This window comes from Rattus norvegicus, chromosome 1 (genome assembly GCF_021556685.1).
Source record: "Rattus norvegicus strain SHRSP/BbbUtx chromosome 1, alternate assembly SHRSP_T2T, whole genome shotgun sequence".
NCBI classification, from domain to species: domain Eukaryota; kingdom Metazoa; phylum Chordata; class Mammalia; order Rodentia; family Muridae; genus Rattus; species Rattus norvegicus.
In genome coordinates, this window is record NC_141534.1 from 217,763,253 (window position 1) to 217,907,431 (window position 144,179).

Below are 144,179 nucleotides of genomic sequence, written 5' to 3' on the forward strand. Positions count from 1 at the left end.
TGTGTGTGTGTGTGTGTGTGTGTGTGTGTGTGCATACACACTTTGTTTTCAAATTCACTGTATAAACGCACATCTTCATGTCCTTAGGGCATGAGTGGGTGGGTCTGTTCTGAATGTCCAGGTACTTTCATGACCAAAGTTCTTGAGACATGTTAGTAAATTTTTGTAATACCTGAACATTTTTTAATTTGAGTCCGGAGTCAAACATTGTCCTGTTTCACTTGGATAGTTTCCTTCTCATGGCCCGTTGACTCCTGGTGAGGAGGTGTAACCATTCACTTCTAAATGTGTTGTCTGGAAAGAAAAGCTTTGTCAGGATAATTCTTACAATCTGGAGGAAATTGATATAATTAAGCCTAGGTCACAGGTACAAATCAGGTGAGATGAAAATGGCATATTATTAAAATATTATCTTATTCTATGTAAAAATTAACAACACTGCTTAATGCTCCAGATTTTTTACTTGTTAATGGCATGATGTTTTTGTTTAATGTAGTTTCAAAAACATTGCTTTAACACTCTGGATATCATTTAAAATTAAGCTCTTTATTTAAAAAGCCCTCCTCTTTTTTGAGTATATTAGCTTTATTTTTTTATATTGTGTGGCAGAGCACCAGATAAGAACACACCAGAAGGATTTATTCCGGCTCATGGTTAAACATGGCAGGAAGTCTGTGCTAGCAATAAGAGAATGAAGCCATCACAAGGCAGAGTCAGGTAGGGCCGGACCCATAACCCCTGGCCAGTGACCTGCTTCCTCTCACTAGGTCCCACCCCTTATAGGCTCTGCGGTCCTCCAAGACAGTGCTAAAGCTGGCACACCAAAGGCATGAATCTATAGGGGATTCACTGTGCATTGTTGACTAAGTTACTAGACTGATTTTTTTTGTAACTTTTACCTTAAAACCCACTGGTGAATTTAAAAAGTCTCTAGACTTTAAAAAATGAAATGAAGAGAAAAGTAAGATTTGAAAGGAATGGAAAAAAGAGGAATAGAGAAGAAAGAATAGTATTAGGCCTAGTGTTACCCAACCGAAATCCCAGCACTTGGTAGGCTGAGGCAGGAAAATTCTGGTCCTTCCTGGGATATATACCTAGACAGACTGATTTAACCCCCACTGAGGGGAAAGGGAACTAAGAAAGGTTTGAACTAGGAAGGGAGCAAACAAAGGGAATCGGGAGACCTGCAGGTTTGGGGCTAACAAGATGTGACGTATGAAAGGATGGGAGAGAAGTAAGGCCAACCAATGTGAAGTAACCAAACAAGCACTATTCTGAAGACTGAGCATATGGCCAGACAGAACCCAGAACTTTATTTCCAGCAACATCGTAGAGTGATCCCTCTGGACATTGATAGACTATTAAATAATTTAAAAAAACCTTTATGTTAGTTCTCTGTGAGTTTCACATCATGCACTCCAGTCCCACTCCTCTCCCTGTCCTCTCCTATCTGCCTTCTGCCCTTACAACCTCACCCAGCCCCAAATAAACACAGAAACAAAATAACACATAGAAAACGTCGTCGTGGAAACTGAAGTGAGTCACAGTGTGTCCCACAGTGTGCCCCTCTGTCTACACATCTTCACTTGCAAAGGTTCATTGCAAAAGTCACTGGTCTGGTTTGAGGTCTCTCGGCTTCTGTGGATGCTCACTGGGACTCCTCTGGGTAATCCTGCAGCTTTGCATCTATAGGACCCGCTCTTTCATGCACCCCAGAAAGTTCACAGATGGTGTAGATTTTGGGGTGGGCCAACTCAAAACCGTGGATCTGTGCCTGGGTGGTCATCCTGCTGGCTGTCCCCTTACCGGAACCACCAGGACAAGCTCCCCAGTGCTGCTCCAGCTGGCCTACCCAGTGCCACCATCAGCAGGTGACAGGGTCAGCCCTCCTGCTCTTGTGCCCCAGTGCTGGCTCACCTGTACCCATACCTCCAGAGCCAGCTCCACTGTGTTGCTCAAGTGAGGCATGGAGTTCAAGTGCTGCAGCTGGCAGGGGCTGGGCCAGCTCTCATGCTCTCACACCCTTGGGACTGGCTCACCATCAGGGCTAGCTCCCACTGTGTTGCCCAGGAGAGGTTCAGGGCCTGCTCTCTCAAGGACTACAGCCAGTGAGTAGTAGGAGTAACTCTTTTGACCCCCAAGGTCTGCTCCCTAGACTGCCCCAGGGGATAAGGGGTGAGGGAGTGGAGGCCATCACTCCTGTGCCCAAGCCAGATTCGTGGCAGACGAGTGGTGGAGTCAAGTTCTCCAATGCTCATGCCCTCAGGGCTGACCCATCTGAGTCTCTACCATCAAGATCAGCTCCACAATGCTGCCTGGTGGATGAGCAGGGTCTGCTCTCCTGAATGCTGCCACAGGTAAGGGGTGGGGCTACCTCCAGAGCACCAGAGACCATTCTGCACATCCCTGCACATCCATGTGGTCCCTGGCTGCTGCCCAGACCAGAGATGGCCTCATGGCCTCTAGTAGTAATATAAGCCACAGACAGCAACACTGACCCCTGCTACTGCATGCCATGAACATGGCCTTCAATGACAGCACAGGCTGGGACTTCGCCATGGCCTCAGGTGACTGGACTGGTTACTCACAGCAGGTGGTTCTTTTCCACCTTTGAGTCTCCAGTTCCATCTCTCTTCTTAATGGCCAAATGGGTCTGCCGCTTTTCTCTTCCATCAGTCCACCACATAACTTGTACATTGTAGTGGCCTCTGCTGCAAGAGGGTCACATGGCTGGTGGGCCTCTGGGCAACCTCTCAGTGCTGCATCGCATGGAGTGTCAGCAAGCAGCAAGCAGCAGGCCTCTAGGTGTTCTATAGCCCAGTTGTGTGTGTTATGGAGGAGGGAGGGTCTCTGGATGTCTTGTTCCTCCTGTGCTATGCTGGGTGGCATCTGGAGGGGCTCTGTACGTTGACGGCCTACCCTGGCCATGTAGTAGAGGGCAGGTCTGTGGGTGTGTCTCCCCACCGGAGCTGCATCTTTTCTCTTAAAAATTTTTTAAGCATCGGGACAGCAGTTTTTCTTTCCAGCTCTTCACCAAGCCCCCCTCCCCTACCCTGCAACTCCCCTCTGCCCCATGCCACTCCCTACTCTCCCACTGTTTCTCTTTAGAAATGGGTAGGCCTTCCATGGTTATCAATGAAATATGGCATATCAAGTTATGGTAAGACTAGGCACCACCTCTAGTATTAGGGCTAGATGAAGCAACCCAGTAGGAGGACAAAGGTTCCCAAACCAGGCAAAAGTATCAGAAAAAACTCCTGCTTCCTCTGTAAGGAGTCCCAGAAAACCACCAAGCTACACAATTGTAACATATACAGAGGACCTACGTTAGACTCAGGAAGGATCACTGATTGACAGTCCAGTCTCAGTGAGCCTGTATGTGTGTCCTTGACCCCCTTGGCTTCTATAATTCTTTCTCCCTGTCTACAGCAGGATTCCCCAAGTTCTACCTAATATTAGCTGTGGGTCTCTGCATCTGTTTCCATCAGTTGCTGGGTGAAGCCTCTCTGATGACAATTGGACTAGGCACCAATTTTTGAGTATAGCAGAATATCATTAGGCATAATTTTATTGATATTTTTGCCAGTCATGCTTGGTTCTATCCTAGGTCTCTGGGCCATCCCACCTCTGGTTTCTGGTCCTGCAGGCAGTGTCAGGGGTGGACTCTCATGGCATGGTTCTCAAGCTGGACCAGTCAGTCATTGGTTGGCCACTCCCACAATTCCTTTGCCACCTTTACCTCAGCACATCTTGGAGGCAAGGCAGACTGTAGGTTGAAGGTTTTGTGCCTGGATAGGTGTCCCAAACTCCACTGGAAAATTGTCTGATTATAGGAGATGGCCAGTTCAGGCTCGGTATCTCCCATTACTAGGAGTAATTAGTAGCTAGGGACATCTTAATAGATTTCTGGGAGCTTTCCATTTGTACCAGGTTTCTATCTTACCCCTGAAATGTCCCCCTAAGCCCCAGTCTGTCCCAGTGCTCAGCACCACTCTCCCCTCTCCCCACCTAATCACATCTGTTCCTGTACTCATCCACACCCAGTCTACCTGTAATATCTGTTCTATTTCCTCTTCTCAGGGAGATTCATGTGACCCCCAACCCCTCCCCCGCCTACCAAGCCTTACTTATGACTTAGCCTCTCTGGGTCTGTGAATTAGAGTATGATTATTCTTTACTTTACGTACTGTGTCTTTCTGGGTTTGGGTTAACTCACTCAGGATGTGTTTTTTTTCTAGTTCCATCCGTCTGCTTACAAATTTCATAATATAATTGCTTTTAAAGCTGAGTAATACTCCATTGTGTAAATGTATCAGATTTCCTTTATCTGTTCTTTAGTTGAGGGACATTTGATTGTTCCTAGTTCCTGGCTATTAGGAATAAAGCTGCTGCGATCACAGTTGAGCAAGTGTCCTTGTGGTGGGTTGGAACTTCCTTTGGGTATGTGCCCAGGAGTGGCATAGCTGGGTCTCAAGGTAGATCAGAATCCAATTTTCTGAGAGACTGCCATATTGATCTTTACAGTAGTGAGCAAGTTTGCAACCTCACTAACAATGAAGAAGTGTTCCCTGTGCTCCACATCCTTACCAGCATGAGGGGTCACTAGTGGTTTTGATCTTAGATATTATGACAGGTGTTAGGATGGAATCTCAGAGTCATTTTGATTTGCATTTCCCTGATGTCTAGAGATGTTGCACATTTCTCCAAGTCCCTCTTGGCCATTCGAGATCCCTCTGTTGAGAATTCTGTTTAGATATGTACCACATTTTTTAATCGGATTATTTGGTTAATGTCTAGTTTCTTGAGCACTTTATATATTTTGGAAATTAGCCCTCTGCCAGAGTTGGTGAAAATCTTTTTCCATTCTGTAGGCTGCTATTTTGTCAAATTGATGTAGGTTTTCAGTTTGATGAGATCCCATTTATTAGCTGTTGATCTTAGTACCTGTGCTATCAGTGTTCTGTTCAGGGAGTTGTCTCCTGGGCCGATGCATTCAAGTCTATCTCTCATCTTCTCTTCTTTCAGGTCCAGTGTACCTAGTTTTATGTTGAAATCCTTGATTCACTTGGACTTGAGTTTTGTGCAGGGTGATAGATACGGATCTGCTTGCATTCTTTTACATGCAAACATTCAGCTAGTTCAGCACCATTGGTTGAAGATGTTTTCTATTTCCCGTCATATATTTCTGACTTCTTTATAAAAAGAACAGGTGTCCATATGTGTGTGGACTTATGTCTAGATATTTCATTCAATTCCATTAATCAACTTGTCTGTTTTTATGACAATACCATGCAGTTTTTATTACTATATAGCTCTGTAGTAGGACTTGAAATCAGGAAGTTCTTTTACTGGACAATTGTTTGAGCTATTTTTGGCTTCTTGTTTTTCTATGTGAAATTGAGTATTGGTCTTTTAAGGTCTATAAAGTTTGTATTAGAATTCTGGTGGGGATCAGGTTCAATCTGTAGATTTCTCTTGGTTAAGATGGCCATTTTTATTTACTATGTTAATCCTACCAATTTATGAGCATGGGAGATCTTTATATTTTCTGATCTTTTCCTCAATTTTTTTATTCAAACACTTGAAGTTCTTGTCACACAAGTCTTTCGTTTGCTTGGTTAGAGTTACATGAAGATATTTTATATTATTTGTGGTTACTGGGAAGACTGTTATTTTCCTGGTTTCTTTTTCAGCCTGTTTATCCTTTGTATAAAGGATGGACACTGATTTTTTTAGTTAATCTTATATCTATCCACTTTGCTGAAGATGCTTATCAGCTGTAGGAATTCCTTGGTATAATTTTTGGGGTTGCTTATGTATACTATCATACTATCTGCAAATAATTATACTTTGCCTTCTTCCTTTTCAATTTGTATCCCCTTGATCATCTTTAGCTGTCTTTTGCTCTAGCTTGAACTTCAAGCAGTATATTGAATAGATATTTTTGTTTTGGATTTTAGTGGAATTGCTTTATATTTCTCTCCATTTAATTTGATATTGGCTATTGGCTTGCTGTAAATTACCTTGTTATGTTTAGGTATGCCCCTTGTCTCTTGTATTCTTGATCTCTTCAAGACTTTATCGTGAAGGAGTATTGGATTTTGTCAAAGACTTTTTCAGCATATAATGAGATGATCATGTAGTTTTCTTTCTTCCAGTTTGTTTGTATAATGGATTCCTGCATTATAAAGCCTACTTGATCATGGTAGATGATATTTATGGTCTGTACTTGAATTCAGTTTGTGAGTATTTTATTAATTTTTTCTGCATAAAGCTTCATGAGGGAAATTGGTCTGTAATTCTCTTTGTTGAATCTTTATGCAGTTTGGGTATCAGAGCTAATAAAATAAATTTGGTAATGTTCTTTCTGTTTTTATTTTTGTGGAATAATTTGAGGAGTATTGGCATTAGAAAGTCTGGTAGAATTCTGTGGTAAAACAGTCTTGACTTGGGATTTTTGGTTGGGAAAGTTTTAGTAACTGCTATATTTCCTTAGCTGTTATAGGTCTATTTAAATGGTTTATTTGACCTTGATTTAACTTTGGTAAGGGGTATCTATCTAGAATATTTTCCATTTCTTAGGTTTTCCAATTTTATACAGTATATATTTTTGGAGTATGATCTAATGATTCTTTGGATTTTCTCAGTATCTGTTGTTATGTCCCATTTTTCTTTTCTGATCTTGTTAATTTTGATATTTTATCTCTGCCTTTTAGTTAGTTTTGATAAGTGTTTGTCTATCTCGTTGATTTTATTAAAGAACCAATTCTTTGTTTCATTGATTCTTTGTATCGTTCTCTTTGTTTCTATTTTATTGGTTTCAGCCCTGATTTTGATTATTTTCTGCTATAAGATCTCTCTTATTTTCTTATTTTCTGTATGAGATCTCTCTAGGTACCAAGAGGTGCTGAGAAGAATATATATATTCTTTTATGAATATATATTCTTTTATGAATATATATTCTTTTATGAATATATATATTCTTTTATGAATATATATATTCTTTTTTATGAATGTGGGTGCCCTTGCATTTGGAGCATAAATGTTGAGAATTGAGAGTTCATCTTGGTAGATTTTTACTTTGATGAGTACAAAGTGTCCTTCCTTGTCTTTTTGATAACTTTTGGTTGAAAGCCAATATTATTTGATATTAGAATGGCTACTCCAGCTTGTTTCTTGGGACCATTTACTTGGAAAATTGTTTTCCAGCCTTTTACTCCAAGGTAGTGTCTGTCTTTGTCACTGAGGTGCATTTCTTGTATGCAGCAAACTGCTGAGTTCTGTTTACATATTCAATCAGTTAGTCTATGTATTTTTATTGCGGGAATTGAGTCCATTGATATTAAGAGATACTAAGGAAAAGTGATTATTGCTTCCTGTTATTTTTGTTGTTAGAGGTGGAATTATGTGTGTGTGGCTATCTTCTTTTTGGTTTGTTGTAAGGAGATTACTTTTTTGCTTTTTCTAAGGTGTAGTTTCTCTCCTTGTGTTGGAGTTTTCCATCTATTATCCTTTTTAGGGCTGGATTTGTGGAAAGATATTGTGTAAATTTGGTTTTGTCGTGGAATATCTTGGTTTCCCCATCTATGTTAATTGAGTGTTTTACTGGATATTGTACATTGATGTCATTAGGCAGGTAAAGGCAGGTACAGGATAGAACAATGCCTGTCATTGGATGAGAAGGAAGGATGGGCAGGAGAAATGTTTTAGAGAGGTGGAGGAGGCCAGAGTGAGGAAAAGGCAGCTAAGAGAACATGGTGGCCAACATTATGATTCTCCTCTGTGCATAGTTACAGTTGTTATGACTATTCTTTTTTTTTTAAAAAGATTTATTCATTTATTATATATAAGTACACTGTAGCTGTCTTCAGATACACCAGAAGAGGGCATCGGATTTCTTTACAGATGGTTGTGAGTCACCATGTGGTTGCTGGGAATTGAACTCAGGACCTCTGGAAGAGCAGTCGGGGCTCTTAACCACTGAGTCATCTCTCCAACCCCCGACTATTCTTTTGCTTTTCAGAGCTGAGGACCGAACCCAGGGACTTGCGCTTGCTAGGCAAGCACTCTACCACTGAGTTAAATCCCCAACCCCTGTTATGACTATTCTTAAGGCATGGGTGTGTACAGGACTTTGCGTTATCTAGATGGGTAAATTATATTTTATCAATTGGATCAGAGGATATTGTGTGATGTGTTCTTTCATGTGTTGACTTAATTGAGTTCAAGAGAGTATATGGTGGTAGGATGCACCAGGCCTGTCGTGGAATTGGGATGTGTAAACCTGGCATGGTGGGAGAACTGGGTTCTGATGATGCTAAGTTGTCTTCATTTCTGTTGCTTAGGTTCTTGTGCTTGCCTCTTGCCATCTGCTTATCTCTGATATTGGTTGGTCTTGCTGTGTCTGACTGGAGCTTGTCCCTCTTGTAGGCCTACAAGCCTGTGAGCCTGTGATCTTAGGAGTGAGAGTGTTCCCGGGAGACCATCTCTTTCTGGGCAGGTTTTGGGTCTGAGGGGCGAGGGACAGCCACAGCTCTGGGCACAGATGGAGACCAGAAGTGTCCTTTCCTAGTCCACCTTGAGGCTTCTGCACCTGTGTACTCTTGGTAGGTCTCTCCTTGGGGAAGACATTTTTCTTGCTCTCAGCATTTCTTAGTCACCTGTAGTTCTCTGTTTAGGGTTGAGGCCCCATGAGATATCCCTTTTTCATGTGTAGAAGGATTGTAAAGTCAAACTAAGTTAAAAACTTCCTTAGATTGTAAAGTCAGACTAAGTTAAAAACTTTCTTATTCCATGAGGGAATAAATAACCAGGGGCACAGTTAGTCACAAATCTGAACAAAGCAAAACCAAACTTCAACAGTGTAAAAAGTTCAGTTACTATCTCATGATCCTCTGGGCTACAAAGGGCTCCATTTCTCTAGTCCTGCTGTTCATAGCACACGAGGAAGCCCAAGCCTGCTTCACTGTATAGCTGCTGTTGCTCTTGGCAGTCTTTTGATGGTCCTGACATCTTCAAAATGCTGTGGTCTCCACTGCAGCTGGACCGCACCTTTACCTGTTGCCTCTACTAGGTTTTCTTTAGGGTCTTAGTCCCTGTCATGTGGTGCCATGCCTCAAGTTCTCTCCATGATCCCTTTATTCCTAGGACTTCTGCTTCAACTGTAAGTACACACTAATATCCTCTCCTAACTCTCATGGTACCAAGCCTCAGCTGCTGAACATGACCCCTCTATACCTTCAAAGCCAGTAACCCTCAGGAAATGCTTATATATTACCAAGTTCAGGTGGCAGCACAAAGTAGATCCTTGGTCCCTTCTGACTACAGGTTTTGTGTGCTGACTCTGAGAAAACATTTCCTAGGATTTCCTTTCAGTGGTCCTGGTACCTTTTCCATTACAACTGACTCTTTAGCTTCATTGACCAGCATTGATTGCCCCAGAAAAGCAGAGGTTGCATTTTAGTGGTTCTTAACCCAAAGTATCAGTGGCCCGGTTAGAGTCTTTAAGACATTTTCAAAACTTTCCTCTCAAATTTCACAAGCAAGGCCTCCATTAATCTGTACAGATCTCAGCATTATTATCTAAGTTCTCACAATTGTTCACTAAACTCTCAGTGGCTTTTCCAGCCAGAGATTCAAATATCAGCATAACTTTCTTCAAAACATATGGTCAGATCTGTCACAGTGATGCCCCACAACTTGGTACCAATTTCCATTTTAGTTAGCTTTCTATTGCTTTCACAAAATGTTATGACCAAAAGCATGTTGGGGAGTGTCTTAGTTAGGGTTTCCATTGCTATGAACAGACACCACAATGAAGGCAACTCTCAATTTAATTGGGGCTAGGTTATAATTTCAGAGGTTGCCAGGAGCCATCCCCGGCGGGGGTCTTCTTTCTTGTCAGTTCTTCTTGAGGCAGCAGAGAGCATCGACAGAGGGTAAGACTTTGTTTTATGAGATATTTAGGGTTGCTGTATAATAAAAAATGTTTACCTTTTACTGTATAATAAAAAGTCTAGAGCTTCCTCTCCTTTCCTGGCTGGAACCATGGAGACTGTACCAGAAAAGAAAAAGAGGGCTGCTGCTGTGCCAGGAACCCTTAAGCAAAAGGTTCCCGCTGAGCTAGAAACCCTTAAGAAAAAGTCAAGGAATTTCGAAGTGTTGAAGGTGAAGCACCTGAGGAAGAAGTTTGCCCTGAAGACATTGCAAAAGGCAAGGAGGAAGCTCATCTATGAGAAGGCAAAGCACTATCACAAGGAGTACAGACAGATGTACTGGACTGAGATTCACATGGCGAGGATGGCAAGGAAAGCTGAGAACTTCTATGTGCCAGCAGAACCAAAATTGGCCTTTGTCATCAGAATCTGAGGTATATCAGTGGAGTTAGCCCAAAAGGTGCACAAGGTATTGCAGCTGCTTCGTCTTCGGCAGATCCTCAATAGCACCTTTGTTAAGCTCAACAAGGCTTCAATTAACATGCTGAGGACTGTGGAACCATACATTGCATGGGGGTACCCCAACCTGAAGTCAGTAAATGAGCTCATCTACAAGTGAGGCTCTGGCAAAATCAATAAAAAGCAGATTGCCTTGACAGATAATTCCTTGATTGCTTGATCTCTTGGTAAATTTGGCATCATCTGCATGGAGGATCTAATTATATACACTTGGGACAAGCTTCAAAGAAGCAAATAACTTCCTATGGCCCTTCAAACTATCTTCCCCATGAGGTGGAATGAAGAAAAAGACAACTCACTTTGTAGAAGGTGGAAATGTTGGTAACAGGGAAGACCAGATAAACAGGCTTATTAGACAGATGAACTAAGGTATTGTTTGTGGTATTTTTACAGTCTGGTCAGTTAATAAACAGTCACAGCTTGGCAAATTGAAAAAAAAGTCTTAAGTTACTATGCTACTGTAGCTGACGTACTTATCTAAGTTACTATGCTACCATAGCTGACCTGCCTTTTGTGTTCCTCTGAGGCCAGGAACTGCAGTCTCTGGCACTTAGCACCTCATTCTTGAACAGCTGGAGATAAAGTAAAGGGTTAATTGCTAGAGCCTTTTCCCTTTTGCCCAGATGTCTCTTGTTTGTGGGGCTAGGGGGAAGTTTGGAACAATAAACTTCTATTGAATCAAGAGAAGTGAATAGCACTTGCAGAAGGAAAAAAATTTACATAGGCAAGTATGCATAAACGCATGTAAGTTCCTATACAGATTCATGAATGTGCATTTATGCATTTCCACTCACAGCAGTTGGGTCCAGCTTGCATGCATTCTCACAATTACATTTGTATACACACACACACACACACACACACACACACACGCGCGCGCGCGCGCGCACACACATTCTCACAATTACATACTTATACACACACACATCCATACTTACATATGCATATGGAGCAAAAGACCAAGCACCAGTGCAGAAAGAACTCACTCATTCTGGATGAAAAATGAGCTCCAATCTTTGTTGCATAGAGAAAGAAAAAGCTTCTACCCTTTTAATGCTAAATGAATTAAACTCAAGTTTGTAAGAAAAAAGCTTGTTCCTTTTAATAAAATTAAGCCTGCCTTGTTATTAAGAGGGGACCTGTTCTGTTCCATGGTAAGGAGAAGCCTGCCTGCTCCTTCTGCTCTCTGCAGCTGCTTCTTTCCTCTCCCTCTGCATTCTGCACATTGCTCTCTTTGTACTTTCCACTCTGTATTCTCTTCCTAACCTTGCTCTCTCCTCCTGCTCTGAGGCCACAGTAATGCTTTCACTCTCAATGCCTTTTCTCCCAACACCGTGCTTATACTTCTAAGTTCTTCTTGAGTTCAGTTCTGTCTAAAAGGTGTTCCATCTAAAAACTCAGCTCAGTTCCTCTCTCAGCTTGGCTCTTCTCAGCTCAGTTCTGACTCTTCTCTTTGTCCTTAGCATTTAAACATCTTTCAGAATACATGATCACATGTTAAAAAGTTTATCACAAGTTTACACGAAGAATCAAATCACAAATTGAAATAGAAGTTTACAACAGAGAATGTTTACATGCATATCCATCAGGAGTAATTATCTGGCAAAACATCTATCACCTGTCACAGCTCCACAGGTTCACTGAAGGTTTAAAACCATAACTAAGTTATTAGTGAAATTTTGTATAGATAAACCCAATCAATATTTTATCCTCTGTCTTAGCACCTATAACAAATCATTAGTTCTCTTCTTATGCCCTATGGTTAATTGTTTTACAGCCTCTTGGGATGTGCTCTGAGTAGGAGAAAGTAGGATACTATCTAAGAGCAGTTAACTGGTGACACTTGGGAGACTGGCAGAGTTCTCATTGCAGTTTTGACTGTCAGAAAAGGACCTAATAGCAGTCCCACTATAAAAGAGCTTAATAATCACTGTTATAATTTTAGGAATTCTTATAGGATCATCTTAAAGACTTAAGAAGTCATCTGTGTAGCATCACTACAAGACAGTACATCTTGTAGATCTGCAGAGATCTTCTCCAAAGGGTTGGGCTATTTATGATCGTTACATATGTTTAATAATAACAGGAAAAGCATATTAATAGCAGAAATCGTTCCTAAAATGAATTCCCTTACAGCCATGCTGAATAAGGGTGAACCTGTCGCAGATTATATAATAATCTGAAGCAGGCCATCTCAGTGAGATCACCTGCTAGTTTTTATCTTGTCCCATTATGGCTCCTGACAAGAGGTTTAGTCCATTATTGTCATGGGGGATGGTGATGGTGGCAACATGGCAGCATCTAGGCGGACATGGCACTGGAGCAGGACCTGAGAGTTCTACATCTTAATCAGAAGGCAGCCAGGAGAAGATTCAGACAACAAAAGGAGGTAAAAATGTTACAAATTGGAAAGAAGTCAAAATATCACTATTTGCAGATGATATGATAGTATACTTAAGTGACCTCAAAAGTTCCACCAGAGAGCTACCAAGCCTGGTAAACAACTTCAGCAAAGTGGCTGGGTATAAAATTAACTCAAAGAAATCAGTAGCTTTCCTCTACACAAAAGATAAACAAGCTGAGAAAGAAATTAGGATAACAACACCCTTTATAATAGCCCCAAATAATATAAAATACCTCGCTGTGACTTTAACCAAGCAAGTGAAAGGTCTGTATCATAAGAACTTCAAGTCTCTGAAGAAAGAAATTGAAGAAGATCTCAGAAGATGGAAAGATCTCCCATGCTCATGGATTGGCAGGATTAATATAGTGAAAATGGCCATTTTACCAAAAGTGGTCTACAGATTCAATGCAATCCCCATCAAAATTCCAATCCAATTCTTCATAGAGTTATTCAGAACAACTTGCAAATTCATCTGGAATAACAAAAAACCCAGGATACCTAAAACTATCCCCAACAATAAAAAAACTTCTGGGGGAATTACCATCCCTGAACTCAAGCAGTATTACAGAGTAACAGTGTTAAAAACTGTATGGTATTGGTTCAGAGACAGGCAGATAGACCAGTGGAATAGAATTGAAGAACCAGAAATGAACCCACACACATATGGTCACTTGATTTTTGACAAAGGAGCCAAAACTATCTAATGGAAAAAAAATAGCATTTTCAGCAAATGGTGCTGGTTCAACTGGAAGGGCAGCATGTAGAAGAATGCAAATCAATACATTCTTATTGCCCTGTACAAAGTCCAAGGGGATCAAGAACATTCACATCAAACCAGATATACTCAAACTAATAGAAGAAAAAGTGTGGAAGAATCTCAAACACATGGGCACTGGAGAAAATTTCCTGAACAAAACACCAATGGCTTATGCTCTAAGATCAAGAATCGACAAATGGGATTTCATAAACCTGCAAAGCTTCTGTAAGGCAAAGGACACTGTTGTAAGGACAAAACAACAACCAACAGATTGGGAAAAGATCTTTACCAATCCTACAACAGATAGAGGGTTTATATCTAAAATATACAAAGAACTCATGAATTAGACCGCAGGGAGACAAATAACCCTATTAAAAATGGGATTCAGATCTAAACATAGAATTCACAGCTGAAGAATATCGAATGCCTGAGAAGCACCTAAAGAAATGTTCAATATCTTTAGTTATAAGGGAAATGCAAATCAAAACCCTGAGATTCCACCTCACACCAGTGAGAATGGCTAAGATCAAAAACTCAGGTGACAGCTGGCGAGGATGTGGAGAAAGAGGAACACTCCTCCATTTTCTGTGGGATTGCAGGCTGGTATAACCATTCTGGAAATTAGTCTGGAGGTTCCTCAGAAAATTGGACATTGAACTACCTGAGGACCTAGCTTTACCTCTCTTGGGCATATACCTAAAAGATGCTCCAACATATAACAAAGACACATGCTCCACTATGTTCATAGCAGCCTTATTTATAATAGCCAGAAGCTGGAAAGAACCCAGAAGCCCTTCAACAGAGGAATGTATACAGAAAATGTGGTACATCTACACAATGGAGTAGTACTACTCTGCTATCAAAAATAATGGCTTTATGAAATTCATAGGCAAATGGATGGAACTGGAAAATATCATCCTGAGTGAGGTAACCCAATCACAGAAAAACACACATGGTTTGCACTCATCGATAAGTGGCTATTAGCCCAAATGCTTGAATTACCCTAGATGCACAGAACACATGAAATTCAAGAAGGATGACCAAAATGCGGATGCTTCATTCCTTCTTTAAAAGGAGGAGATAGGGAAGCAAAGTTTAGAATAAAGACTGATGGAACACCCATTCAGAGCCTGCCCCACATGTGGCTCATACATATACAGCCATCAAACTAGATAAGATGGATGAAGCTAAGAAGTTCAGGCTGACAGAAATCAGATGTACATCTCTCCTGAGAGACACAGCCAGAATATGTCAAATAGAGAAGTGAATGCCAGCAGCAAACCCCTGAACTGAGAACAGGACTCTCGTTGAAGGAATCAGAGAAAGGACTGAAAGAGCTGAAGAAGCTTGAGACCCCATATGAACAACAATGCCAACCAACCAGAACTTCCAGGGACTAAGCCACTACCCAAAGACTATACATGGACTGACCCTGGGCTCCACATTCATAGGTAGGAATGAATAGCCTAGTAGGGGCGCCAGTGGAAGGGGAAGCCCTGGGTCCTGCCAAGGCTGGACCCCCAGTGTACGGGGTTGTTGGGAGTGGTAATGGGGGGTGGATGGGGAGGGAAACACCCATATAGAAGGGTAGGGGGAGGGGTTGGGGGATATTGACCTAGAAACTAGGAAAGAGAATAACATTTGAAATATAAACAAGAAATACCCATTTAATAAAGATGGAAGAAAAAAAGAGATGGATGTGTATAGGGCTTTGTGTGTCTAGGTAGGCAATTATATATTATCAATTGGCTGTAAGTTAATTGTGTGGATGTATTGTACATTGAGCATTTAACAAATAAATCTGGTTGTTCGGTTCCAAAAAAAAAAAAATGACCCAGAACGTTGCCTCTCCAGTGGTGGTGGATCTTGTCATATTTGTTATAATTGATCCTAATAGTTTATACCAGCTTAACCAGAGCACCCTTGTCTTCTGAGTTAACCTGTGTGAAGGCAACAGTGGTGCATGTCTTCTTGTGGACCAGGTGCTCCAGCCTGGCCTTTCCCTTGATGATGCAATAGGGCACCCCCATCTTTCGACACAGAGCAGGCAGGAAAACCCCAACTCAATGGGGTCCACATCATGGGCAATCACCAACAGCTGAGCCTTCTTGTTCTCCACCAAGGTGGTGACTGTATTGACCCCTGCTCAGAGGACAGGTGGTCTCTTAGTTGGGACGTCCCCTTTGCCTGTAGCTTTCTTCTCAGCATGGGCCAGCAGCCTTTGCTTCTTCTCTTGCTTTGTCTCTGGCCTGTACTTGTGGGCAAGCTTAAGCAGCTCAGTCGCTGTTTGCCTGTCCAGGGCCTGGGCAAACTGGTTAATGACAAGAGATATTTTGAGCGGCTTATAGAGGATGGGATGGCTGTGGCCTGATGTAGCGGGGTCATTTGACGAAGTGCATTAGATCTCTTTGGGGCTGGATGTCCTGCCAAGTGCTGAAGTTCTTGGGCCTTTTCTCAAAACAGAGGATAGACCACCTTTTTGGCCTCCTGTTTCTTGATGGCAGTGGGGGCTGGAGCCACCTTCTTCCCCTTGGCCTTCTTTCCTTTTGCATCTTGCTCGTCTGGAGGAGCCTGAAACTTCTTCAGATAATTTCTTTGGTCATCTTTGAGAGGTTTCACTGTGTAGCTCTGTTCGGGAACCATGTAGGCTAGGCTGACCTGGAACTCCCAGAGATCCACTTCCCTTTCAAGTGCTGTATTAAAGGTGTGTGCTACATCTGATCCAAAAATTTTTTTGACAAATTTTTTAAGAGTTTGTTAAAGAGCTTACTCTCTTGTTAATCCAAACAAATTATTTAGACTCTCCTTGCTCTCTTATAGTTCCCCCATCTATCATTAAGAAAACAAATGATATTAAAACAGAGACTGAAGGAACACCCATTCAGAGCCTGCCCCACATGTGGCCCATACATATACAGCCACCCAATTAGACAAGATGGATGAAGCAAAGAAGTGCAGACCGACAGGAGCCGGATGTAGATCGCTCCTGAGAGGCATAGCCAGAATACAGCAAATACAGAGGCGAATGCCAGCAGTAAACCACTGAACTGAGAATAGGACCCCCGTTGAAGGAATCAGAGAAAGAACTGGAAGAGCTTGAAGGGGCTCGAGACCCCATATGTACAACAATGCCAAGCAACCAGAGCTTCCAGGGACTAAGCCACTACCTAAAGACTATACATGGACTGACCCTGGACTCTGACCTCATAGGTAGCAATGAATATCCTAGTAAGAGCACCAGTGGAAGGGGAAGCCCTGGGTCCTGCTAAGACTGAACCCCCAGTGAACTAGACTGTTGGGGGGAGGGCGGCAATGGGGGGAGGGTTGGGAGGGCAACACCCATAAGGAAGGGGAGGGGGGAGGGGGATGTTTGCCCGGATACCGGGAAAGGGAATAACACTCGAAATGTATATAAGAAATACTCAAGTTAATAAAAAAAAAACAAAAAAAACCTCTAAAAATTCTCTATAGAATAAAACCCATTTCTTATCTAAAAAAAAAAGAAAAGAAAACAAATGATAACACTGGCAGTGATGTAGAGCCCTTATAATCTGGTGGTTTGATTATAAGATGGTGCAGCCAGTATGGTGAGATTCTTCAAAAATAAACCAAAAGAAAGAACCTTTAGCTATTTATTCTCCGACCTAACTATACTACTTTTGGGTATACACCCGAATGAATCTATATCAGCATGCCAGAGAAAAACTTATATATCCCTATCAATGGAGACCATATGCACAATCCCCCAATATAACCAACCCATGTACTAGTTCACAGCTCAATATATAAAGAACACATGGGGCCGAAGAGGTGGCTCAGTGGTTGGTCACTTGCTGATTTTCCAGGGGTCCAGACTTGGTTCCCAGCACCTACATGGTGGTTTACAATCAACTATAACTCCAGTTACAGGGGATCTGATGCCCTCTTCTGACCTCCAAAGACATCAGGCACACTTGAAGTACACACACATACATTCAGGAAAAATACTCACACATAAAACAAATAAACCTAGAAAAAAGAAAATGTGGCAGCTAAATACACAATGAATATTTATTCAGCTGTGAAAAAATGAAATTATGTCACCTGCAGGAGAACAATCACATTTATTTTATTAGTTGCACAGAGGAATGTATCTAGAGTTTACACTGTATTTCAGAGAGGTCTTTAGAATTGAGCCTTAGAGAAATGGGGGAAAACTTAGGGGCTGTGGTGATCCTGTATTAGAACAAGGACATTTAGTTCCTGTGAGATTGGCTAAAGGGACAGACTGTTATACTTTGATGTCCTAAGCGGACGGCACTCTTTGGAGGTGTTGGAAACTGGACAGCTGTGAAATCGATGTTGAGAGGTTCCTGGTAACCTGTCTTCTTCCTCTTTTTTGTTTTCCCATCATGACACCAGCAACTTATCCACAGCATGGGTGGTTGCCCATTGTGGTGCTCTGCTCCACCACAGGACAAGGCAAGAGACAACACAGCCTGTGGTGGTTTGTATATGCTCACCCAGGGAACCACACTATTAGGAGGTGTGGCCTTATTGGAGTAGATGTGTACTGTGGGAGTGGACTTTGAGACCCTCCTCCTAGCCATGTGGAAGCCACTCTTCTCCTGTCTGCTTTTGGATCAAGATGTGGAACTTCTCTGGCTCCTCCAGCCCCACATCTGCCTGGATAGTGCCATGTTCCAGCCTTGCCAATAATGGAATAAACCTCTGAACCTGTAAGCCAGTCCCAATTAAATGTCCTTATAAGAATTACCTAGATAATGATGTCTCTCCATAGAAATGGAATCCCTAAGACTCAGCCATACCTGGAATCCTCTGAAACCATCAGTAAAATCCACAGTTCTCACTTTTAGCTTTTAAACTATACATTTTTTTCAGTACAGCACTTAGCAGGTGTCTACACTATTATTTTTAATCTTCATATAATGTTAAACTAGTTTTTAAGGCATTTCACAAATCTGGTGTCATCTGTTACACTATTCCACCAATTATTTTCTCCATGAAGTCTGAGAGAAGCCGTGTTGTAATCTAGTCTATCCTCCTGTTGTAACTTAGCTCTAGAATGTCTCCCACAGTCTCATCAGTTGAAAAAGTTAATACTATTTCAAAAGAACTGGTAATTTTCAGGGGCTCGTCACAGAGGTAGTAGACTCACAGGCGTGATTTGCAGGGTATTTTATTTTTGGATCTATCTCTCTTCTCTTCTCTTCCTCTTTTCTTTCTCTTCCTCATCCTGTACCCTCTTCCCCCCGATGTGTTTCTCTCTGCTTCTGTCACTCTCTGTATTTCTTTATTTCTCTGTGTCTCTGTCTCTTTGTCTGTTTGCCCACTCCTGTCTTTTTAGCTGCTATGAAATGAGTAGCTCCCCTTCAGCACGATCTTCTCTTTCACATCATGTGCTACCTCACACAGTCACTGAAACAGAGGACTAAAGTAGCCATGGAATTGAAGTCAAAGGAACAGGAACCTGTCAGGAACCATCTGGGAAAGAATAAAGGCTAACAGATTTCACCATGGACTATAGACGGCGGTACCTTGCAGGCAAGTTGAAAGGACAACATTTTTAGGATTTGATTCCTGCTATTGACATGCCTTTCTTGTCATTATTAGATTAAATTAATATATAATCTCCAGACAGTAACCCACCCTATTGGGCAGATTTTCTACAGATCAATAAAGATGTACTGTCTTGTAGTGGTTCTACACAGATAAACAGATGATTTTTAAATTCCTTACGATGATTCTATAAGAATTCCTGCAATTATACTAGTAATTTTTAAGCCCTTTATAATAGAACTGCCATTGAAGCCTTCTCTGATATGAAATCTGAAAATGGAACTCTGCCAGTCTTCCCATGTCAGGAGTTAATTACTTCTGAGATAGAAAGAAGGCATTTATAACAGAATACATTCCTTAGAGCTGTAAAATGGTTAACCAAAGGTCATAAAAGGGAATGAACAATATGTTGTAGGTACAAGAACAGAAGATAAATTATCGACTAGGTTTATTTATACAAAACTTCAATGCTAACTTAGACACAAAACTTATAGTTTTAGACTTCTCAAGAAGCTGTGGAGCAACTGATCGATAATGTCTAGCTAAATAACTAGTCTTAATGGAAACACATGTAAACATCTCTACTGTAAACTTCAATGTATGACTTGAATTTATGTTTGAACTTTAGTGAATTTTTGTTAAAAAAAAGGATGTTTATTTTCCTAAAAATGTACAAAAACTATAAACATTAAGTAGCAGAAGGAGAGAGCAAACTTAGAGGAAGAAGGAGATGACAGTAGAGTAACTTAGAAATTAAGAGAACACATAGTCTGACAGGTTCACCCCTTTTACTTTCACTTAGAAATAAAGAATAGAATCCCTTTTATTTATTTTTTAGTGGTTATTTTTTATTTACATTTCAAATATTATTCCCTTTCCCAGTTTCCTGTCCATAAGCCCCCTATCTTATCCCCCTCCCCCTTCTTCTATGAGGGTGTTCCCCCACCCAACCCCCGACTCCTTCTTGCCTCCCTGCCCTAACATTCCTCTACACTGGGTGATCCAGCCTTGGCAGGACCAAGGGCTTCTCCTTCCATTGGTGCCCAACAAAGTCATCCTCTGCTACATATGCAGCTGGAGCTATGGGTCTGTCCATGTGTACTCTTTGGATGGTGGTTTAGTCCCTGGAAACTCTAGTTGGTTTGTATTGTTCTTATGGGGTTGCAAACCCCTTCAGCTCCTTCAATCCTTTTGCTAGCTCCTCCAATGGGGACCCCATTCTCAGTTCAATGGTTGGCTGCGAGCATTCGCCTCTGTATTTGTCATGCTCTGGCACAGCCTCTCAGAAGACACCTATATCAGGCTCCTGTCAGCATGCACTTCTTGGCATCAGCAATATTGTCTGGGTTTGGTGGCTGTATGTATATGGCCTGTATCCTTAGGTAGGGCATGCTTTTAATGGCCATTCTTTCTGTCTCTGCTCCAAACTCTGTCTCCATATCTCCTCTTATGAATATTTTTGTTCCCCCTTTTAAGAAGGACTGAAGCATGCACACTTTGGTCGTCCTTCTTGAACTTCATGTGGTCTGTGGATTATATCTTGGGTAATCTGAGATTTTGGGCTAATATCCACTTATCAGTTAGTGCATACCATGTGTGTTTTTTTGTGATTGGGTTACCTCACAAGTGTCTCCTTTTTGTCTCTCCTCCTGAGACCAACTTTCCCTAGCTGACAAGGAGTTAAATGAACTCTCAGCCTTAGGATCTGTCATGCAGAGGTGCCATAGAGAAAAGAACAAAGGATCTCTTAATCTCCCATCCCCACCATTAAGCCACTGGCATCAATTTGCCAGGAGGCCTGAAGCTTGATCTCCTGTACTCATTCAAAATGCCAAGCACAGTGGTGAACACCTCTATTCTCTAGAGCTGGGGAGACAGGAAGGAGGGTGGTTGCAGCAAATTCACCAGCCAGCATAGCCTAATCAGCAATTTCCAAATCCCAGTGAGACTCCATCTCATAAACCAAGGCGTATAGGAACTGAGAATGAGACTTGTGATCTAACCCCCAAACATGCACACATACTCCACTCAGCTGCCCACACCAACACATAGGTATACAAACAAATAAGAAAAGTTTTTTAAGTTAGGAAGCTAGAAAAAATGTTCAAACATTAAGCAGGGTATTAATTTTATAAAATAAATTAAAGATATTTCATGTGTCAACATGATTAGGCCCTAGGGTACCCAGATATCTTAGCATTCTGGCAGCATTTATGAGGAATTTTTTGTGTATATTAATATACACAAATTTTAAGTAGATTTTCTTCTGTAAAGTAAATAGCCTAAAATAAAAAAGAAGGCACTATACTACTGGATATGCTATACCCATCTGTAGAATGTCAACTTACCATGCAGAAAGAGGCAAGTCTCAGCCTCCATAATTTCAAGAAACAAATTAAATTCTCTCTTTCCATCTCCCTCTCCCTCTTCCCCTCCCTCTCTTCCCCCTCCCCCTCCCTTCTTCTGTCCCTCCTTCTGTCCTTCCATCTGTCCCTTCATCTGTGTTTCTCTCTCTCTCTCTCTCTCTCTCTCTCTCTCTCTCTCTCTCTCTCTCTCTCTCTCTCTCCCCCTGTGTGTATGTTGTATGTTTCTGAGACTCCAAACAGCTTTTACGCCTCAATACAGACTTAAAGATATGGTTCTAAAGAATTTTTAGCCAGGTAGTGTTGGCACATGCCCTTAATTTAGGAAGCAGAGGCAGGCAGATCTAAAAAAAACAAAAGAGTAACTTAAAGTGAAGATAGGTAAATGTTACTGTAGAAAGTAACCCTAATTTCTAGCAAGACCAAGTCTTGCCCCACCAATGTTCTTTCCCATAGACTGCCCTCAAGAGAGGATCAGAGCTCCAGAGTTAGTTTCTGTCAGGAGCCACCACAAATCTTTTTTCCTTTAAGTTAATCTTCTTAGATATCACAGTATAACAATGGGGAGATGACTGACTGTTGTAGGACAGACTTTTCTGGGGAGACATACCACACAGTGTACTCACCCCAGAAGGATAACCCATGAAGAACACAGTAGTTGCAAAGATTGTCTTGGTGATTTATTGGGGCTACTAATGGGAATTTGGGTGAAAGGTTACTTATGGGGACAGGGATGACTCAAAAGAGCAGCTACATCACTGAAAAGGCCCTCAACACCTTATGAAAGTTGCCACCATGGGGCTTTCTGAACAGTTCCCGGGCAGTTCAGTAGTCAAATATCTGCTCTGAAGCTTGGCTGCTCAGTCTCCTTCCACAATACTATTTACTTCTTTACAAAAGCTAAATAAGGACCTTCCAGAACCTTCCAAGTTTTGATCTTAACTAGACATGCGACCTTTTCTTTACCTTCTGAATCTCATGAAACATCCCCCCCCCCTCTCTAAGACTTAGAAGGGACGGTTTCAGTTCCATTGAACTGCCATACATCACAAACATGCATTCTATACTGAAACTTGACCAGTATCACTGACTATAGACATTTGGGTTAGTGTTTCTTCAATATTTGTGATTTTCTTCAAATTTCTTTATTATAGTTATTTTATACATGGCAAACTGGTATAATTTTAATTTAACTTTATTTACACATATCACTTATATGGAAAAATTCTGCTAACATGTAGGTATGATTCTGGACCACCATATTCTGAACAATATGTACTTTTTATCTTTCTCCTTGATCAGAGCTCAGTTGGAATTCTTTAAAATGGTGTCACTTTGGCAACCGCATCTTTCTTTACCTCTCTTGAGCTTTTCCTCCTGGAACAAATACAGCAAACATGATAAACAAAAACAAAATGGGAAAGGACACAGGGAAGAGGGATATTCCTGTATTCTTTAGAGCGAGCTTATTCTTTACCCATCAGCTTTGGGAAATTCATGGTTCTTCATAAAAGGTTGAAATAAATCTTGTGAATAAAAGACTGAAGTCCCTGGAAACCTCTGTGAGGCAGCTCTGATTCTTTCTACTTTGGTTGTGATGGAATTCTCAAATGGGTTTTGGGAGAAAGCATGGGAAAGACATCAAAATTTTAAAATTTTCTCATTTCCCTTTTATGGTCATTTTATAGACTATCCAATTCTTCACTAACATGAACGCTTCATTCCTAGTGGAGCCAATATTGTCTGAATCACATGGCCAACACAAGAGTCCTTCCCTGAGATACATTCTTATGAGTGGCAGGCTCTTCAGTCTTGTATATAATCTGTAAGTTAGGTACTGACTGTCACATCCTATGCGTATAGAGACTGTTTCTGAAAGCTTACCAGCATTCATCTGGCTGAGGGGGCCTTGGTCTAAGGGATGAAATGGTATTTATATTTATGTGCGATTGTGAAGTATTGTCAAGGAGGTGTGTTCAATAATGGGCCAAAATAGAGAGAAGGCACACAACCTTGTCAGGATATGTGTTTCATAATGGGTCAGAGTAAATCAGAGGACATAAAACTTGTATTTATCATTGAATCTTCTATCACCACATGTTCAGAGCTGGCCCTTGTGATGTAGAGTTTCCAGACACCCAAGAAACCCATACAGAAAGGGATGTACAAAAGATCCCTATGCCAGCACCAAGGACTATATGTTAAAAAGCCTAATTGTCAACCTGCCATTGAGAATATGACCCTGAATTCTCATTCACCTTCCTTATCACAGACCACTGGCATAAAGTCCTCTAAGTGGAAGATAGAGGTTTTACTCACTTATTTTCTACATCTTGGATGGAGTCAGGCAGAGGCTGATTCCTCGTCTCAGGAAGAAGAAGGACAACAAGGCTACTAAGGATGGGAAGAACCCCATAGATGATCCAGGGCAAGGAAGCAGAATATGTCATGAGAATCATCAACAGAGGAGACAGGGCTGCTCCAGCACTACCAAAAATTCCAATGACTCCTAAAGCAGTTGCCCTTAGAACATAAAATATTAATCAGAAGTAATCTAGCAAGTTCACACACATAGTATTTGTGACTTTATATCTCACATTAATTGCAAGTCAATGAACTGTGCAATTGAATTTAAGGATCCTGGTGACTTATTTTTACCAAATATAACAAGTTCCTGTTATATTTGTTGTTACCTTTTTGTCAAGGACAGAGCATTAAGACACTTGTTTATTACTTACAATAAAATATGGTATGGAGGATAAGTTCTACATGTTTTCGGTCATATTCATATGCTACATTTTAGCCTTCATGTATGCATACATGTGTAGAGGGCCATGGGTATAGATTATGAAACTAGAAAAAGTAATGAGAGGGGAAGATAAGGTCTTAAGTAGTAGGAGGAATTTGATATATATATATATGCATAAAGTTAGATGGATAAAAAGATAGTTAAATGGATAAAAAGACAGTATCTGAAAATGTTACATTGAAGCCCAAATTTTCTATGGTAGTTTAAAGGCTTGCAGCAGCAGCAGCAGCAGCAGCAGCAGCAGCAGCAGCAGCAGCAGCAGCAGCAGTACCCAACAAAAGACCAAAACAAAACAAAACATTAAAAAGCTATACTTTAGACACCTACCTTCTTATAGATTGTATAGGAGAGCTGACTAGTGGCACATTGGTCTTAAACCTATCTGGCAAAAGGTAACCTTACAGAATATTGAAACCATTCCCATTAGCACCACATTTAATTGATTAACTAACTCAGCATTTTTGCTCTTGTCCTTCCAGTAAAAGGGAATGAACTGAGAAAAGTCTGCTCTGACCTTGAGTCATACCTGATTACAGTGGGGACTAGCTCATTTGAAAGCACAGCAGTACTTGTCAAAGAGGCAGAAGAAATTGCTCCTCCTAATGATGCCAAAACTAAACGCGGGATCTGCATTTCTGGAGAGAGGAAGAACAGTGAGAGGCAAGTGAGACAGACAGATAAATCTGAGTATAGAAATGTGCACTTCTCCAACCCCAAATGGAATAGAATTTTGTTGGGAGTCTGTATAGATCAAACAAATAGTGAAGGGAGACTTCAGAAAGGTAGAAATTACCCAGGAATTACAAGATGAGAAAGGGAGCTATCTATACTGATTGATTTATGATGAAGAAAAACTTATGAAAAAAAAAACTTGGACATTGCATCTCTGATATTTGCTCATGCTATGGAGATCATGGTGAATGCGGAAAATCATATCCACCTTTTTCTCTCTAGGGTCTCAGAAATCCTTCATGTAGAATGTAGGACTGTCATGGGGAAGATTACAGAGGACCATCACCTCATTCAGATGCATGCAGCATTTAAATCTATGTGCAGTATTACAGAATGGAAGGACAGAAGGTCTACAGTGGTGAAAACTGTGAACTGACTTGATTTGGAATATGTCTGAAGATTCAAGGACAAGGACTGCTGCTTATAAAGCTGTCAGTTGGAAAAGCACTCATCGGGTCAATTTCTACTTAATTAAGAAAGCCTCTTAAGTCCCAGCACCCACATGCTATGTCACAACCACTTGTATTCCACTTTCCAATGGACCTGATGCCTTCTTCTGGCCTCTGTGTATATTGGTACACATGTAGTACATGCCCATAGATGTAGGCAAAGCACTCACATGCATAAAAGAATCCATTTTTTAGTATATATGCTGCTGAAGCTGGCACAAGAATCCAATTTTTAAAAAGGCTCATGAAAGCTTTACACATTGGAGTGTTTCTTGACTTCAAAAAGTCACCACTGCTATTTTGGAATTTTATGAGAATGCACAAAGCTTGGTGGCCACTTCCTCCTGACACACATCCGTTTGACTCAGTGAAGTCAATTTTAACACTCCTGTGGCTTACTCCATTCTTACTTCTTTGCCGCCCTTTTTGAGCTTCAGCACAAGTGACGTTTCTTTTCTTGAGACAACTCTCCAATCTAGGGTTGGACTCATGGTATACAATGTGAGAACCATGAGTAGATACACACAGTTCAGAAAATAAACTGTCATCGAAGCTAACGTAATGGGACCCTATGGGACAGAGGAAGTAACAGTGTGTTTTGGTCAGAATTATAAGGCCTTAACCTATATAATTGCTATGAACATTTATAATTAATCAATAACTGATCCACTGTTAATCTAAAACTATTTGAGAATAACTGCAGCTAATTCCCAGGTACTTTTTTGCAAGCAATAAAGACAAATGTCTGAACAAAAATTTACTGAAAATTTGACGGTTATCTCAATATTCTCATGGAATAATGTGCTCTAAATGCCTAGACTGCTTACAGAAATCCATAGGATATCTTTCCCATGATTTCTTACAGATAGGATCTGAAAAATTCTGAGAAAAAGGATGAATGCATTTTCTTTGCTCATCCTGTGTTCTTTTCTCACCTTGAGTCAAAAATGTGATAGACAGAATGGAGATTCCCATCACAGACATGAAAATGATTTGGGTTGTTCTGCGGCCCATGTAATTCATTGAAAAATTTCCAAGAAGATTGGCTGGAGTGCACACCACACCATAGAGACACTGCAGCAGGAACACTTTATTGCTCAGATATTGGAGGTTGATAAGCAGGCCTACAGTTGATATCAATGACACACATCTGTAGGGAACAAAGAAGAGAGTCCTATCATAAGGCTTGGAATGTTTGCCCCACACATGCAGTTAGCTTAGGCAGCTCATTTTAGTTAAAATATTGAGGCATGTTTTCTGGAAAACATGTGGGAGAAAATTTTGTAATCACAAAGATATTCTATGATAATGAATGTATCATCACTGCTATTTTTTCAAAGTTTAAAAATTGCTTTATAGGTCTGATTCTGTAAAAATAATGAAAACTACATGAGATGATAACTAACATTATATGATACTTATGGGAAAATCAGTTCTATTTCTCTATCCCAGCCACAGACAATTAAAATTTAAATAAAAACTAATATCATTTACTATAAGCACAAAAGCCATGTGATGTGACCTGATGCCTAATTTAGCTTAACAAAGTATATATAAGACTCATATTTAAAGTTCTGCAAACCTTAGGTAAAGGAATATGAAGCAAAAAAAATTGCTTTATTTATTTGAAGCACCAAATTTATAAAGATTAACATGTTGACCTATTCAAAATTAATAATTTACATTAACATGATAGACGAGTGTATTCAGTTCATATACTACCCTCATACTGTGTTCTAAAAGCGTGGGATTCTCTAAGAGTCAAGATTAAACAGTGCTTAACATAGCATGATTACAAATAGGTACTATCTAAAAACTGCAAATGTGTACATTTAAAAAAAAAAACCCTTTCTCGTTGTCTATTCCAAAATTTCATTAACAACTGTTTAGAGTTTTATATGGGGTTAGAGAATTCCTGGGATACAAGCTGGGTATATATAATATATATTTTATTTATATATATATTATTGCTTATTTTTTTATTTCAAATGTCCCCTTCTCAGTTTCCCCTCCAAAAACCCCATCCCACCCCCTTACCCCTGCTTCTATGAGCACCCCATCCACCCTATATCTTGATCTTAATGAAAGTTATAACTTTATATTTGTATATATCTATTGATATGCATATACTTATGTAGTTGATGTTTGAAGTTTTATTGCCTTTGAAATGGAAACAGACAAATGAGGAAGCTTAGATTCCAAGTTTTCCTATGGCTGAAGTTCTAAGCAATAGTTTCTGGTAATGAACCTTCGGAGTGATTAGACAAACCCCATCATACTTTGCTTGCTATTATAGTTCAAAACCTTTGGATTCCTCGGGCTGTAGAAAGTCCTAATCACTTATCTCAAAATTTGTTAATGGAAAAAATAATGTCTATACTGTTTTTTGAGACAGGGACTCAATATATAGCTTTGACTGGTCTCAAACTCCATAGGTAGACCAGGCTAGCCTCAAATTCACAAAGATCTTCCTGCCTTTGTCTCCTGGGTGTTGGATTAAAAGAATGAGCCATTACTACACCATTTTAAGAGGCTCAGTGTGAAGCCTACCTCACAAAGGATAGAAGACAGATCCGCTTGCGAAGGTTGGGTGTACGGAACAGCACCAGTGGGGAGGGTTTTGTCTCTGCTGCCTCCAGTTCATCCTTCATGGTAGTTTTCACAACCTTCAACAGCATTGACAAACTGTTGTCACAAAATACTAAACATTGTGATGCATGCTGGTAACATAGAGGACTAGATCTCTCTCTCTCTCTCTCTCACACATACACACATACACACTCATGCACACATGTATGCACACACAGAGAGTCTCCTAAATATGTGAATTTAATCTGCTCATGGATAACCATGGAAATATGCAACTTTTGGGGGTGAGTGGTTGGAAGACTCTCTAGAAAGTACCAGAGATCTGAGAGATGAGAGACTCTCAGGACTCAAAGGGAGGAACTTTAGATGAAATGCCCAACAGTGGGGAGAGGGAACTTGTAGATTCTATTTCCAGTAGAAAGACAGGGCATCAAGTAGAGGGATGGGGTTTCCATCCCACAGCCAAAAACTCTGGTCCAGAATTGTTCCTGTCTGAAGTAATTGCAGGGATGAAAATGGAGAAGAGACTGAGTGAAAGGAGGTCCAGTGATCAGTTCAAATTGGCATCCATCTCAAGGGGAGGCTCCAAGGCCTGACACTACTACTAATGCTATGGGTTGCTTACAGACAGGAGGCTAGAATGGCTGTCCTCTGAAAGGCCATTCAAATAGCTGCAGATGCTTACACCCAACCAATAGACTGAAGTTGAGGACTCCTGTGGTTGAATTAGGGAAAGGCTAGAAGAAGTTAAGGAGGAGGGCGACTCCATAGGAAGACCAGCAGTCTCAACTAACCTGGACCCCTGACATCTCTCAGACACTGGGCCACCAACCAGGCAGCATATACTAGCTTGTATGAGACACCATACACATATACAGCAGAGGATTGACAGGTCTGGCTACAGTGAGAGAAGATGCACCTAACTCCTGAGAAACTTGAGGTCCCAGGGAGTGGGAAGGGCAGGTAGGGTAGGGAGTGGGAGCATCCTCTTGGAGACAGGGCGTAGGAATGATAGGATGAGGAACTGTTTGAGGGTAGACAGGGAGGAGGATAACAATTGGACTGCAAAAAAGATTAAAGATAATTAAAAAGTAGAGATAAAGGAGAGACCTCACCGCCTGGTCAGGTGGGCACTCCTGAGGCTGCAGAGTGGAGGAGACCACCAACACTGCCCACCCCTGCCCACATCCCTGGCCCAAGAGGAAACTGTATAAGGCCTCTGGGTTCCCGTAGGGGAGGGCCCAGGAGGGGCAGGACCCCTGCACCTGAGACACCGCCAGAACCTGAAGGAAACAGACCGGATAAACAGTTCTCTGCACCCAAATCCCATGGGAGGGAGAGCTAAGCCTACAGAGAGGCAGACACGCCTGGGAAACCAGAAGAGACTGCACTCTGCGCACATCCAGATGCCAGAGGAAAACACCAAATGCCATCTGGAACCCTGGTGCACGGAGGCTCCCGGAAAGAGTGGCGCAGATCTTCTCGGTTGCTGCCGCCGAGGAGAGGACTTAGGCAGTACCCCACGAGCACACTTGAGCCTCGCAACGTCAGGTAGGACCAACTTTTCTCCTGCAAGAGACCTGCCTGGTGAACTCAAGACACAGGCCCACAGGAACAGCTGAAGACCTGTAGAGAGGAAAAACTACACGCCCGAAAGCAGAACACTCTGACCCATAACTGGCTGAAAGAAAACAGGAAAACAGGTCTACAGCACTCCTGATGCACAGGCTTATAGGACAGTCTAGCCACTGTCAGAAATAGCAGAACAAAGCAACACTAGAGATAATCTGATGGCAAGAGGCAAGCGCAGGAACCCAAGCAACAGAAACCAAGACTACATGGCATCATCGGAGCCCAATTCTCCCACCAAAAAAAAAAAAAAAAAAAAAAAAAAAAGAAAAAAAATGGAATATCCAAACACACCAGAAAAGCAAGATCTAGTTTCAAAATCATATTTGATCATGATGCTGGAGGACTTCAAGAAAGACGTGAAGAACTCCCTTAGAGAACAAGTAGAAGCCTACAGAGAGGAATCGCAAAAATGCCTGAAAGAATTCCAGGAAAACATAAATAAACAAGTAGAAACCCATAGAGAGGAGACACAAAAATCCCTGAAAGAATTCCAGGAAAACACAATCAAACAGTTGAAGGAATTAAAAATGGAAATAGAAGCAATCAAGAAAGAACACATGGAAACAACCCTGGATATAGAAAATCAAAAGAAGAGACAAGGAGCTGTAGATAGAAGCTTCACCAACAGAATACAAGAGATGGAAGAGAGAATCTCGGGAGCAGAAGATTCCATAGAAATCATTGACTCAACTGTCAAAGATAATGTAAAGCAGAAAAAGCTACTGGTCCAAAACATACAGGAAATCCAGGACTCAATGAGAAGATCAAACCTAAGGATAATAGGTATAGAAGAGAGTGAAGACTCCCAGCTCAAAGGACCAGTAAATATCTTCAACAAAATCATAGAAGAAAACTTCCCTAACCTAAAAAAAGAGATACCCATAAGCATACAAGAAGCCTACAGAACTCCAAATAGATTGGACCAGAAAAGAAACACCTCCCGTCACATAATAGTCAAAACAACAAACACACAAAATAAAGAAAGAATATTAAAAGCAGTAAGGGAAAAAGGTCAAGTAACATATAAAGGCAGACCTATCAGAATCACACCAGACTTTTTGTCAGGAACTATGAAGGCCAGAAGATCCTGGACAGATGTCATACAGACCCTAAGAGAACACAAGTGCCAGCCCAGGTTACTGTATCCTGCAAAACTCTCAATTAACATAGATGGAGAAACCAAGATATTCCATGACAAAACCAAATTTACACAAGATCTTTCTACAAATCCAGCACTACAAAGGATAATAAAGGGTAAAGCCCAACATAAGGAGGCAAGCTATACCCTAGAAGAAGCAAGAAACTAATCGTCTTGGCAACAAAACAAAGAGAAGAAAAGCACACAAACATAACCTCACATCCAAATGTGAATATAACAGGAAGCAATAATCACTATTCCTTAATATCTCTCAATATCAATGGCCTCAACTCCCCAATAAAAAGACATAGATTAACAAACTGGATATGCAACGAGGACCCTGCATTCTGCTGGAAACACACCTCAGAGACAAAGACAGACACTACCTCAGAGTGAAAGGCTGGAAATCAACTTTCCAAGCAAATGGTCAGAAGAAGCAAGCTGGAGTAGCCATTCTAATATCAAATAAAATCAATTTTCAACTAAAAGTCATCAAAAAAGATAAGGAAGGACACTTCATATTCATCAAAGGAAAAATCCACCAAGATGAACTCTCAATCCTAAATATCTATGCCCCAAATACAAGGGCACCTACATACGTAAAAGAAACCTTACTAAAGCTCAAAACACACATTGCACCTCACACAATAATAGTGGGAGATTTCAACACCCCACTCTCATCAATGGACAGATCATGGAAACAGAAATTACACAGAGACGTAGACAGACTAAGAGAAGTCATGAGCCAAATGGACTTAACAGATATTTATAGAACATTCTATCCTAAAGCAAAAGGATATACCTTCTTCTCAGCTCCTCATAGTACTTTCTCCAAAATTGACCATATAGTTGGTCAAAAAACGGGCCTCAACAGGTACAGAAAGATAGAAATGATCCCATGCGTGCTATCAGACCACCACGGCCTAAAACTGGTCTTCAATAACAATAAGGGAAGAATGACCACATATACGTGGAAATTGAACAATGCTCTACTCAATGATAACCTAGTCAAGGAAGAAATAAAGAAAGAAATTAAAAACTTTTTAGAATTTAATGAAAATGAAGGTACAACATACCCAAACTTATGGGACACAATGAAAGCTGTGCTAAGAGGAAAACTCATAGCGCTGTGTGCCTGCAGAAAGAAACAGGAAAGAGCATATGTCAGCAGCTTGACAGCACACCTAAAAGCTCTAGAGCAAAAAGGAGCAAATACACCCAGGAGGAGTAGAAGGCAGGAAATAATCAAACTCAGAGCTGAAATCAACCAAGTAGAAACAAAAAGGACCATAGAAAGAATCAACAGAACCAAAAGTTGGTTCTTTGAGAAAATCAACAAGATAGATAAACCCTTAGCCAGACTAACGAGAGGACACAGAGAGTGTGTCCAAATTAACAAAATCAGAAATGAAAAGGGAGAAATAACTACAGATTCAGAGGAAATTCAAAAAATCATCAGATCTTACTATAAAAGCCTATATTCAACAAAACTTGAAAATCTACAAGAAATGGACAATTTCCTAGACAAATATCAGGTACCGAAGTTAAATCAGGAACAGATAAACCAGTTAAACAACCCCATAACTCCTAAGGAAATAGAAGCAGTCATTAAAGGTCTCCCAACAAAAAAGAGCCCAGGTCCAGATGGGTTTAGTGCAGAATTCTATCAAATCTTCATAGAAGACCTCATACCAATATTATCCAAACTATTCCACAAAATTGAAACAGATGGATCACTCCCGAATTCCTTCTATGAAGCCACAATTACTCTTATACCTAAAGCACACAAAGACACAACAAAGAAAGAGAACTTCAGACCAATTTCCCTTATGAATATCGATGCAAAAATACTCAATAAAATTCTGGCAAACCAAATCCAAGAGCACATCAAAACAATCATCCACTATGATCAAGTAGGCTTCATCCCAGGCATGCAGGGATGGTTTAATATACGGAAAACCATCAATGTAATCCATTACATAAACAAACTGAAAGAACAAAACCACATGATCATTTCATAAGATGCTGAGAAAGCATTTGACAAAATTCTACACCCCTTCATGATAAAAGTCCTGGAAAGAATAGGAATTCAAGGCCCAGACCTAAACATAGTAAAAGCCATATACAGCAAACCAGTTGCTAACATTAAACTAAATGGAGAGAAACTTGAAGCAATCCCACTAAAATCAGGGACTAGACAAGGCTGCCCACTCTCTGCCTACTTGTTCAATATAGTTCTTGAAGTCCTAGCCAGAGCAATCAGACAACAAAAGGAGGTCAAGGGGATACAGATCGGACAAGAATAAGTCAAAATATCACTATTTGCAGATGATATGATAGTTTATTTAAGTGATCCCAAAAGTTCCACCAGAGAACTACTAAAGCTGATAAACAACTTCAGCAAAGTGGCTGGGTATAAAATTAACTCAAATAAATCAGTAGCCTTCCTCTACACAAAAGAGAAACAAGCCGAGAAAGAAATTAGGGAAACAACACCCTTCATAATAGACCCAAATAATATAAAGTACCTCGGTGTGACTTTAACCAAGCAAGTAAAAGATCTGTACAATAAGAACTTCAAGACACTGAAGAAAGAAACTGAAGAAGACCTCAGAAGATGGAAAGATCTCCCATGCTCATGTATTGGCAGGATTAATATAGTAAAAATGGCCATTTTACCAAAAGCGATCTACAGATTCAATGCAATCCCCATCAAATACCAATCCAATTCTTCAAAGAGTTAGACAGAATAATTTGCAAATTCATCTGGAATAAAAAAAAACCCAAGATAGCTAAAACTATCCTCAACAATAAAAGGACTTCAGGGGGAATCACTATCCCTGAACTCAAGCAGTATTACAGAGCAATAGTGATAAAAACTGGATGGTATTGGTACAGAGACAGACAGATAGACCAATGGAACAGAATTGAAGACCCAGAAATGAACCCACACACCTATGGTCACTTGATTTTTGACAAAGGAGCCAAAACCATCCAATGGAAAACAGATAGCATTTTCAGCAAATGGTGCTGGTTCAACTGGAGGTCACCATGTAGAAGAATGCAGATTGATCCATGCTTATCATCCTGTACAAAGCTTAAGTCCAAGTGGATCAAGGACCTCCACATCAAACCTGATACACTCAAACTAATAGAAGAAAAACTAGGGAAGCATCTGGAACACATGGGCACTGGAAAAAATTTCCTGAACAAAACACCAATGGCTTATGCTCTAAGATCAAGAATAGACAAATGGGATCTCATAAAACTGCAAAGCTTCTGTAAGGCAAAGGACACTGTGGTTAGGACAAATCGGCAACCAACAGATTGGGAGAAGATCTTTACCAATCCTACAACAGATAGAGGCCTTATATCCAAAATATACAAAGAACACAAGAAGTAGGACCGCAGGGAGACAAATAACCCTAAAAAATGGGGTTCAGAGCTAAACAAAGAATTCACAGCTGAGGAATGCTGAATGGCTGAGAAACACCTAAAGAAATGTTCAAAATCTTTAGTCATAAGGGAAATGCAAATCAAAACAACCCTGAGATTTTACCTCACACAAGTGAGAATGGCTAAGATCAAAAATTCAGGGGACAACAATGCTGGCGAGGATGTGGAGGAAGAGGAACACTCCTCCATTGTTGGTGGGATTGCAAACTGGTACAACCATTCTGGAAATCAGTCTGGAGAATCCTCAGAAAATTGGACATTGAACTGCCTGAGGACCCAGCTATACCTGTCTTGGGCATATATCCAAAAGATTCCCCAACATATAAAAAAGACACGTGCTCCACTTTGTTCATCGCAGCCTTATTTATAATAGCCAGAAGCTGGAAAGAACCCAGATGCCCTTCAACAGAGGAATGGATACAGAAAATGTGGTACATCTACACAATGGAATATTACTCAGCTATCAAAAACAACGACTTTATGAAATTCGTAGGCAAATGGTTGGAACTGGAAAAAATCATCCTGAGTGAGGTAACCCAATCACAGAAAGACATACATGGTATGCACTCATTGATAAGTGGCTATTAGCCCAAATGCTTGAATTACCCTAGATGCCTAGAACACATGAAACTCAAGACGGATGATCAAAATGTGAATGCTTCACTCCTTCTCTAAAAGGGGAACAAGAATACCCTTGGCAGGGAAGAGAGAGGCAAAGATTAAAACAGAGACTGAAGGAACACCCATTCAGAGTCTGCCCCACATGTGGCCCATACATATACAGCCACCCAATTAGACAAGATGGATGAAGCAAAGAAGTGCAGACCGACAGGAGCCGGATGTAGATCGCTCCTGAGAGACACAGCCAGAATACAGCAAATACAGAGGCGAATGCCAGCAGCAAACCACTGAACTGAGAATAGGACCCCCGTTGAAGGAATCAGAGAAAGAAGTGGAAGAGCTTGAAGGGGCTCGAGACTCCATATGTACAACAAGGCCAAGCAACCAGAGCTTCCAGGGACTAAGCCCCTACCCAAAGACTATACATGGACTGACCCTGGACTCTGACCTCATAGGTAGCAATGCATATCCTAGTAAGAGCACCAGTGGAAGGGGAAGCCTTGGGTCCTGCTAAGACTGAACCCCCAGTGAACTAGACTGGTGGGGAAAGGGCGGCAATGGGGGGAGGGTTGGGAGGGGAACACCCATAAGGAAGGGGAGGGGGGAGGGGGATGTTTGCCCGGATACCGGGAAAGGGAATAACACTTGAAATGTATATAAGAAATACTCAAGTTAATAAAAAAAAAAAACAACCCTGAGATTTCACCTCACACCAGTGAGAATGGCTAAGATCAAAAACTCAGGTGACAGCAGATGCTGGCGAGGATGCGGAGAAAGAGGAATACTCCTCCATTGTTGGTGGGATTGCAGACTGGTACAACCATTCTGGAAATCAGTCTGGAGATTCCTCAGAAAATTGGACATTGAACTGCCTGAGGATCCAGCTATACCTCTCTTGGGCATATACCCAACAGATGTCCCAACATATAAAAAAGACACGTGCTCCACTATGTTCATCGCAGCCTTATTTATAATAGCCAGAAGCTGGAAAGAACCCAGATGCCCTTCAACAGAGGAATGGATACAGAAAATGTGGTACATCTACACAATGGAATATTACTCAGCTATCAAAAACAACGACTTTATGAAATTCGTAGGCAAATGGTTGGAACTGGAAAACATCATCCTGAGTGAGGTAACCCAGTCACAGAAAGACATACATGGTATGCACTCATTGATAAGTGGCTATTAGCCCAAATGCTTGAATCACCCTAGATGCCTAGAACACATGAAACTCAAGACGGATGATCAAAATTGAATGCTTCACTCCTTCTCTAAAAGGGGAACAAGAATACCCTTGGCAGGGAAGAGAGAGGCAAAGATTAAAACAGAGACTGAAGGAACACCCATTCAGACTCTGCCCCACATGTGGCCCATACATATACAGCCACCCAATTAGACAAGATGGATGAAGCAAAGAAGTGCAGACCGACAGGCGCCGGATGTAGATCGCTCCTGAGAGACACAGCCAGAATACAGCAAATACAGAGGCGAATGCCAGCAGCAAAGCACTGAACTGAGAATAGGACCCCCGTTGAAGAAATCAGAGAAAGAAGTGGAAGAGGTTGAAGGGGCTCGAGACTCCATATGTACAACAATGCCAAGCAACCAGAGCTTCCAGGGACTAAGCCCCTACCCAAAGACTATACATGGACTGACCCTGGACTCTGACCTCATAGGTAGCAATGCATATCCTAGTAAGAGCACCAGTGGAAGGGGAAGCCCTGGGTCCTGCTAAGACTGAACCCCCAGTGAACTAGACTGGTGGGGGGAGGGCGGCAATGGGGGGAGGGTTGGGAGGGGAACACCCATAAGGAAGGGGAGGGGGGAGGGGGATGTTTGCCCGGATACCGGGAAAGGGAATAACACTTGAAATGTATATAAGAAATACTCAAGTTAATAAAAAAAAAAAAAAAAACAAACCTGAGATTTTACCTCACACCAGTGAGAATGGCTAAGATCAAAAACTCAGGTGACAGCAGATGCTGGCGAGGATGCGGAGAAAGAGGAATACTCCTCCATTGTTGGTGGGATTGCAGACTGGTACAACCATTCTGGAAATCAGTCTGGAGATTCCTCAGAAAATTGGACATTGAACTGCCTGAGGATCCAGCTATACCTCTCTTGGGCATATACCCAACAGATGTCCCAACATATAAAAAAGACACGTGCTCCACTATGTTCATCGCAGCCTTATTTATAATAGCCAGAAGCTAGAAAGAACCCAGATGCCCTTCAAGAGAGGAATGGATACAGAAAATGTGGTACATCTACACAATGGAATATTACACAGCTATCAAAAACAACGACTTTATGAAATTCGTAGGCAAATGGTTGGAACTGGAAAACATCATCCTGAGTGAGGTAACCCAGTCACAGAAAGACATACATGGTATGCACTCATTGATAAGTGGCTATTAGCCCAAATGCTTGAATTACCAAGATGCCTAGAACACATGAAACTCAAGACGGATGATCAAAATGTGAATGCTTCACTCCTTCTCTAAAAGGGGAACAAGAATACCCTTGGCAGGGAAGAGAGAGGCAAAGATTAAAACAGAGACTTAAGGAACACCCATTCAGACTCTGCCCCACATGTGGCCCATACATATACAGCCACCCAATTAGACAAGATGGATGAAGCAAAGAAGTGCAGACCGACAGGAGCCGGATGTAGATCGCTCCTGAGAGACACAGCCAGAATACAGCAAATACAGAGGCGAATGCCAGCAGCAAAGCACTGAACTGAGAATAGGACCCCCGTTGAAGGAATCAGAGAAAGAAGTGGAAGAGCTTGAAGGGGCTCGAGACTCCATATGTACAACAATGCCAAGGAACCAGAGCTTCCAGGGACTAAGCCCCTACCCAAAGACTATACATGGACTGACCCTGGACTCTGACCTCATAGGTAGCAATGCATATCCTAGTAAGAGCACCAGTGGAAGGGGAAGCCTTGGGTCCTGCTAAGACTGAACCCCCAGTGAACTAGACTGGTGGGGGGAGGGTGGCAATGGGGGGAGGGTTGGGAGGGGAACACCCATAAGGAAGGGGAGGAGGGAGGGGGATGTTTGCCCGGATACCGGGAAAGGGAATAACACTTGAAATGTATATAAGAAATACTCAAGTTAATAAAAAAAAAAAAAACCAACCCTGAGATTTCACCTCACACCAGTGAGAATGGCTAAGATCAAAAATTCAGTTGACAGCAGATGCTGGCGAGGATGCGGAGAAAGAGGAATACTCCTCCATTGTTGGTGGGATTGCAGACTGGTACAACCATTCTGAAAATCAGTCTGGAGATTCCTCAGAAAATTGGACATTGAACTGCCTGAGGATCCAGCTATACCTCTCTTGGGCATATACCCAACAGATGTCCCAACATATAAAAAAGACACGTGCTCCACTATGTTCATCGCAGCCTTATTTATAATAGCCAGAAGCTGGAAAGAACCCAGATGCCCTTCAACAGAGGAATGGATACAGAAAATGTGGTACATCTACACAATGGAATATTACTCAGCTATCAAAAACAACGACTTTATGAAATTCGTAGGCAAATGGTTGGAACTGGAAAACATCATCCTGAGTGAGGTAACCCAGTCACAGAAAGACATACATGGTATGCACTCATTGATAAGTGGCTATTAGCCCAAATGCTTGAATTACCCTAGATGCCTAGAACACATGAAACTCAAGACGGATGATCAAAATGTGAATGCTTCACTCCTTCTCTAAAAGGGGAACAAGAATACCCTTGGCAGGGAAGAGAGAGGCAAAGATTAAAACAGAGACTGAAGGAACACCCATTCAGACTCTGCCCCACATGTGGCCCATACATATACAGCCACCCAATTAGACAAGATGGATGAAGCAAAGAAGTGCAGACCGACAGGAGCCGGATGTAGATCGCTCCTGAGAGACACAGCCAGAATACAGCAAATACAGAGGCGAATGCCAGCAGCAAACCACTGAACTGAGAATAGGACCCCCGTTGAAGGAATCAGAGAAAGAAGTGGAAGAGCTTGAAGGGGCTCGAGACTCCATATGTACAACAATGCCAAGCAACCAGAGCTTCCAGGGACTAAGCCCCTACCCAAAGACTATACATGGACTGACCCTGGACTCTGACCTCATAGGTAGCAATGCATATCCTAGTAAGAGCACCAGTGGAAGGGGAAGCCTTGGGTCCTGCTAAGACTGAACCCCCAGTGAAATAGACTGGTGGGGGGTGGGCGGCAATGGGGGGAGGGTTGGGAGGGGAACACCCATAAGGAAGGGGAGGGGGGAGGGGGATGTTTGCCCCGATACCGGGAAAGGGAATAACACTTGAAATGTATATAAGAAATACTCAAGTTAATAAAAAAAAAAAAAAACCCTGAGATTTTACCTCACACCAGTGAGAATGGCTAAGATCAAAAACTCAGGTGACAGCAGATGCTGGCGAGGATGCGGAGAAAGAGGAATACTCCTCCATTGTTGGTGGGATTGCAGACTGGTACAACCATTCTGGAAATCAGTCTGGAGATTCCTCAGAAAATTGGACATTGAACTGCCTGAGGATCCAGCTATACCTCTCTTGGGCATATACCCAACAGATGTCCCAACATATAAAAAAGACACGTGCTCCACTATGTTCATCGCAGCCTTATTTATAATAGCCAGAAGCTGGAAAGAACCCAGATGCCCTTCAACAGAGGAATGGATACAGAAAATGTGGTACATCTACACAATGGAATATTACTCAGCTATCAAAAACAACGACTTTATGAAATTCGTAGGCAAATGGTTGGAACTGGAAAACATCATCCTGAGTGAGGTAACCCAATCACAGACAGACATACATGGTATGCACTCATTGATAAGTGGCTATTAGCCCAAATGCTTGAATTACCCTAGATGCCTAGAACACATGAAACTCAAGACGGATGATCAAAATGTGAATGCTTCACTCCTTCTCTAAAAGGGGAACAAGAATACCCTTGGCAGGGAAGAGAGAGGCAAAGATTAAAACAGAGACTGAAGGAACACCCATTCGGAGTCTGCCCCACATGTGGCCCATACATATACAGCCACCCAATTAGACAAGATGGATGAAGCAAAGAAGTGCAGACCGACAGGAGCCGGATGTAGATCGGTCCTGAGAGACACAGCCAGAATACAGCAAATACAGAGGCGAATGCCAGCAGCAAACCACTGAACTGAGAATAGGACCCCCGTTGAAGGAATCAGAGAAAGAAGTGGAAGAGCTTGAAGGGGCTCGAGACTCCATATGTACAACAATGCCAAGCAACCAGAGCTTCCAGGGACTAAGCCCCTACCCAAAGACTATACATGGACTGACCCTGGACTCTGACCTCATAGGTAGCAATGCATATCCTAGTAAGAGCACCAGTGGAAGGGGAAGCCCTGGGTCCTGCTAAGACTGAACCCCCAGTGAACTAGACTGGTGGGGGGAGGGCGGCAATGGGGAGACGGTTGGGAGGGGAACACCCATAAGGAAGGGGAGGGGGGAGGGGGATGTTTGCCCGGATACCGGGAAAGGGAATAACACTTGAAATGTATATAAGAAATACTCAAGTTAATAAAAAAAAAAAAAAAACAACCCTGAGATTTCACCTCACACCAGTGAGAATGGCTAAGATCAAAAACTCAGGTGACAGCAGATGCTGGCGAGGATGCGGAGAAAGAGGAATACTCCTCCATTGTTGGTGGGATTGCAGACTGGTACAACCATTCTGGAAATCAGTCTGGAGATTCCTCAGAAAATTGGACATTGAACTGCCTGAGGATCCAGCTATACCTCTCTTGGGCATATACCCAACAGATGTCCCAACATATAAAAAAGACACGTGCTCCACTATGTTCATCGCAGCCTTATTTATAATAGCCAGAAGCTGGAAAGAACCCAGATGCCCTTCAACAGAGGAATGGATACAGAAAATGTGGAACATCTACACAATGGAATATTACTCAGCTATCAAAAACAACGACTTTATGAAATTCGTAGGCAAATGGTTGGAACTGGAAAACATCATCCTGAGTGAGGTAACGCAATCACAGAAAGACATACATGGTATGCACTCATTGATAAGTGGCTATTAGCCCAAATGCTTGAATTACCCTAGATGCCTAGAACACATGAAACTCAAGACGGATGATCAAAATGTGAATGCTTCACTCCTTCTCTAAAAGGGGAACAAGAATACCCTTGGCAGGGAAGAGAGAGGCAAAGATTAAAACAGAGACTGAAGGAACACCCATTCAGACTCTGCCCCACATGTGGCCCATACATATACAGCCACCCAATTAGACAAGATGGATGAAGCAAAGAAGTGCAGACCGACAGGAGCCGGATGTAGATCGCTCCTGAGAGACACAGCCAGAATACAGCAAATACAGAGGCGAATGCCAGCAGCAAACCACTGAACTGAGAATAGGACCCCCGTTGAAGGAATCAGAGAAAGAAGTGGAAGAGCTTGAAGGGGCTCGAGACTCCATATGTACAACAATGCCAAGCAACCAGAGCTTCCAGGGACTAAGCCCCTACCCAAAGACTATACATGGACTGACCCTGGACTCTGTCCTCATAGGTAGCAATGCATATCCTAGTAAGAGCACCAGTGGAAGGGGAAGCCCTGGGTCCTGCTAAGACTGAACCCCCAGTGAACTAGACTGGTGGGGGGAGGGCGGCAATGGGGGGAGGGTTGGGAGGGGAACACCCATAAGGAAGGGGAGGTGGGAGGTGGATGTTTGCCCGGATACCGGGAAAGGGAATAACACTTGAAATGTATATAAGAAATACTCAAGTTAATAAAAAAAAAAAAAAAACAACCCTGAGATTTTACCTCACACCAGTGAGAATGGCTAAGATCAAAAACTCAGGTGACAGCAGATGCTGGCGAGGATGCGGAGAAAGAGGAACACTCCTCCATTGTTGGTGGGATTGCAGACTGGTACAACCATTCTGGAAATCAGTCTGGAGATTCCTCAGAAAATTGGACATTGAACTCCCTGAGGATCCAGCTATACCTCTCTTGGGCGTATACCCAACAGATGTCCCAACATATAAAAAAGACACGTGCTCCACTATGTTCATCGCAGCTTTATTTATAATAGCCAGAAGCTGGAAAGAACCCAGATGCCCTTCAACAGAGGAATGGATACAGAAAATGTGGTACATCTACACAATGGAATGTTACTCAGCTATCAAAAACAACGGCTTCATGAAATTCGTAGGCAAATTGTTCGAACTGGAAAATATCATCCTGAGTGAGCTAACCCAATCACAGAAAGACATACATGGTATGCACTCACTGATAAGTGGCTATTAGCCCAAATGCTTGAATTACCCTAGATGCCTAGAACAAATGAAACTCAAGACGGATGATCAAAATGTGAATGCTTCACTCCTTCTCTAAAAGGGGAACAAGAATACCCTTGGCAGGGAAGAGAGAGGCAAAGATTAAAACAGAGACTGAAGGAACTCCCATTCAGAGCCTGCCCCACATGTGGCCCATACATATACAGCCACCCAATTAGACAAGATGGATGAAGCAAAGAAGTGCAGACCGACAGGAGCCGGATGTAGATCGCTCCTGAGAGACACAGCCAGAATACAGCAAATACAGAGGCGAATGCCAGCAGCAAAGCACTGAACTGAGAATAGGACCCCCGTTGAAGGAATCAGAGAAAGAACTGGAACGGCTTGACGGGGCTCTGACCCCATATGTACAACAATGCCAAGCAACCAGAGCTTCCAGGGACTAAGCCACTACCTAAAGACTATACATGGACTGACTCTGGACTCTGACCTCATAGGTAGCAATGCATATCCTAGTAAGAGCACCAGTGGAAGGGGAAGCCCTGGGTCCTGCTAAGACTGAACCCCCAGTGAACTAGACTGTTGGGGGGAGGGCGGCAATGGGGGGAGGGTTGGGAGGGGGACACCCATAAGGAAGGGGAGGGGGGAGAGGGATGTTTGCCCGGAAACCAAAGAATTATTTTTAAGTATTAAATAAATAAAAAAAACTAAAAAAAATAGAGATAAAGAGAAATAGAAACAAAAATATTTTAAAATGAAATACAATTAAATAATTTGTATCATTTCCTTTTCTCCCTTTATCCAAATTTTTTGCCCCGCACTTGCCCACTTATTCTTTCTCAAATACATGGCTTCTAACTCTTTTTTTTAATTTTTATTTACTTACATTTCAAATGTTATCCCCTTTCCTGGTTTCCCATCCTATCCCCTCCACCTCCTAGTGTGAGTGTGTCCCCTCACCCAACTACCTACCACTTCCTGCCTCCCCGCCCTAACATTCCCCTACACTGGGGCATCCAGCCTTGGCAGAACCAATGGCTTTTCATCCCACTGATGCCCAACAAGGCCATCCTCTGCTCCATATGCAGGTGTAGCCATGGTTCTGTCCATGTGTACCCTTTGAATGGTGGTTTAGTCCCTGGGAGCTCTGATTGGTTGATATTGTTGTTCTTATTGGGTTGAAGCCCCTTAAGCTCTTTCAATCCTTTCTCTAACTCCTCCAGTGAGAATCCCATTCTCAGTTCAATGGTTGGCTATGAACATTCAACATCTTTAGTCATAAGGGAAATGCAAATCAAAACAACCCTGAGATTTCACCTCACACCAGTGAGAATGGTTAATATCAAAAACTCAGGTGACAGCAAATGATGGTGAGGATGTGGAGAAAGAGGAACACTCCTCCATTTTCTGTGGGATTGTAGGCTGGTACAACTGTTCTGGAAATCAGTCTGGAGGTTCCTCAGAAAATTGGACATTGAACTACCTGAGGACCCAGCTATAACTCTCTTGGGCATATACCCAAAAGATGCCAAACATATAACAAAGACACATGATCCACTATGTTCATAGCAGCCTTATTTATAATAGCCAGAACGTGGAAAGAACCCAGATACCCTTCAACAAAGGAATGGATACAGAAAATATGGTACATCTACACAATGGAATACTACTCAGCTGTCAAAAACAATGACTTTATGAAATTCATAGGCAAATGGATGGAACTGGAAAATATCATCCTGAGTAAGGTAACCCAATCACAGAAAAACACACATGGTATGCACTCATTGGTAAGTGGCTACTATCAATAGTAGCCCAAATTCTTGAATTACCCTAGATGCACAGAACACATGGAACTCAAGAAGGATGACCAAAATGCGAATGCTTCTCTCCTTCTTCAAGAGGGGAACAAGAATACCCTTGGGAGGGGATAGAGAGGCAAAGATTAAAACAGAGACAGAAGGAACACCCATTCAGAGCCTGCCCCACATGTGGCCCATACATATACAGCCACCCAATTAGATAAGATGGATGAAGCAAAGAAGTGCAGGCTGACAGGAACCGGATGTAGATCTCTCCTGTGAGACACAACCAGAATAAGCAAATACATAGGCGAATGCCAGCAGCAAACCACTGAACTGAGAATGGGACCCTCGTTAAAGGAATCTTAGAAAGGACTGAAAGAGCTTGAAGGGGCTTGAGACCCCATATGAACAACAATGGTGGGATGTTGGCCCAGAAATCGGGAAAGGGAATAACAATTGAAGTGTAAATAAGAAATACCCAATTTAATAAAGATGGAAGGAAAAAAAAGAAATGCAGCAAAGAAATATATCTAATAAAAAATTAAAAAATTGGCCTCCAGCTCACTGCTCCCAAACCCCGTGGGAGAGAGAGCTCACTGACAGGACAAGTGGGCACTCCTGAGACTGCAGAGCAGAAGAGACCTCCAACACTGCCCACTCTTGCCCACATCCCTGGCCCAAGAGGGTTCACTTGGATAAGGGCACAGGAGCAGCAAGTCTGCTGTATCTGAGACACCGCCAGAACCTGAAGGGACCAACCAGATAAACAGGTCTCTGTACCCAAATCCCGTGGGAGGGAGAGCTAAACCTTCAGAGAGGCAGACACACCTGGGAAACCAGAAGAGACTACACTCTGCCCACAACTCTGACTCCAGAGGAAAACACCAAATGCCATCTAGAACCCTGGTGCCCGGAAAGGGTGGCGCAGATCTTGCTGGTTGCTGCCCCCGCGGAGAGCTCATAAGCAACACCCCACGAGCAAACTTGGGCCTCGGGACCACAGGTAAGACAAACCTTCCTGCTCCAAGCGATCTGCCTGGTGAACTCAAGACACAGGCCCACAGGAACAGCTGAAGACCTGTAGATAGGAAAAACTTCACGCCCGAAAGCAGAACACTCTGTTCCCATAACTGGCTGAAAGAAAACAGGAAAACAGGTCTACAGCACTCCTGACACACAGGCTTATAGGACAGTCTAGCCACTGTCAGAAATAGCAGAACAAAGTAACACTAGAGATAATCTGATGGCGAGAGGCAAGCGCAGGAACCCAAGCAACAGAAACCAAGACTACATGGCATCATCGGAGCCCAATTCTCCCACCAAACAAACACAGAATATTGACACACACCAGAAAAGCAAGATCTAGTTTCAAAATCATATTTGATCATGATGCTGGAGGACTTCAAGAAAGATGTGAAGAACTCCCTTAGAGAAACACAGGAAAACAAAAATAAACAAGTAGAAGCCTACAGAGAGGAATCACAAAAATCCCTGAAAGAATTCCAGGGAAACATGAATAAACAAGTAGAAGCCTGTAGAGAGGAATCACAAAAATCCCTGAAAGAATTCCAGGAAAACACAATCAAACAATTGAAGGAATTAAAAATGGAAATAAGAGCAATCAAGGAAGAACACATGGAAACAACCCTGGATATAGAAAACCAAAGGAAGAGACAAGGAGCCGTAGATACAAGCATCACCAACAGAATACAAGAGATGGAAGAGAGAATCTCAGGAGCAGATGATTCCATAGAAATCATCGACACAACTGTCAAAGATAATGTAAAGTGGAAAAAGCTACTGGTCCAAAACATAAAGGAAATCCAGGACTCAATGAGAAGATCAAAACTAAGGATAATAGGAATAGAAGAGAGTGAAGACTCCCAGATCAAAGGACCAGTAAATATCTTCAAAAAATCATAGAAGAAGACTTCCCTAACCTAAAGAAAGAGATACCCATAAGCATACAAGAAGCCTACAGAACTCCAAATAGATTGGACCAGAAAAGAAACACCTCCCGTCACATAATAGTCAAAACACCGAATGCAAAAAATAAAGAATACTAAAAGCAGTAAGGGAAAAAGGTCAAGTAACATATAAAGGCAGACCTATCAGAATCACACCAGACTTTTTGCCAGAGACTATGAAAGCCAGAAGATCCTGGACAGATGTCATACAGACCCTAAGAGAACACAAATGCCAGCCCAGGTTACTGTATCCTGCAAAACTCTCAATTAACATAGATGGAGAAATCAAGATATTCCATGACAAAACCAAATTTACACAATATCTTTCTACCAATCCAGTGCTATAAAGGATAATAAATGGTAAAGCCCAACATAATGAGGCAAGCTACACCCTAGAAGAAGCAAGAAACTAATCGTCTTGGCAACAAAACAAAGAGAAGAAAAGCACACAAACATAAATTCATATCCAAATATAAATATAACAGGAAGCAATAATCACTATTCCTTAATATCTCTCAACATGAATGGTCTCAACTCCCCAATAAAAAGACATAGATTAACAAACTGGATACACAATGAGGACCATGCATTCTGCTGCCTACAGGAAACACACCTCAGAGACAAAGACAGATACTACCTCAGAGTGAAAGGCTGGAAATCAACTTTCCAAGCAAATGATCGGAAGAAGCAAGCTGGAGTAGGATTCTAATATCAAATAAAATCAATTTTCAACTAAAAGTCACCAAAAAAGATAAGGAAGGACACTTCATATTCATCAAAGGAAAAATCCACCAAGATGAACTCGCAATCCTAAATATCTATGCCCCAAACACAAGGGCACCTACATACGTAAAAGAAACCTTACTAAAACTCAAAACACATATTGAACCTCACACAATAATAGTAGGAGATTTCAACACCCCACTCTCATCAATGGACAGATCATGGAAACAGAAATTAAACACAGATGTAGACAGTCTAAGAGAAGTCATGAACCAAATGGACTTAACAGATATTTATAGAACATTCTATCCTAAAACAAAAGGATATACATTCTTCTCAGCTCCTCATAGTACTTTCTCCAAAATTGACCATATAATTGGTCAAAAAGCGGGCCTCAACAGGTACAGAAAGATAGAAATAATCCCATGTGTGCTATCAGACGACCACGGCCTAAAGCTGGTCTACAATAACAATAAGGGAAGAACGCCCACATATACATGGAACATGAACAATGCCTTACTCAATGATAACCTGGTCAAGGAAGAAATAAAGAAAGAAATTAAAAACTTCTTAGAATTTAATGAAAATGAAGGTACAACATACCCAAACTTATGGGACACAATGAAAGCTGTGCTAAGAGGAAAACTCATGGCTCTGAGTGCCTGCAGAAAGAAACAGGAGAGAGCATATATTAGCTGCTTGACAGCACACTTAAAAGCTCTAGAACAAAAAGAAGCAAATACACCCAGGAGGAGTAGAAGGCAGGAAATAATCAAACTCAGAGCTGAAATCAACCAAGTAGAAACAAAAAGGACCATAGAAAGAATCAACAGAACCAAAAGTTGGTTCTTTGAGAAAATCAACAAGATAGATAAACCCTTAGCCAGACTAACGAGAGGACACAGAGAGTGTGTCCAAATTAACAAAATCAGAAATGATAAGGGAGACATAACTACGGAATCCGAGGAAATTAAAAAAATCATCAGATCCTACTACAAAAGCCTATATTCAACAAAACTTGAAAATCTGCAGGAAATGGACAATTTCCTAGACAGACACCAGGTACCAAAGTTAAATCAGGAACAGATAAACCATTTAAACAACCCCATAACTCCTAAACAAATAGAAGCAGTCATTAAAGGTCTCCCAACCAAAAAGGGACCAGGTCCAGATGGGTTCAGTGCAGAATTCTATCAGACCTTCATAGAAGACCTCATACCAATACTATCCAAACTATTCCACAAAATTGAAACAGATGGAGCACTACCGAATTCCTTCTATGAAGCCACAATTACTCTTATACCTAAACCACACAAAGACCCAACAAAGAAAGAGAACTTCAGACCAATTTCCCTTATGAATATCGATGCAAAAATACTCAATAAAATTCTGGCAAACCGAATCCAAGAGCACATCAAAACAATCATCCACCATGATCAAGTAGGTTTCATCCCAGGCATGCAGGGATGGTTTAATATACGGAAAACCATCAATGTAATCCATTATATAAAAAAATTGAAAGAATAAAACCACATGATCATTTCATTAGATGCTGAGAAAGCCTTTGACAAAATTCAACACCCGTTCATGATAAAGTTCTGGAAAGAATAGGAATTCAAGGCCCATACCTAAACATAGTAAAAGCCATATACAGCAAACCACTTGCTAACATTAAATTAAATGGAGAGAAACTTGAAGCAATCCCACTAAAATTAGGGACTAGAGAAAGCTGCCCACTCTCTCCCTACTTGTTCAATATAGTTCTTGAAGTTCTAGCCAGAGCAATCAGACAACAAAAGGAGAACAAGGGGATACAGATCGGAAAAGAAGAAGTCAAAATATCACTTTTTGCAGATGATATGATAGTATATTTAAGTGAGCCCAAAAGTTCCACCAGAGAACTTCTAAGCTGATAGACAACTTCAGCAAAGTGGCTGGGTATAAAATTAAATCAAATAAATCAGTAGCCTTCCTCTACACAAAAGAGAAACAAGCCAAGAAAGAAATTAGGGAAACAACACCCTTCATAATAGACCCAAATAATATAAAGTACCTCGGTGTGACTTTAACCAAGCAAGTAAAAGATCTGTACAATAAGAACGTCAAGACTCTGAAGAAAGAAATTGAAGAAGACCTCAGAAGATGGAAAGATCTCCCATGCTCATGGATTGACAGGATTAATATAGTGAAAAAGGCCATTTTACCAAAAGTGATCTACAGATTCAATGCAATCCCCATCAAAATACCAATCCATTTCTTCAAAGAGTTAGACAGAACAATTTGCAAATTCATCTGGAATAACAAAAAACCCAGGATAGCTAAAACTATCCTCAACAATAAAAGGACTTCAGGGGGAATCACTATCCCTGAACTCAAGCAGTATTACAGAGCAATAGTGATAAAAACTGCATGGTATTGGTACAGAGACAGACGGATAGACCAATGGAACAGAATTGAAGACCCAAAAATGAACCCACACACCTATGGGCACCTGATATTTGAAAAAGGAGCCAAAACCATTCAATGGAAAAAAGGTAGCATTTTCAGCAAATGGTGCTGGTTCAACTGGAGGTCAACATGTAGAAGAATGCAGATCGATCCATGCTTATCACCCTGTACAAAGCTTAAGTCCAAGTGGATCAAGGACCTCCACATCAAACCAGATACACTCAAACTAATAGAAGAAAAAGTGGGGAAGAGTCTTGAACACATGGGCACTGGAGAAAAGTTCTTGAACAAAACACCAGTGGCTTATGCTCTAAGATCAAGAATCGACAAATGGGATCTCATAAAACTGCAAAGCTTCTGTAAGGCAAAGGACACTGTGGTTAGGACAAAACGGCAACCAACAGATTGGGAAAAGATCTTTACCAATCCTACAACAGATAGAGGGTTTATATCCAAAATATACAAAGAACTCAAGAAGTTAGACCGCAGGGAGACAAATAACCCTATTAAAAATGGGGTTCAGAGCTAAACAAAGGATTCATAGCTGAGGAATGCCGAATGGCTGAGAAACACCTAAAGAAATGTTCAACATCTTTAGTCATAAGGGAAATGCAAATCAAAACAACCCTAAGATTTCACCTCACACCAGTGAGAATGGCTAAGATCAAAAACTCATGTGACAGCAGATGCTGGCGAGGATGTGGAGAAAGAGGAACACTCCTCCATTGTTGGTGGGATTGCAGACTAGTACAATCATCCTGGAAATCAGTCTGGAAGTTCCTCAGAAAATTGGACATTGATTTGCCTGAGGACCCAGCTATACCTCTCTTGGGCATATACCCAAAAGATTCCCCAACATATAACAAAGACACGTGCTCCACTATGTTCATAGTAGCCTTTTTTATAATAGCCAGAAGCTGGAAAGAACCCAGATGCCCTTCAACAGAGGAATGGATACAGAAAATGTGGTACATCTACACAACGGAATATTACTCAACTATCAAAAACAGTGCCTTTATGAAATTCATAGGCAAATGGATGGAACTGGAAAATATCATCCTGAGTGAGGTAACCCAATCACAGAAAAACACACATGGTATGCACTCATTGATAAGTGGATATTAGCCCAAATTCTTGAATTAACCTAGATGCCTAGAACACAGGAAACTCAAGACAGATGATCAAATGTGAATGCTTCACTCCTTCTCTAAAAGGGGAACAAGAATACCCTTGGCAGGGAATAGGAAGACAAAGATTAAAACAGACACAGAAGGAACACCCATTCAGAGCCTGCCCCACATGTGGCCCATACATATACAGCCATCCAATTAGACGAGATGGATGAAGCAAAGAAGTGCAGGCCGACAGGAGCCGGATGTAGATCACTCCTGAGAGACACAGCCAGAATACAGCAAATACAGAGGCAAATGCCAGCAGCAAAGCACTGAACTGAGAATAGGACCCCCGTTGAAGGAATCAGAGAAAGAAGTGGAAGAGCTTGAAGGGGCTCGAGACTCCATATGTACAACAATGCCAAGCAACCAGAGCTTCCAGGGACTAAGCCACTACCTAAAGACTATACATGGACTGACCCTGGACTCTGACCTCATAGGTAGCAATGAATATCCTAGTAAGAGGACCAGTGTAAGGGGAAACCCTGGGTCCTGCTAAGACTGAACCCCCAGTGAACGTGCTTGTTGCAGTAATGGGGGGAGGATGGGGAGGGGAACACCCATAAAGAAGGGGAAGGGTACGGGTTAGGGGCATGTTGGTCCAGAAACCGGGAAAGGGAATAACACTCGAAATGTAAATAAGAAATACTCAAGTTAATAATAATAAAAAAAACTCAAAATAATGTCAAAAAAATTAAAAAATTCAAATTAAGTTTATCAGCACATAAATAGGGTAGTATTGTTAATCAAATACCATTTATGACAGCAATGAAATATTGATCAGCACCAAGGTAAAAAATCTTTTATTTTTACTCACTAATTTATAATAGCTTCTTGCATATAATGTTGTTCATTAAATGGTAAATATACTAGATTCTTTACATTGTTTTGCTATATTAAAGGGAAACATCTACATTGTATCTAAGTAAAACAACTATTTGATCAATTCCATGCCCCGGTCTCCTTTTGTCCAGGTTCCGTGATTGGCTTTTTTTTTTAATGAGAATATATCATTAATTGATTAGTTAAAAAAAGAAAATAAGGATTTATCTTGGTTCATATTTTCAGAATAAAGTCTTTTATGATGGGGAAACTATGGCAGCAGGAGATTGATGAGGCATCTGATCACACTGTATTTGCATATGAGAAGCAGAGCGCAGTGAATGCTGGTCCTCATCTAGCTTTCTCCTTTTTATGTAATTGGGGACCCAAGCCCAAGAATGCTGTTGTAATTTTTTGGAGTTTTCTATTACTTCAGTTAACCTAATCAAGACAATCCCAAAATCAGTCCCAAGAGGCCAACCTAATCAAAATGTTCACACAAGTGTGCCTGGAACTTATCTCTTATGATACTCTAGATATTTTAAAGTTTACAATCCAAATCACTATCATCTAATCTCATTTAGATTTCCTAACAGAATTAATGCTAAAAACCCATCTAAACAAGCTATGTATTCTGGTTGCAGGACATAGAAAAATCCAGCTAGAATTCATTTGGAAACTTTGTCCCTGCTGGCTAGCTTTTGCAGTGCTGGAAGGTGCTATGTGGACTACTCTAGATGACAACAAATTCACCATTGTAATTTTAGTCAGCCGTGGATAGTTAGGCTATATGACTGATCATCTTTTTTGGCAAGATGTACTCGCTGGTATATCAATGATATTACCATCACAATGGTAATCAGATACTTTGTAATTGTATTTGAGGCCTTCTAATGGGAGTTTTTTTTTATTTACTTATTTTATTATTTACACCCCAAATGTTGCCTCCTCCTGGTCTCCCTTCACAGTTCTTCCTTCAATCGCGCCTCCCTTTCTCTTCTGAGAGGGTGAGTCCCCAGGTATCCTCCCTCCCTGCGGCATCAACTCTCTACAGGATTAGGGGCATCCTCTCCCTCTGCTGATATATGCTAGGGGTCTTGGACCAGCAGTGTATGTTTTGGTTGGTGGCTCAGTCTCGGGGGCTCCTAGGGGTCTGGTTAGTTGACCCCATTGGTCTCTCTATGGGGTTGCCATTGCCTTCGGTTTCTTAAATCCTTCCCCTAACTCTTCCATAGAGGTCCTAACAGGAGGGAATCTATATTGGTGCTTTAAACCCTGTCAAAAGCCCATAATTATCAATGTCACAGACCTTAGTGGGGGTCCTATTATAGGTATCGGGCTCATAGAAATGAAATGTCAGTTGAATTGCCTTCCAAATGTCTTTGTTCATTTCTATAGATTAATTATTTGGACAGAGAAGCTTCTTTTTCTATAGTTGGTGACAGTTACTGCAGGGTCATAACTGGTCAATGTGCTGAGAATAAGCTACTGTTCAATATTCAGTCATAAATGGGATGTCTCCATTACCCCTTCCAAGTTCAAGGGACACTCTGAGAGTGGGAGCAGAGAAAAGGTAAAAGGCAGCGGACGATGGAAGGTGATGGGTTGCGCTGTCTTCCTGACCTAGCATGGCTACTGCATTTTAAATTCTCAGCATCCATGGAGAAGACCTGCACGACAGTGGACTATTAACTTCTGTTATGAAGAGTGGAGAAGTTCATGAAGCCCTGCCTCTCCCTGAGGATTTACAGGTAGTTAGAGCTATTGCTAATGAGGAAGGGTTCCTACATTTCTCCTGAGTATGTATAGGGAGTTTATCAGTTAATGGTTGCTTGGAGACATGAGATAGCCATGTGTTAAGTTGCCTAAGCTACAGTAATTAAATCTTCACAATTGGTAATGATTCTGAGAGAAAGTTTAATTAAAGTTACTTGATAAAAGAGACAGATAATAGATATTAAAGTAGAATTAAAGTAGGAATGTGATACCACCCACAGAGGGTTAAGCCTTTTCACACCAATCCTGGATCAAGAAAAGACCCTTTATACTTGCCTACAGGTCAGTCTAAGAGAGGCATTTTCTGAGTCCCTCTTCCCAGATGACCTTAGCTTGTACCAATTTAACAATCTGAACATCAACAACAAAGTAATCAGCATAGAATTCAAGAAACAAAATGAAGAAAAACAGAAGTGATTTTAATCTTTCGAATGAAACATCCTTACACAGTATTTTCAGTCACTGTACCTTGCATCTTGGGCACTAACTTCTACATACTTATGGAATTTGTGTTTCCTTTGTATCATAACCAGTTCTCATAGCTCACCTCCAAGGTTAGGACATCTCTTGAATTCTTTATTCCATTTATGTGTGCAACTTTTATAAGTTCCTTTAAGCCCTCCTGGGGTTTGTTGGTTATAATCAGCCATCGAGCTGACTCTGACAACCACCTGCCCAAGACATTGAATGTAAGATAATTCTCAATTTCTTTATACTTTTAAAAAATATGTATATCATTTTAAAAGTGACATGTATCCTTGAACAATCATATTCTTTAATCTAATACCTCTTACTCATTCAATTATATTAATCCATATAATCTAATATTCTTAAACCCTCACTAGGAAAACAGGAAATAACTCATGCATGACTTACACTTGTGATCCCACAATGCATAGTTGAAGTCACGTTGGTCTGCCCACTCTTACTTGAATATATATTTACATAGGGTTCACAGAACAGCAACATGAGGAACACTTGAAAAGACATTTTCCAAATTCTTTGTTAAGGTAAACATTTATACCTAATTTGTTGTTATACTTCATTGCTACTCCTAGCAATCAATTCTTTCGTGCCACAGAAGCAAGCTAACACTATCTTCACTTCTACTCTATAAAATGGGGATGGCAGACTTCATAATTTTGATGGGTTGTGAAGATAAAGTAATATGAAAGAACCTGCCAGAGGGTTCTTCCTGTTTTGTGTATGACCTCATCTCAATATATTAAGCATATGTAAGCATTTTCTAGTCCTTCCCTCTAGTGATATAGGACATCTTAAGTCCTTTATTTTTCATCTTTATTAACTTGAGTATTTCTTATTTACATTTCAACTGTTATTCCCCTTACCGGTTTCCGGGCCAACATTCCCCTAACCCCTTCCCCTTCCCTCCACATCCGCACACCATTACCTCCCTCCCGCCAACAATCACATTCACTGGGGGTTCAGTCTTGGCAGGACCAATGGCTTCCCCTTCCACTGGTGATCTTACTAGGCTATTCATTGCTACTTCCGAGGTTGAAGCCAGGGTCCGTCCATGTATAGTCTTTGGGTAGTGGCTTAGTCACTGGAAGCTCTGGTTGCTTGGCATTGTTGTTCATATGGGGTCTCAAGCCCCTTCAAGCTCTTCCAGTCCTTTCTCTGATTCCTTCAACGGGGGTCCCATTCTCAGTTCAGTGGTTTGCTGCTGGCATTCGCCTATGTATTTGCTTATTCTGGCTTTGTCTCTCAGGAGATATCTACATCTGGTTCCTGTCGGCCTGCACTTCTTTGCTTCATCCATCTTATCTAGTTTGGTGGCTGTATATGTATGGGCCACATGTGGGGCAGGCTCTGAATGGGTGTTCCTTCTGTCTCTGTTTTAATCTTTGCCTCCTTATCCCCTCCCAAGGGTATTCTTGTTCCCCTCTTAAAGAAGGAGAGAAGCATTCGCATTTTGGTCATCCTTCTTGAGTTTCATGTGTTCTGTGCATCTAGATGAATTCAAGCATTTGGGCTAATATCCACTTATCAATGAGTGCAAACCATGTGTGTTTTTCTGTGATTGGGTTACCTCACTCAGGATGATATTTTCCAGTTCCATCCATTTGCCTATGAATTTCATAAAGTCATTGTTTTTTGATAGCTGAGTAATATTCCGTTGTGTAGATGTACCACATTTTCTGTATCCATTCCTCTGTTGAAGGGCATCTGGGTTCTTTCCAGCTTCTGGCTATTATAAAAAAGGCTGCTATGAACATAGTGGAGCACGTGTCTTTGTTATATGTTGGGGAATCTTTTGGGTATATGCCCAAGAGAGGTATAGCTGGGTCCTCAGGTAGCTCAATGTCCAATATTTTGAGGAACCTCCAGACTGATTTCCAGAATGGTTGTACCAGTCTGCAATCCCACCAACAATGGAGGAGTGTTCCTCTTTCTCCGCATCCTCGCCAGCATTTGCTGTCACCTGAGTTTTTGATCTTAGCCATTCTCACTGGTGTGAGGTGAAATCTCAGGGTTGTTTTGATTTGCATTTCCCTTATGACTAAAGATGTTGAACATTTCTTTAGGTGTTTCTCAGCCATTCGGCATTCCTCAGCTGTGAATTCTTTGTTTAGCTCTGAACCCTATGTTTTAAAAAATATTTATTTATTTAATGAATATGAGCAAACTGTAGCTGTCTTCAGACACACCAGACCCCATTTACAGATGGTTGTGAGCCACCATGTGGTTGCTGGGAATTGAACTCAGGATCTCTGGAAAAGCAGTCAATGCTCTTAACTGCTGAGCCATTTCTCCGGCCCCCTCTTATTTCCATTTTTTTTATTAACTTGAGTATTTCTTATTTACATTTCTAATGTTATTCCCTTTCCCAGTTTCCGGGCCAACATTCCTCTAACCCCTTCCCCTCCCCTTATTTATGGGTGTTGCCCTCCCCATCCTCCCCCCATTGCCGCCCTCCCCCAACAATCATTGAACCCCATTTTTAAATAGGGTTATTTGTCTCCCTAGGGTCTAACTTCTTGAGTTCTTTGTATATTTTGGATATAAGGCCTCTATTTGTTATAGGATTGGTAAAGATCTTTTCCCAATCTGTTGGTTGCCGTTTTGTCCTAACCAGAGTGTCCTTTGCCTTACAGAAGCTTTGCAGTTTTATGAGATCCCATTTGTTGATTCTTGATCTTAGAGCATAAGCCATTGGTGTTTTGTTCAGGAACTTTTCTCCAGTGCCCATGTGTTTGAGATGCTTCCCCACTTTTTCTTCTATGAGTTTGAGTGTATCTGGTTTGATGTGGAGGTCCTTGATCCATTTGAACTTAAGCTTTGTACAGGGTGATAAGCATGGATCGATCTGCATTCTTCTACATGCTGACCTCCAGTTGAACCAGCACCATTTGCTGAAAGTGCTATCTTTTTTCCATTTGATGGTTTTGGCTCCTTTGTCAAAAATCAAGCGCCCATAGGTGTGTGGGTTCATTTCTGGGTCTTCAATTCTATTCCATTGGTCTATCTGTCTGTCTCTGTACCAATACCATGCAGTTTTTATCACTATTGCTCTGTAATACTGCTTGAGTTCAGGGATAGTGATTCCCGCAGAAGTCCTTTTATTGTTGAGGATAGTTTAGCTATCCTGGGTTTTTTGTTATTCCAGATGAATTTGCAAATTGTTCTGTCTAACTCTCTGAAGAATTGGATTGGTATTTTGATGGGAATTGCATTGAATCTGTAGATCGCTTTTGGTAAAATGGCCATTTTTACTATATTAATCTTCCCAAACCATGAGTATGGGAGATCTTTCCATCTTCTGAGATCTTCCTCAATTTCTTTTTTCAGAGGCTTGAAGTTCTTATCATACAGATCTTTCACTTGCTTGGTTAAAGTCACACCGAGGTACTTTATATTATTTGGGACTATTATGAAGGTTGTCGTTTCCCTAATTTCTTTCTCGGCTTGTTTCTCTTTTGTGTAGAGGAAGACTACTGATTTATGTGAGTTAATTTTATACCCAGCCACTTTGCTGAAGTTGTTTATCAGCTTTAGTAGTTCTGTGGTGGAACTTTTGGGATCACTTAAATATACTATCATATCATCTGCAAATAGTGATATTTTGACTTCTTCTTTTCCAATCTTTATCCCTTTGATCTCCTTTTGTTGTCTGATTGCTCTGGCTAGAACTTCAAGAACTATATTGAATAATTAGGGAGAGAGTGGGCAGGCTTGTCTATTCCCCGATTTTAGTGGGATTGCTTCAAGTTTCTCTCCATTTAGTTTAATGTTAGCAACTGGTTTGCTGTATATGGCTTTTACTATGTTTAGGTATGGGCCTTGAATTCCTATTCTTTCCAGGACTTTTATCATGAAGGGGTGTTGAATTTTGTCAAATGCTTTCTCAGCATCTTATGAAATGATCATGTGGTTTTGTTCTTTCAGTTTGTTTATGTAATGGATTACATTGATGGTTTTCCGTATATTAAACCATCCCTGCATGCCTGGGATGAAGCCTACTTGATCATGGTGGATGATTGTTTTGATGTGCTCTTGGATTCGGTTTGCCAGAATTTTATTGAGTATTTTTGCATCGATATTCATAAGGGAAATTGGTCTGAAGTTCTCTTTCTTTGTTGGGTCTTTGTGTGGTTTAGATATAAGAGTACTTGTGGATTCATAGTAGGAATTTGGTAGCACTCCATCTGTTTCAATTTTGTGGAATATTTTGGATAGTATTGGTATGAGGTCTTCTATGAAGGTCTGATAGAATTATGCACTAAACCCGTCTGGAACTGGGCTCTTTTTGGTTGGGAGACCTTTAATGACTGCTTCTATTTGTTTAGGAGTTATGGGGTTGTTCAAATGGTTTATCTGTTCCTGATTTAAATTCGGTACCTGGTATCTATCTAGGAAATTGTCTATTTATTCCAGATTTTCACTTTTTGTTGAATATAGGCTTTTGTCGTAGGATCTGATGATTTTTTGAATTTCCTTTGATTCTGTACTTATGTCTCCCTTTTCATTTCTGATTTTGTTAATTTGGACACACTCTCTGTGTCCTCTTGTAGTCTCGCTTAGGGTTTATCTATCTTGTTGATTTTCTCAAAGAACCAGTTCCTGGTTTTGTTGATTCTTTGTATAGTCCTTTTTGTTTCTACTTGGTTGATTTCAGCTCTGAATTTGATTATTTCCTGCCTTCTACTCCTCCTGGGTGTATTTGCTTCTTTTGTTCTAGATCTTTTAGGTGTGCTGTCAAGCTGCTGACATATGCTCTTTCCTGTTTCTTTCTGCAGGCACTCAGAGCTATGAGTTTCCCTCTTAGCACAGCTTTTATTGTGTCCCATAAGTTTGGGTATGTTGTACCTTCATTTTCATTAAATTCTAAGAAGTCTTTAACTTCTTCCTTATTTCTTCCTTGACCAGGTTATCATTGAGTAGATCATTGTTCAACTTCCATGTATATGTGGCCGTTCTTCTCTTATTGTTATTGAAGACCAGCTTTAGGCCGTGGTGGTCTGATAGGGCGCATGGGATTATTTCTATCTTTCTATATCTATTGAGGCCTCTTTTATGACTAATTATATGATCAATTTTGTAGGAAGTACCATAAGGTGGTCAGAAGAAGGTATATCCTTTTGTTTTATGATAGAATATTTTATAAATATCTGTTAAGTCCATTTGGTTCATGACTTCTCTTAGTCTGTCTATGTCTCTGTTTCATTTCTGTTTCCATGATCCATTGATGAGAGTGGGCCGTTGAAATCTCCTACTATTATTGCGTTAGGTGTAATGTGTTTTTTGAGCTTTAATAAGATTTCCTTTATTTATGTAGGTGCCCTTGTATTTGGAGCATAGATATTTAGGATTGAGAGTTCATCTTGGTGGATTTTTCCTTTGATGAATATGAAATGTCCTTCTTATCTTTTTAATGACTTTTAGTTGAAAATCGATTTTATTCGATATTAGAATGGGTACTCCAGCTTGCTTCTTCAGACAATTTGCTTGGAAATTTGTTTTCCAGCCTTTCACTCTGAGGTAGTGTCTGTCTTTGTCTCTGAGGTGTGTTTCCTGTAGGCAGCAGCATGCAGGTTCTTCATTGAGTATCCAGTTTGTTAATCTATGTCTTTTTATTGGGGAGTTGAGACCATTGATGTTGAGAGATATTAAGGAGTAGTGATTATTGCTTCCTGTTCTAATTGTATTTGGATGTGAGATTATGTTTGTGTGACTTTCTTCTGTTTGTTTTGTTGCCAAGATGATTAGTTTCTTGCTTTTTCTAGGGTGTAGCTTGCCTCCCTATGTTGGGCTTTGCCATTTATTATCCTTTGTAGGGCTGGATCTTTCGAAAGATATTGTGTAAATTTGGTTTTGTCATGGAATATCTTGGTTTCTCCATCTACGTTAATTGAGAGTTTTTTGGGATACAGTAATCTGGGCTGGCATTTGTGTTGTCTTAGGGTCTGTCCAGGATCTTCTGGCTTTAATAGTCTCTGGTGAGAAGTCCGGTGTGTTTCTGATAGGTCTGCCTTTATATGTTACTTGATAATTTTCCCTTAATGCTTTTAATATTCTTTCTTATTTTGTGCATTTGGTGTTTTGACCATTATGTGACTGGAGGAGTTTCTTTTCTGGTCCAATCTATTTGGAGTTCTGTAGGCTTCTTGTATGCTTATGGGTATCTCTTTCTTTAGGTTAGGGAAATTTTCTTCTATGATTTTGCTGAAGATATTTACTGGTCCTTTGAGCTGGGAGTCTTCACTTTCTTCTATACCTATTATCCTTAGGTTTGATCTTCTCATTGAGTCCTGGATTTCCTGTATGTTTTGGACCAGTAGCTTTTTCTGCTTTACATTATCTTTGACAATTGAGTCGATGATTTCTATAGAATCTTCTGAACCACAGGGGACCTGCCTCTTGAGTGCCAAGTCCTTTTTTTTTAAAGTGAAAGGCAAGGGAATCCAAAGTGGGAGAAGTGTGGGCCATTCTGTCTACCACTGTAAACTAGAGAAGTCATGATTTTCTTTCATTAAACAGTTATGAATATAAATTTAATTTGCCTTTTATTTAATATCAAAGTCACCAAAATTTTTAATACATTTCTTTTTGTTTGCAAACTCACTCCTAGAAATATAAATCACAATGAAGGCAAAATGAATACTCATCAGGAAATGCAGGTCTTTTTCTCAACATATTTATGATTATGATTTTTTATAAAACTTCTTATTGATTATCTTAAATTCCACTTGAATCTGACCTTCTCAGTCTTATATGACAGAGGTATAAGACTGTCCTCCTGCCACAAGGAGGAGTGAACAGTGTCCTGTGTGGACAATGGACAAATGTATTTCTCATGTTCTGTTTCCATGGTCATTGTCACCCGTGGATTGCATAACACAGAGGAGGAATGATGGCTCATACCTTGTGGGAATAAGGAGGAAGAACACTGGTACAGACATCGCCAGCTGGAGGTGTTGCCAGTTCCGAATACCAAAAGCCAGGACTCCCAGTAGAACCTGTCCAATTCCCCCAGCAGAAAATATCAGTGCCATTACCATAGCTTGGAATTTAGGACTTGTCCATTCTAATACTGAAAGAAAAGAAAATGAAGTTTGACTTCTAAAAAAAGGTGGGAAGGACACCCAGGTCCAACCCAAAGCTTATACAATGCTTATTAAAAGCTTTGACTTACTGAGCAAAGCACTGTTTGTCCTAATGCATGAGGAAGAAATCCCTGTGAGGAATCGAAGTGAGCAGTAGATGAGGAAGGTGGGAGCAAAAGCGACAGAAGTTTCAGTGACAGCCAGTGTCAGTAAACCACATGTCACAATGAACTTCCTCCCAAACCTGAGGAAAAGGGAAGGTTTGATTATAGGGGCAGTAACAGTTTGTATAAACAACAAAGGCAAGAAGCTAAAAAGAGTAGACCTCTTCTGAAGCAAAAAGCTTCTTCCCACCCAATTTTCTTTTTTTTAACATAGTCCTTGTTAGCTTACTTACTATGTAGTGAAACTTACTAGTGGCCACAGTATGGAACTTACTATGTAGTCAAAGCTGGCTTCAAACTCTCAGAGACGTGCTTGCCTCTGCCTTCCTTCCAAGAGCTAGGGTTTAATGTGTGTGCCACCACATCTGCTCTTCTCAATTTTTTACCACTATCTAGCTTTCCATATGAGTTATGCCATATATGACAGATTACAAACCTGAAATTTTAATACAAATATGTTGTATTAAATTATGCACTTAGCATATCTGTTAGCTATTAAATTCATTGCGGTGACAAAGTATCTGACAGAAGCTACTTAAAGGAAAGACTGCCTTAGACTCACAGTTTCTGAGGATGCCATCCACCACAGTGAGGGTGTATAGTGTCAGGAGCATGTGACAGAGTTCTTTTCTTGGAGTAGAGTTCACACAGAAAGCAAAGTATCTCCTTCAACATCAACCTCAAGCCTTGCAATTCTGCCAATCATTTTTCACATCCCAAAGTTCCATAACCTTCTAATACTCCTCCCTCAGCCAAGGAACAAAATATCCAAATACACAAACCTCTGGTGTCTAAAGATTTAAATTCAAAAGAGAAATCTGAAATGAGAAAGAATCACTTTTATATAATCACTTATATCAATCTTTTGATTATTGATTCTATAGAATCTATTATTTCTGTGAACAAAGGACTTTGCATTCACTATCTTAGATTTTACCTTCTTGAAATTGTATATTGATATATCAAAGATAACACTATATCTTCAAAAAAAGATGTCCCTTTGCTATTCTCTCCTCTTTATACTCCTATATCTCATACGGGAGCTTGTGGCTGTCCCGCAAGTCCACTGAGAGCTACTTACTTGTAAATCTATCTTTTGGTTTGTGTGTGTGTGTGTGTGTGTGTGTGTGTGTGTGTGTGTGTGTGTGTGTGTGTGCTGTCTTCAGACACACCAGAAGAGGACATCAGATCCCATTACAGATGGTTGTGAGCCACCATGTGGGTACTGGGATTGAACTCAGGACCTCTTGAAGAGCAGTCAGTGCTCTTAACTGCTGAGTGGTCTCTCCAGCCCCTCTTTTTGTTTTTTAATCTTGATGGTTTCTATTTCTGTTTTCTAATTCTATTTCTCTTCTCTAATTCATTATTGTATTTGGGTCATTTCCCACTAAATGTCTCTAGAGAAAATTTTAATTGATTGTATTTTTAAATCCAGGTGTCTGTTTTATTCTTCTTTTCAATTACTGATGTTCCCATACACACGTTTCCTAGTTGTCCTTAGCACTTTGTCCATGTTCAATTTCATCCTTTTACATATATTTAAGATATATATTTTAAAGTATTTTTCTAGTAAATCTCCCACAGAGACCATTCTTAGTACGTTTCATTTTGAATAGTGGTGGATGTTCCGCCTCAGTTTACCTTGATCTCAGAGTTGGCCTTCAATTGAATAGGCCATACTTCTTTTTTCTTTTGTCATATTTATTATTTAATTATTCTTGTAAAAATTTGTATTTGATTGCTATAATGTCAAAATTTGGAATTCAGATTCTTATTGTCACAAAAATGTTATTCATGTATTTTGTTTTTGAAATATAATGGCCTATAACTTTTATGAATTTATCAAACTTGCAAAGAGCATCTTTGTCCTATGTTGTCATTGAAGTCTTAAATTTCTTTATATTATATGGTCTAAAATTTTTATGCATATTTCTTAGAATGTCAAGATAGCTTCTATTTTTGGTGGCAGACTGCATTTGGTTACTTTAATATTAGAACTAGTTTGATGTGTAAGCTTAAGATCTCTATGTTGTTTGAGGATAGGTGTCACTTCTAGTTACATGATAATGATCTATATTCACATACATGTTTTCTTGGTTAAAAATAAGATGGCAGTAAATGCATACTTGTATTAAAATGGTAAATATGGCAAGTAAAACCTCCAATAAAAATAGAGGTAATGAGAATAAATTGAAGATAAAGACCTAAATGCCAACTAGTTCTTTGACTAGATGAAATAATGTCATCAATTAACAGACTCTATGTAAGAAAAATGGTTGAAGAGACTATATTAATATTGGATAGAATTATGTTTTTAGAAAAAATATTTATCTCAGTTCACTGGATCTACCTGTAATTCCATAATTTGGTAAATTGAGGTAGATGGATCATGATTTCAATACTCCTCTAGTACACAAAGAATTCAAGGCCAGCGTGGGCCACAGTAAGACACTAATAGGAATTCTGTTTGCAGAAGTCTTTCTTTCTTATGCTGCAAAGGTATAGGAATTCATATCAGTTCAGGCAGAACAAGCAGTCATAGTTTATCTGTATTAGGAGAGTGAGAAGAGCACGAAGTCCACTCCAGCGTCCGTGCCACACAAGGCAAGCGATAACAGCAGAGCTCTCCGCTAATACCTGAGCTTGCAAGGCTGTACCTACTAGATGTCTTCCCTTTGTTACTTCCTAGAATGGTCTGGGATTTTCTCCTCATTGAAAGAGAAAGAAGCTTCTTAGAAACTGTTGTTTTTATCTGCAGTTGAGACTGTTAAAATCAAGGGGGGGGGAGGGAGAGAGTGATAGAGAAGGTAAGGGGAATGGGGGCCGGGGGAGAGGGGAACATGATTTGGTATTGGGTGGGGGAAAAGGACTGAAGCCCTGAGGGCCAGCAGAAAGAATGGAAATGGGCGACCTTGGGAGGAAGGAGGTTGAGAAGACCCTCCAGAATGTACCAGAGATCTGAGGTGAGAGACTTACAGGACTCGAAGAGGGAGGGGACACTAGATGAAATCCTCTACAGTGGGGAGAGGGAACTTGTCGAGCCCACCTCCGACAGAAAGACAGGGCATCAAGTGAGGGATAGGGTTGCTATCTCACAGTCAAAGCTCTGACCCATAATTCTTCCTGTCTGAAAGAATTTCAGGGATAAAAATGGAAAAAAAGCCTGAAGAAAAGAAGGTCCAATGACAGGCTCAAAGTGGGATCCAGCTCAATGGGAGGCCCTGAGGCCTGAAACCATTACTGAAGCTACAGAGTGGTCATGAAAGTTACCTATCATGACTGCCCTCCCAAAGACCCAACAAGCAGCTCAAAGAGTCAGATGCAGATATGCGTACCCAACCAATGAACAGAAGCTGCTGACCCCTCTGGTTGAACTAGGGAAAAACTGGAGGAAGGTGAGTAGGAGGACAACCCTGTAGAAGGACCAGCAGACTCAAGTAACCTGGACCCCTGAGATCTCTCAGACACTGGATGATACACCAGATAAAATGCGGCCTCCAGACATATATAGCAGAGGACTTCCAGGTCTGAGAAGATTCAGAGAAGATTCACCTAACCTTGAAGAGACTGGAGGCCCCAGGGAGTGGGGAGGTAGGAACATTTTCGTGGAGACAGGGGAAGGAGGTATGGGATGTGGAACAGTCAGAGGGTGGATCAGGAGAGGGATAAAATCTGAAGTGTAAAAAATAAATAAAAAAATCTGTTTCAATGCTAATCATCTTAAAAATTGGCAATTTGAGGCAAAAAGATTACAATTTTAGCATTACCTTAGAATACAGGGAAAACTAACATGTTCTACATAATGAGACACTGTCTTTAAAAATCAAACAATAAATATATAAACAAGCTGAACGATCAATACTTTAATGTGTATTCATTGAGATATAGAGAAACATGTTAAAACAGTAATTTTATGGTTATATAAACATAATATTTTCAATGCACAAAAAATGAAAACACACATATACACAAATTAATTCACAGAGTGAGAGATTTTTATCATCACTACCTCAGTAATAGAAAAAAGGTAGGTAGTGAGTATCCCAAGATTTAGAATATAAGGATGGATCTATCCCACCGACATGACCTTATTCTTTTTTTTTTATATCTTTATTAACTTGAGTATTTCTTATTTACATTTCGATTGTTAGTCCCCTTCCCGGTTTCCGGGCCAACATCCCCCTCCCACCTCCCCTTCCTTATGGGTGTTCCCCTCCCAACCCTCCCCCCATTGCCGCCCTCCCCCCACCAGTCTAGTTCACTGGGGGTTCAGTCTTGGCAGGACCAAGGGCTTCCCCTTCCACTGGTGCTCTTACTAGGCTATTCATTGCTACCTATGAGGTCAGAGTCCAGGGTCAGTCCATGTATAGTCTTTGGGTTGTGGCTTAGTCCCTGGAAGCTCTGGTTGCTTGGCATTGTTGTTCATATGGGGTCTCGAGCCTCTTCAAGCTCTTCCAGTTCTTTCTCTGATTCCTTCAACTGGGGTTCCATTCTCAGTTCAGTGGTTTGCTGTTGGCATTCGCCTCTGTATTTGCTGTATTCTGGCTGCGTCTCTCAGGAAAGATCTACATCCAGTTCCTGTCAGCCTGCACTTCTTTGCTTCATCCATCTTATCTAATTGGGTGGCTGTATATGTATGGGCCACATGTGGGGCAGGCTCTGAATGGGTGTTCCTTATGCCTCTGTTCTAAACTTTGCCTCACTATTTCCTGCCAAGGGTATTCTTGTTCCCCCTTTAAAGAAGGAGTGAAGCATTCGCATTTTGGTCATCCTTCTTGAGTTTCATGTGTTCTGTGCATCTAGGTGAATTCAAGCATTTGGGCTAACAGCCACTTATCAATGAGTGCATACCATGTGTGTTTTTCTGTGATTGGGTTACCTCACTCAGGATGATATTTTCCAGTTCCAACCATTTGTCTATGAATTTCATAAAGTCATTGTTTTTGATAGCTGAGTAGTATTCCATTGTGTAGATGTACCACATTTTCTGTATACATTCCTCCTGTTGAAGGGCATCTGGGTTCTTTCCAGTTTCTGGCTATTATAAATAAGGCTGCTATGAACATAGAGGAGCATGTGTCTTTGTTATATGTTGGGGCATCTTTTGGGTATATGCCCAAGAGAGCTAAAGCTGGGTCCACAGGTAGTTCAATGTCCAATTTTCTGAGGAACCTCCAGACTGATTTCCAGAACGGTTGTACCAGTCTGCAATCCCACCAACAATGGAGGAGTGTTCCGCTTTCTCCACATCCTCGCCAGCATTTGCTGTCACCTGAGTTTTTGATCTTAGCCATTCTCACTGGTGGGAGGTGAAATCCCAGGGTTGTTTTGATTTGCATTTCCCTTATGACTAAAGATGTTGAATATTTCTTTAGGTGTTTCTCAGCCATTCAACATTCCTCAGCTGTGAATTCTTTGTTTAGCTCTGAACCCCATTTTTTCTTTTTTCTTTTTTTTTCAGAGCTGGGGACCGAACCCAGGGCCTTGTGCTTGCTAGGCAAGTGCTCTACCACTGAGCTAAATCCCCAACCCCCTGAACCCCATTTTTTAATAGGGTTATTTGTTTCCCTGCGGTCTAACTTCTTGAGTTCTTTGTATATTTTGGATATAAGGCCTGTTTCTGTTGTAGGATTGGTAAAGATCTTTTCCCAATCTGTTCGTTGCTGTTTTGTCCTATCAACAATGTCCTTTGCCTTACAGAAGCTTTGCAGTTTTATGAGATCCCATTTGTCGATTCTTGATCTTAGAGCTTATGCCATTGGTGTTTTGTTCAGGAAATTTTCTCCAGTGCCCATGTGTTTGAGATGCTTCCCCACTTTTTCTTCTATTAGTTTGAGTGTATCTGGTTTGATGTGGAGGTCCTTGATCCACTTGGACTTAAGCTTTGTACAGGGTGATAAGCATGGATCGATCTGCATTCTTCTACATGCTGACCTCCAGTTGAACCAGCACCATTTGCTGAAAGTGCTATCTTTTTTCCATTTGATGGTTTTGGCTCCTTTGTCAAAAATCAAGCGCCCATAGGTGTGTGGGTTCATTTCTGGGTCTTCAATTCTATTCCATTGGTCTATCTGTCTGTCTCTGTACCAATACCATGTAGTTTTTATCACTATTGCTCTGTAATACTGCTTGAGTTCAGGGATAATGATTCCCGCAGAAGTCCTTTTATTGTTGAGGATAGTTTAGCTATCCTGGGTTTTTTGTTATTCCAGATGAATTTGCAAATTGTTCTGTCTAACTATCTGAAGAATTGGATTGGTAGTTTGATTGGAATTGCATTGAATCTGTAGATCGCTTTTGGTAAAATGGCCATTTTCACTATATTAATCCTGCCAGTCCATGAGCATGGGAGATCTTTCCATCTTCTGAGGTCTTCTTCAATTTCTTTTTTCAGAGGCTTGAAGTTCTTATCATACAGATCTTTCAGTTGCTTGGTTAAAGTCACACCGAGGTATTTTATATTATTTGGGACTATTATGCAGGGTGTCGTTTCCCTAATTTCTTTCTCGGCTTGTTTCTCTTTTGTGTAGAGGAAGACTACTGATTTATTTGAGTTAATTTTATACCCAGCCACTTTGCTGAAGTTGTTTATCAGCTTTAGTAGTTCTCTGGTGGAACTTTTGGGATCACTTAAATATACTATCATATCATCTGCAAATAGTGATATTTTGACTTCTTCTTTTCTAATCTGTATCCTTTTGATCTCCTTTTGTTGTCTGATTGCTCTGGCTAGAACTTCAAGAACTATATTGAATAAGTAAGGAGAGAGTGGGCAGCCTTGTCTAGTCCCTGATTTTAGTGGGATTGCTTCCAGTTTCTCTCCATTTAGTTTAATGTTAGCAACTGGTTTGCTGTATATGGCTTTTACCATGTTTAGGTATGAGCCTTGAATTCCTATTATTTGCAGCACGTTTATCATGAAGGGGTGTTGATTCAGCATCTTTTTTTTTTTCAGAGCTGGGGACCGAACCCAGGGCCTTGTGCTTGCTAGGCAAGTGCTCTACCACTGAGCTAAATCCCCAACCCCCTGAACCCCATTTTTTAATAGGGTTATTTGTCTCCCTGCGGTCTAACTTCTTGAGTTCTTTGTATATTTTGGATATAAGCCCTCTTTCTGTTGTAGGATTAGTAAAGATCTTTTCCCAATCTGTTGGTTGCCATTTTGTCCTATCAACAATATCCTTTGCCTTACAGAAGCTTTGCAGTTTTATGAGAACCCATTTGTTGATTCTTGATCTTAGAGCATAAACCATTGGTGTTTTGTTCAGAATGCAGGGTCCTCATTGCATACCCAGTTTGTTAATCTATGTCTTTTTATTGGGGAGTTGAGACCATTGATATTGAGAGATATTAAGGAATAGTGATTTTTGCTGCCTGTTATATTCATATTCGGATGTGAGTTTATGTTTGTGTGCTTTTCTTCTCTCTGTTTTGTTGCCAAGATGATTAGTTTCTTGCTTTTTCTAGGGTGTAGCTTGCCTCCTTATGTTGGGCATTATCATTTATTATCCCTTGTGCTGGATTTGTCGAAAGATATTGTGTAAATTTGGTTTTGTCATGGAATATCTTGGTTTCTCCATCTATGTTAATTGAGTTTTTCTGGATACAGTAACCTGGGCTGGCATTTGTGTTCTCTTAGGGTCTGTATGACATCTCTCCAGGATCTTCTGGCTTTAATAGTCTCTGGCGAGAAGTCTGGTGTGATTCTGATAGGTCTGCCTTTATATGTTACTTGACTTTTCCCCCTTACTTCTTTTAATATTCTTTCTTTATTTTGTGCATTTGGTGTTTTGACTATTATGTGACAGGAGGTGTTTCTTTTCTGGTCCAATCTATTTGGAGTTCTCCAGGCTTCTTGTATGTTTCTTTAGGTTAGGGAAGTTTTCTTCCACGATTTGTTGAAGATATTTACTGGTCCTTTGAGCTGAGAGTCTTCATTCTCCTTTATACCTATTATCCTTAGGTTTGATCTTCTCATTGAGTCCTGGATTTCCTGTATGTTTTGGACCAGTAAGCTTTTTCCCTTTTACATTATCTTGGACAGTTGTATCAATGATTTCTATGGAATCTTCTGCTCCTGAGATTCTCTCTTCTATCTTTTGTATTCTGTTGGTGATTCTTGTATCTACGGCTCCTTGTCTCTTCCTTTGGTTTTCTATATCCAGGGTTGTTTCCCTGTGTTCTTTCTTGATTGCTTCTATTTTCATTTTCAATTCCTTCAACTGTTTGATTGTGTTTTCCTGGAATTCTTTTAGGGATTTTTGTGATTCCTCTCTATAGGCTTCTACTTGTTTATGTTTTCCTGCATTTCTCTAAGGGAGTTCTTCATGTCTTTCTTGAAGTCCTCCAGCATTATGATCAAATATGATTTTAAATCTAGATCTTGCTTTTCTTGTGTGTTTGGATATTCAGTGTTTGCTTTGGTGGGAGAATTGGGCTCCGATGATGCCATGTAGTCTTGGTTTCTGTTGCTTGGGTTCCTGTGCTTGCCTCTCGCCATCAGATTGTCTCTGGTGTCACCTTGTTCTGCTATTTCTGACAGTGGCTAGACTGTCGTATAGGCCTGTGTGTCAGGAGTGCTGAATACCTGTTTTCTTGTTTTCATTCAGCCAGTTATGGGAACAGAGTGTTCTGTTTTGAGCGGGTAGTCTTTCCTGTCTACTGGTCTTCAGCTGTTCCTGTGGGCCTGTGTCCTGATTCCACCAGGCAAGTCGCTTGGAGCAGAAAAGTTTGTCTTACCTGTGGTCCCACGGCTCATGTTTGCTTGTGGGGGGTTGCTTTTGAGCTGTCCGTGAGAGCCTGCGCTGCCTTTTCCGGGAGCCCCTGTGCACCGGGGTCCCAGATGGCATTAGGTGTTTTCCTCTGGAGTCAGAAATGTCGGCAGAGTGTAGTCTCTTCTGGCTTTCCAGGCATGTGTGCCCCTCTGAATGTTTAGCTCTCCCTCCCACGGGATTTGGGTGCAGAGAATTGTTGATATGGTCCCTTCAGGTCTGGGCGGTGCATGACCTTATTCTTATAGATACCACCCTATTCTCATGAGTTGTAGAAGACACATTGCTGTAATATGAATGTCTTCCTCCAAGATTCATAATTTGAAACTTATGGGCCAGAATGATCATACTAAGAAATTGGAACTTTGAGATTTCATTAATTTTGAGAGTGGTGCTTTCACTTATGAGAATAGTACCCTTATGAAAGAGGGCTGAGGGAACTCTATGACTGACCTACCATATGAGGGCACTGTGTTGGCCTCTTCTGCTGTGTGATAATGTAGCTACTTGCATGACAGAAATGGTGTCTATGTAAAAATCATGTTTTCAAGCACATATACCAAATATTTATACCACAAGTTGTGATGACCACTGTCATTAGATGAATTACTTTATGTGGCTGAAAGTATAGGCTTTAGAAATCTGCTTTGGGGCACTTAGTTCTTTTCTACCCACATTCTTAGCCCGCCAATTCTTTCTATTACCTACCAATCTTCAGAATCAGTCTATACCAGGGACCTCACAGCTTCACACTTGCATATCATCCATGGAAGGCAATAGCAACCAAAGAACAGAACACCCACCCCACAAATAAAAACACAACCATGAATTATCAAGGCAATAGGCCTTCAAAAGAACACTATTACAATTAGGCTCTGACAAAAGCAATACAGCTGACACACAAATCAAGGACTTCAAAATAGCAATTATGAAGACATTATAGGACATTAAAGAAGATATGAATAAATATCAAAATTAAATCTGTAAAGGTATGAATAGTTACATAAAATAATGAAAACAGAATAAGACACAAGAGTAGAATTTAACAAATAAATAAAATTACTAAAGAAAACCAAAATTGAAATAAACTGGAAATTAAAAATTTAGGATGTCAAATAAAAACCACAGATGCAAATTTATAGATTACAAGACATGGAAGAGAGAAACTCAGGTTCAATGCAAGGTAGAAGAAATGGATAGCCCAGTCAAAGGAAATGTTAAATATAAAAATACCCAGCCAATCTTGGATAAAACATCTAGGAAATCTGGGAAACGAGACTAAATCTATGAATAATAGGTATAGAGAAAGGAGAGGAATCCCAAGTTGAAGGCACAGAAAACGATTCTAACAAAATCATAGAAAATGTCCCCAACTTAAAGAAGAAGTTGCCAGGTAAGGTACAAGAAGTATACAGTACAATAAATACAGAGGACAAGTAAAGAAATTCCCCATAGTACTTAATAATCAAAACACTAAATGTACAAAATTTTAAAAGGATATTAAAGTTGGCTAAGGAAAAAGATTAAGTAACATAAGAAGATGGGCCAATTGAAACAACACCTGACTTCTCAATGGAGAATCTAAAAGCCAGAAAGGCCTGTGTGAATTTTTACATTTTTTAAACTCTGAGCAACCTCATATTACTATACCTAGCCTAGATTACTATAACCAGCAACATTGTTAATCACAATTGACAATCACTATCAATTGGCAAAACTATCAATTTCAGATTGAAGAAGAAAAACATTCTATAATAAAATCAAATTCAAACAATGTCTGTCTACCAATCCTGCTCCACCAAAGGTTCTAGAAAGGAAACTTCAATATGAAGATGTTATCTACCCACAAGAAGACACTAGGAATAACTAATCCTAGAATAGTAAACCAAAATATGGAAAAATACACACACTGTAACAAAGTAACAGGAACCAGAAAATAGTACTCATTGATAATCCTTAATATTAGTGGTCTCAAGTCCCTAATAAAAAGACACAGTTGTGGGGTTGGGGATTTAGCTCAGTGGTAGAGCACTTGCCTAGCAAGCTCAAGGCCCCGGGTTCGGTCCCCAGCTCCGGAAAAAAAAAAAAAGACCAAAAGTAATAAAAAGACACAGTTTAACATACTTGGTTAGAAAACAGATACCAGCCTTTGGATCCTGTTTCACTAACTGAGATGCCTTGTTCGACTTCAGTGGGAGAGGATGTGCCTAGTCCTGCAGTGACTTGATGTGTCAAAGTGGGTTGGTACCCAGAGGTTTTACAGAGAAAAAGGGGAAGGGGTTGGGGGGAGGACCGTGTGAGGGGGGACTATGATTGGGATGAATAAATAAATAAATGAAAAAAAGAAAACAGAATTTCTGATGTATCCAAGAAACACATCTTAACCATTAAGATAAATATCATCTCATGGTAAAGGGATGAAAAGTGGTATTACAAACAAATGGACCTAAGAAACAAGCAGGTGTAGCAATATCTCACCAAATAGATTTCAAACAAAAATTATTCAGAAGGGCTAAGGAAGAACACTACATATTCACTAGAGGAAAACCATCCACCAAGAGAATATTGCAATTATAAACATTTATCTCCAAACACAGGGATACTCTAGTTCATAAAAGAAATACTACTTAGTTAAAACTGTATGTTGACCCTCACAAACTGATAGTTTATGACCTCAATAACACACCAATAAACAGGAAATAGGAAATTAAAAATTAAACAGAGAAATGTTGTAGCTAAAAGTTGTAATTACTCAATTACAAAATAATATACTTTCTTTTCAGTTTTTTTTAATGGATATTCCACAAGATAGCCCATACACTCAGACACAAAGCAAGTTTCAATAGGCACAAGAAAATAACACCCCGAATACTACCTGACTACTCTGGATTAAAGCTGGATGTCAACAACAGAAGCAACAGGAATTTTACATACTCATGGACGCTGACTGAACAAGTCACCACTGAATGAAAAAATGCGTGAAGACAGAGGTCAACAAGGCCATGGATAGCACAGGCGCTGAGACCAACAATTACTAAAAGGACTTCATGAAACTAAAAGGATTCTGTATAGCAAAGGATGCCATCTTTTAGGCAATGTAGGAACCTACATAATGGGAAAAGATCTCTACCAATTCCACATCTGATAGGGGGTTAATATAAAAATATATAAAGAACTAAAAAAAAAACCTTAATATCTACAAAACAAATAACCCATTTAAAATAGGGTATAGAACTCAGCGAAGAGTTCTCAAAAGACAAATCACATATGGGTGAGAAACAAAGAAATGTTCAACATCCTTGGCCACCATAGAAGTGCAAATCAAAATTACTTTGAAACTTCATCTTATACCATTCAGAATGGCTAGGACCAAAACAAGTGGCAGCTCATGCTGGTAAGGATGTGGAGTGAGGGAAACACTCACCCATTGCCAGTGAAACTGAAAACGTGTACGGCTGCTATGGAAATCAATGTGGTGGCTCATTAGGAAGCTTGGAATAGAACTACCACAAGATCTGGCTATACCCAAACGACTATATCCTACTACAGAGATACTTGCTTATCCATGTTCATTGCTGCTGTTCATAATAGCCAGAAATTGGAAACAGACTAGATGCCTATCAACTAATGAATAGATAAAGATAATGTGGTACATTTATGCAATGAAATGTTATTTAGCTGTTGAGAAAAATGAAATTATGAGATTTATAGGTAAATGGATGGAGCTAGAAAAAAATCACCCAGAGTGAAATACCCAAGATCTAAAGAGATAAATAGTATATGTTTTCTTTTAATGTTTGCCTTAGTTAATGTTCTGTTGCTGCAAAGAGACACCATGACAACAATAACTCTTATAAATGAACACATCTCATTGAAGCTGTCTTATAGGTTCAGAGGTTTAGTCCATTATCATCATGGTGGGAAGCATGGCGGCATCCAGACACACATGGTGCTGGAGAGGAAGCTGAATGCTCTACATCTTGTTTGGCAGGGAGCAGGAAGAGTTGTGCCTGGCCTGAGCATTTGAAACCTCAAAGCCTAGCTCCAGGGACACACTTCCCCCAACAATGCCACACCTACTCCAACAAGGTGACTAAGTTTTCATATTTATGAGCTTATGAGGGGCATTTTTATTCAAATTAGTTTTCAAGCTTTCCAAATGCATACTACAATCTCAATAATCATAGAGTACAGAGTAAGGACTGGGGAGGAAGAGAGCATGTTCAAGGAAGGGGACATAGAACATACTGTAATGAAGAGACAAAGAGAACACTATAATAAGAGGATTAAATAGAGAAGGTGATAAAAGAGAAAGGTAAAGGAGGGACTATGGGGAAAGAGAAACAACATTGAAGGACATTAAAAAAAATGTAACCCTACTACTGTAAAAGCTCCCTAAAAACACATAAACATATGAAAGGAATCTAGATGGGGTTATCAAATAACAGGGAGACAATGTCCCAGTAAGGCATCTCATGCCACCAAGGTCCACTGCCAAGAATGGGTTGCCTTTCATTGAGTTGTCAGCAAACATCACAGAATTGAGAAAGAATAGAGAAAGCTATCAGTTTGTCAATCTTGTCCATGTCCAGGTTAGAGAGAGGTTTCCTGTGTTGTCAAGGTTATTGGTCACTCTTCACAACCTGATGGTAAGACCCCATTTCTGAAGACTACACTTGCATATATCAGGGAACATGGAGACATCAATCTGGTGCCTAACCAGAAGGTTCATCCCTAAGGATTAGCACTCAGGGTATTAGAAACTTCTCTGTATGCTACCCAAAGAGAGAAGTAATCATCAATAGCTCCTAGCTCGAAACCCTGTGATCTCTGACAGGGACCTGGCTGCAAGGTGTGCAGTACAACAGAGACACATACATTAAGGGAGTAACCGGCTTCCTTTTGATTGAATTTAAGGCCCAATGGAGTACGAAGTTGAACTCATAGCTATGACTAGCTAAAGTAGCCCAGTACCTTGATACTAGGTAGGTAGGTCACAGGGGCATACCTACTACTCTTCTTCTACAAACGGAACATAGCAATTACAGGATGCCTACTGACATATTGGAAACCCATAGATCAGTACCTTGCTCAGTCATCAGCGTAGAAGCTGCTTCTTATAATAGATAGGAATTAATACAGGGACCCACAACTGGATAATAAGCAGAGTGAGAGGCTTTAGAGCACTCATTGCTAAATGGGATGTTTTCATCAGACTTCTACCCTTACGGAGCAAGGAACTACATGGAAGGGGATGCAAAGATTGTAAGATCCAGAGGGGTGGATGACTGCAAGGAAACTGTCTTCCAGACACAACAGGATATATATATATATATATATATATGTATATGTATATGTGTATATATATGTATATGTGTATATGTGTATATATATGTATATGTGTATATGTATATGTATACATACACACACACACACACACACACACACACACACACACACACACACACACACATATATATATATATACAGAGACTATGGCAGCATGCACAATACCTTCAATAAATTCAAGCCAGATAAGGTGGTTCAGGTACTAAGAAAGGCAACAGGGACACAGACCCCTAACCCTAATCAAGATGTTAACTGCAATTTATAATCATTGGCGAGGGAAAAATAGGTTTTCTCCAATGGAGTCTCACTGAGTATATTGACCACACTTCCGGGTTGGTTCCATGCCTACGCATAGTTGGCTAACACAAAATGAACTCAATAGTATTTAAAAAAGAAAAAAAAAGACTTTGATTTCGTTTTGCTTTGCTTGGGCCTTTTTTTTTTTGGTCTCATTGGTCTTATGTTTGTTTATTTTATTTCTATTTTTTGTGTGTTTTGTGAATTTTGTTTGTGTTTCTTTTTTATTTTTTTATTCTTGTTTAAGAAAAACAACATCAAGGTGGATAGGTAGGGAGTTGAGGAACATCTGGGAGAAATTAGGGGAGTATAGTGCATGAAAAAATTCTTTTCAATTAAAAGAAAAACATTTACTTCGGCAGAAAAAAAATAAAACCAACAGGCACGTCGTCACAGTATACCCATTGCACCTTGCCCCGTATGCCACAGGTATCAAAGGACACCACACTGTCATGCTTGAGCAATTAAAGCTGTTTCTCTTCTCTTTTCACTATGACTAGTTAGGGCAATTTCTGAGAAGCATGGGACCTAGTGTCCCAGATCAAGAGTAATTATATTTCACACTAAGTGTTTTTCTAAAATATTCAAATAGGGTGAGTTCTATATGGTGAAACACATTTGTCTCATTCCTACAGTGAACTCTTCTTATCTTTCTATATCATGCTGTTTCACTTCTCTAAGCTACGTCTGTGTCTGAAGTACAGTTTAAACATGTAAAACACAGTGCATGGACTTTTAAACACTTAACATTGCCATTTGTGTCCAGTGATCTCTAGGCTCAAAGGTACACATGCAGGAATATAATCTTCAATCACTACTTCTTAATGAATAAACAATTTACATGATAAAAAATCCTTGTATGTAGAGAGAGCTGTAAAGCATAGACACTTACTTGTCTGATAAATGGCCACCCATGAGATGCCCTATAAAGATACCAGTCATGTAGATAAATTTAGCCACTGAATTCAGTGTTTGAGATCCACACACCAGGTCCCACTGGAAGAGAGGGAAATCAGCATGGCAGTCTGTCAGTGAAATTTGTTCAATGTATTCAACATGAGCTTCCAGTTCCACTGTGCCAGCCCCCATCTTCCTCTCTAGCTTCATCACCATCTGATTTCTATCATCCAGTCTCAGCTTAAACAAACCTGTTTCCAGGAATCTTCCTGTAATTCTGTAAGTGACTTTTAACCTGTACTAAAAAGTTCTTGAATAGCCAGGAGGTGGTAGCACACGCCTTTAATATTAGCATTTGGGGGTCAGAGGCAGGCAGATTTCTGAGTTCGAGGCCAGCCTAGTCTACAGAGTGAGTTCTAGAACAGCCAGGGCCACACATAGAAACTATGCCCCCCAAACCAAACTAAACCAAACCCCCCAAAATCAAAAGAGAAGTTCTCAAATATGGCAGTATCATGCAGCTATTTGAGACCATTGAAGAATTTTGTGTGTCAGAGAACAATCTCTCATGACTACTTTAGGCATGGAGACTGGGCACTGACTTTATTTTTCTATGTTTTGTGATGTATTGGTGGTGGAACGTAGGGCTTTTAACACTTGGGCAAGTGTGCTAAACAGTAATCACTTCTAGTCATAAAAGAAGGTAATACATATTGTTCTTTTTTGGGGGTGGGGAGACAGTGGTAAGATTCGAATCCTGAAACTAACACATTGTACATGGTCACTATAGCCCCGAACCACATTCCTACTCAGCTACTGTAGTTTAGTATGGTCTTCCAAATATTTAAAAATTGATATCAAAGCTCAATGATACTGACTTGTCATACTGTTTATGAGACTGCATATGAATTATTTGCTTAAACTTACGTGGCACAAAAGTTGCTTCCTAAATAATGGTCATCCCTATAATGAAAAGGACAAGAAGAATAAATTCCTATCTTAATTTATCTTAATTAAATTTTCAAAAAATTACTACATGCATTAAATATGTGTCTCATAGTAAATGGAGAAATAACTACACCTACACTGGCTAAAAAAAAGTAAAGTCTATTCTTACAATATGTGCTCCATTTAGGTTATTGGCAAAGTGCCATCATAATGTCTTGTTGGGGAAAGGAATTGACTCACCTGGGTCACTGTGGTGGAGAGGAAGGTGCTTTGGTCATACACCCAACCATCCACACAGGGCTCTGTGTCTGGCTCTGTTACAGTGGAGAAGGTGCCATTCAGATGAAGGAGATCCCACTGTGGTTGGATATAGCGACGGCATTTCTCTGGCCTCAGGTTGGAGTCCATTGGGATGGAGATCCTTAGGAGGTCATCTTGGCTCAGGATCCTACTGTTATTATCAGACATAGTGTTATTGTCGAGGATGGGGACCCAACAGCGATGACTAGGAATGGCTGCAGTGAAGTTCTCCAAAACAGTGTGAGGAACTACCAGGATAAAGCAGATCAGTACAAAAATCAAGTGAAGGATCTGGAACCTCCCCAGGCAGCCAATTTGAGTTATAAGGTCCTGAAAGGCCATCTTGGTTGATCTCTATCTCTAGTGGGAGGCAAGATGACTATATCTAGGTTTCTAAAAGATTTTTTTTTACCAAGACACACTAAATAGGGCTGATCCAGAGCTGTACTTAGTAAGTCCCTGTTTTAAGTAGGTGTTAGGTAGGAAGCTGGCTGCTTTAGAATCACCAAGAGGAATAGTGAATAGTCTGATGACTGGCTTTCTGTAGTAGGGCCTGTTAAAGATCTACTTTGTGAGAAAGTTAATCAGAGGACAGCCCCAAGATCGCCTGTGGACATTGATCTGCAAATTCCTGGAAAGTAGTCAGGAGTTAAATTACTATGTTTCATGCAATCCTTAACAGAAAATGTAGTTTTATAGGATCCAAAGTGAAGTGGTTTTCATTTTTCTACTTCATGAAAGTAAGTATTTTGTTTAGTACTGAATTTGTGTAAAAGAATTAATGAAAACCTTTAGAAGTTAAAATTTGGAAGTGAAGTATAGTGGTTTGAATGATACTTGGTCCCCAGAAGGTTAGTATTTAGGAATGATTAGGAGGTCAGGCCTTCAGGGAGAGGTCACTACTGGTGGGTTTAAGGCTTCGGAGGCTGGATGCAATCCCCTTGCTCTCTTTCTGTTTCCTCTTTGTGGATGAGGTGTGAGCTCTCGGATGCTGCTCCAGTGCCATGCTTTCTTACCCACTGCCATGCTCCCCAGTGTGATGGTGATAGACTCTTATTCCTCTGGAAGCCCCCCATTAACCATGCTTCCTATGACTTGCTGTGGTCACCGTGTGTTATCACAATAGAAAAGTAGCTCAGACATAGAATGTGCGAGTCTTCATCCTTCCTTCAGGTCACTTCATGCCATTCATTCCCAATCCTCACAGTGATAGAAGGATGGCCACAGAAGAGGGCGAAAGTATAACTTTAACTTTTTCAAATCCTATTTTTAATAATGGTTCTTAAACGCTTTAACATCCCTTGTAACCCACCACACACCAGAGGTAGCGGAAAAGAAAGGATACAGGGTTAGGGGAGTGGACCTGTCTAGAAAAGTTCTTTGGAACAACTTTCGTCTGTGTTGTTTGGACATCAGCAGTTCAGTTCACAGGTTAGCAGGCGGCGGCAGCTTGATTCATTTGCAAACACTTCATGAATACACCAGCAGTCCAGTTTCATAGAGTTGGGTTAGCAAGAGTGGTGGCATAACCTAGCACAGACAGCCAGGCCTCAGCCTCAGCTCAAGTCAGCAAGAGGGACCAATAGGAACAGCATGAGAAGTTCTCGACTGTGCCTCTCTCAGGGAAGCGAAGATCAGTGACTATGTGAGACTTAAAAGCATTACAGCTAGCTGTAGCAGCAAGCCAAGCTCTGTTTCCATCACTCCATATCATAGGTCCTCCATATGCCTTGCCTCAGCATATGCACCCAATCAGCCCAAGTCTGCAGAAGCCACAACAAACTTCAGCACACCCCCAGAAGTTTTTGGTGTGTTTCTCTCTATGGAGTCCTAAAAAAATGCAGCTCAACTATACAATCTAAGGTGGACCAATACATGTGTGTTGCTAGCAAAGAATCTTTCATCAGCAGAACATTCTCTCCCCTGTGTCTACTTCAGTGAAACGTTCCTTCATGAGTCTGCCTTAACACCTGAGTCCACTTTAACAAAAAATTCCTTCAAGTGTTTGCCCCAACAGAACACCATCCAACCAACTTTTCAAACAACCCTTAAGTTTCTACTTCATGGAAGTTATCCAGGGCTAAGATAACATGGAAATAGACTGATTCAGGTAATAATTATGTTTTGGTTTGATTTCTACTGCTGTGATAAAACACCATGACCAAAAGTTACTTGGGAAGGAAAGGTTTATTTGTCTTTAATTTCCACATTACAGGCTGTTATTCAAGGATGTCAGGGCAGGATCTCAAGACAGGAATGTAGAAGTAGAAACTAAAGCCGAAGAGTTGTCTCTTACTGGCTTGTTCCTCATGACTTACTCAGTCGGCTTTGTCATACATCCCAGGACTACCTTTCTTTGGGAGGTATTGAGAGACAAAATTCTGGACTCAGACTTCATCTTAGAAAATCTGACCTAAGTTTAAACTCAAGTAAACTACCAGGCGGCTTCCCAAGTTACTATTCTGCAAAACCCGAGCCTAGACCCAGTTTCTAAGCTACCCCCAACAAGACCTGTCTCTTATATTTTTGGTTTGTGAGCCTAGCCTTTAACGGCTGAGCCATCTCTATACATGGACTGATCCAGGGCTCCAACTGTATATATAGCAGAGAATAGCCTTGATGGAGCACCAGTGGAAGGGGAAGCCCTTGGTCCTGCCAAGGTTGGACTACCAGTGCAGGGGAATATGGGGGGCGGTAAGGGTATGGGGAATACCCATATTGGGGAGGTGGAGAGGGAGGGGATGGTGGCTTATAGACAGGAAACTGGGAAAGGGAATGACATTTGAAATGTAAGTAAAGTAATATATCTAATAAAAAATTTAAAAAAAGAGGAGAGAAAAAAAAAGACCTGTGTCTCCAGGCTATTCTCTCCCAACAAATCCAGTGTTTAGCACTAGTTTCCAGGTTAACCCCCAACAAATCTGCATTTCCACCTTATAAGCCCACCCCCTGTCTACCAACCACCAATTAGGAAGAAAGCAATAGGTAAGTTTATGGTTTGGCTCCCAGAACCAGCTAATTATTCTAAAGGCCACAATAGTACCCTACTTAGTAGCCAGGCTAGAAACACTCATCCATTTCTTGTTGATTTCTAGAAAACTTTGTCCTGTGGATCTTCAGTGAATTAAGCCCAAACTCGAGCTAGAACGAAGACTTTGGTGTCGATGCGTTGAATCAGCTCCTGACAGGTCTTTCTGGGTTCATGAACACTTCCTTGGTACTACAGTATTGATCTTTAGGGAGCTAGGGTTTCCTACATCAGTCATAAAGAAAATACTCTACAGATTTTCCAACCACCATTTTTTTAAAATATATTTTTTACTTACTCACTTTACATTCTACTCACTGCTCCCTCCCAGATACTCCCTCCCACAATCCTTTCCCCATTCCCTTCACCTCTGAGAGGGTGGAGGCCCCCTGGGATCCACCTACTCTGGCACTTTATGACTCGGCGAATCTAGGCGCTTCTTTTCCTGCTGAGGCCAGACAAGGCAGCCAAGCTAGAAGAATATATCGCACATGGAGGCCACAGCTTTTGGGATAGCCCTTGCTCCAGTTCTTCAGGACCCACATGAAGACAAAGCTGCTACATATGAGAGGGGAGACCTAGGTCCAGTCAATGTATGTTCTCTAGTTAGTCAACAGCCCAATCATATGGAAGCATTTTCTCAATTAAGTTTACTCCCAGTAATTAAGATTATTCTAGGAATAATTAGGTTTATGATAAATTGACAAAAAAGCACAAAAATTGAGGATTATTTTGTTTTGATAGCAGAAACACTGTAATTATAAAAGTTTTCAGAATTTTTTAATTGAATATTTTTTATTTACATTTCAAATTTATCCCCTTCCCCCGTTTCCCATCCATAAACTGCCATCCCCCTCCCCCTTCTTTCTATGAAGGTGTTCCCCTTCCCCAACCACTCACCACTTCCAGGCTCCTGGCCCTGACATTCCTCTACACTGGGTCCAGCCTTGGCAAGACCAAGGGCTTCTCCTCCCATTGGTGCCCAACAAGGCCATCCTCTGCTACATATGCAGCTGGAGCCATGGGTTTGCCCATGTGTACTCTTTGGATAGTGGTTTACTCCCTGAGAGCTCTGGTGAGTTGGTTTTGTTGTTCTTATGGGGAGCCCTCCAGCTCCTTTAATCCTTTCTCTAACTCCTCCAATGGGGACCCCATTCTCAGTTCAATGGTTGACTGTGAGCATTCACCTCTATATTTGTCATGCTCTGGCAGAGCCTCTCAGGAGACAGCTATATCAGGCTCCTATCAGCATGCACTTCTTGGCATCAGCAATATTGTCTAGATTTGGTAGCTGTATGCATATGGACTGGATCCCCAGGTGGGGCAGGCTCTAAATGGCCATTCTTTCAGTTTCTGCTCCAAACTTTGTCTCCATATCTCCTCCTATGAATATTATTGTCCCCCCTTTTGGATATTTTTATTTACATTTTTTATTAGATATATTACTTTACTTACATTTCAAATGTTATTCCCTTTTCCAGTTTCCTGTCTATAAACCCCCATCCCTTCCCCCTCCCCCATACAGGTATTCCCCCCATATTCCTCTTCACTGGGGGTCTAACCTTGGCAGAACCAAGGGCTTCCCCTTCCACTGGTGCCCCAACAAGGTTATTCTCTGCTACATATGCAGTTGGAGCTCTGAGTCAGTCCACGTATAGTCTTTCAGTAGTGGTTTAGTCCCTGGAAGCTCTGGATGGTTGGCTGGCATTTTTGTTCTTATGGGATTGCAAGCTCCTTTAATTCTTTCAGTTCTTCCTCTAGATACCCCCAAGGGGGTCTTGTTCTCAGTTCAGTGGTTTGCTGCTAGAATTGACCTCTGCATTGAATATGCTCTGGATGTGTCTCTCAGGAGAGATCTATATCCGGTCCCTTTCAGCATGCGTTTTTTAGCTTCATAAATCTTATCTAGTTTTGGTGACTGTATAATATGGGCTCCATGTGGGGCAGGCTCTGAATGGCTGTTCCTTCAGTTGCTGCTCTGAACTTTGCTTCCATATCCCCTCCTATGGATATTTTTTTCCCCTTTTAAGAAGGAGTTGGGGCATCCACATTTTGGTTATTCTTCTTCTTGAGCTTCCTGTGGACTGTGGATTGCATCTTGGGTAGTTCCAGCTTTTGGGATAATATGCACTTATCAATGAGTGCATACCAAGTGTGTTTTTTTGTGACTGGGTTACCTCACTCAGGATGATATTTTCCAGTTCATTCCATTTGCCTATGAATTTCTTGAAGTCATTGTTTTTGATAGCTGAGTAGTACTCCATTGTGTAGATGTACTACATTTTTTTGAATCCATTCCTCTGTGGAAGGGCATCTGGGTTCTTTCCAGCTTCTGGTTATTATAAATAAGGCTGCTATGAACATAGTGGAACATGTGTCTTTGTTGTATGTTGGTGGATCTTTTGGGTATATGCCCAGGAGATATGGGTCCTCAGGTAGTGCAATGTCCAATTTTCTGAGGAACCTCCAGACTGATTTCCAAAGTGGTTGTACCAGTTTGCAATCCCACCGACAATGGAGGAGTGTTCCTCTTTCTCCACATCCTCACCAGTATCTGTTATCACTTGAGTTTTTGATCTTAGACATTCTGACTGGTGTGAGGTGGAATTTCAGGGTTGCTTTGACTGGCATTTCCCTGATGACTAAGGATGTTGAACATTTCTTTAGGTGATTTTTGGCCATTCAATAATCCCCAACTGAGAACATTTTGTTTAGCTCTGTACCCCATTTTTTAAATAGGGTTATTTAACTCTCTGGAGTCAAACTTCTTGAGTTTTTTTTTTTTTTTTGTATATTTTGGGTATTAGCCCTCTATCAGATGTAGGATTGGTAAAGATCTTTTCCTAATCTGTTGGTTCCCATTTTTTCCTAATGACAGTGTCTTTTGCCTTACAGAAGCTGTGAAGTTTTATGAGGTCCTATTAGTCGATTCTTGATCTTAGAGCATAAACCATTGGTTTTTTGTTCAGGAAATTTTCCCCAGTGCCCATGTGTTCGAGACTCTTCCCCAACTTTCTTCTATTAGTTTGAATTGCATCTGGTTTGATGTGGAGGTCCTTGACCCACTTGGACTTAAGCTTTGTACAGGGTGATAAGAATGGATTGATTTACATTCTTCTACATGCTGACCTCCAGTTGAACTAGCAGCATTTGTTGAAAATGCTATTTTTCTTCCATTGGATGGTTTTAGCTTCTTTGTCAAAGATCAAGTGACCATAGGTGTGTGGGTTCATTTCTGGGTCTTCAATTCTGTTCCACTGGTCTATCTGTCTGTCTCTATACCAATACCATACAGTTTTTATGACTATTGCTCTGTAATACTGCTTGAAGTCAGGGATGGTGATTCCCCCAGAAGTTCTTTTATTGTTGAGTATATCTTGTTTGCAAGAATTTTATTAAGTATTTTTGCATCAATATTCATAAGGGAAATTGGTCTGAAGTTCGCTTTCTTTGTTGGGTCTTTGTGTGGTTTAGGTATAAGGGTAATTGTGGCTTCATAGAAGGAATTTGGTAGTGCTTCGTCTGTTTCTATTTTGTGGAATAGTTTGGACAGTACTGGTATGAGGTCTACTATGAAGGTCTGATAGAATTCTGCACTGAACCCATCTGGTCCTGGGCTCTTTTTGGTTGGGAGACTTCTAATAACTGCTTCTATTTCTTTAGGAGTTATGGGATTGTTTAGATGATTTATTTGTTCCTGATTTAACTTTGGTATCTGGTATCTGTCTAGAAAATTGTCCATTTCCTCCAAATTTTCCAGTTTTGTTGAATATAGGCTTTTGTAGTAGGGTCTGATGATTTTTTTCAATTTCTTCAGATTCTGTTGCTATGTCTCCCTTTTCATTTCTGATTTTGTTAATTTGGACACACTCTCTGTGTCCTCTCGTTAGTCTGGCTTAGGGTTTATCTATCTTGTTGATTTTCTCAAAGAACCAGCTCCTGGTTTTGTTGATTCTTTGTATAGTCCTTTTTGTTTCTTCTTGGTTGATATCAGCTCTGAATTTGATTATTTCCTGCCTTCTACTCCTCTTGGGTATATTTATTTCTTTTTGTTCTAGAACTTTTAGGTGTGCTGTCAAGCTGCTGACATATGCTCTCTCCTCTTTCTCTTTGCAGGCACTCAGAGCTATAAGTTTTCCTCCTAGCACCACTTTCATTGTATCCCATATGTTTGGGAATGTTGTATCTTCATTTTCATTAAATTCTAAGGAGTCTTTAATTTCTTTCTTTATTTCTTCCTTGACCAAGTTGTTATTGAGCAGAGTATTGTTCAACTTCTATGCATATGTGGGCTTTCTGTCATTATTGTTGTTATTGAAGACTAGCCTTAGTCCGTGGTGATTTGATAGGGTGCATGGGACTATTCTATCTTTCTGTATCTGTTGAGGCCTGTTTTGTGACCGATTATATGGTCAGTTTTGGAGAAGGTACCATGAGGTGGTGAGAAGAAGGTATATCCTTTTGTTTTAGGATGGAATATTTTATAAATATCTGTTAATCCATTTGGTTCATAACTTCTATTAGTTTCTGTATGTCTTGGTTTAATTTCTGTGTCTATGATCTGTCCATTGATGAGAGTGGGGTGGTGAAATCTACTATTCTCCTGTGAGGTGCAATGTGTGCTTTGAGCTTTAGTCAGGTTTCTTTTATGAATGTAGGTGTCATTACATTTGGAGCATAGATATTTAGGATTGAGAGTTCATCTTGGTGGATTTTTCCTTTGATGAATATTTTTCCTTAACCTTTTTATGGATTTTGGTTGAAAGTCAATTTTATTTGATATTAGAATGGCAACTCCAGCTTGTTTCTTTGGGCCATTTGCTTCAAAAGTTGTTTTCCAGCCATTTACTCTGAGGTAGTGTCTGTCTTTGTCTCTTGGGCATGTATCCTGTATGCAGCAAAATGCTGGGTCCTCTTTACATATCCAGTGTGTTAGTCTATGTCATTTTATTGGGGAATTGAGTCCATTGATCTTGAGAGATATTAAAGAATAGTGATTGTCACTTCCTGTTATTTTCTTTGTTATCGGTGGAATTATGTTTGTTTGTCTCTCTTTAGCTTTCACTGCAAAGAAATTATATTCTTGCTTTCTGTATGGTGTAGTTTCTCTCGTGTTGGAGTTTTCCATCTATTATCCTTTGTAGGGCTGGATTTGTAGAAAGATATTGTGTAAATTTGTTTTTTTCATGGAATATCTTGTTTTCTCCACCTACATTAATTGAGAGTTTTGCTGGATATAGTACCTTGGACTGGCATTTGTGTTCTCTTAGGGTCTGTATGACATCTGTCCAGGATCTTCTGGCTTTCATAGTCTCTGGTGAGAAGTCTGGTGTAATTCTTATAGGTCTGCCTTTACATGTTACTTGATCTTCTTCCCTTACTGCTTTTAGTATTCTTTCTTTGTTTTGTGCATTTTGGTGTTTTAATTATTGTATGATGGGAGGAATTTCTCTTCTTGTCCAATCTATTTGGAGTTCTGTAGGTTTTCTGTATGTTTTTGGGCATCTCTTTCTTTAAGTTAGGTAAGTTTTCTTCTATAATTTTGTTGAATATATTTATTGGCCCTTTAAGTTGGTAGTTTTCACTTTTTTCTATACCTATTATCCTTAGGCTTGATGTTCTCATTGTATCCTGGATTTCCTGTATGTTTTGGGCTAGGAGCTTTTTGCATTTTACATTATCTTTGACAGTTGTGTCAATGTTTTCTATGGTATCCTCTGCCTCTGAGATTCTCTCTTCTATCTCTTGTAATCTTTTAGTGATTCGTGTATCTATGGCTTTGTGTTTCTTCCTTAGGTTTTCTATATCCAGAGTTGTCTCCCTTTGTGCCTTCTTTATTGCTTCTATTTCCATTTTCAATTCCTTCACTTGTTTGGTTGTGTTTTCCTGAAATTCTTTCAGGCAGTTTTGTGTTTCCTCTCTAAGGGCTTCTACTTGTTTACTTGTGTTTTCCTGCATTTCTTTGAGGGAGTTCTTTATGTCTTTTTTTTAAAAGATTTATTCATTTATTATATATAAGTACACTGTAGCTGTCTTCAGACACACCAGAAGAGGGCATCGGATCTCTTTACAGATGGTTGTGAGCCACCATGTGGTTGCTGGGAATTGAACTCAGGACCTCTGGAAGAGTAGTCGGGTGCTCTTAACCACTGAGCCATCTCTCCATCCCTCTTTATGTCTTTCTTAAAGTCCTCCATCCTTGTCAAAATTGTGATTTTTAAATCTAAATTTTGCTTTTCTGGTGTGTTTGGATATTCAGTATTTGCTTTGTTGGGAGAACTGGGCTCTGATTATGCCAAGTAGTCTTGGTTTCTGTTGCTTAGGTTCCTGCGCTTGCCTCTAGCGATTGGGTTGTCTCTGTTGTTTGCTTGTCATGCCGTTTCTGAAAGTGACTTTACCCTATTGTAGGCCTCTGTGTCAGTACTCTTGTAGAACTGTTTTCCTGTTTTCTTTCAGGCTTTCTGAGAACAGGTGCTCTGGTTTAAGGTGTGTCGGAGCTCCTGGAGACTCTCTTTCAGCTCTAAGCATGGGCAGGAATCAAAGATCCTGCCCCTGATTGCTCCTAGGTCTTTGACTAGGGAGCACAGTTGGCACTAGGCGATTCCCTCTTGGGTCTGGACTGTGGGCAGAGTGTCGTCTCTTCTGACTTCTCAGGAGTGTCCACATTTCTAAGGGTCTAGCTCTCTCCCCCACAGGATTTGGGTGCAGGGAGCTGTTTGGCTGGATCATTTCGGTCCTGGGAGCAGACCAGAACCGCGGGTACTGGTGGTTGACTGTTCCTATATTCCTGTGTTCAGAGGCACTATGCAGTTTCCCCTTGAACTGGGGTTGTGGGAAGAGGTGTGCAGAAGTGGCAGTCTGCCCTGCAGTCTCAGAATGTCTGTACTGCTAGGTGTTCATCTATCTTCCCCACAGGATTTTCTTGTTCCTCTTTTTAAGAAGGAGTATAGCATCCACACTTTGGTCATTCTTCTTGAGCTTCATGTGGTCAGTGGATAGTATCTTGGGAAATTTGAGCTTTAGGGATTATATCCACTTATCAGTGAGTACATACCATGTGTGGTTTTTCGTGATTGGGTTACCTCACTCAGGATGATATTTTCTAGTTCCATTCATTAGCCTATGATTCTCATGAAGTTATTGTTTTTGATAGCTGAGTAGTATTGTGTAGATGTACTACATTTTCTGTATCCATTCCTCTGTTGAAGGGCATCTGGGTTTTTTACAGCTTCTGGCTATTATAAATAAGGTTGCTATGAACATAGTGGAGCATGTGTCTTTGTTAAATGATGGAGCATCATTTGGGTATATAGTCAGGAGTGGTATAGCTAGATCCTCAGGTAGTACATGCCCAATTTTCTGAGGAACCTCCAGACTGATTTCCAGAGTGGTTGTACCAGCTTGCAATCCCACCAACAATGGAGGAATGATCCTTTTTCTTCACATCTGTACCAGCATCTGTTGTCACCTGAGTTTTTGATCTTAGCCATTCTGACTGGTGTGAGGTGGAATTTCAGGGTTGCTTTGACTGGCATTTCCCTGATGACTAAGGATGTTGAACATTTCTTTAGGTGATTTTTGGCCATTCAATAATCCTCAACTGAGAACATTTTGTTTAGCTCTGTACCCCATTTTTTAAATAGGGTTATTTAACTCTCTGGAGTCAAACTTCTTGAGTTTTTTTTTTTTTTTGTATATTTTGGGTATTAGCCCTCTATCAGATGTAGGATTGGTAAAGATCTTTTCCTAATCTGTTGGTTCCCATTTTTTCCTAATGACAGTGTCTTTTGCCTTACAGAAGCTGTGAAGTTTTATGAGGTCCTATTAGTCGATTCTTGATCTTAGAGCATAAGCCATTGGTATTTTGTTCAGCAAATTTTCCCCAGTGCCCATGTGTTTGAGACTCTTCCCCACTTTTTCTTCTATTAGTTTGAGTGTGTCTTGTTTTATGTGGAGGTGCTTGACCCACTTGGACTTAAACTTTGTACAGGGTGATAAGAATGGATCGATTTGTATTCTTCTACATGCTGACCTCTACTTGAACCAGCATCATTGGTTTAAATTGCTCTCTATTTTTCATTGAATGGTTTTAGTTCCTTTGTCAAAGATCAAGTGATCATAGGTATGTGGGTTCATTTCTGGGTCTTCAGTTCTATTCCACTGATCTATCTGCCTGTCTCTGTACCAATACCATACAGTTTTTATCACTAATACTTTGTAATACTGCTTGAAGTCAGGGATGGTGATTCATACTTTTATTGTCAAGTACAGTTTTAGCTATTCTAGGTTTTTTTGTTATTCCAAATGGATTTGCAAATTGTTCTTTCTAACTCTATGAAGAATTGAGTTGGAATTTGATGGAGATTGCATTGAACCTGTAGATTGCTTTTGGCAAAAAGGCCATTTTTACTATAGTAATCCTGCCAATCCATGAGCATGGGAGGTCTTTCCATCTTCTGAGATCTTCTTCAATTTTTTTCTTCAGAGACTTGAAGTTCTTGTCATACAGATCTTTCACTTGCTTGGTTAAAGACACACTGAGGTATTTTGTATTATTTGGGACTCTTGTGAAGGGTGACATTTCCTAATTTCTTTCTCAGCCAGTTTATCCTTTGGGTAGAGGAAGACTAATGATTTATTTGAGTTAATTTTATTCACAGCCACTTTGCTGAAGTTGTTTATCAGACTTAGTGGTTCTCTGGTGGAACTTTTGGGGTCACTTAAGTATACTATCTGCAAGTAGTGATATTTTGACTTCTTCCTTTCCAATCTGTATCCCTTTGACCTCCCTTTGTTGTCTGATTTTTCTGGCTAAGACTTCCAATACTATATGAATAAGTAGGGAGAGAGTGAGCAGCTTTGTCTGGTCCCTGATTTTAGTGGGATTGCTTCAAGTTTCTCTCTATTTAGTTTGATGTTAGCCATTGGTTTGCTGTATATTGCTTTTACTATGTTTAGTTATGGGTCCTGAAACCCTGATCTTTCCAGGACTTTTAGCATGAAGGGGTGTTGAATTTTGTCAAAGGCTTTCTCGGCATCTAATGAAATGATCATGTGGTTTTTTTTATCTTTGACTTTGTTTATATAGTGGATTATGTTGATGGATTTTCATATATTGAACCTACCTGCATCCCTGGGATGACACCTACTTGAACATGATGGATTATTGTTTTGATGTGTTCTTGGATTAAGTATGCAGAAATTTTATTGAGCATTTTCAAATTATATAGTCAAATTTAGAGATGGGGCCATGAGGTGCTCCGAAGAAGATATATCCTTTTGTTTTAGGATGGAATGTTTTATAAATATGTTAAGTACATTTGGTTCATAATTTCTGTTAGTTTTTCTATGTCTCTGTTTGTCTTTAATTTTTATTCTGCTTTGCTGTTTCTGTCATTAATATTGGTCATAATAATCTTGATCACAGCAATGCAAAATTGAATAACACTATTGGAGCCATGAGTGAATTTATTCTTATATGTATGACCTTGCTGTAGACCATGTGTTGTGTTTTGTGGTGGATTTTGGTTGGGTTTGCAGAGGTAGGATACAGAGGATGGTCCTTGTGAGAGTTCAGTATACTGAAATGCAGATACAAACCTGAACAGTGAAGGCGTCTATGAGATTTCAGATGGAAATGGTCCTTCCTTGGGAATTGGGGAGAAAAATTCATCTTTCCTTTTTGAGGAACAACAAAAAATTCTGGCAACATTCTGACCATGTTCTGAAATTTTGAGTGGGGTAAAGTGAAATCAGTGGAGTAATTTATTTGTCAGAGGAAATTTCAAGACTGCATTTAGTCTGTGACATGGTAAATGGGGGTGATGAATGCCTGGGCTGGGCTATGTCTGTACTCTAAGACTCAATCCCTGGGCTGATTCTGCTGTCCTTAAGGTGGATGTTCCTTCCTCAGTGAATGCAATGACGATAATCCCACAGAGGAATGCACGGAGGCTAAACTAAAGTAAATAATCCTTCACAGATGTTCTGGGAAGTTGTCTCCCAGGTGATTCTTGATCCTGTTAAATGGACAATCAAAACTAAATGCCATAGATCTACTCCTGGTCAACTTGACACCCAAATACATCTCCTTTCATCCATAACCTTCTACTTGTTATCTTCTTGTTCTCATAGGAAGTAAGTCCATGGAGAAATTCAAATCATTTAAAAGTCCAAAGTCTCTTTAATTTCATTGCCTTTACAAATAGTACTTAATTCCAAAAACCAATAAAACCTCAACAAGGTTTTAGATACTAAACTAGATGATGTACTGCCAGTATTCAAGAGAACAGAGTTGATATAACAAAATGACTTGACTAGTGCAAAACATTAAATATTGCATGTCCATTTCTGGTATCTAGGGCTCATAATGGGATCTTCTGAGTACTAAAGAAATTAAGTAGCCTTTAAATATTCTTGTTGATGGCCATACAGTAGTGCTCATGTCAGCCTTATTAAAAAAGATTTTGTATTTAGTAGGTGACAGTCACTGAGGTTTGACAAGTATGTCAAAGTAATGAAAGTGAAGGAGAGGGCATTGTGGTTGGACAAAGCAACAGCAAGTGTCTGGTCTCGAGTTGCAGTCCAGTGGGATAGAAAACCTCAGTAGGTCATCTTGGCTAAGATTCCATTCTGGTCAGAGACAGTTTCATTGTCAAGAATGTGGACCCAGCAGCATTGATTAGGGATGACTTAAGTGAAGTTCTCTAAAAAAAGTCCATCTTAAGGAACTGGAATCTTCTCCAGGTTTCTAATTAGATCCAAGACATTCTGAAATGCTATTGAGGTGCCAATGAGAAGCAGAAATTCTTATACTTATGCAAGTATAAACATTTAAACAAATTCTGTTTTATAGTAGCACACTACATAGGGTTGATTTTGAACTCTTCTTCTTCTTTTTTTTTAAGAGTTGCACTGTCTTTATTGTAAACTTGCATAGTACATTGATTGTGTACACTTTTAAATAGAGCAGGGCAGCCCCTATGGAACCACCCTCTTGTGTGGGGCATTTAAGGCTGGTTTACTATGAGTAGGGAGCCGGGACCAAAGTGCTGCCTGGGAATTAAAAAGAACCGTTATCTGATTAAGCAGAAGTCAGGGAGCTGAGGGATTTGAGTCCATCTGAGAATACTGACAGGAGAGACTTTAACTGGGCTCAAAGGAAGCATAGGGAGAGGGTAGAGGGGACTCGTTGATGTCAGGAGACAGGAATCAGGAGCAGCTTGTGGAGGGAGAATAAGGAGAAAGGAGACAAGACTCATGCCTAGTGCCCAAAACCAAGATGAATGACACCTGCCGCAATTGTTCCTTGGGAACTCTGTAATTCATATAGGCAAAGATTCCGCACATGGTGGCTCCGATAGCTCCAGACGTCCAGACGACTCGCTGCGCCTCGCGCTCCCTGGCTCAGGCTCTTGAGCTCTTCTTAATGAGCCCTCCTTACTTCATATCAGGGCCATTGACTGCAATTTGTAGCATTGTTGGCATAATGGCAGGGACCTGTTTTCTACCAAGAAACCCAAAAGAAAAATCTGCTTACATTTTTCCCCCAGTCTGTAAAACATTTGCTTTCTGAGAAACTTTGTGAACAGTGCCCCATTGTCAGTTCTGGAAAATTATCTGCAAACTCCCTGAAAATTATCCAGAGTGAATCTGTCCCATGGCATGTTGACATTTGTACAATGAAGAGTTTATCAGGAACTACATTGAAGTTCCTTGTTCACTGAATACTTACTTATTCTTGTGAGTATTTTGTTTGATCTTGGATTTGTTAAGTAGAGTTAATGAAAATAATCTGGCAGTTAATGCAAATGGATTATGGCACAATTCTCCACCTTTGCTACCTAACCTGGTGTAGATCAGTTAATTTCTACTGTAATCGTATTATTTAAAGTTGTGGGAGAATGGACATATACAGGGCTTTAAAGGCTTTCCCATGCAAAGCTCCTGTATGATTCTGAGGCTTCAGATGGCAAGTGTGAGGGTTTCTTGTGGTCTAAATACCAGTTCAGTGACTAACAGAGAAGTACATAAAGAGTTGCATTCAGCTATTTTAAATTTATCTCTCTGTGTACAAAATTTATACATACATATGTTAATACATTTTCTGGAAAGGAGCTGTTACTGCAAAGGGAAGTTGACTCTTTAGAATGTCAATGATATGGAGGCGAAGGGATGTTGCAGGTAGAGAGCTAAATTACTCCAGGCCATCTCTAGCCCCTCTTCTAAGCATTTGTTGTCCTTACTATATGTGACCAAACAGCTCTGTCACGATTAGTCAAAGCATTTGGAATAAAGAAACCGAGCCTTATTTTCTAACAACCAAAAGGCTGAGACTGTCATCAGGTATCATCTGAGGCCAAGAGCTAAGATTTCCCCACATTTCTGTGACCTGCCTATCTGATGCAAAGTTTCCTGATTTGTGATTTTTCTTCTTTTTGTTACTATAAAAGCCCAGGAAACTGTTACTAGATATTAACATCAGATTTAGCTTAAGATCTATGGTCCTGGCCTCTTGTCACTCATATTTGTGTTCAGTGTCTGTGGATTTATTTTAATGCTTCTTATGTTAATTTTGTCCCCAAAATTGCACAGGAATCTGCACAACCACATGCAAGATGCTGAGGGATTTTGGCCTCAGTTGGTTTTAAATAAAGTTGCCCAAATGGCTGGGCATGGAGACAGAGGTGGGACTTTAGGATTTCTGGACAAGAGACTGAGGAAGAAGCAGGAAGAGAGATAGCTGCCATGCCAGGAAAGGTGTAGATGCCATGCCTGAGACGTGCCAGACAGAGAACATAGCCTTCATGTAATTGCTGGGGAACTCAGCTGGAGAGGGCTGACAGTCTGGGTCTGGGGCAGCCAAGAAGGAATATAGGTTTTAGTAAGTAATAACTCAGGAATACCGGAGGGGAGTGTGTTAGCCATGTGGAGGTTTGGAAACGGTCCAACCATTGAACTGTTAAAGGCATATTAAAATATAAGGCTATGTGTGTCTTTTATTCAAGAACCCAGGACAACGTATGTCTTTTACTGGAGAACTGAGAATAATGGGATGGGTACCGAGGGCACTGCCACTATCACAGGAGTTGATTTGAATAGTATCAATTGGGTTCTGCTACACAGTGCTTCTCCCTTTATCCCCCAGAAACGAGATGTGTTTTTGCATTTGCACATGAATAATATTTATAATACAGTACATATACTGACATAATATTACTTTGTTTCCATGATCCTGTTGGATGTGCTTTATCTCTTTCTTAACTCTGAAGTAATCCTACCAATACCCTCTATGAGCCTGCTTTTTAAAATTAATTTTTCATAGAGTATATTTTGATCATATTTCTCATTCTCTTATACCCTTCTTACCTCCCAATCCACCCAACATCATCTTTCCTTCTTAAAAACAAAACAAACAAACCAAATAAAAACTAACTCCTCCCCCCTAAAATTTTGAACAGTGGCTAGAGAGTTGGCTCAGTGGTCGAGAACACGGTTTGCTTTTCCAGAGGACATGGATTCTATTCCCATCCCTACATGGTTTCACACAACTGTGTAACATCAGTTCCCAGGTATCTGATGCTCGTTTCTGTCTCCCATAGCACCAGATACATAGGTAACAAAAAGACCTCATACATACAAAATACTCATACATATAAAATAAGAATCTTAAAAATTTTTTTCAAATCAAAACAAAAAATGCAACAAGGTTACCATTACCACCACCACCACCACCACCACCACCACCACCACCAACAACAACAACAATAACAAAAAGCCAAATGAAAGAAAATAAAACAAATCCTGCCTTCATCACAAGCACACAAGTTTGTGTTGAGACCACGTTTTTAAAAAATAAATTCTTGGTGGTAGTAGCATATGACTTATTTTCTTACTTTGTTGCCTAATCACTTAGTATTACTTAGGAATGAGACCCCCAAAAGGTTACTCAATCCCAAGTGTTCAGCCCTATGCACATATGAGTAGCTGAAAATGGCCTCAATAGTTTTCACATATGTACATGCATGTGCGTATGTATGTGTTTGTATGTATGTAAATATATATTAATATGAGTGTATGAAACAACAATAATTAAGGAAGAGTCCATGGATTTGAGAAGGAGTTCAGGTCATGGGAAGTATTGTTTGGAAGCAGAATACTTAGATATTATCATTGTATTGTACAATGAGTATTATACAATATTGTGTGAAATTCTAAAAACATTTAAATTAAGAATAATTATTAGGAGAGTCTGGGTATAGTGATGCAATGCCTTCAATTCCAATACATGGCAGGTAGAGGCAGGTAGATCTCTGCGAGTTCAAGGCCATGCTGATTTACACAATAAGTTCTAGGCTAGCAAGGGCTATATACTAGAGACCTCTCTAAAAATACAAAAACAAAACAAAACAACAACAATAAAATTCATTGGGTGATTTAGTGCATGGGTGTTCACTGTGTCCTTAGTAGTCCATTCATTCCTTTTGGATAAATGATTCTGATGAACTGAATAAAGACTTACCATAGAATCCTGTCTTTGTGTACTATATGGCAGTTAAGTGTGGGATACCCTGCATACTGATCAGAAATAGTTTTAGCTTTGCTATGCTATTTTGACAAGATGTTATAATTAATTTATCATTTTATCTTTTGATTTTCCCCTTTAGTTTAACAGCTCTGACTTTATTGGCCCAGAAATTAAATTTGGCTTCATGTTGAATCTTGTTATCAATATATGAACTGGTTAAACAATCGTTTTAACATCTGTGGAACTTATGACCTAATGTAAATCAGGCCTTACATACATGATCTGGCATTCTCTATTTCCACAATATATTTACATTAAAAAGTTTTATCTAGAGTATTATATTACTATTTTCATGAACTAAGTGTCCAACTGTGATTAAAAGGTCCCATCATACTGTTTTGTAATTTGTTTTGTAATTGTCTTAGAGTTTTCATTGCTGTGAAGAGCTACCATGACAAAGGCAACTCCTATAAAAAACACTGGGGCTGACTTACAAATTTCAGTGGTTCAGTTCATTATCATCATGATGGGAAGCATGGTATCATGAAGGCAGATTTTGTGATGGAGGAGCCAAGATTTATATATCTCAATCCAATTGCAGCCCAGAAGAGACTTCTGTGTTTCATCCTAAGCACAGCTTAAGTTTGTATATGAGACCTCCAAGCCCACCTATACAGAGATACACTTTCTCCAATAACAACATACCTACTGCAACAGAACATCACCTCCTAATAATGCCACTCCACATAGGATAAACATTCAAACACATGAATCTATGAGGGAACAAATCCTATTCAAACAGCCACATTCCACTCCCTAGCCTTCATAGGCTTATAGTCATAACATAATGCAAAATACATTTAGTCCAATTTCAAAAGTCCCCATAGTTTATCATAGTCTCAACAACGTTTAAAAGACCAAAATTCAAAGTTTCTTCTGAGATTCATGAAATCTCCTATAAAATCAAAATCAGAAAGCAAATCACACACTTCCATTATCAAAGGACATACATTTCCATTCCAAAAGACAGAAGGGGGCATAGTGAGACAATAGTGGATTAAACCAAGACCAAAATCCAATGGCCAAACTCCAAATTCTGCATCTCCATGTCTGATATCAAAATGCTTCTCATATTTCCAACTTCTTTAACCTCTTTAGACAGCAATACACTTCTTTCTTTTAGGGTAGTTTCTGTTACCAGCTTTCCTTGGCAGATATCCTAAATCCTTGGCATCTCTAATATCTTAGAGTCTTTAGAGCAACTTCAACTTCACAGCCCCATTTAATGGCTTCTCTGAGATGTAGGGATATTCCTGCCACACAAACAGACTCAGCAACTTTCCTAAGTTGGCAGAGGGAGATTCCTTAACCCCTTCTTTTAATCATGACTCCAAATTCAGAGCCACATTGCACGACCTACAAAGTTCTACTGCTTTCTAGGGCATGAACTGAGTTCCCTTGTTTTATTACATCATCACTAGCTTTTTGTTCTCTATGGTCTCCTTCACTGTCTAAGCTGGAATGTCTTGAAAGTTGCTCTGTAGACCACGCTGACCTTACCTGCTGATGCTTCTGTTCTCTCAGTGCTGGGGTTAAAGGTTTGTACCACCAAACCTGGACTTAAGCTTTTCTTTATGTGGAACTGTCTTTGTAACTGCCCTTTAACTTGGCTCTATTCCGAGGTAATGGGATTAAGGTGTGTCAGACCATGCTTGGACCTGAGCTTTTCTTTAATTCCTTTTCAACAGATGGAAGCTTAGGTGGGTTGGATTGTGTTCAGAGGTCACTCGTCCTTTAATTAAATTTCATATCTCTAACAGGATCATCTTATTCAACGTAGAATTTAGTTCCATTCCACTTCCTGGTGCCCCTTTAATACTTGAACCAAAAATTTGTATTTTTTCTTTCTAATCTTGTTATATTTGATCAAGACACTCTTTGTAAAAGTAAACCACTGGTCAGAGTCTATGCTATGCTGTTTGAGATTTCCTTTGTCAATGCATTGAATCTGATTTCTTCTTTTTTAGCCTCTATTAGATTCCAGATAAGTACAAAAGCAACCACGTTCTTTACTAAACTATCACAAGAACAATCTCTAGGAAACATGATAAATTCTTCTCCTGTGAAACCACTTGAACCAGGTCTCCACAGTTCAAATCACCCTCAGCCCAACTGTTTTCCTTATTCCTCCTAGGATGGCCCATTAAGTCACATTTAAATGGTTCAACTTTTCTTTTTTTTTTATTTTTTTATTAACTTGAGTATTTCTTATATACATTTCAAGTGTTATTCCCTTTCCCGGTATCCGGGCAAACATCCCCCTTCCCCCTCCCCTTCCTTATGGGTGTCCCCCTCCCAACCCTCCCCCCATTGCCGCCCTCCCCCCACCAGTCTAGTTCACTGGGGGTTCAGTCTTAGCAGGACCCAGGGCTTCCCCTTCCACTGGTGCTCTTACTCTCGCGGGGTGCTGCCCAAGAGCTCTCCGAGGCAGCAGCAACCAGGAAGATCTGTGCAGCCATTTCCGGGAGCTTCAGTGCACCAGGGTTCCAGATGGCGTTTGGTGTTTTCCTCTGGCGTCCGAGATGTGTATGCAGAGTGCAGTCTCTTCTGGTTTCCCAGGCGTGTCTGCCTCTCTGAGGGTTTAGCTCTCCCTCCCACGGGATTTGGGTGCAGAGAACTGTTTATCCGGTCTGTTTTCCTTCAGGTTCCGGCGGTGTCTCAGGCAGGGGTCCTGCCGCTCCTGGGCCCTCCCCCACGGGAACCCAAAGGCCTTATACAGTTTCCTCTTGGGCCAAGGATGTGGGTAGGGGTGGGCAGTGTTGGTGGTCTCTTCCGCTCTGCAACCTCAGGAGTGCCCACCTGACCAGGCGGTCGGGTCTCTCTCCCACGGTGTCTGGGAGCAGAGAGCTGCTGCGGGCCGGGATCCAGCTTGTTTCTTAGGACCATTTGTTTGGAAACATTTTCCCAGTCTTTTACTCTTAGGTCATATCTGTCTTTGTCACTGAGGTATGTTTCCCGTATGCAACAAAATGCTCGGTCCTCTTTCTGTATCCATTCTGTTAGCCTATGTCTTTTTATTGGGTATTGACGCTATTGATGGTAAGAGATATTAGGAAATAGTGATTTTTGTTTCCTGTTATTCTTGTTGTTAGAGGTGGAATGATGTTTCCGTGGCTCTCTTCTTTTGGGTTTGTTTGAAGAAGATTACTTCCTTCCTTTCTGTATGGCGTAGTTTCTCTCCTTGTGTTGGAGTTTTTTGTTTTGTTTTGTTTTTTGTTTTTTTTTAATATCCATTATCCTTTGTAGATCTGGATTTGTGGAAAGATATTATGTAAATCTGGTTTTGGCATGGAATTTCTTGGTTTCTCCATCTATGTTAATTGAGTTTTGTTAATATAGTAACCAGGGCTGGCATTTGTGTTCTCTTAGGGTCTGTATGACATCTGTCCAGGATATTCTGGCTTTCATAATCTCTGTTGAGAAATCTTGTGTAATTCTGATAGCTCTGCCTTTATATGTTATTTGATATTTTTCCCTTACTGCTTTTAACATTCTTTTTTTGTTTGTTCATTTGATGTTTTGACTGTTACGTGATAGGAGGAATTTCTTTTCTGTTCTTCTCTAATCTATTTGGAGTTCTGTAGGCTTCTTGTATGTTCATGGGAATCTCTTTCTTTATGTTAGGGAAGTTTTCTTCTATAATTTTGTTAAAGATGTTTACTGGCCCTTTAAGTTGAGAATCTTCATTCTCTTCTACACCTATCATTTTTAGGTTTGATCTTCTCATTGTGTCCTGGATTTTCTGGATGTTTTAGGTTAGGAGGATTTTTGCATTTTCTTTGACTATTGTGTCAATGTTTTCTATGGTATCTTCTGCCCCTGAGATTCTCTCTCTCTCTTTCTTTTTTTCAAGATGCTTGAAGATGGTGTCAGTGAAAATCCCCTGGAATGTTGGCCACAGAGGTGACACAGACATGGCTTAGTTTGATTGTGATTAACCCGCTCCCAAACCCCGTGGGAGAGAGCTCACTACCCGGACAGCTGGGCATTCCTGAGACTGCAGAGTGGGAGAGACCACAAATACTGTCCACCCCTGCCCACATCCGTTTTGTTCTAACGACAGTGTCCTTTGCCTTGCAGAACCTTTTTAGCTTTATGAGATCCCATTTGTTGATTCTTGATCTTAGAGCATAAACCATTGGTGTTTTGTTCAGGAAAATTTCTCCAGAGCTCATGTGTTCGTGATTCTTCCCCACTTTTAATTCTATTCGTTTGAGTGTATCTGGCTTGATGTGGAGGTCCTTAATCCACTTGGACTTAAGCTTTATACAGGGTGATAAGAATGGATCAATCTGCATTCTTCTACATGCTGAGCTCCAGTTGAACCAGCACCATTTGCTGAAAATGCTATCTTTTTTTCCCCATTTGATGGTTTTGGCTCCTTTGTCAAAAATCAAGTGATCATAGGTGTGTGGGTTCATTTCTGGGTCTTTAATTCTATTCCACTGGTCTATCTGCCTGTTTCTGAAGCAATACCATGCAGTTTTTATCACTATTGTTCTGTAATACTGCTTGAGTTCAGGGATAGTGATTTCCCTGGAAGTCCTTTTATTGTTGGCAAGAGTTTTAGCTATCCTGGGTTTTTTGTTATTCCAGATGAATTTGCAAATTGTTCTGTCTAACTCTATGAAGAATTGGATTAGAATTTTGATGGGAATTGCACTGAATCTGTAGATCGCTTTTGGTAAAATGGCCATTTTGACTATATTAATCCTGCCAATCCATGAGCATGGGAGATCTTTCCATCTTCTGAGGTCTTCTTCAATTCTTAGACTTGAAGTTCTTATCATACAGATCTTTCACTTGCTTGGTTAAAGTCACACCGAGGTACTTTATATTATTTGGAACGATTATCAAGGGTGTTGTTTCCCTGATTTCTTTCTCAGCATGTTTGTCTTTTGTGTAGAGGAAGGCTACTGATTTATTTGAGTTAATTTTATACCCATTCACTTTGCTGAAGGTGTTTATCAGCTTTAGTAGTTCTCTGGTGGAACTTTTGGGGTCATTTAAATATACTATCATATCATCTGCAAATAGTGATATTTTGACTTCTTTTCCAATCTGTATTCCCTTGATCTCCTTTTGTTGTCTGATTGCTCTGGCTAGAACTTCAAGAACTATATTGAATAAGTAGGGAGAGAGTGGGCAGCCTTGTCTAGTCCCTGATTTTAGTGGGATTACTTCAAGTTTCTCTCCATTTAGTTTAATGTTAGCTACTGGTTTGCTGTATATGACTTTCACTATATTTAGGTATGGGCCTTGAGTTCCAGTTCTTTCCAGCACTTTTATTATGATGGGGTGTTGAATTTTGTCAAATGCTTTCTCAGCATCTAATGAAATGATCATGTGGTTTTTATCTTTCAGTTTGTTTATATAGTTGATTTCGTTGCTAGTTTTCTGTATATTAAACTATCTCTGCATACCTGGGATGAATCCTATTTGATCATGATGGATGATTGTTTTGATGTGTTCTTGGATTCAGTTTGCAAGAATTTTATTGTGTATTTTTGCATCAATATTTATAAGGGAAATTTGTCTGAAGTTCTCTTTCTTTGTTGAATCTTTGTGTGGTTTAGGTATAAGAGTAATTGTGGCTTCATAGAAGGAATTTGTTAGCACTCTGTCTGTTTCAATTTTGTGGAATAGTTTGGATAGTAGTGGTATTAGGTCTTCTATGAAGGTCTGATAGAATTCTGCACTGTACTCATCTGGACCTGGGCTCTTTTTGGTTGGGAGAATTTTAATGACTGTTTCTATTTCTTTAGGAGTTATGGGGTTGTTTAAATGCTTTATCTGTTCCTGATTTAACTTTGGTACCTGGTATCTGTCTAGGAAATTGTCCATTTCCTTCAGATTTTCAAGTTTTGTGGAATATAGGCCTTTGTAGTAGGATATGATGATTTTTTAATTTCTTCCGATTCTATTGTTATGTCTCCCTTTTCCCTTTTAATTTTATTTATTTGGACACTCTCTGTGTCCTCTGGTTAGTCTGGTTAAGGGTTTATCTATCTTGTTGATTTCTCAAAGAAACAGCTTTTTGTTTTGTTGATGCTTTTTATAGTCCTTTTTGTTTCTACTTGGTTGATTTCAGCTCTGAGGTCGATTATTTCTTGCCTTCTACTCCTCCTGTGTGTATTTGCTTCTTTTTGTTGTAGAGCTTTTAGGCGTGCTGTCAAGCTGCTTGTATATACTCTCTCCTATTTCTTTCTGCAGGCACTCAGAGCTCTGAGTGTTCCTCTTACCACAGCTTTCTTTGTACCCCATAAGTTTGGTTATGTTGTACCTTCATTTTCATTAAATTCTAAGAAGTTTTTAATATCTTTATTTCTTCCTTGACCAGGTTTTTTTTTCAATAGAGTATTGTTCAACTTCCATGTATATGTGGGCGTTCTTTCCTTATTGTTATTGAAGACCAGCTTTCACCCACGGTGGTTTGATAGGTCACATGGGACTATTTTTATCTTTCTTTATCTGTTGAGGCCTGTTTTGTACCCGATTATATGATCAATTTTAGAGAAAGTACCATGGGGTGGTGAGAAGAAGGTATATGCTTTTGTTTTAGGATAGAACATTCTATAAGTATCCATTAAGTGCATTTGGTTCATAACTTCTTTTAGTTCATGTCTCTGTTTAATTTCTGTTTCCATGATCTGTCCATTGATGAGAGTGGTGTATTGAAATCTCCTACTATTATTGTTTGAGGAGCAATGTGTGCTTTGAGCTTTAGTAAGGTTTCTTTTATGTATGTAGGTGCCCTTGTATTTGGAGCACAGATATTTAGGATTGAGAGTTCATCTTGGTGGATTTTTCCTTTGAAGAATATGAAGTGTCCTTCCTTATCTTTTGTGATGACTTTTGGTTGAAAATCAATTTTGTTCCATATTATGATGGCTACTCCAGCTTGCTTCTTTAGACCATTTGCTTGTAAAATTGTTTTCCAGCCTTTTACTCTGAGGTAGTGTCTGTCTTTGTCTCTGAGGTATGTTTTTGGTAGGCAGCAAAATGCTGGGTCCTCGTTATGTATCCAGTTTGTTAATCTGTGTCTTTTTATTGGGGAATTGAGGCCACTGATGTTGAGAGATATTAAGGAATAGTGATTGTTGCTTCCTCTTGTGTTCGTATTTGGAGGTGAGATTATGTTTGTGTGCTTTTCTTCTCTTTGTTTTGTTGAAAAATAGTAGTTTCTTGCTTTTTCTAGAGTGTAACTTTCTTCCTTGTGTTGGGTTTTACCATTTATTAACTTTTGTAATGTTGTATTTGTAGAAAGTTATTGTGTAAATTTGGTTTTGTCATGGAATATCTTGGTTTCTCCATCTATGTTAATTGAGAGTTTTGCAGGATACCGTAACCTGGGCTGGCATTTGTGTTCTCTTAGGGTCTGTATGACATCTGCCCAGGATCTTCTGGCTTTCAAAATCTCTGGCGAGAAGTCTGGTGCTATTCTGATAGGTCTGCCTTTATATGTTACTTGACCTTTTTCCCTTACTGCTTTTAATATTCTTTCTTTGTTTTGTGCATTTGGTGTTTTGACTATTATGTGACGGGAGAAGTTTCTTTTCTGGTCCAATCTATTTGGAGTTCTGTAGGCTTCTTGTATGTTTATGGGCATCTCTTTCTTTAGGTTCGGGAAGTTTTCTTCTATGATTTTGTATTTACTGGTCCTTTGAGCTGGGAGTCTTCACTCTCTTCTATACCTATTATCCTTAGGTTTGATCTTCTCATTGTGTACTGGATTTCCTGTGTGTTTTGGGCAGTAGCCTTTTCCATTTTCCATTATTTTTGACAGTTGAGTCGATGATTTTTATGGAATCTTCTGTTCCTGAGATTCTCTCTTCTTTTTTTTTTCCCCCGCTCATGAAAGAATGCACCAAACACATTCACATTTATTTTTTTTAAAGCAAATAACAAAAACCCAAATTACCAGCTTTTTTTTTAAACCTAAGCTTAACATTACATATTTAAACAATAGTCAAACTGACGAGGTTGCCAGCATCCATGCACAACTAGAAAACATCCTTAATTTACACTAAACTAGAAGTATTACCATTGATGCAGTAATAGCTTACATCACTAAATACTGAAAATAAAGTTGAAATATTTCTGTAGACATTCATCTGGCAATGGTAACTTCACAGCAGGCTGACACTACTCACAATTCAACACAGTGGGAAGCAGATCCATGCTGGTGTTAAAGACAATCTCGTCCTAGCACTACTCAGGAGTCACAGAGCTCACCTCAGATCACGTTTTGTTTAAAGCAAAGTGTATACAGAGATTATAACAATTTTAAAGACAAAAAAAAAGAAAAGAAAAGAAAAAAGAAAAAGAAAGGTCCTATTTTGTGGTCCCAACAACAAGCTCAAAAATCTGACAAATGGGGGATCCGATGATCTGTATTATAAATACTTTAGATTAGGTACAGTTATACAGAAAGTCGAGTTCGTTTGAAATCTTAAAAAAAAAAGTTTCTGTTATTCCTCAAATGGTGCTTGTTATAGTTTAGCATTTCTGTTACATGCGCGCGTTGAATTACTTGTTATCCAAGCGTAGCAGGTGCTCCTTACCATTTATCGTCAGGGACTTTAACTGTCCGTCTTCTTCAACTTCTACTCTTTCCTGACCGTTCTCCACAGTTCTCTTTGTAGTGATTTTTTTGCCATTAACTATTTTAGTTGAAGTTGATATTGATTTGAAGTTGCCCATTCCACTGCCGCCAAATGACGCTGAAGAAAATGAAGTGAGACCCCCATGACCTAGTGACCCGAATGGAGTAAAGCCTGTATCAAAAGCAGGAAATCCACTTCCAAAAGAAGGAAATACACTGAAGGCAGAGAAAAAGGAGCCAGCACCTCGGCTTCTACTTCCTCGGGGACCCCTTCGGTTTCCAAAAAAGTCATCAAATGGATCTTCAAAGAAGTCAAATGAAAATGGGTCCCTTCCACCAAAAAATTCCCTGAAGACATCATCTGGGTTCCGGAATGTGAAGTCAAACTCAAATGGACTGTCAAAATGACTTCCACCTCCTCCTCCACCACCATTTAATCCTTCTTTGCTGTATTTGTCATAGATGTCCCGCTTTTTAGCATCCGATAACACTTCATATGCCTCAGCTACTTGTTTGAATTTCCGCTCCGCTTCTTCCTTATTTTCAGGATTTTTGTCTGGGTGCCATTTGAGTGCCTGTTTTCGATACGCCTTTTTAATGTCCTCAGGTGAGGCATGTCTCTGCATCCCCAGCACCTCATAGTAATCCACCATGTTTTAACAGACTGTTGGAACAAATCCGAGGACGCGGCGGCCAGCGAGGGAGGAAGTCAGACAGCCGGTCTCCTCAAGGCTCTGGCACAGTGCGCTGGTGGCGGTGGTGGCTTCTCGAGATTCTCTCTTCTATCTCTTGTATTCGGTTGGTGAGGCTTGTATCTATGGCTTCTTGTCTCTTCCTTTGGTTTTCTATATTCAGGGTTGTCTCCCTTTGTGCTTTCTTTATTGTTTCTAGTTCCATTTTCAATTCCTTCACCATTTTGAATGTGTTTTCCTGTAATTCTTTCAGGAATTTTTGTGTTTCCTCTCTAAGGGCTTCTATTTGTTTACTTGTGTTTTCCTGCATTTCTCTAAGGGAGTTCTTTATGTCTTTCTTAAAGTCCTCCATCATCATGATCAAATGTGATTTTAAATCTAGATCCTGCTTTTCTGGTGTGTTTGGTTATTCAGTGTTTACTTTGGTGGGAGAATTGGGCTCTGATGATGCCATGTAGTCTTGGTTTCTGTTGCTTGGGTTCCTGCCCTTGCCTTCCACCATCATGTTGTCTCTGGTATTACCTTGTTGTGCTATTTGTGACAGTGGCTTGACCATCCTAAAGGCCTGTGCATCAGGAGTGCTTTAGACCTGTTTTCCTGTTTTCTTTCAGCCAGTTATGGGAACAGAGTGTTCTGCTTTCATGTGCTTAGTTGTTCCTGTCCACTGGCTTTCAGGTATTCCTGTGGGTGTGTGTCCTGAGTCCACCAGGCTGGTCACTTGGGGTAGAAAAGTTGGTCTTACCTTTGGTCTTGGGCCTGAAGTTGCTCTTCGGGTATGGCTTTCAGCTCTTCATGATGGCAGCAACCAGAATGGCCTGCCCCTACTTCTCCTGGGTCCCTGTCAAGATTCTCTCTTTAATCTCTTGTATTCTGTTGGTGATTCTTGCATCTATGACTCCTAGTCTCTTTTCTAGGTTTTCTATCTCTAGGGTTCTCTCCCTTTGTACTTTCTTCATATTTCTATTTCTAGTTCCTGGATGGTTTTGTTGAAGTCCTTTACCTGTTAATTATGTTTTCTTGTAATTCTTTAAGTGATTTTTTTTGTTTCCTCTTTAATGGCTTCTACTTCTTTTTTATTATTATTATTTTTTTTATTTTTTATTAACTTGAGTATTTCTTATAGACATTTCGAGTGTTATTCCCTTTCCCGGTTTCCGGGCAAACATCCCCCTCCCCCCTCCCCTTCCTTATGGGTGTTCCCCTCCCAACCCTCCCCCCATTGCCGCCCTCCCCCAATAGACTAGTTCACTGGGGGTTCAGTCTTAGCAGGACCCAGGGCTTCCCCTTCCACTGGTGCTCTTACTAGGATATTCATTGCTACCTATGGGGTCAGAGTCCAGGGTCAGTCCATGTATAGTCTTTAGGTAGTGGCTTAGTCCCTGGAAGCTCTGGTTGCTTGGCATTGTTGTACTTTTGGGGTCTCGAGCCCCTTCAAGCTCTTCCAGTTCTTTCTCTGATTCCTTCAACAGGGGACCTATTCTCAGTTCAGTGGTTTGCTGCTGGCATTCGCCTCTGTATTTGCTGTATTCTGGCTGTGTCTCTCAGGAGCGATCTACATCCGGCTCCTGTTGGTCTGCACTTCTTTGCTTCATCCATCTTGTCCAATTGGGTGGCTGTATATGTATGGGCCACATGTGGGGCAGGCTCTGAATGGGTGTTCCTTCAGTCTCTGTTTTAATCTTTGCCTCTCCCTTCCCTGCCAAGGGTATTCTTTTTCCTCATTTAAAGAAGGAGTGAAGCATTCACATTTTGATCATCCGTCTTGAGTTTCGTTTGTTCTAGGGATCAAGCATTTGGGCCAATAGCCACTTATCAATGAGTGCATACCATGTATGTCTTTCTGTGATTGGGTTAGCTCACTCAGGATGATATTTTCCAGTTCCAACCATTTGCCTACGAATTTCATAAACTCGTTGTTTTTGATAGCTGAGTAATATTCCATTGTGTAGATGTACCACATTTTCTGTATCCATTCCTCTGTTGAAGGGCATCTGGGTTCTTTCCAGCTTCTGGCTATTATAAATAAGGCTGCGATGAACATAGTGGAGCACGTGTCTCTTTTATATGTTGAGGCATCTTTTGGGTATATGCCCAAGAGAGGTATAGCTGGATCCTCAGGCAGTTCAATGTCCAATTTTCTGAGGAACCTCCAGACTGATTTCCAGAATGGTTTTACCAGTCTGCAATCCCACCAACAATGGAGGAGTGTTCCTCTTTCTCCACATCCTCGCCAGCATCTGCTGTCACCTGAGTTTTTGATCTTAGCCATTCTCACTGGTGTGAGGTGAAATCTCAGGGTTGTTTTGATTTGCATTTCCCTTATGACTAAAGATATTGAACATTTCTTTAGGTGTTTCTCAGCCATTCGGCATTCCTCATACTGTGAATTCTTTGTTTAGCTCTGAACCCCATTTTTTAATAGGGTTATTTGTTTCCCTGCGGTCTAACTTCTTGAGTTCTTTGTATATTTTGGATATAAGGCCTCTATCTGTTGTAGGATTGGTAAAGATCTTTTCCCAATCTGTTGGTTGCCGTTTTGTCCTAACCACAGTGTCCTTTGCCTTACAGAAGCTTTGCAGTTTTATGAGATCCCATTTGTCGATTCTTGATCTTAGAGCATAAGCCATTGGTGTTTTGTTCAGGAAATTTTTTCCAGTGCCTATGTGTTCCAGATGCTTCCCTAGTTTTTCTTCTATTAGTTTGAGTGTGTCTGGTTTGATGTGGAGGTCCTTGATCCACTTGGACTTAAGCTTTGTACAGGGTGATAAGCATGGATCGATCTGCATTCTTCTACATGTTGACCTCCAGTTGAACCAGCACCATTTGCTGAAAATGCTATCTTTTTTCCATTTGATGGTTTTGGCTCCTTTGTCAAAAATCAAGTGACCATAGGTGTGTGGGTTCATTTCTGGGTCTTCAATTCTATTCCATTGGTCTATCTGTCTGTCTCTGTACCAATACCATGCAGTTTTTATCACTATTGCTCTGTAATACTGCTTGAGTTCAGGGATAGTGATTCCCCCTGAAGTCCTTTTATTGTTGAGGATAGCTTTAGCTATCCTGGGTTTTTTGTTATTCCAGATGAATTTGCAAATTGTTCTGTCTAACTCTTTGAAGAATTGGATTGGTATTTTGATGGGGATTGCATTGAATCTGTAGATTGCTTTTGGTAAAATGGCCATTTTTACTATATTAATCCTGCCAATCCATGAGCATGGGAGATCTTTCCATCTTCTGAGGTCTTCTTCAATTTCTTTCCTCAGTGTCTTGAATTTCTTATTGTACAGATCTTTTACTTGCTTGGTTAAAGTCACACCGAGGTACTTTATATTATTTGGGTCTATTATGAAGGGTGTCGTTTCCCTAATTTCTTTCTCGGCTTGTTTCTCTTTTGTATAGAGGAAGGCAACTGATTTATTTGAGTTAATTTTATACCCAGCCACTTTGCTGAAGTTGTTTATCAGCTTTAGTAGTTCTCTGGTGGAACTTTTGGGATCACTTAAATATACTATCATATCATCTGCAAATAGTGATATTTTGACCTCTTCTTTTCCGATCTGTATCCCCTTGACCTCCTTTTGTTGTCTGATTGCTCTGGCTAGAACTTCAAGAACTATATTGAATAAGTAGGGAGAGAGTGGGCAGCCTTGTCTAGTCCCCGATTTTAGTGGGATTGCTTCAAGTTTCTCTCCATTTAGTTTAATGTTAGCAACTGGTTTGCTGTATATGGCTTTTACTATGTTTAGGTATGGGCCTTGAATTCCTATTCTTTCCAGGACTTTTATCATGAAGGGGTGTTGAATTTTGTCAAATGCTTTCTCAGCATCTAATGAAATGATCATGTGGTTTTGTTCTTTCAGTTTGTTTATATAATGGATCACGTTGATGGTTTTCCGTATATTAAGCCATCCCTGCATGCCTGGGATGAAGCCTACTTGATCATGGTGGATGATTGTTTTGATGTGCTCTTGAATTCGGTTTGCCAGAATTTTATTGAGTATTTTTGCGTCGATATTCATAAGGGAAATTGGTCTGAAGTTCTCTTTCTTTGTTGTGTCTTTGTGTGGTTTAGGTATAAGAGTAATTGTGGCTTCGTAGAAAGAATTCGGTAGTGCTCCATCTGTTTCAATTTTGTGGAATAGTTTGGATAATATTGGTATGAGGTCTTCTATGAAGGTTTGATAGAATTCTGCACTAAACCCGTCTGGACCTGGGCTCTTTTTGGTTGGGAGAACTTTAATGACTGCTTCTATTTCCTTAGGAGTTATGGGGTTGTTTAACTGGTTTATCTGTTCCTGATTTAACTTCGATACCTGGTATCTGTCTAGGAAATTGTCCATTTCCTGAAGATTTTCAAATTTTGTTGAATATAGGTTTTTATAGTAAGATCTGATGATTTCTTGAATTTCCTCTGAATCTGTAGTTATGTCTCCCTTTTCATTTCTGATTTTGTTAATTTGGACGCACTCTCTGTGTCCTCTCATTAGTCTGGCTAAGGGTTTATCTATCTTGTTGACTTTCTCAAAGAACCAACTTTTGGTTCTGTTGATTCTTTCTATGGTCCTTTTTGTTTCTACTTGGTTGATTTCAGCTCTGAGTTTGATTATTTCCTGCCTTCTACTCCTCCTGGGTGTATTTGCTTCTTTTTGTTCTAGAGCTTTTAGGTGTGCTGTCAAGCTGCTGACATATGCTCTTTCCTGTTTCTTTCTGCAGGCACTCAGCGCTATGAGTTTTTCTCTTAGCACAGCTTTCATTGTGTCCCATAAGTTTGGGTATGTTGTATCTTCATTTTCATTAAATTCTAAAAAGTTTTTAATTTCTTTCTTTATTTCTTCCTTGACCAGGTTATGGCTTCTACTTCTATACTTCTCTTGTTCTGTATTTCTTTTTCTTTCTTTCTTTTTTTTATGAACTTGAGTATTTCTTATTTACATTTCGAGTGTTATTCCCTTTCCCGGTTTCCAGGCCAACATCCCCCACCCCCTCCCCCTCCCCTTCTTTATGTGTGTTCCCCTCCCCATCTTCCCCCCATTGCCACCCTACCCCCAACAATCACGTTCACTGGGGGTTCAGTTTTAGCAGGACCCAGGGCTTCCCCTTCCACTGGTGATCTTACTAAGATATTCAATGCTACCTATGAGGTCAGAGTCCAGGATCAGTCCATGTATAGTCTTTAGGTAGTGGCTTAGTCCCTGGAAGCTCTAGTTGCTTGGTATTGTTGTTCATATGGGGTCTCGAGCCCTTTCAAGCTCTTCCAGTTCTTTCTCTGATTCCTTCAACGAGGGTCCTGTTCTCAGTTCAGTGGTTTGCTGCTGGCATTCGCCTCTGTATTTGCTGTATTCTGGCTGTGTCTCTCAGGAGAGATCTACATCCGGCTCCTGTCTGGCCTGCACTTCTTTGCTTCATCCATATTGTCTAATTGGGTGGCTGTATATGTACGGGCCACATGTGGGGCAGGCTCTGAATGGGTGTTCCTTCTGTGTCTGTTTTAATCTTTGCCTCTCTATTCCCTGCCAAGGGTATTCTTGTTCCCCTTTTAAAGAAGGAGTGAAGCATTCACATTTTGATCATCCTTCTTGAGTTTCATGTGTTCTATGCATCTAGGGTAATTCAAGCATTTGGGCTAATAGCCACTTATCAATGAGTGCATACCATGTGTGTTTTTCTTTGATTGGGTTACCTCACTCAGGATGATATTTTCCAGTTCCAACCATTTGCCTATGAATTTCATAAAGTCATTGTTCTTGATAGCTGAGTAATATTCCATTGTGTAGATGTACCACATTTTCTGTATCCATTCCTCTGTTGGAGGGCATCTAGGTTCTTTCCAGCTTCTGGCTATTATAAATGAGGCTGCTATGAACATAGTGGAGCACGTGTCTTTTTTATATGTTGGGGCATCTTTTGGGTATATGCCCAAGAGAGGTATAGTTGGATCCTCAGGCAGTTCAATGTCCAAGTTTCTGAGGAACCTCCAGACTGATTTCCAGAATGGTTGTACCAGTCTTCAATCCCACCAACAATGTAGGAGTGTTCCTCTTTCTCCACATCCTCGCCAGCATTTGCTGTCACCTGAGTTTTTGATCTTAGCCATTCTCACTGGTGTGAGGTGAAATCTCAGGGTTGTTTTGATTTGCATTTCCCTTATGACTAAAGATGTTGAACATTTCTTTAGGTGTTTCTCAGCCATTCGGCATTCCTCAGCTGTGAATTCTTTGTTTAGCTCTGAACCCCATTTTTTTTCACTCACTCCTTTGAATCTTTTTATTGTGGTTAAAAAATAGCACAGAATACAAGATTTATCGTGTTGGTTGTTGTTATTATTATTATTATTATTATTATTATTATTATTAAGCTGAATATAGTTGCATTGTTGTAGAGAATACAGAAATTCATATTGCAAATCTGTATCTTTGTGCTCCTTAAACAGTAACTTCCCACTTGCTTTTCTCTGGATCCTGGCAAGTACCACCCCACTTTCTGTTTCTACAAACTTGATTGCTTAAGCAATACCTCAGAGAAGTTGAATCACAATATTTGTATTTTTTGTGACTAGCTTCTTTTACGTAGCTCAGTGGCTTCAGAAGTCATCTTTGCTATAGTACAGGAGAGAGCTTACTTCCCTTTCAAAATAAATTCTATTCCATTTTTTATTGTTTCAAAATGGCATGAAATTTAAATTAAATTTTTGTCTCATATTACATTTTTATTGAATGGTAAGAGCCTAATATCTCTGATTATCCATCCTATAAATCCCAATCCTCCTGTATAATTCATTTTTTTATTATTAACTTGAGTACTTCTTGCTTCTTCTAGGGTGTAGCTTGCCTCCTTATGTTGGGCTTTACCATTTATTATCCTTTGTAGCGCTGGATTTGTAGAAAGATATTGTGTAAATTTGGTTTTGTCATGGAATATCTTGGTTTCTCCATCTATGTTAATTGAGAGTTTTGTAGGGTACAGTATCCTGGGCTCGCATTTGTGTTCTCTTAGGGTCTGTATGACATCTGTCCAGGATTTTCTGGCTTTCATAGTCTCTGGCGAAAAGTCTGGTGTGATTCTGATAGGTCTGTCTGTATATGTTACGTGACCTTTTCCCCTTACTGCTGTTAATATTCTTTCTTCATTTTGTGCATTTGGTGTTTTGACTATTATGTGACAGGAGGTGTTTCTTTTCTGGTCCAATCTATTTGGAGTTCTGTATGCTTCTTGTATACTTATGGGTATCTCTTTCTTTAGGTTAGGGAAGTTTTCTTTTATGATTTTGTTGAAGATATTTACTGGTCCTTTGAGCTGGGAGTCTTCACTCTCTTCTATACCTATTATCCTTAGCTTTGATGTTCTCATTGAGTCCTGTATTTCCTGTATGTTTGGGACCAGTGGCTTTTCCCACTTTACATTATCTTTGACAGTTGAGTCAATGATTTCTATGGAATCTTCTGCTCCTGAGATTCTCTCTTCCATCTCTTGTATTCTGTTGGTGAAGCTTGTATCTATGGCTCCTTGTCTCTTCTTTTGGTTTTCTATATCCAGGGTTGTTTCCATGTGTTCTTCCTTGCTTGCTTCTATTTCCATTTTTAATTACTTCAACTGTTTGATTGTGTTTTCCTGGAATTCTTTCAGGGATTTTTGTGATTCCTCTCTGTAGGCTTCTACTTGTTTATTTATGTTTTCCTGTGTTTCTCTAAGGGAGTTCTTCATGTCTTTCTTGAAGTCCTCCAGCATCATGATCAAATATGATTTTGAAATTAGATCTTGCTTTTCTGGTGTGTTTGGATATTCTGTGTTAGCTTTGGTGGGAGAATTGGGCTCCGATGATGCCATGTAGTCTTGGTTTCTGTTGCTTTGGTTCCTGTGCTTGCCTCTCGCCATCAGATTATCTCTAGTGTTACTTTGTTCTGCTATTTCTGACAGTGGCTAGACTGTCCTATAAGCCTGTGTGTCAGGAGCGCTGTAGACCTGTTTTCCTGTTTTCTTTCAGTCAGTTATGGGGACAGAGTGTTCTGCTTTCGGGCGTGTAGTTTTTCTTATCTACAGGTCTGCAGCTGTTCCTGTGGGCCTGTGTCTTGAGTTCACCCAGCAGGTCGCTTGGAGCAGGAAGGTTTGTCTTACCTGTGGTCCCAAGGCTCAAGTTTGCTCGTGGGGTGTTGCTTATGAGCTCTCTGAGGGGCAGCAACCAGAAAGATCTGCACCGCCCTTTCCGGGAGCTTCCGTGTACCAGGGTTCCAGATAGCATTTGGTGTTTTCCTCTGGAATCAGTAATGTGGGCAGAGTGTAGTCTCTTCTGGTTTCCCATGCATGTCTGCCTCTATAAGTTTAGCTCTCCGTCCCTTGGGATTTGGTTGCAGAGAACTGTTTATCTGGTCGGTCCCTTCAGGTTCCGTTGGTGTCTCAGATGCAGGGTACCTGCTGCTCCTGTGCCCTTATCTCCAGGAACCCAGAGGCGGTATACAGTTTCCTCTTGGGCCAGGGATGTGGGCAGGGGTAGGCAGTGTTGGTGACCTCTTCCTCTCTGCAGTCTCAGGAGTGCCCACCTGTCTGGGCGGTGAGCTCTCTCTCCCACGGGGTTTGGAAGCAGTGAGCTGCTGGGGGCAGGGATCCGAGAGCTTGGGAATACCGCTAAAAACCGGAAGTGTCCGGTCCTAGAGCTTGTTCTGTATTTCTTTAAGGGTGTTATTTATGTCCTTCTTAAATTCCTCTATCATCATCATGAGATGTGGTTTTAAATCCATCTTGCCTTTCTGGTGTGTTGGAATATCCAGTATTTGCTGTGTCAGGACAACTGGGTTCTGATGATGCCATGTATGCTTGGTTTCTGTTTGTTAGGTTTCTGCACTTGATTCTTGACATCTGGTTATCTCTGATATTAGTTTGTCTTGCTGTCTCTCCTTTGGGCCTGTGAGTCTGTGAGTCTGTGAGCCTTTAAGCCTGTGAGCTTGTGATCTTTGGAGTGAGAGTGCTCCTGGCAGACCAGCTCTTTGTGGGCAGGTTTTGGGTCTGAGAGCTGTGGGAGAATCCCTGCTCTGGGCACAGATGGAGACTAGAAGGGTCCTTCCTAGGCTGCCCTGAGACTCCTGTGCTCCAGGGGTGTCTGTCCTTGGACAGTCAATGGGGGAGAAAGTGGGGTATCTTTTGTGGGCTGTGGGCTTATGAGGGAGAGTGCTCCTGGCAGACCAGCTCTCTGCAGGGTAGGTTTTGTGTCCAAGGGCTATGGGTGCTGATGGAGAATGGAAGGGCCCCCTGTAGCAGGTAGTTTTAAAAGGAAGACATTACTAAATCTGGCTATCTTTCCTGCATCCAAGGTTGTGCTCAGCCCCTATGGTTAGCTTGGCACGAAGTTGGCTAGCTCTCTCTGTCACCACTTGTTAAGCTGAGCAAACCGGTTTTTCCTGTAAATGCCTGGAGCATTTACACCCCTGGAACACCTCCTGTCACTGGTCTGCAGAAACTAGCTACTGCACACTCAGCTCCCCTTAGTCCTGTGAAATAAAAACACTTGAGACTTATACCAACCAGATATATAATGGTAAATCACCAACCCCAAAATGCCCATGGAAAGAGCAAAAGACTCAATTGGTAGAAATACAAGTTGCCCTAGATTGGGCAAATATATCCTACACTACTCTATTGCCCATCTATGAAATCCCTAGCTACTTGAAGCTCCTCCAGGCCATATGGGGTCTGCTCCACCTTCAATCTCTTCTTCTATCTTCTTGCTCTGTTCTCTCTCTTCTCTTCTTCTCCTCCTTCTCTAAAACTTTCAGCTCCACCCTTTTCTTCCACTGCCCAATCACAGGCTCTAGCCTTATCTGACAAAGGAGCTAAAACCATTCAGTGGAAAAAAGACAGCATTTTCAACAAATGGTGCTGGTTCAACTGGAAGTCAGCAAGTAGGAGAATGTAAATCAACCTATTTTTATCTTCTTGTAGAAAGCTCAAGTCCAAGTGGATCAAGGAACTCCACATAAAACCAGATACACTCAAACTTATAGAAGAGAAAGTGGGGAGGAGACTTGAACACATAGACACAGGGGAAATTTTCCTGAACAGAACACCAATGGCTTATGCTTTAAGATCAACAATCAACAAATGGGACCTCATATAATCAAAAAGCTTCTGTAAGACAAAGGACACTGTCAATAGGATAAAATGGCAACCAACAAATTGGGAAAAGATCTTTACCAATCCTACATCTGATAGAGGGCTAATATCCAATATATACAAAGAACTCAAGAAGTTAGATTCCAGAGAATCAAATTAACACTATTAAAAATGGAGTACAGAGCTAAACAAAGAATTCTCATAGGAGGAATATCTAATATCCAAGAAGCACCTAAAGAAATGTTCAATATCCTTAATCATCAGGGAAATGCAAATCAAAGCAACCCTGAGATTCTATCTCATATCAGTCAGAATGGCTAAGATCAAAAACTCAGGTGACAGCAGGTGCTGGCAAGACTGTGGAGAAAGAGGAACATTCCCCCACTGGTGGTGGGATGACAAGCTGGTACAACTGCTCTGGAAATCAGTCTGGAGGTTCCTCAGAAAGTTGGGCATAGTACTCTGTCCCTAGCAGATTTATTTATAATAATAACCAGAAGCTGGAAAGAACCCAGATGTCCTTCAACAGAGGAATGGACACAGAAAATGTGGTACATTTATATAATGGAATACTACTCAGCTATTAAAGACAATGGCTTCATGAAATTCTTAGGCAAATGAATGAAGCTAGAAACTATCATCCTGAGTGAGATAACCCAATCACAAAAAAGCACACATGGTATGCAATCACTGATAATGGATATTAGCCTAAAAGCTTGGAATACCCAAGATACAGACCATATGAAGCTCAAGAAGGAAGACCAACATGTGGATGCTTCAGTTCTTCTTAGAAGGAGGAACAAAATACAGGAGGAAATATGGATACAAAGCATGGAGACTGAAGGAACAGCCATCAAAAGACTGCTACACAGGATCCATCCCATATACAGTTACCAAACTGGGACACTATTCCAGATACCAAGAAGTAAATTCGGAAAGGAGCCTAATATAGGTGTCTCCTGAGAGGCTCTACCAGAACCTGACAAAAATAGAGGTGGATTTTTGCATCCATGTGTTGGACTGAGAACAGGGTCCCCAATGGAGTTAGAGAAAGGACTGAAGTAGCTGAAGGGGTTAGCAATCCCATAGGAAGGACAACAATATCAATCAACTAGACACCCCAAATCTCCCAGGGACTAAACCACCAACCAAAGAGTACACTTGGAGGGACCCATGGCTTCAGCTGTATATGTAGCAGAGGATGACTTTGTTGGGTATCCATGGAAGGAGAGGCCTTAATTCTTTGAAGGCTTGATGCCCTAGTGTAGGGGAATGATAGAATAGGGAGGAGGGAGAGTTTGTGGTTGGGTGGACAGGTGGGAGAGCACCCTCATAGAAGCAGGGGGAGGGTGGATGTGATAAGGGGTTTCCAGAAGGGGACCTGAAAAGGGATTAACATTTGAAATGTAAATAAAGAAAATATCCAATAAAAATACATGTTTCACCACCACCACCACCACCACCACCACCACCACCACCACCACCACCACCACCACCACCACCACCACCACCACCACCACCACAACAACAACAGTGTTTTCACCTGACATCACTTGAGTACATGTTCTACTCCTTGTTAGGGCACCCTCTTGAGAGTGTAGAAAATATAGTAATCACAATTTAGATTGTTTATCAAATTCCTTATTACGTCTGTCAATGTGAATTCCAATCAATGGAGGTTAAGTATCTGAAGGAGGATCTAGTAAAGGGTCTGAGGAAGTTGTCACCAGGATAGTTGGTGCTAGCTTTTACTTTTCATTTTGCCTTAACAAGTAAAATCTTCTCTTTTTTTTGCCTCTTACCAATCTCAAGGTTTGTATTCATGCAAGGGATTAGGCATGTCTTTCTCATGATTATTATCCTCTTTGTCTTCCTTAAGCATTTTAACCACAGTCTAAATTAATGCCCAAGTTACCCAAAATTGAGTGTGGTCCTTTCCCCCTTGTTTATATGACTTTTAATATTCTTTTAGAGTCTCATGCTACTGGAATAAAAGTTCCAAAGTTTCTTTTTCTGGAAACCAGGGATTATAATCATAAATACCTTGAAAGTAATCTAATACATGTGATTTTAATAGTGGTGCTCCATTTTCCTTTGAGAAATAATACACAAACTCAATATAAGGCAAAGCCTCTGTCCCATTATTATCACTCATCTCAGCTGTAAGGGTCTCCACTCTCCTATCTCATAGTCACTTCACATTCCCGATTCATGATGCCAAGTGTTTTCCTCTCTAGAGGCAGTGAGACCATGGGAGAAAGGAGCAGATAAATGAGGCCAACTGACGTCTTATGCAATAGCCAAATTTATTCAGAGTACCAATTTACATTGTTAGGGTTAAGAGGAGTCACAGGAGGAAAATGTACAATCAAACAGGCAAAGCCACATGTGACAGGTGAGCCACACACAGGAGAAAGACCATACTTGGCAGAACCATGTTTTCCGTATGTGCATGTCAAAAAATGATGATAGCAAGTTGCAATGAATAATGAGAGGTAAGTCACTCCTAGTCACCACACCTGTGAGAGGCATGAAATCATGCCAGGAAAAATTCTGTGTTTTTGAGGAAACTGAAATCAAAAGAGCTCTGCATGGTGTCTTGGAGTTTTCTCATAAGCACACAGAAGTCTCAAATGAATCCATTCTTGGGCCCTGTTCTGGCAAACTGGTAAAGAGAACTTAGGTGAATCTTCCATGTGGAGATTTGATAGGCGGTCCATCTAGAATCATCATTTAGAAACACAAATGTGTCTCTGAATTATTAAGAAAAGATTGTTAACTTGTGCTGTAGTATTTTTCAGCAAAAAGTTCTTAAAAATTTCTGATAACCATACCTTTAAGAAATAAATAATATTTTTTTCTACCATTTGTATTTAGAATTCATACAGGCACACTTTAACCAACACACCCACCATCAAAAGTCATAGCTTGTGATTTAGATCTCAGGTCACAAACAAACTATGACTACTGTCTTGTCATATTTTTTCTAAGCTTACTCAAGGTGAATAAATGTAGGATGATGTCGTACAGGTGAGACAAGTACAAGATAGAATGAGGCCTGTCATTGGTTGAGAAGGAAGGATGGGCAGGAGAAAAGTTTGAGGGAAGAGGAGGAGACTGGAACAGAGATGACTGGAGGAGAAGCTGCCGAGAGAACATGGAGGCTGATGTTATGATTCCATGCTGTACCTTTACAGGTTGTTATGAATGATCTTAAGGGATGGATGTGTACATGTCTTTGTATGTTTAGGTGTGCAACTATATCTTATCAATTGGATCAGAGGTTATTGGGTTGCGTGTTCTTTCTTGTGGCAATTTGACTTTGGGAGAGTGTGTGGTGGCAGAGACAATGGGCCGCCACAGAGTTGGGATGTGTGTTTCTGGCAAGATATCTACCAGATATCTGGGGCACTGTGGTGCCAGATCTAGTGGGGGTAAAAGAAAACCATTAATATAATTTCACAAGAACAAATAAATAGATATCATATAGTAATACAAGTTTCTGCAGAGTCCCAAGATAAACCAAGTACTTTGCTAGTATTTCATCATCTTGAATATAACCATAACATTGGCCAAGTCTTTACAGTACTGCATTTACTGTTGACAGTTTGAGTCCTACTGCATACAAGTACATAAGTCAAAAGTTCTAGGCTACTATAGAATTGTACACCCTCAGAAACCATTTTTGATGAATGATTGCCATGAAAAAGTTTGCTAGGTTTCAAGTGGTTTCTGTGGTACCAGTGAATAAGTAATATAGACATTGGTCACTGCAGTTAGATGTCATTATACTAAATTTATATAAATGTGTCAGAGCCTGCCCGACATGTGTCCCATATATATACAGCCACCAAAACTAGATAAGATTGATGAAGTTAAAAAGTGCATGCTGTGGTATTGGTACAGAGACAGACAGATAGACCAATGGAACAGAATTGAAGACCCAGAAATGAACCCATACACCTATGGGCACTTGATTTTTGACAAAGGAGACAAAACCATCAAATGGAAAAAAGATAGCATTTTCAGCAAATGGTGCTGGTTCAACTGGAGGGCAACATGTAGAAGAATGCAGATCGATCCATGCTTATCACCCTGTACAAAGCTTAAGTCCAAGTGGATCAAGGACCTCCACATCAAACCAGACACACTCAAACTAATAGAAGAAAAACTAGGGAAGCATCTGGAACACATGGGGACTGGAAAAAATTTCCTGAACAAAACACCAATGGCTTATGCTCTAAGATCAAGAATCGACAAATGGGATCTCATAAAACTGCAAAGCTTCTGTAAGGCAAAGGACACTGTGGTTAGGACAAAATGGCAACCAACAGATTGGGAAAAGATCTTTACCAATCCTACAACAGATAGAGGCCTTATATCCAAAATATACAAAGAACTCAAGAAGTTAGACCGCAGGGAGACAACCCTATTAAAATATGGGGTTCAGAGCTAAACAAAGAATTCACAGCTGAGGAATGCCGAATGGCTGAGAAACACCTAAAGAAATGTTCAACATCTTTAGTCATAAGGGAAATGCAAATCAAAACAACCCTGAGATTTCACCTCACACCAGTGAGAATGGCTAAGATCAAAAACTCAGGTGACAGCAGACGCTGGCGAGGATGCGGAGAAAGAGGAACACTCCTCCATTGTTGGTAGGATTGCAGACTGGTACAACCACTCTGGAAATCAGTCTGGAGGTTCCTCAGAAACTTGGACATTGAACTGCCTGAGGATCCAGCTATACCTCTCTTGGGCATATACCCAAAAGATGCCCCAACATATAAAAAAGACACGTGCTCCACTATGTTCATAGCAGCCTCATTTATAATAGCCAGAAGCTGGAAAGAACCCAGATGCCCTGCAACAGAGGAATGGATACAGAAAATGTGGTACATCTACACAATGGAATATTACTCAGCTATCAAGAACAATGACTTTATGAAATTCATAGGCAAATGGTTGGAACTGGAAAATATCATCCTGAGTGAGGTAATCCAATCAAAGAAAAACACACATGGTATGCACTCATTGATAAGTGGCTATTAGCCCAAATGCTTGAATTACCCTAGATGCCTAGAACACATGAAACTCAAGACGGATGATCAAAATGTGAATGCTTCACTCCTTCTTTAAAAGGGGAACAAGAATACCCTTGGGAGGGAATAGGAAGGCAAAGATTAAAACAGAGACAGAAGGAACACCCATTCAGAGCCTGCCCCACATGTGGCCCATACATATACAGCCACCCAATTAGACAATATGGATGAAGCAAAGAAGTGCAGGCCAGACAGGAGCCGGATGTAGATCTCTCCTGAGAGACACAGCCAGAATACAGCAAACACAGAGGCGAATGCCAGCAGCAAACCACTGAACTGAGAACAGGACCCTCGTTGAAGGAATCAGAGAAAGAACTGGAAGATCTTGAAGGGGCTCGAGACCCCATATGTACAACAATGCCAAGCAACCAGAGCTTCCAGGGACTAAGCCACTACCTAAAGACTATACATGGACTGACCCTGGACTCTGACCTCATAGGTAGCAATGAATATCCTAGTAAGAGCACCAGTGGAAGGGGAAGCCCTGGGTCCTGCTAAGACTGAACCCCCAGTGAACTAGATTGTTGGGGGGAGGGTGGCAATGGGGGGAGGATGGGGAGGGGAACACCATAAGGGAGGGGAGGGGGGGATATTTGCTCCGAAACCGGGAAAGGGAATAACACTTGAAATGTATATAAGAAATACTCAAGTTAATAAAAAAAAAGTGCATGGTGAAAAGGACTGGATATAGATCTCTCCTGAGAGGCATTTCCAGGTCATGTCCAATACAGAGGTCAGTGTTAGCAGCAAATCACTGAACTGAGAACAGGACCCCATTTAGGGGATTTAGAAGAAGGATTGAAAGAGCTGAAGGGGCTTGCAAGCCCATAAGACCAAGAATGCCAACCAACCAGAGCTTCCAGGGACTAAATCACTACCGAAAGACTATACATGGACTGACCCAGGGCTCCAACTGCATATGTAGCAGAGAATAGCCTTGTTGGGGCACCAGTGGAAGGGGAAGCCCTTGGTCCTGCCAAGGTTGGGCTCCCAGTGCAGGGGAATATGGGGGGGAGAGTAAAGGGGATGGATGGGGGAATACACGTATGGGAGAGGGGGAGTGGAGGGAATAGGGGCTTATGGACAGGAAACTGGGAAGGGGAATAACATTTGAAATGCAAGTAAAGAAATATATCTAATAAAAATTAAAAAAGAAAATATCAGAGCTTTTATTCTCATAAGAACAAAACTCCCATATATAGTCACAGAATAGTATCTTGTGCAGTAACTCATACACATGTCAAAGTTGTATTTCTCTTATGTCATAACCAACTCCCATTATGATCACATCCACAGGTAGAGTGTCTCTAGGATTCTTCAGTCCATTTATGTGTGCAATTTTTATAAGTTCCTTTGAGCCTTTCTGAGGTCTGTTGCTCACAATCAGTCATGAGCTGACTCTGACAGCCACCTGTCAAGGGAGGTGTTGGAGGTAGAAACAAGTTTAGTCATTTTCCATACAAAATTTACCAATTGGGCTGGTGAGATGACTCAGCAGTTAAGAGCACCGGTTGCTCTTCCAGAGGTCCTGAATCAATTCCTAAATGTCACATGATTGTTAACAATCATCTATAAAAGGATCTGATATTCTTTCTGACCTGCAGATGTATATGTAACAGAGCACTTATTCATTAAATAAATAAAATTGAAAAGCCACAAACAAACAAACAAAAGCAGAAAGCAAAGAAACAAAATTAACATACAAAACTTTTTTCTTTAATTGAACACCTACCACACATTCTGATATATCAATCTATATATTCTTGTGTTATGTAATACCTACAGTAATGAAGTAGGGACTGATTTAGCCACAAAGTACACTATACTTCTGCAACATGGATCCACAACCATGTGTTTCCCTCTATCTGAATATACATTTGTAGTATGTCTCATGGAACTAGACTATGAAGGATGCTTCCAGAGGCATATACCAACTTTCTTGTTAGGGTATAGGAAATATTATTTAATAATGTATTCTTTTCTCTAAGTGATACATTTTGTATACTAATTATAGCATCTAAATTGGATTCATAGCTGCGTCTAATCAGCTGTTGACATCTGGACACACTAGCAGGGTAAACTTGCTCCTGATTCTCAATTCCATGATGGAAACAGCTGCATAACCATAGTGATATACCTGTTGGGGTGATGAAATCGTGTGGCAGATGAGTCTGCAAGATGGGTTTTGCACCTGCATTAACACATTAATTTCTTAGAGTCACTTCTGGTCAAATGTGCCCATCCTGATGGCCCTGTGGTAGCATTTGTTAAATATTTTTTTTCTAAGAGGAAAGGAAAGGGATCCAGACATTAAATAAGAGATATGGGCACTTCTGTATACATTTATCTAGCTAAGTTTTTCCTACATTAATAGTTGTGGAGAAAAATTTGCTGTTTATGTCCTTCATCCATATCACACGCAAAGATGAAAGTCACCAAATTATCCAAAACATTTTCCCTTCCAACTGTATTTGTACAAATGCCACCACAATGGAAGACTTCTGGCTTTAAAGATTTTCCTGTTTGGAGGAAATGCTTTTTGTAAAACTGTATTACCAACTTGTCAATTAAGGCTTCACAACCAAGTATGATAGTCAGGGTTCTCAAGAGGCACAGAACTTATGACATGAATCTCTCTCTCTCTCTCTCTCTCTCTCTCTCTCTGTCTCTCTCTCTCTCTCTCTTTCTGTCCCCCCTATATATAAAGGGGGAGAGAGGGAGATATATAGATAGAGATAGAAGTATAGAGATTGAGGTTCATATACAGAGAAATATAGATATATAGATACAGATATCTAGATACTATAGATATATGCATATGGTATTTATTGGAATGACTTATAGACTGCATTTCTGCTAATGCATCAGTGACTAGCTGTGAATGGAAACTCCAAGAATTGAGTACGTGCTCAGTCCTAAAAGACTGGATATCTCAGGTGGTCTTCTGTACTTCTAGAATCCAAAAAACATGAGCTCTAATATCAGTGAAAGTATACATATTCAATATTTTTAATATACATTCTTTGAAATTATTTGTTTATTCATAATATAAACAAAATGAGATGTTATACATGTCTTCCCATTACAGTGAAGTAACAAAAGCCACAGTTATACATAACTTTTATATAAAGAGTGAATTTTCTTCAATATACCAGTAACTCTTGTCATGCTTTGGTGTGACTTTACAATATTATTTAATGATTATCTTAAGCTTAGGGTGAACTCGGGTCCCTCAGTTTTATCAGACAGTGCTGCTTGTCTTCCTGTTCCATGGATATGAAGAGGAGCACACATTGTCAGCAGTAGACCAAGGAGAAATGCATTTCTTACATCCTGAGTCCATGTTCATTCACAGAATTCCATAACACGGAAAAGAAAAGACAGCTCATACCTTGTAAGTATAGGGAAGAAGAACATTGGCACAGACATTGCCAGCTGGAAGTGGTGCCAGTTTTTAAATGAAAGAGCCTGGCCTGGCAATATCACGTTTCTAAAACCAAGACATAAACACAAGACATAAACAATGCCATCATGGCTAGGAATTTGGAGCTTGTCCATTCTAACACAGAAAGAAAAAGATAAATTGACTTGAAAGGGATTTGCAGGGTCAAAAACAAAGTTTGAACAAGGTCCCATTTCAAAAGCTTTGACTTACTGAGCAAGTTACTATTTACTGTTATGGGTTCCACACACAGTCCTGCCAGGAATCTTAGGGAGCAGTAGATGAGAAAGGTGGGAGCAAAAGCTGCACAGGTTTCAGTGACGGCCATTTGTAATAAAGCACATGTTAAAATGCACTTCCTCCCAAACCTGAGGAAACGGGAGAAATTAGCCTGTGGGAACAACGCAGTTTGCTTGAAACTTCGAAACAACTATAATTAATAAATGAGAAGTAATAAAAAGTGTCTAAGTGTGCGATCTCAAAATATTTTTCATTTTATGAATAAATACATTGTGATACAAGCTTCCCCTCTATTTCTCATCAGCAATTTCATTAATTCAAGCCATGCAAGACAGTATTATATTGAAATTAATATACCATAAAGATCCCACACTAAATCATATACTTAACATATTTTTTCACTATTTTCAATTTTTCTTTTTTAAATTTTTTAAAATATTTTTTTACACTCCAGATTTTGTCTACCCTCTGACGGCTCCACATCCCATATCTCCTCCCTCCCCACTCTGTTTCCACAAGAATATTGCCATTTCCCTACCCCATACCCCCAAACCACCAGACCACCCCCCCAATACCTGGGCCCTCCAGTCTCTTGAGGGTTAGGTGCATCTTCTCTGACTGACCCCAGGCCCTGGCAGTCCTATTCTGTATATGTGTTCAGGGCTTCATCTCAGTTGGTGTATCCTTCCTGGTTGGTGATCCAGGTTCTGAGAGATCTCAAGAGTCCAAGTTAGTTGAGACTGCTGGTTCTCCTATAGGGTCACTCTCCTCAGCTTCTCTCAATGTTTTCCTAACTGAACTACAGGGAGCAGCTTCTGTTCACTGCTTAGGTATAAATATCTGCATCTGACTCTCTCAGCAGCTTGTTGGGTCTTTCGGAGAACAGTCATGATAGACCCCTTTTTGTGAGCTTGCCATAACCTCAGTGCTAGTGTCAGGCTTTGGGGCCTCCCCGTGAGCTGGATCCCACTTCGGGCCTGTCACTGCACCTCCATTTCCGCAAGCTCTTCTCTATTTTTGTCCCTGCAGTTTTTTGAGACAGGAACAATTATGAGTCAGAATTTTTGACTGTCAGATGGCATGCGCATCCCTGATTTGATGCCCTCTCTTTCTGCTGGAGGTGCACTCTATAAATTCCACTTCCCCACTGTAGCGCATTTCATCCAGGGGGCCTCCCTTTGTGTCCCGAGAGTCTCTCACCTCCCAGGTCTCTGGTGCATTGTGTAGGGTCTCACCACCTCCTACCTCCTGAGACTGCCTGTTATTTTACATTTATTACTACTTTGTTACATTGATATGACAAGATACTTCCAGAGCTACTTAAGGGAGAAAAGATTTACCTTGGTAGAGAGTACAAGCAGATACACTCACCTGCCTGACAGATGGCTACATACAATAACTCATATAAATATGCCAGACATGAATAAAAATTTAGTGATAGAATTAATAGCCTGAGATCCACATACCAGGCCTCACTAGAAAAGAGAAAAAGAACCAAATCAGAGATTTGAGCTACTAAACCATAACTCCCAATTTTACTCTATAGCCCTATCTTACTCTTCAACATTGCTTTTGAATTCAATGTGGTTTCTAATATCAGCTAAAATTAACTGTAAGTGTCCTTACTGTAGCTTAGGTTAATTATTTAGAAACATGCTAAGAAGTACCACTCCTGTGCATATATCCAAAAGATGCTCCAACATAAAACAAGGACACATAATCCATTGTGTTCACAGCAGCCTCATTTAGAATAGCCAGAAGCTGGAAACAACCTCAATGTCCCTGAACAGAGGAATGGGTACAGAAAATGTGGTACATCTATGCAATGGAGTACTACTCAGCTATTAAAAACAATGACTACATGAAATTCTTAGGCAAATGGATGGAACTAGAAAATATCATTCTAAGGTAAGTAACCCAATCACAAAAGAACACACAAGGTGAGTACTCACTGATAAGTCAATATTAGGCAAAAAAGCTCAGAATACCCAGGATACAACTTATAGACCATATGAAGCTCAACAAGAATGAAGACTGAAGAGTGGATGCTTCAGTCCTTCTTAGAAGGGGGAACCAAATACTCACAGGAGGTAGAGGATGGGAGGGACTTAGGAGGAAGAGGAGGGGGAAGGGGGGAAGGGGGACATGATTGTGGGATAGTGAAAGGGACCCTGGTTCCCAAGGAGGTATGAAACCCTGGTGACCCTGAAGGGATGGTAGGCATTTCACCTGACTCCTAGGAAACCAGGGCAGTAACTATGTCACTAGTACACAGCTCTCCATAGGTTTGTGACCCTCAGTCATGTAAGGGCAATGCCCCAAGCCCCTTCACAGGTAGAGGACGTGATTGCAGGTCACATTCACTCAAGACAGATCTCCATTATAATGAGGTACCTAAAGGCCTGGAGGCTTAGCAAATGAATTTTCCTTCCCAGACACTCCACCTGGCAAAAGGTACTTAATCTCAGGCCCACTCTTTAGAAGTGGGGTATGGTTTTACTCATCCACTTTTTGCTATGGTAATAAATGCCTTGAAACCATGGACTGACTTTTTTTATCAGGATCGGTTGTGGGGAGCCACAGAGAAGCGCCTTCTAATCTCTGAAGAATGCCTCCCTGAGATCTGCAGGTGCAGCCACTAAGCCCAAGACCACCACCACCTTCCAGCCAAAGACTCTCCCCCAGCGGGACTGGTTCAAGTTCCTTCCTTTCCCCTTTGGCCCCGGCTAAATCCAGCCCCGCAAGCCCCGCAAGCCCCGCAAGCCCCCCATTCCATTCTCAGGTCTTCTGTGGCATCCCAGTGGCACCTGAGCCTGAGAACCAGAAAGCCCTGGCCTTCTTTCAGGCCCAGGTACCCCTGAGCCAGCTCCCATTCTGTCCAGTGCTCAGACCACAGTTCCCCAAACCCGGAGTGATGATGTGAGGCTTCTCACAGCCCTACACCCGCCTGATATAGCTGTCTCCTGAAAGGCTCTGAAAGAGCCTGACCAAAACAGATGTAGATGCTTGCAGTCAACCATCAGACTGAGCAAGTGAACCCCAGTGGAAGAGTTAGGTTAAGGACTGGAGGAGCTAAAAGGGTTTGCAACCACATAGGAAGAACAAAATATCAACCAATCAACTCCCCTCCCCGCAGAGCTCCCAGGGACTATCCCACCAACCAAAGAGGGCCCATGTTTCCAGCTGAATATTTAGCAGAGGTTTGCCTTATCTGGGATCAATGAGATGAGGCTCTTGGCCATGTGAAGGATCAATGCCTCAGTGTAGAAGAATGGTAGGGTGGTGAGGTGGGAGTACTTGGACACATGGGCAGACATCCTCATAAAAGCAGGGGGAAGAGGGATGGGATAGTGTGGTTGCAGAGGGGAAACCAGGAAAGGGGATAACTGTTGAAATGCAAATAAATAAAATATCCAATAATCTTTTTTTTAAAGTTCTCTTAAACAGGTCATAAAGTACAATTATTTGAGATACTTAAAGAATTTTCTGGATCAAATATATTAGTGTATAAATTCTAATATCGTTCCACTAGGTATAGATAGAGCCTAGAAATGACTTCATTCTACTCCCCCCTTCTTTCCTACTTTCTTTTCTTATTTTTGGTAAAAGTGAGTTTTTCACTAAGTGGTACAGTATTCTAATAAGGAGAAAGAGTCTAGCTTGTTACAGAGATAAAATATAATGTCTTTTTTTAGGGAATGATGAGATTGAATCCTGGATCACACACATGAAACATAGTCATTCTACCATTGAGTCTTAGATGGCCTTGTGGTTTTATATAATCACCTAGTTCTTTTTAACATTTAAATCAAGGGTGAATAACACTGTCTTGTTATAACATGTCTAAGAAGGCACATAAGTATTAGCTTAAAGTGAATTAGTGCATGGGTTTGAAGAGATAGATATCTAAGCAATAGAGAGTACTTATTTCTGAAGCCAAAAACCTGAGTTCAGGTCTTAACATACACATAGTGGCTCACAAACACCTGTCATTTCAGATTCTTGGGATACAACACCCACTTATTACTTCTTTGTACACCAAGCACCCATGTGATACACATACATATATCCTAGAAAATAGGATAAATAAATTCCTAAACTATGGTCATCCTTAGAATAAAATACTAGAAGGATGAGAACTGTTTCTCATTTAATATATCAGTAATTAATATTGGCTAAAAGTTGAAGACTGGGTTAAATGACTATCCACTATTTGTGCCATTGGTAAATCTACATCATAAATTCATTTTAGGGAATGGCGTACCTCAGTCACAGTGGTGGAAAGGAAGTTGCTCTTGTCATATACCCAGCCATCCACACAGGGCTCAGTGTCTGGCTTTGTCACACTGGAGAAAGTGCCATTCAAATGAAGAAGATGACACTGTGGTTGGGCAAAACGATGACACTTATCCAGTCTCAGGTTGGAGTCCAAGGGGATGGAGATTCTTAGGAGGTCATCATGACTCAGGACCTCAGTGTCATTGTCAAGGATGGGGACCCAGCAGTGATGACTAGGATGACTGTAAAGTTTTCCAAGATAATATTAGGCATCACAATAGAAATGAGGATGAAAAACAAAACCATCTGAAGGTTCTGGAATCTCCCTGGGCTTCCTACTTGATTCAGGAGTTCCTGAAAGGACATTGAGGCTGAATAACTATCTCCAAAAGGAGACAAATAATACTTTACTGTAGAAGAGTATTAGGAAAAACCACTAAAATTATATTTCACAAAGACACCCTAAATAGATCCTGACCCGTTCTTCATGTGTCCCTAGTCACTTCTGCATTGCTGTCATGGAACAATTCCCCTCTAGTGAGCTAATGGAGGTTTACAGTGCCCATGACATTTGCAATGACCTTTTCTCTCTCTAGCTTCTTCTTTTAAAGTCACCAAGTGCTCTACCACTGTTTTTATTTCTGCAATTGAATTTGTTAAAGATTTATTTTTAAAGGTATTTTGTTTCCACAATGCCCCATGGTCAAATATGGACATTGATCTGCAAACATTAGAAAATAAAGAAGTTAAAGCATAACATTTTATGCACTGCAGAGCATGCGATTCAAAAGGCTACAATGTGACACATTTCTTTTTAAAAATTCAATGTGTTGTGTTTAATATTGAAGCTTGTTAAAAGAACTAAAAGTTAAAAAAGTTTAAAAGAATTAAAGTTAAATTAGTTAGGGTAAACACGGTCTGAAACCTGCAGTTTCAAATAAGAACGCCCCCTCCCAGACTCATATGTTTGAATGCTTGTTTCTCAGTAGAGGGAACTTGTTGATGAGAGTAAGAGGTGTGACCTTGGAGGAGGACATTTGTCACTAGGGGTAGGCTTAGAGGTTTAAAATGTCCATGCCATTCCTAATGAGCTTTCCTCTCTCTTTGCCTCCACCTTGCCTATAATGCTATTGGCTCTTAATTATTGCTTCAGTGCTTTGCCTGCCGCTCTGTTGCCAAGCTCCCCTCTATAATGAACATGGACTCTTGCCCTGACACTGTAAGCTAGCCCTAAATTAAGTATGTTGTTTTTTAAGTTGTCTTTGTTCTAGTGTCTTTTCACAGGGATAGAAAATTAACTAAGACAAAGTTGGCAGCAGAGGGTGGTGTGTTTCTGTCACAGGCCTGGCTATGCAGGTTTTTCAAGAAATGTTGAAATTTGGGGGACTTTGGACTAGAAAAGTAGTACAACAGCATATCTACAAAGCTCCCCTTAGTATTTGCTCCTTTTTAAGCTTGGAAGTCATCAGTGCCGATAGGAATGTGAACTATTAAGCAATGAGACTCAGCTCGAGAGGCTACAAATGGGAACAATATTAGCAACTGGGATAGCTACTATTGTGACATTTTTGCTGAGAATGTACTGGCTTCCTGCCTTTGTCCTAGAAATCTGCCCGAGGCTAAATTCAAAGGAGTTGCATTAATTTCATTGGCAGAGATTTCAAGACAGCCTAATATTGATTCTATTGCATGATTGTTGTGAAATATAATACACCAGGGGTATCTTTGGCAGGTGTACCCCTGAAAAAATTCACTATACGAAAGATATTTATTGACGGAGGAGATGGAAGTGAGAACCTGGGAAAAGAACAGAGGCAGACAAGTGTAGACAGGCAAACAGACAGACAGAGAGACCGACAGACAAGGGAGCAGTGAGAAAGCCATGAGAACAGAGAGAGGGGACCATAGATGGTCACACAGTGAGAACAGAGAGAGGGAAGACAAAGCAATAAAGCTAGTATGGCCGAAGGTAGTTTTACCTGCAGAACACACCTGGCGCACCTGGTGTCCCTGGCGCACCTGGTGCACCTGGCATACTTGCAGTAGGGGCAGGTGAACCAATGGCTAGGTCCTTGAGAGGAGGCCAGAAGAATCGCTTCTACCCTAACAATGGTTATTTGTCACCACACTTGCAAAGTTTTAACGTGAAAAAAGCAAGCAAAAGGAGATGCAGAATGTGCAATTAGCATATGAAAGAACACCAGTAAAATCTAATATTGCAGCTGAGTCTTGTTCTCAAAGATATAAGAAGATTAAAAATAAGCCTGATGCAAAACGGAATAGAGTGTTACCATTGGGGCAAGTATCCCCATCCCACAAGTTCCCAAATTGTAAATATACTGTTGATTGATCTGCGTTTATTTGGTTTAACAGGTATATTTCCTGGAGTGCCAATAAGCACTATAGGGAGGCATTTTGTCCCTTATTCCTAAGTGAGTTTCCTTACAAACCGACATTTCAGGGATAAAGGGTGATGTACTCTCTTCTGTAGCTACTTGCTGCTGAAATTGCAAGGGCCCGAGAAGACTGAAAAGTTAGTCAAAGGCTGAGAGGGGATTCGGGCAATCAAGCACTCATCCAAAGCTTCTGGTTCAATAATCCAGATGAAGAAATAGTGAGCAAACACATCAGCTGCACTGGTTTACCTCAGCTGTCACAAAATTCAGGGATCAAAGCCATTTGAGGCAGTTTTTACTGATTCCTGGATAGTCTTTCAATCAAGTTGAAATCTGCTTAGATAGATACTGAAGAGGGACAGAAGTTAAAGTTTAGGAACTTAAAGGAAAATCTTATATTTCGAGCTTTCAGGTTTACAGTTCTGGTAGTTTGGGGGAGGGGAGGACTTCCAAGACCAGGGGAATGAGAGAGAGATTACAACCTCAGGAATAGGCAGGTGGGGAAACAGAATGTACTGACCTGGAGTCCATTTGATCTTTGAGAGGTGGATCCAAATCTAATGACTCCCTGGAGTCCAAAGTTTACATGATTGTTTTGGTTTTAGTTTACAAAATAGAAGATTTAGGTATGTTAAGTACTGAAATCCACATTGTAGAAAAAGCAGCTAAGGACTTTCTATAAGAATATAGAATAGAGTTGGGAATTTAGCTTAGTGGTAGAGCGCTTGCCTAGCAAGCACAAGACCCTGGGTTCGGTCCCCAGCTCTGAAAAAACGAAAAGAAAAAAGAATACAGAATAAACTCATGCCTTCCAGTTATTTAAAGAGCTAAGGCTTTGGATTACAAAGAATGAATTTAGTTTTCTCTGTACTGAGAGATGGCTATACATAAATTGGAAAAAATGTTTTTAGCACAATGAAAAGCACCTTTAAGTCCACGATTGGAAGACGATTGTTATTCTTCATTACGTGGGAGAATTGATTGTGCGGTTGCTTGGTTGATTGGTTGATGGAAGCTGAGTTTAGCTTTCTCAAGCAGCAGGGCATCAGCCTCTCACAGATTGAACACCAAATCCTTTCTGCAGAGCCTCTTCATTGTTACACAGAAGGCACCTTAGGAAGTCAATTTCTCCATATCAAAACTTCTTAACTGATCTAGGTGTTGTCCCAAAAGAACCATCATCTTAAGCAATTCTCAGACTTTCTGCTTTGCCAGGTAACTAAAGATTAAGTTATGCAAAGGCTGTGAGAATCCTTCAAAAGAATAGCTCTATATAATCTGACACTATTACTGATGTTACAGACATCAGACAGGAACCTAGCTAGCATGGCTGTCCTCTGAGTGGCCCAACAAGCAGTTGACTGAGACAGAATTAAACACTTACACCATCATTGGACCGAAGTCGGGAACTACTATGGTTGAAGTAGGGGAAGGATTGAAGAAGCTGAAGTGTAGGGTGACCCAATATGAAGACCGGCGGTCAACTAACCCAGAATCCCAGGAGCTCACAGATACTGAGCCACCAACCAGGCAGCAAATATGGACTAGTCTGGACCTGCAGCACATTTATAAAAGAAGACTGCCTGGACTAGTCTCAGTGGAAGAAGATGCACCTAATCCCTAAGAGACTTGAGGCCCCAGGGAAGGAGGAACGGTATGGGGGGAGCACCTTCTCAGAGGCAATGGGGAGAAGGAACAGGATGAGGAACTGTTGGAGGGGGGACTGGGAGATGTGCAACATCTGGAATGTAAATATATAAAATGATTTTTAAAATCTCAGATAACAGTCACTGAAAAAAAGTCTATTTTCAAAGCCTACATGCCATCACTGTGGAATTCATACCAGGTACATTGGTTCTGATAAATTCTGTCACAGAACACTACCAGAGGAAATTAAAACCTTAATTTTGTGACTGATAACAGTAATCAGTGCTTTTCCAGTTTATCAGAACTCCATTGACCAATGTTAAAACTCTGAATTCTTGAAATCTTAGTATAACGATAGCATAAAGGGGGAGTAAACCTGAAATTTCTTATTCCCGTTAATCACTTTCTTATACCTTTAAAATTTGCATTTACATTCCTTAAAACACTTTCTTAGACCCTCTGTAGTTACGAAAACTTAAAATAGTTTAAACCACTTTCCTGAGACACAAGTAGAGCAGTCATTGCAAAGTTCTTTTAAATAAACAAATAGTAAAAAGTTACATCAGAAACCTGTTTATCACCTTTAATATCAAGCCTGTTAGCAAGGCAAACCTGTCTGCTTTACTCAACAGGAAGCACAGTAACTCCAGAAAGAGCAAGACCTAAAGTTACATATGAAATGAAGTAACAAGGTAGCTGCAGCTTTGGAGAAAAGAGCTGGTTTCTTGGTGCTGTTAACTCACAAAGTTAGTTAGGCTAGCCACAATGCTGTCAGAGATCTGATAAGGATAACATAGCAGGAAGAATAATCCAAAAAGCCTGTGTATCAGTTACAATGACAGAGACTTATCCAGTATCTAGAGGGTTGCCTTAGATTACCATGGTCTCTATGGTTATGTCAAGAGCAGTGGTCAGTCTTTTACTGTTATACAAAACAGAATTTCATCTTCAGCTGCCACTGAGAGTAGCTGCCAGATCCAGGTCTGAGAGATTTTCCTATAGAGGAGAAAGTGGGGAAATTGACCTTACACCGATCAAGCAGGTAGAGCAATCAACTCAATTGGGCAGAGCCCTGGTGACAGGTGAGGAGGATTTTCCCAGTAGTTTGTAATGCCACAATCTAGGTGTAGTAGTCAGTGTCCCATTGTCTGCTTGGGTAATCTTAGGGTTCCCGTAGAATCTGACATTTCTCTCTATCTCAGGAAGCTTCTTGCATTTAACAGTATAAATGTCACAATCAGCAAATCTCTGAAGAATTTGAGAAGCATTATCTATTAGGTATATCTGATTTTGTACAAATTTTACTACTTTCTTTTTAAATTTTCGTTTCAAATGTTATTCTCTTTCCCAGTTTCCCAGAAATAACCCCCTATACAATCCCCCTCCCCTTCCTATAAGGTTGTTCCCCTCCCAATCCATACCTCTCCCCTCCCCCAACATTCCCCTACACTGGGGGTCCAACCTTCGCAGGGCCAAGGTCTTTTCCTTATATTGGTGCCCAACAAGGCCATCCTCTGCTACAAAGGCTATAGCCTTTGCGCAGTGGTTTAGTCCCTGGGAGCTCTGGTTGGTTGGCATTGCTGCAATACCCTTCAGTTCTTTCAGTCCTTTCTCTCATTCCTCCAATGGGGAGTCCTGTTCTCAGTTCAATGGTTTGCTGCTAGCATTTTCCTCAGTATTTGACATGCTCTGGCTGTGTCTCTCAGGAGAGATCTATATCTGGTTTCTGTCAGCCTGCGCTTCTTAGCTTCATCAATATTATCTAGTTTTGGAGGCTGTATATATAAGTTTTTGTAACTACAGAGGGTCTAAGAAAGTATTATAAGGAATGTAAATGCAAAATTTAAAGGCATAAGAAAGTGATTAACGGAAATAAGAAATTACAGATTTACTCCCCCTTTATGCTATCGTTATACTAAGATTTCAAGAATTCAGAGTTTTAACATTGGTCAATGGAGTTCTGATAAACTGGAAAAGCACTGATTACTGTTATCAGTCACAAAATTAAGATTTTAATTTCCTCTGGTAGTGTTCTGTGACAGAATTTATCAGAACCAATGTACCTGGTATGAATTCCACAGTGATGGCATGTAGGCTTTGAAAATAGACTTTTTTCAGTGACTGTTATCTGAGATTTTAAAAATTATTTTATATATTTACATTCCAGATGATGTCCATCTCCCGGTACCCCCTCCAACAGTTCCTGTGGGGCAGACTCTATATGGCCTTTCCTTCAGGCTCTTCTCCAAACTTTGCCTCTATGTCCCCTCCTATGAATATTTTTGTTCCCCCTTTTAAGAAGGAGTGAAGCATCTACACTTTGGTCATCCTTCTTCTTGAGCTTCATGTGGATTGTATCTTGGGTAATTTGAGTTTTGGGGCTAATGTCCACTTATCAGAGAGTGCACACCTGTGTGTTTTTCTATGATTGGGTTATCTCTCTCAGGATGATATTTTCTTTTTTTTTTAATTTTTTTCTTCCATCTTTATTAAATTGGGTATTTCTTATTTACATTTCGATTGTTATTCCCCTTCCCGGTTTCCAGGCCAACATTGCCCAAACTCCTTCCCCTCCCATTCTATATGGACTTCCCCTCCCCATCCTCCCTCCATTAGCGCCCTCACCCCAACAATCACATTCACTGGGGGTTCAGTCTTGGCAGGACCAAGGGCTTCCCCTTCCACTGGTGTCCCTACTAGGCTATTCATTGCTATCTATGAGGTCAGAGTCCAGGGTCAGTCCATGTATAGTCTTTAGGTAGTGGCTTAGTCCCTGGAAGCTCTGGTTGGTTGGCATTGTTGTTCATATGGGGTCTCGAGCCTCTTCTGTTGATTCTTTGTATAGTCCATTTTGCTTCTACTTGGTTGATTTCACCTCTAAGTTTGATTATTTCCTGCCTTCTACTCCTCATGGGTGTATTTGCTTTTTTTTTTTGTTCTAGAGCTTTTAGGTGTGCCGTCGAGTTGCCGATATATGCTCTGTCCTGTTTCTTTCTGCAGGCACTCAGAGCTATGAGCTTTCATTGTGTCCCATAAGTTTGGGTATGTTGTACCTTCATTTTCATTAAATTCTAAAACGTCTTTAATTTCTTTCTTTATTTCTTCCTTGACCAGGTTATCATTGAGTAGAGCATTGTTCAACTTCCATGTACATGTGGGCGTTCTTCCTTGATTGTTATTGAAGACCAGCTTTAGCTCGTGGTCTGATAGGATGCATGGGATTATTTCTATCTTTCTATATCTGTTGAGGCCTGCTTTTTCACCAATTGTATGGTCAATTTTGGAGAAAGTACCATGAGGAGCTGAGAAGAATGTATATCCTTTTGTTTTAGGATAGAATGTTCTATAAATATCTGTTAAGTCCATTTGGTTCATGACTTCTCTTAGTCTGTCTATGTCTCTGTTTCATTTCTGTTTCCATGATCTGTCCATTGATGAGAGTGGGGTGTTGAAATCTCCTACTATTATTGTGTGAGGTGCAATGTGTGCTTTGAGCTTTAGGTGCTCTTGTATTTGGAGCACAGATATTTAGGATTGAGAGTTCATCTTGGTGGATTTTTCCTTTAATGAATATGAAATGTCCTTCCTTATCTTTTTTGATGACTTTTGGTTGAAAAACGTTTTTATTCTATATTAAAGTGGCTAATCCAGCTTGCTGCTTCAGACCATTTGCTTGGAAATTTGTTTTCCAGCCTTTCACTCTGAGGTAGTGTCTGTCTTTGTCTCTGAGGTGTGTTTCCTGTAGGCAGCAGAATGCAGGGTCCTCACTGTGTATCCAGTTTGTTAATCTATGTCTTTTTATTGGAGAGTTGAGACCATTGATATTGAGAGATATTAAGGAATAGTGATTGTTGCTTCCTGTTATATAAGTGTTTGGATGTGAGATTATGTTTGTGTGCTTTTCTTCTCTTTGTTTTGTTGCCAAGACATTTAGTTTCTTGCTTTTTCTAGGGTGTAGCTTGCCTCCTTATGTTGGGCTTTACCATTTATTATCCTTTATAGGGTTGGGTTTTTAGAAAAATATTGTGTAAATTTGGTTTTGTCATGGAATATCTTGGTTTCTCCATCTACGTTAATTCAGAGTTTTGCTGGATACAGTAACCTGGGCTGGCATTTGTGTTCTCTTAGGGTCTGTATGACATCTGTCCAGGATCTTCTGGCTTTCATAGTCTCTGGTGAGAAGTCTGGTGTAATTCTGATAGGTCTGCCTTTATTTGTCACTTGACCTTTTCCCTTACTGCTTTTAATATTCTTTCTTTGTTTTGTGCATGTGGTGTTTTGACTATTATGTGACGGGAGGACTTCCTTTTCTGGTCCAATCTATTTGGAGTTTTATAGGCTTCTTGTATTTTTATGGACATCTCTTTCTTTATGTTAGGGAAGTTTTCTTCTATGATTTTATTGAAGATATTTACTGGTCCTTTGAGTTGGGAGCCTTCACTCTCTTCTATACCTATTATCCTTAGGTTTGATCTTCTCATTCTGTCCTGGATTTTCCTGTATGTTTTGGGCCAGTAGCCTTTTCCATTTTTCATTATCTTTGACAGTTGTGTTGATGATTTCTATAGAATCATCTGCTCCTGAGATTCTCTCTTCTATCTCTTGTATTCTGTTGGTGATGCTTGTATCTATGGCTCCTTGTCTTTTCCTTTGGTTTTTTATATCCAGGGTTGTCTCCCTTTGTGATTTCTTTATTGCTTCTATTTCCACTTTTAATTCCTACACCTGTTTGATTGTGTTTTTCTGTAATTTTTCAGGGATTTTTGTGTTTCCTCTCTATAGGCTTCTGCTTGTTCATTTGTGTTTTCCTGCATTATCTGAGGGAGTTCTTAATGCCTTTCTTGAAGTCCTCCATCATCATGATCAAATGTGATTTTAAATCTAGATTTTGCTTTTCTTGTGTGTTTGGACATTCAGTGTTTGCTTTGGTGGGAGAATTGGGCTCTGATGATGCCATGTAGTCTTGGTTTCTGTTGCTTGGGTTCCTGTGCTTGCCTCTTGCCATCAGGTTGTCTCTGGTGTTACCTTGTTATGCTATTTCTAACAGTGGCTAGACCATCCTGTAGGTTTGTGTGTCAGGAGTGCTGTAGACCTGTTTTCCTATTTTCTCTCAACCAGTTATGGGAACAGAGTATTCTGCTTTCAGGCGTGTAATCTTTTCTGTCTACTGGTCTTCAGTTGTTCCTGTCAGCGTGTGTTCTGAGTCCACCAGGCAGTCACTTGGAGCAGAAAAGTTGGTCTTACATCTGGTCTCTAGCCTGAAGTCTCTCCTCAGGGACTGCGTTTCAGCTCTCTGTGAGGGCAACAACCAGAAGGGCCTGCCCAGCCTTTTCTCGGGTCCCTGTGCACAGGGGGCCCAGATGGTGCTAGGCATTTTCCTCTCTATTTTCTAGTTCCATCCATTTGCCTATGAATTTCATGAAGTCATTGCTTTTGACAGCTGTGTAGTACCCGATTGTATAGATGAATCACATTTTCTGTATCCATTTGTCTGTGGAAGGCCATCTGGGTTCATTCCAGCTTCTGGCTATTATAAATAGGGCTGCTATGAACATAGTGGAGCATGTGTCTTTGTTGTATGTTGGAACATTTTTGGGTATATGCTTAGCAGAGGTAGCGGTGGGTCCTCAGGTAGTATAATGTCCAATTTTCTGAGGACCTTCTAGACAGATTTCTAGAGTGGTTGTACCAGTCTGCAATCCCACCAACAATGGAGGAGTGTTCCTCTTTCTCCACATCCTCACCAGCATCTGCTGTCACCTGAGTTTTTCATCTTAGCCATTCTGGCTGGTGTGAGGTGGAATCTCAGGGTTGTTTTGATTTGCATTTCCCTGAAGACTAAGGATGTTGAACATTTCTTTGGGTACTTTTCAGCCATCTGATATTCCTCAGCTGAGAAGTCTTTGTTAAGCTCTGTACCTCATTTTTTTTTAATAGGGTTATTTGACTCTCTGGAGTCTTACTTTTTGAGCTCCTTGTATATTTTGGATACGAGCCCTCCATCAGTTTTAGGATTGGTAAAGAACTCTTTCCAATCTGTTGGTTGCCATTTTGTCCTAATGACAGTGTCCTTTGTCTTACAGAATCTTTGCAGTTTTATGAGGTCCCATTTGTCGATTCTTGATCTTAGAGCATAATCTGCTATTATTTTATGCAGCAAAATTTCCCCAGTTCCCATGTGATTGCGACTCTTCCCTACTTTTTCTTCTATTAGTTTTAGTGTATCTGGTTTGATGTGGAAGTCCTTGATCCACTTAGACAAGCTTTGAACAAGGTGATAAAAATGGAACAATTTGCATTCTTTTCTATGCTGACTTCCAGTTGAACCAGCACAATTTGTTGAAAATGCTGTCTTTTTTTCATTGGATGATTTTAGCTCCTTTCTCAAAATCAAGTGACCACAGTTGTGTGGGTTCATTTTTTGGTCTTCAATTCTATTCCACTGATCTATCTGCCTGTCTCTGTATCAATATCGAAAAGTTTTTATGACTATTTCTCTGTAATAGTGCTTGAGGTCAGGGATGGTGATTCCCCCAGAAGTTCTCTTATTGTTGAGTATAATTTTCACTCTCCTGGGTTTTTTGTTATTCCAAATGAATTTGCAAATTGCTCTTTCTAACTCTATGAAGAGTTGAATTGAAATTTTGATAGGGATTGCATTGAATCTGCAGATTGCTTTTGGCAAAATGGCCATTTTTCAGATCAGTTGCTTGGAAAGTTGGAAAGTTGTTTCCAGCCTTTAACTCTGAGGTAGTGTTTGTCTTTGTCTCTGTGATGTGTTTCTTGAATGCAGCAAAATGGTTGGTCCTCTTTACATATCCAGTATGTTAGTCTATGTCTTTTTATTGGGGGAATTGAGTCTATTGATGTTAGCAGTTATTAAGGAATAATGATTGTTGCTTCTTGTTATTTTCGTCGTTAGAGGTGGAATTATGTTTTTGTCTTTCTCTTCTTTTGGTTTTGTTGCAAGGAGATTACTTTCTTGCTTTTTCTGTGGTGCAGTTTCCCTCTTTGTGTTGTAGTTTTCCATCTATTATCCTTTGAAAGGTTGGATTTGTAGAATGATATTGCACAAATTTGGTTTTGTCATGGAATATCTTTGTTTCTCCATTTATGTTAATTGAGACTTTTGCTGGATCTAGATGCCTGGGCTGGCATTTGTGTTCTCTTAGGGTGTATATGACATCATCCAGAATCTTCTGGCTTTCATAGTCTCTGTTGAGAAGTCTTGTATAATTCTGATAGGTTTGCCTTTATTTGTTACTTGACATTTTTCCCTTACTGCTTTTAATATTCTTTCTTTGGTTTGTGCATTTTATATTTTGACTATTATGTGTTGGGAGGAATTTCTTTTTTGGTCCAGTCTATTCAGAGTTCTGAATGCTTCTTGTATGTTTATGGGGATCTCTTTCTTTGGTTTAAGGAAGTTTTCTTCTATAATTTTGTTGAAGATATTTACTGGCCCTTTAATTTGGGAGTCTCTTCTATACCTATTATCCTTAGATTTGATCTTCTCATTGTGTCCTGGATTTCCTGGATATTTTGGCCTAGGAGCTTTTTGTGTTTTACATAATTGATATTTTTTAAGGTATCTACTGCCCCTAAGATTCTCTCTTCTGTCTCTCATATTCTCTTGGTGATCCTTGCATCTATGACTCCTGATCTCTTCCCTAGGTTTTCTACCTCCAGTGTTGTGTCCCTTTGTGCTTTTCTTATTGTTTCTGTTTCCCTTTTTAATTTCTGAATGGTTTTTTTCAATTCCTTCACCTGCTTGGTTGTGTTTTCCTGTAATTCTTTAAGGAATTTTTATGTTTCCTCTTTAAGGGCTTCTGCTTGTTTACTTGTGTTGTCCTGTATTTCTTTTTGGGAGTTATTTATGTCTTTCTTAAAGTTCTCAATCACAATGAAATGTTATTTTAAATCTAAATCTTGCTTTTCCTGTGTGTTTGGATATCCAGTATTTGCTGTGGTAAATAACTGGTCTGCGATGATGCCAAGTTGTCTTGGTTTCTGTTTCTTAGGTTCTGGAGTTTGCCTCTTGCCATCAGGTTGCCTCTGGTTTTAGCTTGTCTTGCTGTTTCTGACAGTGGCTTGACCCTCCTGTAGGCCTTTGTATCAGCATTTCTGTAGACCTGTTTTCTTTCAGCCAGATCTGGGATCAGCGAGCTCTGCTCTCAGGTGTGTAGGTGTTCCTGGTAACTGGCTTTCAGCTCTCAGTGCAGGCAGAAACCTGAAGGGTTCTGCCTCTTACTGCTTCTATGTCCCTGTGCCCAGGGGCCACAGATAGCACTAGGTCATTTCCTTCTGTGTCAGTACTGTGGGCAGAAAGTAGATGTCTCCTCTGAGTTCTCAGGAGCACTTCTGAGGGTCCATCTCTCTCCCCCATGGATTTGAGTGCATGGAGCTGTGTGACTGGTTCAGTTTAGTTCCAGGCACAGGCAGAAACCAGCAGCTTCCTGCCCCTGACTTCTCCTATATGCCTGTAGTAAGAGCCACTATGCAGTTTCACAAATTTTACATCTTTTTGTTGCTTACTTTCAGCTTCACCTTGAAAACATATATATTAGGCTAAATAAAACTTATTTCTGTGATTAGATAAAGTTGAAGATAGCTTTACTACTATAGTTCTGAACACAATAAATAATTTAATAATTTATAAGGTGACTATTAAGTTGCATGTCTTAAGCATCTTTAACAATTTATAATGAGTTAGTAGCTTTTACAAGAACGTGATTTGCACATTTATTTCTCTCAAGTTTGAACCTTAAATAATAACAATTTCTGAACTGAAGCTCTTTTAATATCAAAATAAAAGTTCAAGTGATAATAAATCCAGTCCATGGGGAAACTGACAAGTTTACTCTCCTGATCCTTCTATAGTGTTTCAGAACAGAATACTAGAGTTTTTAATATGACTTGTTTATAAAAGAGCTAAAACTTAACAAAGTTAGCAAAGATGGGGAGGATAGACATAGATTCTCAAGTCAGCCTCTGTTACCCTGAATAGACCTTTGGTGAGGAGAGACATTCTATAGACACTTTGCCATACTGCCTAGGTGAATGTCTTGCTGCATCATAAGATAGAAAGATCCCAGTTTCTGCTGTTTATTATTTGATACTCGTATCAAGATTGCATATTGATAAAGGCATTGAAATATGAATCATTTTATAAATTTGAAGTGTCCCATAGCCTTTAAATGTATGTATAGTACATTAAAATATCCTGTTTTTATATTTAAATTTTCTGTAAAGCTCAAAAATTCCTGTTTAAAGAAAAATTTTAAATAAAAGAATGTAGTTATTTAGGCTAGCAACTTCAACTATCTGTACCATCCCTAATGATGAGTATAGTTACACAATCAAATTTCAGGACTGTGATTAGATAGGGAAGATCACGCAAAGTGACTAGAATAGTAGAATTTGTAACTTATATAGGAAAGGAACCTGACTCATGGAATTCAATAAAAATCATTGCTTCATTTTGAACATCAGATCTAAGCACTGTCAGGCTTTCCTCACCCACTCATATTTTGGTCTGTTTGACCAAAAATAATTTGAAAGAATGAGGATTCCTGGATTGGAAAATGTACTACCGACTTAGAGAGTAACATGTATGAAAACTATGAATGGAGAAGCTAGACAAAATTGACAAGTTATGGTGGGGAATGAGAAGTATCTGTACCCACTTCTCTGTGACTTGCAACTTTCCAAAACAAAGTTTGATTAGAAAAATCAGATATTCACTTAGGGACCTTATCTCAGAGAGCCAAAGTATCCACATACTATGTGTTGTATGAACTTTCAGAAATTTGAGTGAAGTGTTGGTCAGGGCAGTAATAAACAGAAGTGTAGGCAAGTCCATGAAGTCATGATGAGAGAGATGTAGCCACGGATGCTTCAATGTATCAGACAAATGTCCATGGGAAAGAGTTTGCTAACTCCATTAGCCAAGTTCAAGTAACAAGTTGACAAGAAACCAAAAATCGATGTTTTTACTTCTGAATTTAATCATAAAAATTGAAGATTATTGGTGAGCAGATAAAATAGTAGAGAGGGAAGAAAATGGGACCAAGGGAGAAAGTTTAGGTAAATCATTACATTTTTCTAGACATCTAAGTTACTCAACTTAGTGAGAGGGATGGGTAGAGAGGTCTTATTACTGAATGAAACTAGCATTTTAATATTTATATATACACATGTTGAATTGTATATTCACTGTGTCGGAGCCTGTGCTGCCAGTGTGTGAATATCGGGTGTAGGTCTGCGGGATTGAAAGAAAACACGTACACGGGTCACCCGTTTCCAGCGAGTGCCACCAAGGCTTTACTGAGATCTCCTTATATAACCAAGGCAAAAGCCATGGAAAACAACAAGGCAGGTGAAAATCCCCAACCAGGAAAACAGGAAAAGTCTGTGTGATGGAAAGTTCCGGCCCAATCAGGGGCATAAACAACTTCTTAACAACAACAAGCAGGAAGGCTCGGTGGGGAGGAAGGGTGCCATGGAAAATCCCAGCCCCAAATCAGGGGCTAAGAGCAGCTGCCAAGGGTGTAAACAATTTCCTGCTATAGCAGGCTAAAAGGCTTAGTGAGAGGGGAGGGAAACACCAAGGTAGGGCCCAACATCACTGGATATTTTTGTTATGCATTTTTGAAAGATAAAATGAGCTGATGGTTGCTTATTAGTAATCATGTCTAGATTACAGTCTGCCAACAATTTCCAGAAGAAGGTTGGGCAACTGATCTCAGAAATTAAAGAAGTTTAAGACTGTAGGCTATTGTAATATCAAAAATAAATTAATCTTTAAAAAGTACACCCCTCCTTTTTTTTTTTTTACTTTAAGAGGGATGAAATAGGGCATAACTACAATAAGGCAAAATGAAATTCCAACAGTGCAAACAAATCAAAGGCTCAATATCTGGGATTTATTCATAATCCTCTGTGCTTCCCCAAGGGACCCACCTCTGGCCACAGCCTCAGAAGCATATATTGTCTGTCTTCTAGGCTCCAGAGGGCTCATTTCATCACAACTGCTGTTCCTATTCGCCACCACATTGTATCAGCATTTCCAAAATATCAAGGGTCCTTCTAGGCTCTCTTTTGAAACCCTTGCCCTGACAGATAATGCCAAGCCTCAGATGCTTTTCATGACCCCCCCTTCATGCATTTAAAACAAACACTACCAGGGTTACTGTTGCATTGCAAACTTCAGTTGCCAGCACAAGGTACAGTCTTAATAGGAGAACGCATGGAGGATCAGCTTTATTAACTTACATTATTGTGATGTAAACTGTAACAAAAAGCAACTTTGGGAGGAAATAATTAATTATATGTTACATGTCTGTGTCCCAGTTCATTACAGAGCCACAGGAAGAACTCAATGTAAGAACCTGGAGGCAGGAAGTGAAGCAGATTCCAGGAAGAAATGCTGGTAATTGCCTAGATTTCCAGTCTGTAGCTGCTACTCTTATACCTTCTAGGACCACTTGTCCAGAAATGGCACCACCCAAGATGGGCTTGACCCACATCAACCATGAATTAGGAAAGTGTCCCTGGGACTTGTCCACAGGACAATATGACAGACATTTTTCTCAACTGAGGTCTTCTCTTGCTAGATGATGCTAGTTTATGTCAAGTCATCACAAAATCCAAATAATCCCAACTGTGCTTTTCAACATGACGCACAAAATGATATCAAAAAATGCCTTTTCCTCCCTGATTCATCTACAAGAATGCATCCTAAAAATGTTCCAAAATAAAACCCACAAGACTTTAAAAAATCCCATAGTCTGAAGGGGAAGCTTCCACTTTCTTTAGAAAGATAGATATGTCAAATGATGTTTTGCCTAGGCACACATATGAAAGGATGTTTTCCTGAAGCAGACACAGGTGAAAGGTTGTTTTCCTAAAGTAAAGACGTGAAGGACTTACGATGTTAAGAAGGAATATAAACATAACCCAATAGATGATGGATGATGCTGGACAGTATTGGTACATCTTGCCCTTCCTTATTCATCATTATTTGTCATGACTTTGTAGGAAGAAATAGACCAAAAACCTTTTGGTGGTGTTCTGGAGGCTCTTGTCACTTCTGACTCAGTCCTTTTGGCAGAGTGAAGTAGAAGTTTTTGATAAAGGTGTACATGGTGTTTTGCTGAGTCAAGACCCATGTGAGGACATGTGTCATTTGAAGGGAGTATAAATAGAATTCAATGGACAGTGAGAGCTAGATTGCATAGCTAGCTTTGCCACACTTTGTTGTTCTTCGCTGATCTTCATTTCATGGAGAGAAGCAGAGTAGAGAACTTGTGGTGTCTCTGAAAGTCCTGGTTGATCCTTCTGACTCGTGTCAATTCATTGCTGGCTGGTCTGTTTGTGCTGGTTCATGCCACTGCTCCTGATTTGTGTTTGATGTCCTGTCACTACTAAACATGTGTACTGGTATCCTGACATTGGACATTTAAATCTCACTTGAGGTACTACTTTTTTAAAATTTTCTTTTCTTGGATATTTTCTTTATTTGCGTTTCAAGTGTTATCCCATTTTCCAGTTTCCCCTCCAGAAACTCCTATCCCATTCCCCCATTCGCTACCACTGTGAGGTGCTCCCCCATCCACCCATGCACTCACTCCTGCCTCTCCTTCCTGGTATTCCTTACACGGTGTCATTAACCTTTTACAAGACCAAGGGACTCTCCTCTCATTGATGCCAGACAATTTTATGTACATTTCAATTGTTTTCCTCTTCCCCAGTTACCCCTCCAGAACCCTTA

At 40.4% G+C, this 144,179-nt stretch overlaps 1 protein-coding gene and 3 pseudogenes across 1 annotated transcript; 1 reads left to right on the forward strand and 3 right to left on the reverse strand.

Annotated features, from left to right (window-relative positions):
- Positions 1–10,015: 10,015 nt before the first annotated feature.
- On the forward strand, positions 10,016–10,823 carry LOC147997042 (large ribosomal subunit protein uL30 pseudogene; annotated as a pseudogene).
- An 11,837-nt stretch (positions 10,824–22,660) lies between these two features.
- On the reverse strand, positions 22,661–77,751 carry Slc22a19 (solute carrier family 22, member 19). The gene is made up of 10 exons (NM_173302.1): positions 77,230–77,751; positions 76,037–76,140; positions 60,653–60,807; positions 60,382–60,550; positions 53,543–53,666; positions 28,079–28,194; positions 26,464–26,678; positions 24,874–24,982; positions 23,858–24,061; positions 22,661–22,915 (listed from the first exon to the last, which is right to left on the reverse strand). The coding sequence occupies exons 1-10, from the start codon at positions 77,629–77,631 to the stop codon at positions 22,858–22,860; spliced, it is 1,656 nt and encodes a 551-aa protein (NP_775424.1). The 5' UTR covers positions 77,632–77,751; the 3' UTR covers positions 22,661–22,857.
- On the reverse strand, positions 102,839–104,278 carry Dnajb6-ps10 (DnaJ heat shock protein family (Hsp40) member B6, pseudogene 10; annotated as a pseudogene).
- On the reverse strand, positions 120,612–127,730 carry Slc22a27l-ps1 (solute carrier family 22, member 27 like, pseudogene 1; annotated as a pseudogene).
- Between the last annotated feature and the right edge of the window lie 16,449 nt (positions 127,731–144,179).

Excerpts from the sequence above, each read along its gene's own strand:
- Slc22a19 (NM_173302.1), bottom strand. The coding sequence starts at position 77,631 with ATGGCCTTTCAGGACCTTATAACTCAAATTGGCTGCCTGGGGAGGTTC. Across the intron at positions 28,195-53,542 it reads GAGATGTCCTAACCTTGGAG|GTTGTGAAAACTACCATGAA; the intron begins GTGAGCTATGAG and ends ATGCTGTTGAAG. Across the intron at positions 24,983-26,463 it reads TATCACATTTTTGACTCAAG|AAATGCAGATCCCGCGTTTA; the intron begins GTGAGAAAAGAA and ends TCCTCTCTCCAG.